This window comes from Ranitomeya imitator, chromosome 2 (assembly GCF_032444005.1).
Source record: "Ranitomeya imitator isolate aRanImi1 chromosome 2, aRanImi1.pri, whole genome shotgun sequence".
Taxonomy (NCBI): domain Eukaryota; kingdom Metazoa; phylum Chordata; class Amphibia; order Anura; family Dendrobatidae; genus Ranitomeya; species Ranitomeya imitator.
Genome location: NC_091283.1, coordinates 279037879 through 279159774, shown reverse-complemented (window position 1 = coordinate 279159774; position 121896 = coordinate 279037879). Strand labels below are relative to the sequence as shown.

At 46.4% G+C, this 121896-nt stretch overlaps 1 protein-coding gene and 1 pseudogene across 1 annotated transcript; one reads left to right on the top strand and one right to left on the bottom strand.

Moving 5' to 3' along the window:
• Positions 1-13026: 13026 nt before the first annotated feature.
• On the bottom strand, positions 13027-14911 carry LOC138666409 (tigger transposable element-derived protein 1-like; annotated as a pseudogene).
• An 834-nt stretch (positions 14912-15745) lies between these two features.
• LOC138666930 (gastrula zinc finger protein XlCGF57.1-like) lies at positions 15746-51197 on the top strand. Its single transcript, XM_069755122.1, has 7 exons — positions 15746-15894; positions 30463-30607; positions 30737-30916; positions 31000-31123; positions 31206-31303; positions 34445-34529; positions 46429-51197. Exons 2-7 carry the CDS (start codon positions 30533-30535, stop codon positions 47523-47525), a joined length of 1659 nt encoding a protein of 552 aa, XP_069611223.1. The 5' UTR covers positions 15746-15894; positions 30463-30532; the 3' UTR covers positions 47526-51197.
• The last annotated feature ends 70699 nt before the right edge of the window (positions 51198-121896 follow it).

Here is a 121896-nt window from a genome sequence, read left to right as displayed (position 1 = left end):
CTCCTTCCTAAAACCCGACATGATTTGAGACATGGTTTACATACAGTAAACCATGTCTTCTCTCCATTTTTTTTGCAGATTCCACACTACTAATGTCAGTAGTGTGTATCTGCAAAATTTGGCCGTTCTAGCTCTTAAAATAAAGGGTTAAATGGCGGAAAAAATTGGCGTCGGCTCCCGCGCAATTTTCTCCGCCAGAGTAGTAAAGCCAGTGACTGAGGGCAGATATTAATAGCCTGGAGAGGGTCCACGGTTATTGGCCCCCCCCTGGCTAAAAATATCTGCCCCCAGCCACCCCAGAACAGGCACATCTGGAAGATGCGCCTATTCTGGCACTTGGCCACTCTCTTCCCATTCCCGTGTAGCGGTGGGATATGGGGTAATGAAGGGTTAATGCCACCTTGCTATTGTAAGGTGACATTAAGCCTAATTAATAATGGAGAGGCGTCAATTATGACACCTATCCATTATTAATCCAATACTAGTAAAGGGTTAAATAAAACACAAACACATTTTTTTAAATTATTTTAATGAAATAAAAACAATGGTTGTTGCAGTATTTTATTCAACGCCCAATCCAGTCACTGAAGACCCTCGTTCTGTGAGTAAAAAAACATAATAAACCAACAATATACTTACCCTCCGCAGATCTGTAACGTCCAACGATGTAAATCCTTCTGAAGGGGTTAAAACATTTTGCAGCAAGGAGCTGTGCTAATGCACGCTGCTCCTCGCTGCAAAACCCCAGGGAATGAGGCTAAAAATAGATCAATGATCTATATTTAGCTTCATTTGCGGTGAGGCGCCCTCTGCTGGCTGTTCATAGATCGTGGGAAATTACCTAGAAAGCTCCCTGGCTTTCTAGGTAATTTCCCACGATCTATGAACAGCCAGCAGAGGGCGCCTCACCGCAAATGAAGCTAAATATAGATCATTGATCTATTTTTAGCCTCATTCCCTGGGGTTTTGCAGCAGAGGAGCAGCGTGCATTAGCACAGCTCCTTGCTGCAAAATGTTTTAACCCCTTCAGAAGGATTTACATCGTTGGACGTTACAGATCTGCGGAGGGTAAGTATATTGTTGGTTTATTATGTTTTTTTACTCACAGAACGAGGGTCTTCAGTGACTGGATTGGGCGTTGAATAAAATACTGCAACAACCATTGTTTTTATTTCATTAAAATAATTTTAAAAAATGTGTTTGTGTTTTATTTAACCCTTTACTAGTATTGGATTAATAATGGATAGGTGTCATAATTGACGCCTCTCCATTATTAATTAGGCTTAATGTCACCTTACAATAGCAAGGTGGCATTAACCCTTCATTACCCCATATCCCACCGCTACACGGGAATGGGAAGAGAGTGGCCAAGTGCCAGAATAGGCGCATCTTCCAGATGTGCCTGTTCTGGGGTGGCTGGGGGCAGATATTTTTAGCCAGGGGGGGGCCAATAACCGTGGACCCTCTCCAGGCTATTAATATCTGCCCTCAGTCACTGGCTTTACTACTCTGGCGGAGAAAATTGCGCGGGAGCCCACGCCAATTTTTTCCGCCATTTAACCCTTTATTTTAAGAGCTAGAACGGCCAAATTTTGCAGATACACACTACTGACATTAGTAGTGTGGAATCTGCAAAAAAAATGGAGAGAAGACATGGTTTACTGTATGTAAACCATGTCTCAAATCATGTCGGGTTTTAGGAAGGAGAAGGAAAAAGCCGGTAATTGAATTACCGGCTTTCAAGCTGTCTAGCGCTGGAATAAATATTAATATATATACATATATGTGTCTCACTGACATATATATATATATATATACCTATTCTATGTGTACACATTTATTCTACCTATTCTACTGTAAGCTGTCAGTGTGATTTTACTGTACACCGCACTGAATTGCCGGCTTTTCTCTCTAACAGCGCTGCGTATTTCTCGCAAGTCACACTGCTTGTCCGTGTGTAATCCGTATTTTTCACGCTTCCATAGACTTTCATTGGCGTATTTCTTGCGCAGTACGGTGACAAACGCAGCATGCTGCGATTTTGTACGGCCGTAGAAAGCCGTATAATACTGATCAGTAAAATACGGCAAATAGGAGCAGGGGCATAGAGAATAATTGTGCCGTATTTTTTGCGAGTTTTACGGACGTAGATTCTGCGCTCTTACGTCCGTAAAACTCGCATGTGTGACGGCGGCCTAAGGCTGTTGTGTGGTAGTTTCAAATGCCTTTGCAAAGTCCAGATAAATCACATCAGCCGCATTACCAACATCCAGATTTCCACTTATCTAATCATAGAAACCCCACATGTTAGTTAGACACGACTTATTCTTCATGAATCCGGGCTAGATCTTCCACTCACGCCTCACCCTTGTCCTCCTTGCTGGTCGGCACACTGCAGAAAGACACAAGCAGTTGGTACAAGTGTTTCTTCCTCATCAGAGCTGCTGTGGTGGTCCGCTGTGTGCACTAACCTTCCCACGCAGTGGCGTAGGAAGTGGGTGCGGGGGGGGGCGGTCCGCCCCGGGCGGCACAATGCGGGGGGCGGCCGGCGCTGCAGGAGAAGAAAAAAAAAAAATGACGCCCCTTTAAATCTTCGGGCGGCGCCGTCCGCCGCCACGACCAGGGCCAGCTCCCCCCACCACCGGACCCCGCCCCCCGCTCTATACTCACCTCTCCTGGTTCCTGCGGCGCCGGCAGCTGCAGCGTCCTCTGACTCTGCGACGTCTCAGAGCAGAGGGCGCGATGACGTCACTACTGTGCGCGCCGCTCTGCTTCTCTGTCCTGAGCGTCGCAGAGCCGGAGAGACGCTGACTGCACCGGACCTGCGCTAGGAACGGGAGAGGTGAGGATTTTACTTTTTTTTTTTTTTCTTTATGTCTGACTGTCTGGGGCTGGGGCAATGCTGGACACACTGGGGCAATACTGGAGACCATGGGGCAGATTGCTGGACACACTGGGGCAATACATGAGACCATGGGGCAGATTGCTGGACACACTGGGGCAATACATGAGACCATGGGGCAGATTGCTGGACACACTGGGGCAATACAGGAGACTATGGGGCAGATTGCTGGACACACTGGGGCAATACTGGAGACCATGGGGCAGATTGCTGGACACACTGGGGCAATACAGGAGACCATGTGGCAGAATGCTGGAGACACTGGGGCAATACAGGAGACCATGGGGCAGATTGCTGGACACACTGGGGCAATACAGGAGACCATGGGGCAGATTGCTGGACACACTGGGGCAATACTGGAGACCATGGGGCAGAATGCTGGACACACTGGGGCAATACAGGAGACCATGTGGCAGAATGCTGGACACACTGGGGCAATACAGGAGACCATGGGGCAGATTGCTGGACACACTGGGGCAATACAGGAGACCATGTGGCAGAATGCTGGACACACTGGGGCAATACAGGAGACCATGGGGCAGATTGCTGGACACACTGGGGCAATACAGGAGACCATGGGGCAGATTGCTGGACACACTGGGGCAATACTGGAGACCATGGGGCAGAATGCTGGACACACTGGGGCAATACAGGAGACCATGTGGCAGAATGCTGGACACACTGGGGCAATACAGGAGACCATGGGGCAGATTGCTGGACACACTGGGGCAATACTGGAGACCATGGGGCAGAATGCTGGACACACTGGGGAAATACTGGAGACCATGGGGCAGAATGCTGGACACACTGGGGCAATACAGGAGACTATGGGGCAGATTGCTGGACACACTGAATACTGGAGACCATGGGGCAGATTTCAGGACACATTGAGGCAATGCTGGAGACCCTGGGCAGACTTCTGGACATACTGGGGCAATACTGGAGACCATGGGGCAGATTGCTGGACACACCGGGGCAATACTGGAGACCATGGGGCAGAATGCTGGACACACTGGGGCAATACAGGAGACCATGGGGGAGATTGCTGGATACACCGGGGCAATACTGGAGACCATGGGGCAGAATGCTGGACACACTGGGGCAATACAGGAGACCATGGGGCAGATTGCTGGACACACTGGGGCAATACTGGAGACCCTGGGGCAGATTTCTGGACACATTGAGGCAATGCTGGAGACCCTGGGGCAGACTTATGGACACACTGGGGCAATGCTGGACACTGGGGCAGATTGCTGGACACACTGGGGGTAATATGCTGGACACACTGGGGCAATGCTGGACACTGGGGGTAATATGCTGGACACACTGGGGCAGACTGCTGGACACACTGGGGAAAGGCTGGACACTGGGGCAGATTGCTGGACACACTGGGGGCAGTGCTGGACATACTGGGGCAGATTGCTGGACACACTGGGGGTAATATGCTGGACACACTGGGGCAGATTGCTGGACAACATGGGGGTAATATGCTGGACACACTGGGGCAGATTGCTGGACAACATGGGGGTAATATGCTGGACACACTGGGGGCAGGACTTGAGGCATGGGCAGAATGTAGATACGGGGCATGATTGGAGACACGGGGCAGGATTGGATCATGGGGCAGGACGGATACGATGGAGGCTGGTGGGGCAGGATGTGGAGATCATATGGGGTAGAATGGATACTCATGAGGGCAGGATGCGAGAACATATGGCTGGAGCCAGGAATGAGAAACGGGGCCAGGGTGGGGAATATTATTACCATAGGGGCTAATTAAGGGATATTATTACTGCAGTGATGTATTTATTTTATTTTTTGAGTATAATATAATAATAATAATAATAATTTTTATTTATATAGCGCCAACATATTCCGCAGCGCTTTACAAATTATAGAGGGGACTTGTACAGACAATAGACATTACAGCATAACAGAAATACAGTTCAAAACAGATACCAGGAGGAGTGAGGGCCCTGCTCGCAAGCTTACAAACTATGGGGAAAAGGGGAGACACGAGAGGTGGATGGTAACAATTGCTTTAGTTATTCGGACCAGCTATAGTGTAAGGCTCAGGTGTTCATGTAAAGCTGCATGAACCAGTTACCTGCCTAAGTATGTAGCAGTACAGACACAGAGGGCTAATACTGCATAAAGTGTATGAGAACATGATGCGAGGAACCTTTTTTTTTTTTTTTTTATTATAAATAGGCCACACAGGGATCGTTAGGTTAATGCATTGAGGCGGTAGGCTAGTCTGAACAAATGAGTTTTTAGGGCACGCTTAAAACTGTGGGGATTGGGGATTAATCGTATTAACCTAGGTAGTGCATTCCAAAGAATCGGCGCAGCACGTGTAAAGTCTTGGAGACGGGAGTGGGAGGTTCTGATTATTGAGGATGCTAACCTGAGGTCATTAGCGGAGCGGAGGGCACGGGTAGGGTGGTAGACTGATACCAGGGAGGAGATGTAGGGTGGTGCTGAGCCATGGAGTGCTTTGTGGATGAGGGTAGTAGTTTTGTACTGGATTCTGGAATACTGTTTTAAATGGGGGGGGCGGTCCTGTTACTGTGCAGAGTGACACTATATCGCCTTTTTTTCTTCATGTGATGTAATGTAGAAGTTGTGAAAAATTAAGTAATGTGTGCTGCAAGCGGAGCTCGAGATAACTGTGTTATTTCCTGCAGAAACGAGTCCTGGCTGGAAGGAATGATGGCGGTCTGTGCTGGATGAAAGATGAAGGACTTCACCTAGAGACGTCACTGGTGAGTCAGTGTTACCTATACACTGACACTATACACTGTATACTATATAGAGGTCCTGTGTATAATGTCACCAGTGATCTCTGCATTACCTCTACACAGACACTGCATACTAAGTACAGATCTCCTGTGAATACTGGCACTTATGGTGATAGTATTGTGGTTTTTTTTTTATTACTGATCAGTATTGTAGTATTCAGTCACTATGTGGTGGTAATATGTGGTCTGGAAATGGTGTTGTGGTATTTGTCCCTTGTATGTAGTATTATTCGGTCACTATGTGGCCTGGTCATGGTGTGGTGGTATTAAGTCACAGGTGTGGCATGTGGGGGTGACACCATTAGGCCCAGTTTAAGTTCTACAAAACAGGAAAACCGTTTTTGGTAACCTTTGTGTGTATTGAGCCGGGGGGGGGGCGCCAAACTCGGGAACAGCCCCGGGCGGCAAAAGCTCTAGCTACGCCTCTGTTCCCACGCACTGCACGCAGTCATCCTCCATCAGAACATGTGATTGGGCATCCTTGCACTCAGTCTCTTCCATTTGTGGGGCAGTGTCAGGTGGACGGCCCACGGAACCCCAGCCAGCAGAGTCATCAAAAAGCAGAAATGACTGCTGCGTGACTTGGGGATCAGACTGCTTGGCTGATTTGCAATGGAGTGAGGTGGAAGACAGATGCCCATAGGCCTCAGATGCCAACTCTGCACTCTCGGCAGGAGACCGGGTGGAAAACAAAGCGAAGGAACTGGAGGCACTGTCAGCCATCCAATCTAAAGCTGCCTCTACTTGTTCTGGCCTCACCATTGCTCCAGCAGGACTCGGGCCTACGAAATTATGCTGAACGTCCTGTCGCCTGCACCAGAGGAAGGTGTTTAACTTGTGGGTGTAGTAGGCACAGATCGACCAGTCCTTCTCACTGGTGCAGCTGTTAGGATACCCTGCACCAGGCTGTACTAGGGCACTCTGCACCAGGCTCGTACACACACGGCTCCACTCCGTACACCTCGTACACACGTGGCTCCACTCTGTACATCTCGTACACACGCGACTCCGCTCCGTACACCTCGCACACACATGGCTCTGCTCCGTACACCTCAAACACACATAGCTCCGCTCCGTACACCTCATACACATGCGGCTCTGCTCCGTACACCTCTTACACACGCGGCTCTGCTCCATTCATGTCGTACACGCGGCTCCGCTCCGTACACCTCGTACACACATGGCTCCGCTCCATACACCTCATACACACATAGCTCCGCTCCGTACACCTCATACACACGCGGCTCTGCTCCATTCACCTCGCACACACGGCTCCGCTCTGTACACCTCATACACACATAGCTCCACTCCGTACACCTTGTACACACGGCTCTGCTACATCCACGCTGTAAACCCCTCCTGACCCCACACAGAAACTTCCCTCATCCAGCACCATGACAACCAGCACAGCAGAGTCCTGCATACACTGAGGCCCCTGATCATGTGACCTCTGACTCCTCCCCTCCTGTGACCTCATCACAGGTCCTGTGCGCACAGAACAGCCATATATTTGTGATGGGTAGCCCGGCTCACTCTGTTTCGCTCACTAAAAAGAACCAGCTGTTTTTGGCTTAAAAAAGTCTCTTCTTGCATATAGCGCTACGTTTCCCACATTGCTCACTCCAGTCCCTTCACTATAAAGCCTGGGCCTCATTATACAGCTGTACAGGAGCCTAGTGGAGGCTTTTTAGCCATTTCTCAGACTGTTGCTCCTGGGAACAGGCCCTCGCTCCAGTCCCTTCACTATAAAGCCTGGGCCTCATTATACAGCTGTACAGGTGTCTAGTGGAGGCTTTTTAGCCATTTCTCAGACTATAGCTCCTGGGAACAGGCCCTCGCTCCAGTCCCTTCTCTATAAAGCCTGGGCCTCATTTTACAGCTGTACAGGAGCCTAGTGGAGGCTTTTTAGCCATTTCTCAGACTGTAGCTCCTGGGAACAGGCCCTCACTCCAGTCCTTTCACTATAAAGCCTGGGCCTCATTATACAGCTGTACAGGAGCCTAGTGAAGGCTTTTTAGCCATTTCTCAGACTGTAGCTTCTGGGAACAGGCCCTCGCTCCAGTCCCTTCTCTATAAAGCCTGGGCCTCATTATACAGCTGTACAGGAGCCTAGTGTAGGCTTTTTAGCCATTTCTCAGACTGTAGCTCCTGGGAACAGGCCCTCACTCCAGTCCCTTCTCTATAAAGCCTGGGCCTCATTATACAGCTGTACAGGGGCCTAGTGGAGGCTTTTTACCCATTTCTCAGACTGTAGCTCCTGGGAACAGGCCCTCACTCCAGTCCCTTCATTATAAAGCCTGGGCCTCATTATACAGCTGTACAGGAGCCTAGTGAAGGCTTTTTAGCCATTTCTCAGACTGTAGCTCCTGGGGACAGGCCCTCGCTCCAGTCTCTTCACTATAAAGCCTGGGCCTCATTATACAGCTGTACAGGAGCCAAGTGAAGGCTTTTTAGCCATTTCTCAGACTGTAGCTCCCGGGAACAGGCCCTCGCTCCAGTCCCTTCACTACAAAGCCTGGGCCTCATTATACAGCTGTGCAGGGGCCTAGTGGAGGCTTTTTAGCCATTTCTCAGACTGTAGCTCCTGGCAACAGGCCCTCACTCCAGTCCCTTCACTATAAAGCCCGGGCCTCATTATACAGCTGTGCAGGGGCCTAGTGGAGGCTTTTTAGCCATTTCTCAGACTGTAGCTACTGGGAACAGGCCCTGATTCCTCATATGTATTGCTGACTTGTGTTTTTTTCTAATATCTGATATTTGCACATATCGTTTCTACATTAGTCAGTGCTGTGACACACGTGAGCAATAGGGATACCGGCCCTACTTGCGACCTAGTGGTTACCCCACCTTGCCGTCATATGGCGCCCCCACGAAATGTCGGTTTGCCCTCACTGACCCTAATAAACCCTGCAAAAATAAAGCACGACTGTGGAAAAAAAAGCAATTATGTGTGACCGTAAAGAGGCATAATGATGGAGACTCTAAATGGATGTAAATCTTATCTAGTAAAGTACTCAATTCACAAATATTTTGAATAGTGGGGATCAGGGGTATTGGTTGCTAAGAGCAAGTTGTAATTGGGTCTAGTTTGTCAAAGAGACATATCGCATACAAGGACACCTGGGATACTGATCCTATTTTTTGACCTGGTAGCATCCCTAATTTGCCGTGGAAGTTGGTGGTTGCTGCGATCAGCACGAGCGGGGGACCATGACGAGAGTAGTGTCTGCTCCCGCAGTGTCCAACTGTAAAAGTAAGAATACAATTTTAAAAAATATACTCGCCTGTCCTAATAGTCCTCCGCTGTAATACTCTTGACCGCTCATGCAGCTGAGCCGGGGAGAATGACGCCTGCAGCGAGCGGTCCCTGAGCTCAGTGAGTGACAGGACACCGCTCGCAAAGCGCAGCAGATGTCAGGCGCCCACTCGCTGCAGGTGTCATTCTCCCCGGCTCCTCTGCATGATTGGTTGCCTGGATTACAGTGGGGGACATTTAGGACAGGTGAGTATAAGGATTTTCTGTATTTTATCCTTATTTTTCCAGGTGGAGACAGTGGGAGCAGACTACTACTCTCATCATTATCCCTTCCTGGTGCCGGGAACCATGATGAGGGCAACGTTCGGCACTTGGGAACAGCGCAAACTGTACACTGTTGCCCAGACTCCGATATCTGATGCGCGGATGGCATCCATGTGGGGTACGTGTCACACAGACTCGTTGACTTAAATGGGTCCGTGTGATCCATGCAGTCGTTCACGACACACGATCCGTGGAAACACACTGACATGTGCACAGATTCATTAATTTCAATGAGACTGTGTTTGTGTCAGTGTCTCCGGTACATGTGGAAACTGTCACCACACATACCGGAGATACTGTCGTGTGAAAGAGACCTAATAAAGAAGTGTGATTTTAAAAAAAAAATATATATTCCGTATTTTCTGGTGTATAAGACGACTGGGCGTATAAGACGACCCCCAACTTTTCCATATAAAATATGGAATTTGGGATATGCCCGCCGTATAAGACGGGGGTCATCTTATACGCCCAGTCATCTTATACGGCGTGTGGTTCCCAGGGTCTGGAAGAGAGGAGACTCTCCTTCAGGCCCTGGGATCCATATTCATGTAAAAAATAAAGAATAAAAATAAAAAACATGGATATACTCACCCTCGGATGGCCCCTGGCTCACAGCGCTGCTAGCGTCTCCCTCCGTTCCTGAGAATGCGGTGAGTGAAGGACCTTCGATGACGTGGCGGTTAGGTGACCACTCACCTGACCGCTCATGAGACCGCGACGTCATCGAAGGTCCTTCACTCACCGCATTCTCAGGAACGGAGGGAGACGCTAGCAGCGCTGTGAGCCAGGGGCTGTCCGAGGGTGAGTATATCCATGTTTTTTATTTTTATTCTTTATTTTTTACATGAATATGGATCCTAGGGCCTGAAGGAGAGTCTCCTCTCCTCCTGACCCTGGGAACCACACGCCGAAATGCAGGATCGCTCCCTGCACACGCCGTACCCGGCGTATAAGACGACCCCCTGACTTTTGGGACAATTTTTAGGGGTCAAAAAGTCATCTTATACGCCGGAAAGTACGGTATATGTATATAAACGTGTTCACAAAAGTACAATGTGTTAAAATCTAAAATTAACATGATCTGTAAGAACTATTAAAGAAAAATAAAATTAACCAGCCGTGACATCATCGAGGTTCCCAGCCAGGCTGAACTGCAGTAACCACAGGACCGTGGGAAAGTGCCAGTGAAGAGGTCACCACAGTTCAGCTCGGCTGGGAAACTCGATGATGTCACCGCTGGTCACTGACGCTGCGCTCGCAGCAGCTCTTTCACCAGTGGTTCTCAGCCTGGATGGTCGCATCCTGGCACCATCCAGGTTGAAAACTATTTCTCCCCAGACATGGATGAAGGAGTGGGATAGAACGGCAGACAGGTGAGGGATATTGTTGTTTTGTATTTTAGTTTTAGTACAGGAGAACGAGGACTTCGGTGAAATTAGGTGTTAGGTGAGTATAACTGTGTTTGTTATTTTTAAATAGAAAACTAAAAATGTGTTTTGTTTTATTTCTCATAAAATACTTCATTCTGGCTGTGTCTTTATTTACCATATAACTACAGGATTAGTAATGGATAGGTGACTTATAGACACCTCTCCATTACTAAGCCATAGGCTTAATGTCACCTGACAATACAAAGGTGACATCAACCCCACAAATATGAACCCCACTTGCTACCGCTATAGGGCAAGTGGGAATAGCCGGGCAAATCACCAGAATTGGTGAATCTAATAGATGTGCCTTTTCTGAGCAGGTGTGGACTGCTATTTTTAGTCTGGGGGGGGCCTATATCAATGGCCCCTTTACCAGACTGGGAATACCAGCCCCAGCTGTCAGCTTTAGCAAGCCTGGCTGTCAAAAATGGGGGGATTCTACGCCGTTTATTAGATTATTTATTTAATTAATTAAAAAATGCGCTCTGTTCTTGATAACCAGCCTTGCTGAGCATGACAGCTGAGGGTTGCAGCCAGCAGCTGTGAGTTTTGCCTGGCTGGTTATCAAAAATAGGGGGAACCCATGCCGGGTTTTTCATTCATTTATTTAGTTCTAGCACAGGCGGCGGGTGAGGAATACCCTCATCCTCCGCTCTTGCTGTCACTTATTAGCGGCAGCAAGTGTAGGTTGATGGTTGTAATAGTCCCAAAAGCTACCGCCTGCTGTCATTGTTCTGACTTGAATATAGCTGTCATCATTCTCCTCTGCTCACACCGATCGCTGGCAGAGCAGGGGAGAATATTGACAGCTGTCTTCAGTACCCAGTGCCGGGGAACAGCGCTTACTGTTCCGCTTCTTCCCTGCCGACTGTCTGTGTGGTACTGATGCGGCACATGGTTGCCACACATGTACCGCAAGTATTACATGGACACGGATATCTCCGGTATCAGTAATAAAAGGATGTGTGAAAACCGGCCTTAGAAGAAGGGGAGTGAAAAATGAAAGAGCAGAAGAAAAAAAAAGTAGCATTCCATAATTGTGCACTTAAGGGGCTTTAGAGGCCATGTCAGTTAGAGACCATGTGTTTGAGTTAGTGCCACTGACTTATTACACTATTATTTTACATATACAGGTAGTCCTCGACTTACGACGTTGATCCGTTCTTACGCGGCGGCGTAATCCGAATTTCGACGTAAGTCGGACCATACGTTTATACAGTACTGTACCATAAAAACAGTACAGTACTGCAAACACTTAGCCTATCCAAACACCAATCCTAACAGTACCCTACATAATTATCAATAAACATAGGTACAGTAAAATATTGTGCAGTACAGTACATTTAATAATGAAATACTGTACTGTAAGTGCTGTAACAGTAATAAACAGTGTACTGTAATAAACAAAGATAACAATTCCAAAGAGAACAGGCTTATTGGGAGGAAGCTGCAGAAGGTGCTGGAGATATTGGGGGAGGTGAGTCAAGAAGGGCAGCTGAGTCAAGAGGGGCAGCTGAGTTAGAGGGTACAGGTACAGGATCTGTTGCAGGCCTCTCTACCTTCTTGAAGTACTGCTGCAGGTTAGTTTGGAAGGAGACCATTTTCTTCTCCTCCAAGATCTCCTTGTAACACCTAAGGGAATCCATGACTCCTCTGGCAACCCTAGTGTACCTTTCCATGTTGGGATCCTCAGCCTCAAACCTTGACAACCCTTCCTGTATCAGGGCAAAACCTCCTGCCAAGCCCTGCCTTGTAAATCTCTTAAGTTCTGGGGTTGGTATGTCCTCTTCCTCTATCATTTGCTTCTCCAGTTGAATAAGGTCCTCAGCAGATAACTCCTCTCCATGAGATGCCAGTAGCTCTGTGACATCATCCTCCTCCAGATTCATTGTCTTACTCATATCAACAACGTTCTTTATGACACTAGTCACTGACTCTTGGACCTCTGTGACATCATTCACAAACTGGGGACACAGTTTTTTCCACACACCATTCATACTGGTCTGCTTAACCTCATCCCAGGAATCAGCAATCGTTAAACTAGATGAAATGTGGATTAAATCCACGCTGCTGGGACAAATAATGGATCCAGATATAATTGTAGGTGTTCGGGTGGTTTATTCAACGCGTTTCGAAGCTCATGGCTTCTTCTTCAGGAAGTTTCCACACAAAGCCGACCTGTGGATCTGCAGCAGCTGACAAACTACATGCCTGTACTGTGTACCACCAGGTGAGCAGTTCTCTCACAATTGATTAGAAGCAATCCTCGGGATAAGACCTTATTTGCGCTTTTTTGTCTCCTATTTTTCTATACTAGGAATCAGCAATGTTATTCACAGCATCAAGGATATTGTATGTTTTCCAAAAGTCCTTTAGAGTCAAGTCCTTATTCTTTTCAGTTGCTGCTAAAGCACTACCAATGACCCTTCGGAGGTAGTAGGCCTTGAATGTAGCAATGACTCCTTGGTCCATAGGCTGTATTAGGGCAGTGGTATTAGGTGGAAGGTAAACCACCTTGACATTAGGGTGAAAGTCATCAAGATGGGCAGGGTGTCAAGGGGCATTGTCCAGAATTAGCAACACCTTAAAGGGGATATCCTTGGAGGTACAATAAGGCTCCACGCCTGGCACAAAATGGTTGGTGAACCAGTCATCAAACACTGCAAGTGTCACCCATGCCTTCCTATTAGACTTCCAGATGACTGGTAGTTAACCCTTTGAAATGCCCTTGAGTGCCCTTGGATTCTCAGCCTGATACACCAACATGGGCTTCAGTTTGTAGTCGCCAGCAGCATTGCCCCCAAGAAGCAAAGTCAGTCTCTCCTTGCCGACTTTATGACCTGGTGCGGACTTCTCCTCCTTGGCGATGTACATACGGTTAGGCAAATGTTTCATCCACGTTGAACACTTGTTGAGCACAGTAACCACCCTCCTCAATTATCTCAGCCAATGCTTTAGGAAACTCAGTTGCTGCTTTCTCATCAGCACTAGCAGCTTCACCTTGCACTTTAATGTTATGGAAATTGGCACGATCCTTAAACCTCATAAACCAACCCCTACTCGCCACGAATTCTTCACTTTCACTTCCTTCCCCCTTTTCTCTTTTCAACGCCTCAGTCACCTAGCCTTCTCCTGAATAACCATAAGGCTCACAGGGATACGGCGTTGATTTTGGTCTTCCAACCAAAGCACCAGTAATCTTTCCATCTCAATAATAAGCCCACTACGCTGCTTTGTTATCACTGTCACTTTCATAGATGCAGATCCTTTCACATGTTCAAGGATACGACCTTTATCCTTGATAATCGTAGCGACAGTCGAACGACTAAGGGTACCATCACACAGTGCCATTTTGATCGCTACGACGGTACGATTCGTGACGTTCCAGCGATATCCATACGATATCGCTGTGTCTGACACGCAGCAGCGATCAGGGACCTTGCTGAGAATCGTACGTCGTAGCAGATCGTTTGGAACATTCTTTCGTCGCTGGATCTTCCGCTGTCATCGCTGGATCGGTGTGTGTGACACCGATCCAGCGATGCGTTCGCTTGTAAGCAGGGTAAACATCGGGTTACTAAGCGCAGGGCCGCGCTTAGTAACCCGATGTTTACCCTGGTTACCATCCTAAAAGTAAAAAAAACAAACGCTTCATACTTACCTTCGGCTGTCTGTCCCCGGCGCTGTGCTTTCCTGCACTCACTGTGAGCACAGCGGCCGGAAAGCAGAGCGGTGACGTCACCGCTCTGCTTTCCGGCCGCTGTGCTCACAGCCAGAGCAGAGAAGCAGAGCGCCGGGGACAGACAGGGGAAGGTAAGTATGAAGCGTTTGGTTTTTTTTTACTTTTAGGATGGTAACCAGGGTAAACATCGGGTTACTAAGCGCGGCCCTGCGCTTAGTAACCCGATGTTTACCCTGGTTACCGGCATAGTTGGTCGCTGGAGAGCGGTCTGTGACAGCTCTCCAGCGACCACACAACGACTTACCAACGATCACGGCCAGGTCGTATCGCTGGTCGTGATCGTTGGTAAATCATATAGTGTGACGGTACCCTAAGTCCTAATGACCTGCCAATTTCTGTTGGTGTTTCCCCCTTATCAGATCGCCTTGTGATATCCACTTTCACCTCCATGGTGATGGCCTTCCTTTTCTTTGATGCACTGGTATCAGATGAGTCTACCTTACGTTTGGGAGCCATAATGAAGGGTGTTATGGCATGCAGACTTGTTTTCCTCTGTAACAGGGTGCAGTGTACAGTACTGGACTCTATTGTTCCGCCGCTGCACGTAGTTTGACTTACGATGCAAAACCGCGTAAGTCGGAATGAGGCGTCATATAAAGCGTCGTAAACACGAAACAACGTAACCCGAGACCGTCGTAAACCGAGGACTAACTGTACCTGGATCTGTCCACAGTTTTTGTCTGCTTAAGATTTATATTATTACTTTCTCCCCGTAGAGCAGAAGTAACCACAGAAATTAATGAGGTAGAAATCCTCCTCCTGTTATTAACCTAATCACTGCCAGTGCCTGACCTCAGTGCCTCTGTTCATCCTGCAGCTGTCCCACATCCACCACTGTCCAAAGTCTGTGACTGCAGATTGATTGTGATTTATCACAGATCATGTGTGCCCTCACTACACTGAGCAGCCAATCACAGATCATGTGTGCCCTCACTACACTGAGCAGCCAATCACAGATCATGTGTGCCCTCACTACACTGAGCAGCCAATCACAGATCATGTGTGCCCTCACTACACTGAGCTGCCAATCACAGATCATGTGTGCCCTCACTACGCTGAGCAGCCAATCACAGATCATGTGTGCCCTCACTACACTGAGCAGCCAATCACAGATCATGTGTGCCCTCACTACGCTGAGCAGCCAATCACAGGAAATGTAGGAGCCCAGTCACAACAGAGCATTGCCAATCATTCCCCAGTTGTACACACTGCTCTAACTGTCCTCCTCCTTCTCCTTCTCCTCCTCCCTCCTCACAGCCCCCAGTCAGGCGGGATTCTGGAAGAGACTAAGCAAACAGCAGGGGAAAAAAAAGTTTGGCTCAGCTCCCAGTGGTGAGCCAGCCCATCCTTCACATCAAAGAGCCCCATCATTGTCTGGGATCATTCACAAAGGACACAATTCACTACCATATATGTGGAGTGCGGCTCTGCGGGTGGAGGTCAGTGCTGGAGGCTCCATTATTCTCTACGTGGAGTGTGGCTCTGCGGGTGGAGGTCGGTGCTGGAGGCTCCATTATTCTCTATGTGGAGTGCGGCTCTGTGGGTGGAGGTCGGTGCTGGAGGCTCCATTATTCTCTATGTGGAGTGCGGCTCTGCGGGTGGAGGTCGGTGCTGGAGGCCCCATTATTCTCTATGTGGAGTGCGGCTCTGCGGGTGGAGGTCGGTGCTGGAGGCCCCATTATTCTCTATGTGGAGTGCGGCTCTGCGGGTGGAGGTCGGTGCTGGAGGCTCCATTATTCTCTATGTGGAGTGCGGGTGGAGGTCGGTGCTGGAGGCTCCATTATTCTCTATGTGGAGTGCGGCTCTGCGGGTGGAGGTCGGTGCTGGAGGCTCCATTATTCTCTATGTGGAGTGCGGCTCTGCGGGTGGAGGTCAGTGCTGGAGGCTCCATTATTCTCTACGTGGAGTGTGGCTCTGCGGGTGGAGGTCGGTGCTGGAGGCTCCATTATTCTCTATGTGGAGTGCGGCTCTGTGGGTGGAGGTCGGTGCTGGAGGCTCCATTATTCTCTATGTGGAGTGCGGCTCTGCGGGTGGAGGTCAGTGCTGGAGGCTCCATTATTCTCTATGTGGAGTGCGGCTCTGCGGGTGGAGGTCAGTGCTGGAGGCTCCATTATTCTCTACGTGGAGTGCGGCTCTGCGGGTGGAGGTCAGTGCTGGAGGCTCCATTATTCTCTATGTGGAGTGCGGCTCTGTGGGTGGAGGTCGGTGCTGGAGGCTCCATTATTCTCTATGTGGAGTGCGGCTCTGCGGGTGGAGGTCGGTGCTGGAGGCTTCATTATTCTCTATGTGGTGTGCGGCTCTGTGGGTGGAGGTCGGTGCTGGAGGCTCCATTATTCTCTATGTGGAGTGCGGCTCTGCGGATGGAGGTCAGTGCTGGAGGCTCCATTATTCTCTATGTGGAGTGCGTCTCTGCGGGTGGAGGTCGGTGCTGGAGGCTCCATTATTCTCTATGTGGAGTGCGGCTCTGTGGGTGGAGGTCGGTGCTGGAGGCTCCATTATTCTCTATGTGGAGTGCGGCTCTGTGGGTGGAGGTAGGTCCTGGAGGCTCCATTATTCTATATGTGGAGTGTGGCTCTGTGGGTGGAGGTCGGTGCTGGAGGCCCCATTATTCTCTATGTGGACTGCGGCTTTGCAGGTGGAGGTCGGTGCTGAGGCTCCATTACTCTCTACAGTCATGGCAAAAGTATTGACACCCCTGCAATTCTGTCAAATAATACTCATATTCTTCCTGAAAATGATTGCAAACACAAATTCTTTGGTATTATTATCTTCATTTAATTTGTCTTAAATGAAAAAACACAAAAAGAATTGTCCTAAAGCCAAATTGGATATAATTCCACACCAAACATAAAAAAGGGGGTGGACAAAAGTATTGGCACTGTTCGAAAAATCATGTGATGCTTCTCTAATTTGTGTAATTAACAGCACAGGTAACTTACCTGTGGCACCTAACAGGTGTTGGCAATAACTAAATCACACTTGCAGCCAGTTGACATGGATTAAAGTTGACTCAACCTCTGTCCTGTGTCCTTGTGTGTACCACATTGAGCATGGAGAAAAGAAAGAAGACCTAAGAACTGTCTGAGGACTTGAGAAACCAAATTGTGAGGAAGCATGAGCAATCTCAAGGCTACAAGTCCATTTCCAAAGACCTGAATGTTCCTGTGTCTACCGTGCGCAGTGTCATCAAGAAGTTTAAAGCCCATGGCACTGTGGCTAACCTCCCTAGATGTGGACGGAAAAGAAAAATTGACAAGAGATTTCAATGCAAGATTGTGCAGATGTTGGATAAAGAACCTCGACTAACATCCAAACAAGTTCAAGCTGCCCTGCAGTCCGAGGGTACAACAGTGTCAACCCGTACTATCCGTCGGCATCTGAATGAAAAGGGGCTGTATGGTAGGAGACCCAGGAAGACCCCACTTCTTACCCCGAGACATAAAAAAGCCAGGCTGGAGTTTGCCAAAACTTACCTGAAAAAGCCTAAAATGTTTTGGAAGAATGTTCTCTGGTCAGATGAGACAAAAGTAGAGCTTTTTGGGCAAAGGCATCAACATAGAGTTTACAGTCAAAAAAGAGGCATTCAAAGAAAAGAACACGGTCCCTACAGCCAAACATGGCAGAGGTTCCCTGATGTTTTGGGGTTGCTTTGCTGCCTCTGGCACTGGACTGCTTGACCGTGTACATGGTATTATGAAGTCTGAAGACTAACAACAAATTTTGCAGCATAATGTAGGGCCCAGTGTGAAAAAGCTGGGTCTCCCTCAGAGGTCATGGGTCTTCCAGCTGGACAATGACCCAAAACACACTTCAAAAAGCACTAGAAAATGGTTTGAGAGAAAGCACTGGAGACTTCTAAGGTGGCCAGCAATGAGTCCAGACCTGAATCCCATAGAACACCTGTGGAGAGATCTAAAAATAGCAGTTTGGAGAAGGCACCCTTCAAATATCAGGGACCTGGAGCAGATTGCCAAAGAAGAATGGTCTAAAATTCCAGCAGAGCATTGTAAGAAATTCATTGATGGTTACCGGAAGCGGTTGGTCGCAGTTATTTTGGCTAAAGGTTGTGCAACCAAGTATTAGGCTGAGGGTGCCAACACTTTTGTCTGGCCCATTTTTGGAGTTTTGTGTGAAATGATCAATGTTTTGCTTTTTGCTGCATTCTCTTTTGTGTTTTTTTCATTTAAGACAAATTAAATGAAGATAATAATACCAAATAATTTGTGTTTGCAATCATTTTCAGGAAGAAAATGAGTATTATATGACAGAATTGCAGGGGTGTCAATACTTTTGGCCATGACTGTATGTGGAGTGTGGCTCTGTGGGTGGAGGTCGGTGCTGGAGGCTCCATTATTCTCTATGTTGAGTGTGGCTCTGCAGGTGGAGGTAGGTGCTGGAGGATCCATTATTCTCTATGTGGAGTTCGGTTTTGTGGGTGGAGGTCGGTGCTGGAGGCTCCATTATTCTCTATGTGGAGTGCGGCTCTGTGGGTGGAGGTCGGTGCTGGAGGCTCTATTATTCTCTATGTGGAGTGCGGCTCTGCAGGTGGAGGTAGGTGCCGGAGGTGTGAACAGTGACGTAACAGCTGTGAACAGAATGCGGCTTAGCTGGTTCCACATTAGATCCATTCAGACAACTGCAGGATGAGAGGACAGAAGCCCAAAGACGTTCGCACAAAATGTGATTGTTTCGCTCCTAGTTCTGCTCCAGCACAATAATGTAGATACCAGTGATGACCGCTCTCTCCACTACTCGATCAGGCATCGGGGTGCTCGGTTGCGCTCGTTACTCAATCTGGTCCTGCGGGTGATCTTGTCTCCACCCCACATGTTTTGCCGCTGTTAGCCAATAAACATGCAGGGAATGCCCTCCATACATGGTAATGCTGTAGCCATGTTTGTCTTATAGAAGACCCGGTGACGCTATGCTCGGCACACCGTCCTCAGGAAGCAGTTCAGGGAGAGTTATAGGAGGGAGATCTTAGATTAATGTAAGCCCCACCTAAATATTATAAAGCTGCACTCTTTAGTGCCTTTCATGTGACACTATAGGGTGTATTTAACTTTTTTTGATCTCCATTACTTAAGTAATTGTTGAAAAAAAAAATGATGTGGGGTCACCCTTATTTTTAATAACCGGTCAAGGCAAAAGACACAGTTGGGGGCTGATATTATCAGGCTGAGAAGGTCCATGGATATTGGCACCTTCCCATCCTAAAAATTATCTTTCAGCCACCCCAGAAGTTGTGCATTACATTAGATGCGCCAATTCTGCCACTTTGCCTGGCTCTTCCAGATTACCTTGGTGTGTTCGCAATCGGGGTAATATTATGGGGGGTTTATGTCAGATAGCATCAATCCTAGGGGTTAGTGTTGGAGAGACATCTGCCAGTTATTTTTAATAAACAGCTCCCCTACCCCCTGGTTCACCTATTTATTTAAAAAAAAAAGCCATGCTGGTTTGCAGGAGTCTACGAATTCCAACATAGTCCACAAATGGCAACCTGAAAAACCAAAAAAAGAGTGAGATAAATGAATATAGACAAGACAGTCCTTCTTTCACCATCACAGTACAACCTATGGAGCCTTGTTCTGAGATCGAAGCGTTATACGTCACTCCCGGTCAGGCTGCGCTCTGCGAGACATGGCAAGAGCGTTGATGACATCAATAAAGTTAGTGACATAACCACTGTCGAGGAGCGCAGCCTGAGCGGGAGTGACCTATAACGCTTCGATCTCCTCTTCACCACAAAGCACTTTACCGAGCAAATCCCACCAAAACTGTAACCGGTAAAGACCCCCAATATCCACAGATGTCCCTTCTAATTTGGGGGGAAACTATCACCTCTAATAATCCTCAGACAGTTCTGACAAACGCGGAAAAGTGCCCCTTTATGGAGGTGACAGAAAGTCTGTTTAGTCACTTTAGCTTCATAGTATCAGCTCTAATCCAATGGTGATTTAGACTTAATATACAAAAAATGCGGAGTTGTTTTACAAATGTTATATTTGTGTTGCCACCTCATGAGAACCACAATAGTTTTGTTCTTTTTCTGCCGATACATACTGTAGGGGTTGTACTCACTTGGGTGCGATGGGAGGAATACAGGAGGCTTGGTTCTGTAAAAGTTCATGTGGGTTTATTGCTTCATAAACCCAGAAGAAAAAACAGAAAATAAATAGCCTTTAGATCTGGCAAAATAAAGTACAAATGTCCATAGCAGGGCTCTGCTCCTCCTGTGGGAACATAGGCTTGGATGATGTCCAGTACTTCAGGCTCGGTCTGGAGCCTCACACACACAGGAGGCCTTCTACCTCCCAATACACAGATTATGTGCTAAACAGCCTCCATTATATAGGCTGTAACCACATCTGAAGAGGGAAGACATGGATGAAGCTCATGCAGGGCCGGGACAAAATATTTTGGTGTTCTAGGCAGATGAATCCTATGGCGCCCCCCACCCCAAAGGAATGGCTCGGACTAAGGTATCAGGACCCCTAATGCACATCCCCCCTCCTTTCACAAAAAAAGTCATCAAAAATTTAAAAAAGCTTGGTGTATTTTTAGGCTGTAATTTATTAAAGTCACCACAGTAATATTAGTGTCGAGGTAACATTTCAACCCCGTAGTGGGTCTTTATTAAACCTCACTGAAAAAAATAATAAACATACAATAAATTAGAAACCATGAAAAAAAGGATTGCTACACAAGAAAGATATAATGCAATGGAGTGATTACTTGTAAACATCCTAGTGAAAAAAACAAAGTGTGTACATATAAATATGCCAAATATATACAGAAATATACAAAGCTATACATAGAGATATATACAAAAAGATATACAAAATGCCCATAGAGAAAAAGTATATCAAGGCTGCATTTTTGAGTGCAGGCTAAGGTTAACATGGCGACAACGAAAATGGTCGGCAACGCATGTAGTCTAACACATAGGGCAAAAAACACAATTTTTCTCCTTGATATAGGGGAGGTGCAAACATGGAGACTGACCTTTTTGAGGTAGAGGTAATTATAGGGAGAAGACACTGCCATGGAAAAAATGTAGGGGATCCTAAAGAGAGCTGTGGCGGAAGGAAGTATACTGAATAAAAACAGGTAACGATGCTGTGGGTAGTGGAAGAGGGGGGAGGAATGAGAGGACATACCTATTGGTATTGAATAGGAGAGACAGGCAGAGCACGGGGAGGGACCACGGTCCCAGTAAGAGCTAGAGGAATATATATATCGTATTTTTCCGACTATAAGACGCACTTTTTCCCAAAAAAAATTGTGAGAAAAAATGGGGGGTGCGTCTTATAGTTGGAATGCAGGCTTACCGGCATTGTGGCGGCGACAGAGGTGCCGGGATGATGTTGCGCGGTGAGCGGTATGGCGTCAGCAGGGTCACTTCCACATTTGAGGTGACGCCGCGGCCCGGTATTGAAGGAGAGCAGCAGAGCTGGGTGAGTTACGGATTTCCCGGTGGCGGCGGCGGCGGCCATCTTCCTGAGGCCGCGCGTGCGCAGATTGAGTTTTCTGCTTCCTAGGGCTTCAGGAAAATGGCCACGGGAGGCCGCGCGTCCGCAGATTGAGATCGTGGCGGCCATTTTCCTGAAGCCGAGTTCGCAGATTGAGATCTCAGCTTCATGAAAATGGCCGCCGCGATCTCCATCTGCGCACGCGCGGCCTCCCGCGGCCATTTTCCTAAAGCCCTCGGAAGCAGAGTACTGAATCTGCGCACGCACGGCCTCAGGAAGATGGCCGCTGCCACCGGGAAAACCGTGACTCACCCAGCTCTGCTGCTCTCCTTCAATACCGGGCCGCGGCATCACCTGAGGAAGTGACCGCACATCTGCCGCCACCACAGCACTGCCGCAACCTCCCCATGGACACCAGGCCATGGCGTTGCCCACCTAAGCAGGATGGGACCCTGCTCAGGTGCACGCCGTTCCGCCCACCGCAGCTCAGCATCACCTCACCTCTGCCACCACCATGCCTCCTGTGGTACCTTTACTTTCAAAGTGTCATGTCAAGGCTCGTCTACAGTTTGCTCATGATCACTTGGAGGACTCTGAGACTGACTGGTTCAATGTTCTCTGGTCTGATGAGACCAAGATCGAGATCTTTGGTGCCAACCACACACGTGACGTTTGGAGACTGGATGGCACTGCATACGACCCCAAGAATACCATCCCTTCAGTCAAGCAAGGTTGGTGGCAGCATCATGCTGTGGGGCTGTTTCTCAGCCAAGGGGCCTGGCCATCTGGTCCGCATCCATGGGAAGATGGATAGCACGGCCTACCTGGAGATTTTGGCCAAGAACCTCCGCTCCTCCATCAAGGATCTTAAGATGGGTCGTCATTTCATCTTCCAACAAGACAACGACCCAAAGCACACAGCCAAGAAAACCAAGGCCTGGTTCAAGAGGCAAAAAATCAAGGTGTTGCAGTGGCCTAGTCAGTCTCCTGACCTTAACCCAATTGAAAACTTGTGGAAGGAGCTCAAGATTAAAGTCCACATGAGACACCCAAAGAACCTAGATAACTTGGAGAAGATCTGCATGGAGGAGTGGGCCAAGATAACTCCAGAGACCTGTGCCGGCCTATTCAGGTCTTATAAAAGACGATTATTAGCTGTAATTGCAAACAGAGGTTATTCCACAAAATATTAAACCTAGGGGTTGAATAATAATTGACCCACACTTTTATGTTTAAAATTTATAAAAATTTAACTGAGCAACAAAACTTTTTGGTTTGTAAGATTTATGCACCTGTTAATAAATCCTGCTCTTGTTTGAAGTTTGAAGGCTCTAACTTATTTGCATCTTATTAAACCTGCTAAATCTGCAGGAGGTTGAATACTACTTGTAGGCACTGTGTATGTATATATATGTATATATATGTATATATATATATATATATATATATATATATATATATATATGTATATTGTAGCATGGCTAAAGGGTTTGTAGTCGATGGGAGGTATGTGCCACATAAGTGCCTGGTTGCTGTAATGTAGCCCGGAGTATTCCTTTCTTGCACATAATCTTGTATATGTGTTTCAGGACCTGTGGTAATGTCAGACCACACGGCTAATCATGTGATGGGTTACTGGGTGGGGTTAGCTCTTTATAAGACTGGCTAATCCTTTACACAGCAGATATGTGTGGAGGTGAAACCCTCCTGAGTGTGTTACGGCTTCAGGACTGAGCCGGATGAACTGGACACTTGCTTTTCTTTGCCTGAACCAAAGGCCCATTTTGCTTTCTGTTATTTGCCACATGGTTTATGAAGCAATAAACCCAGTGAACTTTAAAGGAACACGTCTCCTGAGTGTCAGCCGTCGCAGCTGAGTGAGTGAAATCCTTACAATTGGTGGTAGACGTGCGAGCAGCGTTCCCAGCGGAGACGTGAGTTTATTTTTGAATGTCCTGGGTCAAGGCTGTTGCAAGCCAGCAAGCATTGCCGGAGAAAATGGAGGACCTGCTGAAACACTTGGTCCAGATGCAGTCACAGCAGGAGAAAAGGCAGAGCCAGCAGGATCAAAGGCAGCAAGAGACCAACAGGCTGTTGATGCAGCAGATACAACAGAGCCAGCAGGAGCAACGGCAGAGTCAGCAGGAGCAACGGCAGCAGATGCAGCAGAGCCAGCAGGAGCATCAGCAGCAGATGCAGCTTCTGGCAACCGCCATCCAGGGCAAGGCGAGCGCCCCAACCCCAGGTTTGGCTGATGACACCCACGTCCGGAAGACGGTAAGACGCGCATTGCAGAAAATGACTCCCGGGGATGATGTTGAGGCCTTCCTGACGGTGTTTGAGAGGGTCGCTGAGAGGGAAAAACTTCCGCCAGAGCAGTGGGCAGAGGTACTTGCGCCATACCTGACGGGAGAACCCCAGAAGGCGTACTATGATTTGACCTTGCAGGATGCCAAAGAGTATCACAAATTGAAAGCCGAGATTCTCGCACGTTTGGGGGTGACACTGACTGTCAGGGCACAGCGAGTTCACTCCTGGGGCTATCACCGGGACAAACCACCTCGTTCCCAAATGTTTGATCTGTTGCACCTGGTCCAGAAATGGCTGCAGCCAGAATCCTCTGCGCCTGCACAGATGGTAGAACGGGTGATGATGGATCGGTTTGTCCATTCCCTCACAAGGCCTATACAGTCTTGGGTTGCCCAGGGTGATCCCCAGAATGCCGACGAGCTGATCGGACTGGTTGAGAGATACCAAGGGTTGGAAGGCTCCTTCGGGAGGCAGCCCATGCCGTACTGGGGGTCCCAGAAGGCAGCTGAGTCCCAAAAAGGGGTGGTGCGTCCAAGGTCACAAAGGGCGGGGGAGGTGGTGCCCAAGGTCCCCACGGGTGATATTATTTGTTGGAGGTGCCACAAGCCAGGACATATAGCTGCCCGTTGTTCCCAAACCACTGAGCAGGTGGACTGCAGCATGGGACGCCGTTGTTCATACTATGCGTATCCAGCCTGTAGTGTGAACTCTCCATCCAACGAGGGACCTCAAGCGTGTCCCGTAAAGGTGAACGGTCGAGCAGTAACGGCACTGCTAGACTCGGGGAGCCTAGTGACCCTGGTGAGGGCCACTTTTCCTCTCCACCTGCTCCCAGGAAAGAAGGTCGGAGTGCGGTGCATACATGGTGATGCAAAGGACTACCCTATGGCCAGGGTGGACATTGAAACGGCATGTGGCACTGAGTCCCACATAGTCGGCGTGGTTCAGGACTTGTTGCACCCTATAATTATTGGCCGGGATTTCTGTTTGTTTTGGGATTTGTGGGGAAATGGTTCTGAGCTCCCTGGCAGGGAACCAGTGAACCCTGGAAGGGTATCGCCACACCCAGAGGCAGACAGTTTTCCTTTTTGTGTTCTGGTTGGGGATGAGGAGGAAGTATCCCCTACATCTGACATTCTGGAGTTAGAAGTTACCGGTGAAAATTTTGGGACTGCCCAACATAGGGACCCCACTCTGAGGGAAGCCTTTAATAATGTCACAGTTATTGACGGGGGCAGACACAAGATTTCCCCATTTTCTGTTGAGGGGGGAGTTGTTGTACCGTGTCACGAAAATACGGGAGGAGTTGGTAGAGCAGTTGATAGTGCCGGGTCCGTATAGACGGAAAGTGTTGGACATGGCCCATTCACACATCTTGGGTGGACACCTGGGGGTGGAAAAAACGCAGGAACGGGTTGTGCAGAGGTTCTATTGGCCTGGGTGTCACCGGGAAATAGTGAACTATTGCAGGTCCTGCCCTACATGTCAGCTAACTGCTCCTACTCCTCATTTCCGGAACCCCCTTGTGCCACTATCCATTATTGAGGTACCGTTCGAGAGAATTGCCATGGACTTGGTCGGTCCCTTAGTTAAATCAGCTCGGGGCCATCAGTATATATTAGTCATCCTGGACTATGCCACACGCTATCCTGAGGCAATTCCCTTGAGAAATTCTTCCTCAAAAAGCATAGCCCGCGAGTTGGTCCATGTCTTTTCCCGGACAGGTCTGCCAAAGGAGATCCTGACTGACCAGGGTACACCTTTCATGAGCAAGGTGATGAGGGAGTTATGCAAAGCCCTGAAGATCTCCCAGTTGAGGACCTCGGTGTACCATCCCCAGTCAGATGGCCTTGTTGAGAGGTTTAACAGGACACTAAAGAGCATGCTGAGAAAAGCTATAGAGAAAGACGGTAGAGACTGGGATTGTCTCTTACCCTATCTGATGTTTTCCATTCGTGAAGTTCCACAGGCCTCCACAGGGTTCTCACCGTTTGAGCTTCTATATGGCCGACATCCACGAGGACTCCTGGATATAGCCAAGGAAACCTGGGAGGCCGAAGTCACACCCCACAGAAGCGTCATTGAGCATGTGGCCCTGATGCAGCAGAGGATTGCAAAGGTGATGCCTATCGTGAAAGAACACCTTCTCCAAGCACAAGAAGCTCAAGCCAGGGTCTACAACCGGTCTGCAAGAGTGAGGCAGTTCAATCCGGGAGACCGAGTTCTTGTGTTAGTTCCAACGGTGGAAAGCAAGTTCTTGGCCAAATGGCAAGGGCCATATGAGGTTGTCGAGAAACTTGGTGAGGTAAATTATAAAATTCACCAACCAGGAAGACGGAAACCATTCCAAGTTTACCATGTCAACCTCATCAAGCCATGGCAAGATAGAGAGCCGACAGCAACTCCATCATTGTTAAGCATCCCAGAAGGTGAGGTTGGAGCGGTTACTATAGCAGAGACGCTATCAAAGACCCAGAAACAGCAGTACCGGGAGTTACTCCAGAAAAACAGGGACCTGTTTTCAGAATTGCCAGGATACACGAAGGTCATAGAGCACGAGGTCCTAACAGAGCCACATGTGCGGGTGAATGTGAAACCTTATCGTATTCCTGAGGCTCGTCGAGAAGTTATCTCCAAGGAAGTGGAGCGTATGTTGAGGCTTGGGGTCATTGAGGAATCCAAGAGCGGTTGGTCGAGCCCAATTGTCCTGGTCCCAAAACCTGATGGAGAGTGGAGGTTTTGCAACGACTATCGGAAGTTGAATGAAGTCTCCAAGTTCGACGCTTATCCCATGCCCCGTATTGATGAGCTCATCGAAAGGCTTGGGCACGCCAGATATATATCCACCTTGGATTTGACAAAGGGGTATTGGCAGATCCCCATGGCACAGGAAGCCAAGGAGAAGACGGCCTTTTCGACACCTGATGGGTGCTTCCAATATGCCCGGATGCCGTTTGGCCTACAGGGCGCTCCGGCGACCTTCCAGAGGGCTATGGATAGAGTCCTTGCACCCCATAAGGCCTACGCTGCTGCGTACCTAGATGATATCGTCATCTTTAGCCCGGACTGGGAGAGTCATCTGGAGAAAGTCCAAGCGGTGTTGGATGCTATAAGAGAGGCCGGATTTACTATAAACCCGAAGAAGTGCGCCTTGGGTAAAGAAGAAGCTAAGTACCTTGGATACATAGTGGGTCATGGAGAAATAAAACCCCAAATCAATAAAGTGGAGGCAATCCAAACATGGCCAAAACCAGTTTCCAAGAAACAAGTTAAAGCCTTCCTGGGAATCGTGGGATATTACAGGAGGTTCATCCCAAACTTCGCCACGATGGCTGCGCCTCTGACTGACCTGCTAAAAGGGACAAAATCAGTAATGGTTAAGTGGTCCGAAGAAACAGAGTCAGCCTTCCAAGAAATGAAAAACGCTTTGTGTAAGCAACCCGTTCTGATGGCCCCAAACTTCAAGAAAGAGTTTATTCTTCAGACAGATGCCTCAGATGTTGGGGTGGGAGCAGTCCTTTCCCAAGAACTACATGGGGAGGAGCATCCTGTTCTCTATCTGAGTAGGAAGCTGTCCTCATCTGAAAAGAACTACTCAGTCGTTGAGAAGGAGTGCTTGGCCATAAAATGGGCAGTGGACACATTGCGGTACTATCTGCTGGGACGTAAATTTAGACTGGTATCTGACCATGCCCAGCTTAGGTGGATGAGAGAAACGAAAGGAAGAAATGCTAGAGTCACCCGTTGGTTCTTAGCCCTGCAGGACTTCAGTTTCCATGTGGAACATAGGGCCGGAAAGCTGCATGGTAATGCGGATGCCCTATCGAGAATCCCTTGTTTAGTGGGGGAAAGTGCCAAGCCCCACGGCTTTAGGCAGAGGGGGGAGGTATGTAGCATGGCTAAAGGGTTTGTAGTCGATGGGAGGTATGTGCCACATAAGTGTCTGGTTGCTGTAATGTAGCCCGGAGTATTCCTTTCTTGCACATAATCTTGTATATGTGTTTCAGGACCTGTGGTAATGTCAGACCACATGGCTAATCATGTGATGGGTTACTGGGTGGGGTTAGCTCTTTATAAGACTGGCTAATCCTTTACACAGCAGATATGTGTGGAGGTGAAACCCTCCTGAGTGTGTTACGGCTTCAGGACTGAGCCGGATGAACTGGACACTTGCTTTTCTTTGCCTGAACCAAAGGCCCATTTTGCTTTCTGTTATTTGCCACATGGTTTATGAAGCAATAAACCCAGTGAACTTTAAAGGAACACGTCTCCTGAGTGTCAGCCGTCACAGCTGAGTGAGTGAAATCCTTACAATATATATATATGTATATATATATATATATATATATATATATATATATATATATATATATATATATGAAAATGTCTTATATTCTAGGTTCTTCAAAGTAGCCGTCTTTTGCTTTGATGACTGCTATGCACAGTCTTGGCATTCTCTTGATGTACAGTGAATACATGACCAGAACCAAGAGTACTTGAATACAAGAACCTGCTTAATACAATAATCAATTGTAATATCAACTCAGTCCCATAAACAATTGCATCGCATAAACCTGCAACCATACAAATCCCAGTATGTCCTTACAAATGGCAAGAAGATACTGGGAGTTGTTATTAACAACCATCATCACACTGCAGACCATACAATAAACATTCAATCTAGGTACCTTATGGATTACATCATCTTTCTTTTCATGTCCATCTTGTCTAGATGACATGATGAACATTCAAAGCTGCAGCTGGTCTCTGCAGACCTTCTCTTGTCTTTTGCCGCACATCCCCACACAGTGCCCTTAAAAATAAGAGCGTTATTAAAATGTCCTCTACATAAAAATATTTTTTCATACTGTGTCCTAATTAAACCTCCTATGGTATATGGCCTCCACACTGTCTACCATTATCAGATATAACCACCACACCATCCGCCCTTATGAACCACGGCCTATACCATTTCTGTCCCCTATCTTAATTTTCCATTACACTTTCTATAACTCCACACTATACTCCTGCCATGCTAACCCCTCTCCATATTGTGCCTCTATTTCACACTGCCCCAACTCTCCATATCCACGCTCTGCCCCTTTTCATACTATGCCCTCATACTGCCCATCACACTGCCCTCTTCAAACTGTAACTACTCACACTGTCCCCCTACACAGTATGATGTCCAAAACATCCCCCATGTATACTAGGATGGCCCCTATGACAATCCGTACAGTATTATGGCCTACATGCATCACCACAAACGGTATATTTACCACAGCCCCCTCAGTATCGTGACCTCCACAGTCCCATATACAGTATGGTCATCACAGCTCCTCGTATACTTTGCAGCCCCTCATTTCATGGCCCAAATGCACAGCCCCTCATTCCATGGCCCCTATCATCTTAACTCTCATTTCATGTCCCCCTGCCCAGCCCTTCATTTCATGGTCCCCTAAGCAACCCCTCATTTTATTTTCCCCTGCACTGATCCTCATTTTATTCCCCCTGCACAGTCCCTCATTTTATTCTCGCATATCTGCAATCCCTTCATTTTATTACCCCTTTGCATAGCCCCTCAGTTTATTCCCCCCATCAGTACAGCCCGTTTATCCCGCCTGCACAGCCCTTCAGTTCCCCCATTTGCATAGCCCTTTAGTTTATACCCCCCTTTTCGCTGCTCCTCAGTTTATTCCCCCCAGTAGGATAATAATTTAATCTAATTTACTTTTATACCTCCTGGTATTCTGAACCCTTGGCTCGACCCTGTTTACTCGTATGTTTTGCCCTTGGTTACCTCATACTTGTCTGGCTTCTGACCCTTGGCTTTGCTTCGACTCCGTTATTCGGTTTGCTCACCTTTCTCTGCTCCACGGTCGGCTCGCCGTCCACCCGCAGGGTAGCTCCACCCCTGTGGTCACGTGATTCTTAGCTCCGCCCCTGTGATCACGTGATTGGCCTAGCTCAGGTCCTGTGTGCTCTACACACCTCTGTCTTCTCGCTCCGTGTGTATCAGCTCGCGTTCCCGGCTAGCCCCCCCTGGCCTTAACCCCCGGTGACACTACAGTAATTCAACTTATGTTCTGGTCCATACAAGACTAGAGAATACAACATCTACACGTTCGATCTCCTCATACGTTTCCCCTTATTATCTCCAGTAATTGTATAATTACACAGGATTTTTATGATGTTACATTGGCTCATTTTCTTCTCATTCAGGTCTCTACAATATCGGGTCCTCTCAGTGGAGATCTTGTATGTTAAGAAAACTTTTCTGAATCACCCACCAATGATGGATATGGACAAGATGGCTGAGAGGATGTTACACCTCACCCTAGAGATCCTCTTCCGTCTTACTGGAGAGGTGAGAGATTCTGATGATGTCACGTTACATCATTCTTATCTATGGGAATAACAGATGGACAGAACTGGAGAGGTGAGGACTCTGGAAATGTCTGTAGTGAGATTTATTAATGTGTCTCTCCATAACCAGGATTACACAGTAGTGAAGAAGACCTCTAGTGAGCACTGTCAAGACCCTGTGTCTGAGGGATGGGGAACACCTCTGAGCCCAATCACTGGGCCTCCATCTCACCCCCTGATACATGAGAACATAAATGACCAGAAGATTGTAGAACTCACCTACAAGATGATTGAGCTGCTGACTGGAGAGGTGACACTGTTGGGAATGCTGGGACATTATACAGTAATGCTATGAAGGGATCGGGGAAATGACTGTATCATTGTATGTGTCAGGTTCTTATAAGGTGTCAGGATGTTGCTGTCTATTTCTCAACGGAGGAGTGGGAATATTTAGAAGAACATAAAGATGTATACAAGGACGTCATGATGGAGGTTCCCCAGCCCTTCACATCACCAGGTAGTAGACAAAACTAAATATACTTGACCTATAATTATCTGTATGAAAGAGTGAATTCAGTCCCTGTATGTGTTTCCTTCAGATCTATCCAGTAAGAGGACAACACCAGAGAGATGCCCCCGTCCTCTTCTTCCACAGGACTGTAAACAGGAAGATCCCAATGTTCCTCAGAATCATCAGGTAGATGGAGAGGTGTCATGAGATCTCCCCTATGATGTGTAGATGGCTGTGAAGGTCTTGTGCTCAGTCTTGTTTTATCCACCAGTATTATATGTTTTATATTTGTGCAATGAGAATGGTGGAGATGGCAGGATTAGAGCTGATCATTGATTATTATTATATTATATATTATTATAGCGCCATTTATTCCATGGCACCTTACATGTGAGGAGGGGTATACATAATAAAAACAAGTACAATAATCTTAAACAATACAAGTCACAACTGGTACAGGAGGAGAGAGGACCCTGCCCGCGAGGGCTCACAATCTGCAAGGGATGGGTGAGAATACAATATTCAAGGGTAGAGCTGGTCGTGCAATAGTTTGGTCGATCGGTGGTAACTGCAGGTTGTAGGCTTGTTGGAAGAGGTGGGTCTTCAGGCTCTTTTTGAAGGTTTCGATGGCAGGTGAGAGTCTGATATGTTGTTGTAGAGGGTTCCAGAGTAGGGGTGATGCACGAGAGAAATCATGTATACGATTGTGGGAAGAGGAGATAAGAGTAGAGGAGATCTTGTGAGGATCGGAGGTTGAGTACCGGAAGACGAGGTCACAGATGTATGGAGGAGACAGGTTGTGGATGGCTTTGTATATCATGGTTAGGGTTTTGTACTGGAGTCTCTGGGCAATGGGGAGCCAGTGAAGGGATTGACAGGGGGGGAGAGGCCGGGGAATAGCAGGTGGACAGGTGAATTAGTCGGGCAGCAGAGTTTAGAATAGATTGGAGGGGTGTGAGAGTGTTCGGGGGGAGGCCAAAGAGCAGGAGGTTGCAGTAGTCAAGGCGAGAGATGATGAGGGCATGGACTAGAGTTTTTGCAGATTCTTGGTTTAGGAATGTACGGATCCGTGAAATATTTTTGAGTTGAAGGCAGCAGGAAGTGGAAAGGACTTGGATATGTGGTTTGAAGGAGAGATAAGTGTCAATGATTACCCCAAGGCAGCAAGCTTGTGGGACTGGGGAGAGTGGGCAGCCGTTTACTGTAATGGATAGGTTCGTTGGGGGGGTCACGTGAGATGGTGGAAAGATGATGAATTCTGTTTTGTCCATGTTAAGTTTCAGAAATCTAGCGGAGAAGAAGGATGAAATAGCGGACAGACATTGAGGGATTCTGATTAGTAGGGTGATGATATCTGGTCCAGAGATGTAGATCTGTGTGTCGTCGGCGTAGAGATGATACTGAAAGCTGTGAGATTCTATGAGCTGTCCCAGGCCAAAGTTGTAAATGGAGAAGAGCAGGGGCACTAAGACTGAACCTTGCGGGACTCCGACAGATAGGGGGCGAGGTGAGGAGGTGGTGTGTGAGAGGGAGACGCTGAATGTCCGGTCTGTTAGGTATGACGAGATCCAGGATAGGGCCAAGTCTGTGATGCCAAGGGAATGGTCTGTAGTAATAGGGAATGGTCCACTGTGTCAAAGGCAGAGGACAGGTCCAGGAGGAGGAGGACAGAGTAGTGTCGCTTGCTCTTGGTTGTTAATAGGTCATTGATGACCTAAGTTAGGGCAGTTTCAGTGGAGTCGTGTGACCGGAAGCCAGATTGTAAACGGTCAAAGAGGGAGCAAGAAGGGAGATGGGAGGACACTTCAAGATGGGCGTGTTGTTCCAGTAGTTTTGAGGCATAGGGGAGAAGTGATATGGGGTGATAGCTAGATTCAGAGGATGGGTCAAGAGAGGGCTTTGAGGATAGGTGTGATTGAGGCATGTTTAAAGCTTGAGGGGAAAACACCAGTTGTTAGTGATAGGTTGAAGAGATGGGTTAGGGTTGGGATGAAGACTGTGGCGAGCTTTGGGATGAAGTGGGATGGGATCGGGTCAAGTGCACAGGTGGTGAGATGCGATCTTGAGAGTAGAGTGGAGAGTCGATCTTCTGTAAAGGTGGTAAAGTTGGTTGTGGAGGACTGGGAAGTTGGGAGGAAGGGCTCTGAGGGTTGTTGACCAAAACTGTCACTGATGTTATCAATCTTCAGCTTGAAAAATGAGGCTAAGTCTTCAGCTGAGATGAGTGGAGAGGGAGGAGGTGCTGGGGGACGGAGGAGAGAATTGAAGGTGTTGAATAACTGTTTAGGGTTGTGAGACAGGGAGGATATGAGAGACGAGAAGTAGGTTTGTTTAGCTGTGGCGAGTGTGGTCTTGAAATTAGTGAGGGACTGTTTGAATATGATGAAGTGCTCGTTGGAGTGGGATCTTTTCCATCTCCGCTCAGCAGCCCTGGAAGCTTGCCTCAGTTCTTTAGTCAGGCTGGTGTGCCAGGGCTGTCGATTTTGCGAGCTTTGGTATGTGTGAGAGGGGCAAGAGATTCCAAAGCTGCAGCTATTGTGGTGTTATATAGAGTGGCAGCATCATCCGCATTGTGTAGGGAACTTATGTCTGTGAGAGGGAGGAGGGATTCAGAGACTGAGTGTAGATCAAGGTGTTTAAGATTTTTGCGAGGGTGTGAAAGTTTGTGGGGTGGGGATTATTGTAGACAAGGAGTAGAGGGAAGAGAATGTGAGTAGGTTGTGGTCAGAAAGAGTAAGAGGTGAGTTAGAGAGGTTAGATAGGGAGCAGAGGCGGGTGAAGATGAGGTCCAGTGTGTGACCATCTTTGTGGGTTTCTGTAGAAGACCATTGAGTGAGGCCGAAGGAGGAAGTGAGAGATAGAAGTTTAGTGGCAGCTGAGAGGGAAGTGTCAATGGGGATGTTGAAGTCGCCCAAGATGATTATGGGGATGTCAGTGGAGAGGAAATGAAGTAGCCAGGTGGTGAAGGGGTCAAAGAAGGTGGTGACTGGCCCTGGGGGGCGGCAAATGACAGCCAGTTGGAGGGGGAGTAGATGGGCACAGAGTGCACCTCAAAGGAAGGGAGGGTGGCAGTGGGATTGGGGTGAAGGAGCAGTTATCTGACAGGAGAAAATCAACTCCTCCGCCATGCTTTCTGCTGGGGCGGGGTATGTGAGAAAGGTGGAAGCTACCATATGAAAGTGCAGCAGGAGGGGCTGTGTCAGAAGGGGTGAGCCAGGTTTTGGTGATGGCGAGGAAGGAAAGTTTGGTAGTAACAAAAAGGTCATGGATGTAGGAACGCTTTTTGCAGACTGTGACTTCTCCAATGTTTTACAATGTTTGTTTCAGAGTGCAGATTTGACCCATATTACAGAAACATATGTGAGGAGTGGTGAGCGGTGTAAAGAGGAGAGTCCTACTTATGATTACCCAGGTGAGTAGTAACCTCTAGAGATGAGCGAACACTAAAATGCTCGGATGTTCATTAAGCTAGGTCAGGGGTGGGGAATCTTTTTTTTTTTTTCTGCGAAGGGCCATTTGGATATGTATACCATCCTTCGGGGGGTGTACAAACTCAGATCACAAAGTACATCCTGACTCTGGCACTGGTTTCAGGACGTAATCTTTCATTGCATACCCTTCAGTGTTCAGTAGTGAACACTGCGTGTGTGTGCTAACAGAGCAAGAAGACATTAATGAGCTTGTGGCAATCAAAATACAGTTCCTTGCCCAAGAATGTGGTCCCTGAGAATCTGCTCGGGGGCCTGGTAAAAGATTATCGAGAGCCATAAATGGCCCTGGGGCCTGAGGTAACCCATCCCTGAGCTAGGTTCACATTGCATTAGGGTGATCCGTTTAAAGGATCCGTTACTTAGCGGTACTAACTCAATGTAACGGATCCGTTAACGCGCCCATAGACTTACATTATCGTAACGCATTTCAAAATCGGCATGCGTTAGCGATGATGCGTTACTTTGTGACGCACCCTTGAACGCGGTCTACTGCGTTTTCGGGTACATTAGGTCTAATGCACAGCGAGGTCTCTGTGCATAGACCGCTATTGCTAACGCATGCTAACACAATGGTACCATGCGTTAGCGCGATTGTAGCAAAAAAGCAATTTTGGGCATCAGCATTAGCGCATCGGAGCCATCAAATGGATGGCACTAACGCGATGTGTGCCTAGCCTGTTGTGAATTCTGCTCTTGGGCTCCCTCCGGTGGTTATGAGTGGTAGTGCTGCTGTCTGTGGATCGCAGCATTCATCAGGTGTGTTCAATTTGGGCTGGGCTATTTAAGTCTTGCTTTATCCTTTAGTCAGTGCCAGTTGTCCATTTTTTTGGAGGATTCACATCCCTTCTGGTCTTTCCTGTTTGCGGTGATTTTCTTCAAAAATAAGTCCTGGCTTTGTTTTTGCTGTCCACCTGCTGTGGACCTTATAGTTCTGTGCATTTTCATGTTTGGTCTTGTCCAGCTTTGTCTGTGAAGGATTTTTTTGCAGCCAAGCTGTGTCTCTGGAGATGCAGATATACCCTCCATGTCTTTAGTCAGATGTGGTGATTTGTATTTTCTGTGGTGGATATTTTCTAGTGTTTTTATACTGACCGCATAGTAACATAGTAACATAGTAACATAGTTAGTAAGGCCGAAAAAAGACATTTGTCCATCCAGTTCAGCCTATATTCCATCATAATAAATCCCCAGATCTACGTCCTTCTACAGAACCTAATTGTATGATACAATATTGTTCTGCTCCAGGAAGACATCCAGGCCTCTCTTGAACCCCTCGACTGAGTTCGCCATCACCACCTCCTCAGGCAAGCAATTCCAGATTCTCACTGCCCTAACAGTAAAGAATCCTCTTCTATGTTGGTGGAAAAACCTTCTCTCCTCCAGACGCAAAGAATGCCCCCTTGTGCCCGTCACCTTCTTTGGTATAAACAGATCCTCAGCGAGATATTTGTATTGTCCCCTTATATACTTATACATGGTTATTAGATCGCCCCTCAGTCGTCTTTTTTCTAGACTAAATAATCCTAATTTCGCTAATCTATCTGGGTATTGTAGTTCTCCCATCCCCTTTATTAATTTTGTTGCCCTCCTTTGTACTCTCTCTAGTTCCATTATATCCTTCCTGAGCACCGGTGCCCAAAACTGGACACAGTACTCCATGTGCGGTCTAACTAGGGATTTGTACAGAGGCAGTATAATGCTCTCATCATGTGTATCCAGACCTCTTTTAATGCACCCCATGATCCTGTTTGCCTTGGCAGCTGCTGCCTGGCACTGGCTGCTCCAGGTAAGTTTATGATTAACTAGGATCCCCAAGTCCTTCTCCCTGTCAGATTTACCCAGTGGTTTCCCATTCAGTGTGTAATGGTGATATTGATTCCTTCTTCCCATGTGTATAACCTTACATTTATCATTGTTAAACCTCATCTGCCACCTTTCAGCCCAAGTTTCCAACTTATCCAGATCCATCTGTAGCAGAATACTATCTTCTCTTGTATTAACTGCTTTACATAGTTTTGTATCATCTGCAAATATCGATATTTTACTGTGTAAACCTTCTACCAGATCATTAATGAATATGTTGAAGAGAACAGGTCCCAATACTGACCCCTGCGGTACCCCACTGGTCACAGCGACCCAGTTAGAGACTATACCATTTATAACCACCCTCTGCTTTCTATCACTAAGCCAGTTACTAACCCATTTACACACATTTTCCCCCAGACCAAGCATTCTCATTTTGTGTACCAACCTCTTGTGCGGCACGGTATCAAACGCTTTGGAAAAATCGAGATATACCACGTCCAATGACTCACCGTGGTCCAGCCTATAGCTTACCTCTTCATAAAAACTGATTAGATTGGTTTGACAGGAGCGATTTCTCATAAACCCATGCTGATATGGAGTTAAACAGTTATTCTCATTGAGATAATCCAGAATAACATCCCTCAGAAACCCTTCAAATATTTTACCAACAATAGAGGTTAGACTTACTGGCCTATAATTTCCAGGGTCACTTTTAGAGCCCTTTTTGAATATTGGCACCACATTTGCTATGCGCCAATCCTGCGGAACAGACCCTGTCGCTATAGAGTCCCTAAAAATAAGAAATAATGGTTTATCTATTACATTACTTAGTTCTCTTAGTACTCGTGGGTGTATGCCATCCGGACCCGGAGATTTATCTATTTTAATCTTATTTAGCCGGTTTCGCACCTCTTCTTGGGTTAGATTGGTGACCCTTAATATAGGGTTTTCATTGTTTCTTGGGATTTCACCTAGCATTTCATTTTCCACCGTGAATACCGTGGAGAAGAAGGTGTTTAATATGTTAGCTTTTTCCTCGTCATCTACAACCATTCTTTCCTCACTATTTTTTAAGGGGCCTACATTTTCAGTTTTTATTCTTTTACTATTGATATAGTTGAAGAACAGTTTGGGATTAGTTTTACTCTCCTTAGCAATGTGCTTCTCTGTTTCCTTTTTGGCAGCTTTAATTAGTTTTTTAGATAAAGTATTTTTCTCCCTATAGTTTTTTAGAGCTTCAATGGTGCCATCCTGCTTTAGTAGTGCAAATGCTTTCTTTTTACTGTTAATTGCCTGTCTTACTTCTTTGTTTAGCCACATTGGGTTTTTCCTATTTCTAGTCCTTTTATTCCCACAAGGTATAAACCGCTTGCACTGCCTATTTAGGATGTTCTTAAACATTTCCCATTTATTATCTGTATTCTTATTTCTGAGGATATTGTCCCAGTCTACCAGATTAAGGGCATCTCTAAGCTGGTCAAACTTTGCCTTCCTAAAGTTCAGTGTTTTTGTGACTCCCTGACAAGTCCCCCTAGTGAAAGACAGGTGAAACTGTACAATATTGTGGTCGCTATTTCCTAGATGCCTGACCACCTGCAGATTTGTTATTCTGTCAGGTCTATTAGATAGAATTAGGTCTAAAAGTGCTGCTCCTCTGGTTGGATTCTGCACCAATTGTGAAAGATAATTTTTCTTGGTTATTAACAGAAACCTGTTGCCTTTATGGGTTTCACAGGTTTCTGTTTCCCAGTTAATATCCGGGTAGTTAAAGTCCCCCATAACCAGGACCTCATTATGGGTTGCAGCTTCATCCATCTGCTTTAGAAGTAGACTTTCCATGGTTTCTGTTATATTTGGGGGTTTGTAACAGACCCCAATGAGAATTTTGTTACCATTTTTCCCTCCATGAATTTCGACCCATATGGACTCGACATCCTCATTTCCTTCGCTAATATCCTCCCTTAAAGTGGACTTTAGACAAGACTTTACATAGAGACAAACCCCTCCTCCTCTCCGATTTTTACGATCCTTTCTAAACAGACTGTAACCCTGTAAGTTAACTGCCCAGTCATAGCTTTCATCTAACCATGTCTCGGTTATTCCCACTATGTCAAAGTTACCTGTAGATATTTCTGCTTCTAGTTCTTCCATCTTGTTTGTCAGGCTTCTGGCGTTTGCGAGCATGCAGTTTAGAGGATTTTGTTTTGTTCCAATCTCCTCGCTGTGGATTGTTTTAGAAATGTTCTTACCTCCCTTCTGAGTATGTTTTCCTGGATCTTCTATGTTCAAGTCTAATGTTTTTCTTCCCGTCCCCTCTTCTTCTAGTTTAACGCCCTCCTGATGAGTGTAGCGAGTCTTCTGTCGAATGTGTGTTTCCCAGGTTTGTTGAGGTGTAGTCCGTCTCTGGCGAGGAGTCCATCGTACAAGTAATTCACACCGTGGTCCAGGAATCCGAATCCTTGTTGTCTGCACCATCGTCTTAGCCAGTTGTTTGCATCAAGGATCCTGTTCCATCTCCTGGTGCCATGCCCGTCTACTGGAAGGATAGAAGAAAAAACTACCTGTGCATCCAGTTCCTTTACTTTCTTCCCCAACTCTTCAAAGTCTTTGCAGATTGTCGGTAGGTCCTTCCTTGCCGTGTCATTGGTGCCAACATGTATCAGAAGAAATGGGTGGACGTCCTTGGAGCTGAAGAGCTTTGGTATCCTATCGGTCACATCCTTGATCATCGCACCTGGAAGGCAGCATACTTCTCTTGCGGTTATGTCCGGTCTGCAGATGGCTGCTTCTGTGCCTCTCAGTAGTGAGTCTCCCACCACCACCACTCTTCGTTGCTTCATGGCTGTACTTTTTGCTGTCACTTGTTGCTGTGTGCCCTTTTCTTTTTTGCTTGCTGGTATTGCTTCATCCTTAGGTGTGCCATCTTCATCCTCTACAAAGATTTGATATCGGTTCTTCAGTTGTGTGGTTGGTGATTTCTCCATGGTCTTCTTGCTTCTTTTGGTCACATGCTTCCACTCATCTGCTTTTGGAGGTTCTCTGACACTTTTTTCACCTTCTGTGACCAGTAGAGATGCTTCTGTTCTGTCTAGAAAGTCTTCATTCTCTTTGATGAGTTTCAAAGTTGCTATTCTTTCTTCCAGACCCTGCACCTTTTCTTCTAAAAGGGCCACTAGTCTACACTTTTGTACTCTGTTCTAATCTTTCTTTCTCGCTAGTATGGCCTGCTATGCTAAATCCTGATTTCATCTCTGCGTATGTTATTTCCCTCTCCTCTCACAGTCAATATTTGTGGGGGGCTATCTATCCTTTGGGGATTTTCTTTGAGGCAAGATAGGTTTCCTGTTTCTGTCTTTAGGGGTAGTTATTCTTAGGCTGTGCCGAGGGGTCTAGGGAGTGTTAGGTACCCCCCACGGCTACTTCTAGTTGCGCTGCTTGTTCAGGGTTTGCGGTCAGTACAGGGACCACCTTCTCCAGAGTCCGTCTCATGCTGCTCCTAGGCCACCAGATCATAACAGTACAACTGGCCAACAATGAGTTAATTGCATCTCAGAAGAAGGGAGGGAAGGTTTTGAGCCATTTTTTTTCCTTAGCCTGTTTGATATTTTCCTCCCTCTTAATCTCTGGGTGGCTACGGAATCTAGTAATAACATGAATGTTCAGGAGTTAGTTTCTGGGGTGGATTAGCTTGCTGCTAGGGTACAGGGTATTTCAGATTATATTGTTCAGACTCCTGCCTTAGAACCTAAGATTCCCACTCCTGATTTATTCTTTGGTGACAGATCCAAATTTTTGATTTTCAAAAATGACTGTAAACTGTTTTTTGCATTGAGACCCCAGTCTTCTGGTGATCCAATTCAGCAGGTTAAAATCATCATATCTCTGCTGCGTGGTGACCCACAGGATTGGGCATTTTCCCTGGAAACTGGCAATCCTGCTTTGCTTAATGTTGATTCTTTCTTTCAGGCATTGGGGTTGTTGTATGATGAGCCTAATTCTGTGGATCAGGCTGTGAAAATCTTGTTGGACCTGTGTCAAGGTCAAGAAGCGGCAGAATCGTATTGCCAGAAATTTAGAAAATGGTCTGTACTGACTAAATGGAATGAGGATGCCTTGGCGGCAATTTTCAGAAAGGGTCTTTCTGAATCCGTTAAAGATGTTATGGTGGGGTTCCCCACGCCTGCTGGTCTGAGTGATTCTATGTCATTCAGATTGATCGGCGCTTGCGCGAGCGCAGAGTTGTGCACACTGTGGCATTGTCCTCTGAGCGGAGCCCTGAGCCTATGCAGTGTCATAGGATTTTGTCTAGAGCTGAACGTCAAAGATTCAGGCGTCAGAATAGGTTGTTTTTACTGCGGCGATTCTGCTCATGTTATTTCTGATTGCCCTAAGCGTACAAAGAGAATCGCTAGTTCTGTTACCATCAGTACTGTACAACCTAAATTTCTGTTATCTGTGACCTTGATCTGCTCATTATCGTCATTTTCTGTCATGGCATTTGTGGATTCAGGCGCCGCTCTGAACTTAATGGACTTAGAATTTGCCAGACGTTGTGGTTTCCCCTTGCAGCCTTTGCAGAACCCTATTCCTTTAAGGGGCATTGATGCTACACCGTTGGCTAATAATAAACCTCAGTTTTGGACACAGCTGACCATGTGCATGGCGCCAGCCCATCAGGAAGATTGTCGTTTTCTGGTGTTGCATAATTTGCATGATGCTATTGTGCTGGGTTTTCCATGGTTACAGGTACATAATCCGGTGTTAGATTGGAAATCTACGTCTGTGACTAATTGGGGTTTTCAGGGGGTTCATGGTCATGTTCCTTTGATGTCAATTTCCTCTTCCCCCTCTTCTGAAATTCCTGAGTTTTTGTCAGATTTCCAGGATGTATTCGATGAGCCCAAATCCAGTTCCCTTCCACCGCATAGGGACTGTGATTGTGCTATTGACTTGATTGCAGGTTGTAAATTCCCTAAGAGACGACTTTTCAACCTGTCTGTGCCAGAACATGCCGCCATGCGGAGCTATATTAAGGAGTCTTTGGAGAAGGGGCATATTCGGCCATCTTCTTCACCATTGGGAGCAGGTTTTTTTTTTTGTTGCCAAGAAGGATGGCTCCTTGAGACCCTGTATTGATTATCGCCTCTTGAATAAGATCACGGTCAAATTTCAATATCCTTTGCCTTTGCTTACTGATTTGTTTGCTAGGATTAACAGGGCTAGTTGGTTTACTAAGATTGACCTTAGAGGGGCATATAATCTTGTTCGTATTAAGCAGGGTGACGAATGGAAAACTGCATTTAATATGCCCGAAGGCCATTTTGAATACCTTGTGATGCCATTCGGACTCTCTAATGCCCCATCTGTGTTCCAGTCCTTCATGCATGATATCTTTCGGAGTTATCTTGATAAATTCATGATTGTATATTTGGATGATATTTTGATCTTTTCCGATGATTGGGAGTCTCATGTGAAACAGGTCAGGATGGTATTTCAGATCCTCCGTGAGAATGCTTTATTTGTGAAGGGGTCAAAGTGCCTCTTTGGAGTGCAGAAGGTTTCTTTTTTGGGCTTCATTTTTTCTCCATCATCTATAGAAATGGATCCGGTTAAGGTTCAGGCCATTCATGATTGGATTCAGCCCACATCTGTGAAGAGCCTTCAGAAATTCTTGGGCTTTGCTAATTTTTATCGTCGTTTCATTGCCAACTTCTCCAGTGTGGTTAAACCTCTGACCGATTTGACGAAGAAAGGCGCTGATGTGACGAATTGGTCCTCCGCGGCTGTTTCTGCCTTTCATGAGCTTAAACGCCGATTTACTTCTGCCCCCGTGTTGCATCAGCCGGATGTTTCTCTTCCATTTCAGGTTGAGGTTGACGCATCTGAGATTGGGGCAGGGGCCGTTTTGTCTCAGAGGAATTCTGATGGTTCCTTGATGAAACCGTGTGCCTTCTTTTCTCTGAAGTTTTCGCCTGCGGAACGCAATTATGATGTCGGCAATCGGGAGTTGTTGGCTATGAAGTGGGCATTTGAGGAGTGGCGACATTGGCTTGAGGGGGCCAAGCACCGTATTGTGGTCTTGACTAGGGTTGAGCGACCTTCACTTTTATAGGATCGGGTCGGGTTTCACGAAACCCGACTTTTGGAAAAGTCGGGTCGAGTGAAATCGGCCGATCCTATAAAAAAGTCGGGGTCGGGGTCGGCCGAAACTCGAAACCCAATGCAGTGCATTGGGTTTCCATGGTTCCCAGGGTCTGAAGGAGCGGAAACTCTCCTTCAGGCCCTGGGATCCATATTTAAGTGTAAAATATAGAATTAAAATAAAAAATATCCTTATACTTACCCTCTGACGCGCCCTGGTACTAACCGGGAACCTTCCTTCCTTAGAATCAGCCTTCCAGGACCTTCGGTGACGTCGCGGGTGACGTCGCGGCTTGTGATTGGCCGCGCGGCCGCCCATGTGACCGCTCGCGCGGCCAATCACAAGCCGCGACGTCACCCGCGACGTCACCGAAGGTCCTGGAAGGGCTGATTCTTAGGAAGGAAGGCTGTCGGAAGGAAGCAGGGCGCTTCCGAGGGTGAGTATATTCCTATTAGGTATATACTCACCCTCGGAAGCGCCCTGCTTCCTTCCGACAGCCTTCCTTCCTAAGAATCAGCCCTTCCAGGACCTTCGGTGACGTCGCGGCTTGTGATTGGCCGCGCGAGCGGTCACATGGGCGGCCGCGCGGCCAATCACAAGCCGCGACGTCACCGCGACGTCACGGCAAGGTCCTAGAAGCGCGGATTCGAAGGAGGAAGGCTGCCGGTTAGTACCAGGGCGCGTCAGAGGGTAAGTATTGCAATATTTTTTATTTTAATTCTATATTTTACACTTTAATCTGAATTCCGATACCAATTCCCGATATCTTAAACATATCGGGAATCGGGATCGGAATTCCGATTCCAGATTCAAAAGATCGCCGACTTCATGGCCGACCCCCCACTGGGGTCGGGTCGGGTTTCATGAAACACGACCTTGCCAAAAGTCGGCGACTTTTGAAAAATCTCGACCCGTTTCGCTCAACCCTAGTCTTGACCGATCATAAAAATCTGATTTACCTCGAGTCTGCCAAATGACTGAACCCTAGACAGGCTCGATGGTCCCTGTTTTTCTCCCGTTTTGATTTTGTGGTCTCGTATCTTCCGGGTTCTAAGAATGTTAAGGCTGATGCCCTCTCTAGGAGTTTTTTGCCTGATTCTCCTGGGGTCCTTGAGCCGGTCGGCATTCTGAAGGAAGAGGTGATTCTTTCTGCCATCTCCCCTGATTTACGACGGGTTCTTCAGGAATTTCAGGCTGATAAACCTGACCGCTGTCCAGTGGGGAAACTGTTTGTTCCTGATAGATGGACTAGTAAAGTGATTTCTGAGGTTCATTGTTCTGTGTTGGCTGGCCATCCTGGGATTTTTGGTACCAGAGATTTGGTTGGTAGGTCCTTTTGGTGGCCTTCTTTGTCGCGAGATGTGCGTTTTTTTGTGCAGTCCTGTGGGACTTGTGCGCGGGCCAAGCCTTGTTGTTCCCATGCTAGTGGGTTGCTTCTGCCTTTGCCGGTCCCTGAGAGGCCTTGGACGCATATTTCTATGGATTTTATTTAAGATCTTCCGGTTTCCCAGAGGATGTCGGTTATCTGGGTGGTTTGTGATCGGTTTTCTAAGATGGTTCATTTGGTACCTTTGCCTAAATTGCCTTCCTCTTCTGATTTGGTTCCGTTGTTTTTTCAGCATGTGGTTCGTTTGCATGGCATTCCGGAGAATATTGATTTGTCTTTTTCTTCCGCATTTCATCCTCAGACAAATGGCCAAACCGAGCGAACTAATCAGACTTTGGAAACTTATTTGAGATGCTTTGTGTCTGCTGATCAGGATGATTGGGTGGCTTTCTTGCCATTGGCCGAGTTTGCCCTTAATAATCGGGCTAGTTCTGCTACCTTGGTTTCGCCTTTTCTTTGTAATTTTGGTTTTCATCCTCGTTTTTCTTCAGGGCAGGTTGAGCCTTCTGATTGTCCTGGTGTGGATTCTGTGGTTGACAGGCTGCAGCAAATTTGGGCTCATGTGGTGGACAATTTGGTGTTGTCTCAGGAGGAGGCTCAGCGTTTTGCTAACCGTCGTCGGTGTGTTGGTTCCCGGCTTCGGGTTGGGGATTTGGTCTGGTTGTCTTCCCGTCATGTTCCTATGAAGGTTTCTTCCCCTAAGTTCAAGCCCTCGTTTATTGGTCCTTATAGGATTTCTGAGATTATCAATCCAGTGTCTTTTCGTTTGGCCCTTCCAGCCTCTTTTTCCATCCATAATGTTTTCCATAGATCTTTGTTGCGGAAGTATGTGGTGCCCGTTGTTCCCTCTGTTGATCCTTCGGCTCCGGTGTTGATTGATGGGGAGTTGGAGTATGTGGTTGAGAAGATTTTGGATTCTCGTTTTTCGAGGCGGAAGCTTCAGTATCTTGTCAAATGGAAGGGTTATGGCCAGGAGGATAATTCTTGGGTTGTTGCCTCCGATGTTCATGCGGACGATTTGGTTCGTGCCTTTCATTTGGCTCGTCCTAATCTGCCTGGGGGCTCTGGTGAGGGTTCGGTGACCCCTCCTCAAGGAAGGGGGGGGGTACTGTTGTGAATTCTGTTCTTGGGCTCCCTCCGGTGGTTATGAGTGGTAGTGCTGCTGTCTTTGGATCGCAGCATTTATCAGGTGTGTCCACTTATTGCAATTTGGACTGGGCTATTTAAGTCTTGCTTGATCCTTTAGTCAGTGCCAGTTGTCCATTGTTTTTGGAGGATTCACATCCCTGACTGGTCTCTCCTGTTTTGCTGTTCTTTTCTACAAAGATAAGTTCTGGCTTTGTTTTTGCTGTCCACATGCTGTGGGCCTTATAGTTCTGTGCATTTTCATGTTTTGTCTTGTCCAGCTTTGTCTGTGTAAGGATTTTTTGCAGCCAAGCTGTATCTCTGGAGATGCAGATATACCCTCCATGTCTTTAGTCAGATGTGGAGTTTTGTATTTTCTGTGGTGGATATTTTCTAGTGTTTTAATACTGACCACATAGTTCTCTGTCCTATTCTTTCTTTTTAGCTAGAAAGGCCTCCTTTGCTAAATCCTGATTTCAGTCTGCGTATGTCATTTCCATCTCCTCTCACAGTCAATATTTGTGGGGGGCTGTCTATCCTTTGGGGATTTTCTCTGAGGCAAGATAGTTTTCCTGTTTCTATCTTTAGGGGAAGTTAGTCCTTAGGCTGTGTCGAGGTGTCTAGGGAGTGTTAGGTACATCCCACGGCTACTTCTAGTTGCGGTGCTAAGTTCAGGGTCTGCGGTCAGTACAGGTACCACCTTCTCCAGAGTACGTCACATGCTGCTCCTAGGCCACCAGATCACAACAGAGCAGATCCCGGAGGAGATGGGACACACCATTTGCAGAAGCCCTAATACAACAAAATGACATAGAAACAGAGCAGTAAAAATCCCCATAATGCGTCTTCATTTTGGAAATTATAACCTTCAGTGAATTCATCTATAGGAGTAGTGACTATTTTGACTCCACAGCCACTTTCTGGAAATTAGCGTGTAGTGGATGTTGGAGAGTGAAGATTGCAAATATGCCATTTTATTGCTCAACACATAGTGCCTAGATTGTGCTCCAGGAGATATACACACCATAATTGAATTAGGTTCTTCCCACTATAGCAGTGTTCCCCAACTCCGGTCCTCAAGAGCCTCCAACAGGTCTTGTTTTCAGGATTTCCTTAGTATTGTACAGATGATAATTGCATCACCTGGACAGGCAAGTATTCAATCACCTGTGCAATGCTAAGAAAATCTTAAAAACATGACCTGTTGGTGGCTCTTGAGAACCTGTGAGGCTCTTGTCCTGGTGAGTAATTCAATATTTTTACACAACTTGACATTTTTACATTTTAAGTAGAGGTGTTAAAAAATATAAAATTCAAGGATATTGTATTCAAAACTAATGATTGGTTTTGTTCTTAGCAGATGACTATACCATGAGATCAGAGGGACAGCTGACATCTTCAATTTTTAAATCAGATCATGTTGAGAGCTCACAGAATACAACTGAAGTAAATGCCATTACTCCAGATATACCATCATCCCTTCCCAGCAAAGATCTATCATCCGATCTATTGAAACAGGTCCTGTCTTCTGATTCATCACCGACTACTAAGGAAAATCAAAGTCACAAAATCAGCATTAAAAAACCAACTGATCCTAAAGGAAATAAGTCATTTTCACTTTCAGAATATGAACATAGTTTTCCCCTCGAAAACTCTTTTCTTAAACATCAAAGAATTAACTTGGCAAAGAATAGATTTTCTTGTCTCAACTGCGGGAAATGTTTTAACCATAAATCGGTTTTTGTTAAACACCAGAGAAGTCATACAGGAGAGAAACCTTTTTCATGTTCAGAATGTGGGAAATATTTTACGCAGAAATCAAATTTTGTTAAGCATCAAAGAATTCACACAGAGCAGAAGCCCTTTTCATGTTCAGAATGTGGGAAATGCTTTAATCAGAAATCAGATCTTGGTATACACCAGAGAACTCATACAGGGGAGAAGCCTTTTTCATGTTCATATTGTGGGAAATGTTTTAATCAGAAATCACATCTTAATACACATCAGAGAACTCACACAGGAGTGAAGCCTTTTTCATGCTCAGAATGTGAGAAATGTTTTGCAGAGAAAGCAACTCTTGTTATACATCGGAGAACTCACACAGGAGAGAAGCCTTTTTCATGTTCTTTCTGTGGGAAATGTTTTGGAGATAAATCAGCTCTTGCTAGACACCACAGAACTCACACAGGGGAGAAGCCTTTTTTATGTTCAGCATGTGGGAAATGTTTTGCAGATAAATCAACTCTTGTTACACACCAGAGAACTCACACAGGGGAGAAGCCATATTCATGTTCAGAATGTGCAAAATGTTTTATACAGAAATCAAAACTTATTGCACATCAAAGAACTCACACCAAGGAGAAACTTAGTTTAGAATGTGAGAAATATTTTGTGAAGAAATCATCTCTTCTTAGTCACAAGAGCATTCACTCAGGAAAGAAGCCTTTTTCATCTTAATGTGGCAAATAATTTACACAGAAATCCACTTTTAGCAAATATCAGATAAGTCACACATGGGAGAAGCCTTTTTCATGTTCAGAATGTTGGAAATGTTTTACCTGAAAATTGTATCTTCTTAAAGGGGTTGTCGCCTTGTCTTTCCACATATTTGACCATGTTTAAACAAAGATATTCATACTTGCCTCCTGTGCTTGTGCCATTCCAGCACTGTTTGGACTCATGTTCCTGGGTGTCATATGAGGTGGTTACGTCACACGAGCTCTGCATCCAATGAGTGCCAGCTTCACTGTCCCTACCTTAGGAAGTATTGAACATCAAAAGGAAGCCAGGGCTACTTCCAACTTCTTTTTGATGGTCGATTTGTCTGAAGGTGGGGAGAGTGACACAAGTGTTGAATGGGGACAGGGCTCAAGGGCCGCAATAACCTCATATGTGCCCTGGGAACGCAAGTGCTGACACCGCTGGAACGGCACGGTAGAATTGTTTTTATTTTAACAGGATCAAACAAGATGAATGAAAAGGGTTTGTCCAAATAGTGGATAACAGATTTACAAACATAAAAAATCCCTCACAGAGAGAAGTCAATATGATACCTAAAGTATGAAAAATTAATTACTGGAAAATTGTATTTTGTTGATCATCAAAAATAACTCAGACTGGGAGAAAGTACATATGTTATTGGCAAATTTAAAAAAAAAACATATAGCAGTCGTATACGTCATGTACGTACACACACACACACACACACACACACACACACACTGGAAATGCTACAACTACACCTAACTGTTCCCAGTACAGACTAGTAAGACCCTAGCTGCACAACTAAAAATACTACCTTGGACCTAACTCCTTAATAGGCCATCGAGGGGTTTCTCGAGCCTCCTGAGGACCAGGAGGACGCCGCAATACACAATCAACAACTGAAAAGGAAAGTGTGAGCTAAGATACAAAAACCCTGGCTGAGAAACTAAAACAAATATAAATAGGGCAGAGTGGGAAACTTAATGAAAACTAACAATACAAGGAACAAATATAACCTTCCAAAAACCTAACAGTGCTGGGCAGGAAAGCAACCTGACTTAATGCAAGAATAGAACTGGAAGTATGGTAAACCCCTTAGCTGGAACTTCTAAACACACATCCACCAAGAGGTATAGCGAGCAAGGAAGGGCAGTAAAGGGAAGGGTGAATCTATAACATCCCACACAGAATGTGATGGGGCAAACCAAAATGGGAAACAGTTGGAGAGGAGCAAACCAAGAAAGGAAAACAGGCAAAAAACCCATCAGCATTTGGACATGGAAGAAAAAGCAATAGCTGAGTACACAGAAGAACCGAACATGCTGCAATAGATCACTGGATTGAATCCCCAAACTGAGCTATGACAGTACCCCTACTTTTACAAGGAGCCATTGGACCCTCAGAAACCCCTACTGTCTGACATTGCTGATGGAACTCTCATCAGGCGATTCATAGTTACATAGGTTTAAAAAACCTAGGTCCGTCAAGTTCAACCTTTTTCCACCAAACATACATTTTTTTCTTGCTACATTATCTATAACACAAACCCAACTTTTTCAACTTATCATACATAGTATATACATGGTTCATCAAGTTCAACTTTACTCCGCTAATTATACATTTTGTCACTAATATAACTATAACACACAATATTATGTGTATCAAGGAAATCATCCAGACCTTTTTTAAAAGCTTGTAGCATCTGCCATTACTACCCCTTGTGGTAAAGCGTTCCACAGTCTGACTGCTCCAACTGTAAAGAGCCCTTTCCTATTTAGCTGCCGGAATCGCCTTTCTTCCACCCATAATGAGTGCCCCCTGGTCCTTATTATGACCTTTGGAAGGAATAAGTAATGTGCAAGTCCTCTGAGCTGACCAATCTGATGCAGTGACCCCTGTTACAGCTATGAGGCGCTGTAGGTGCTCCTCGGGATGCGCATGGAGGTGTATCTGTGATTATGAGGGTGAAACAGTGACTGGCAGGATTGTAAATGGACGATAAGTGTCGCAGAGGCAGTCTGCGTTGTAAGCCTGAAGTAATGTTGTTCTGGGACCTGTAGTCCCACAAGTGTTTGTATAGTTGTAAAGAGAGGCTTATCGGGTTAGTTTGAGAGCTGGACGGGTCGAACTAACCACACACACCACCCATCTATGGAAGTGGTTACAACTACATAATGTGACCATGGTGTGGTCACATGGGCTCTGTAATTGAGAGTGTGTTGATCCTAGATGGCTTGTGTGTTAGAAGGTCCTGTGTGTAGACCGGATCCCTGAATAGCGCATTGAGAGGCCGTGGATCTGAGACTTGTGTGTTGGGAGATCCTGGGAGTAGGATCGGATCCCTGAATAGCGCACAGAGAGACTTGTGTGTTAGATGATCCCAGGAGGGGACGGACGTCCTGAACAGCATATGCAGTGGCATATGTGATGGATGGGCCCAGGTGGGGACGGACGTCCTGAACAGCACACAGAAAAGCCGAATGTATGCAGAGTCTGCAATGGCACTGCATAGGGGAAGTTGCAGCTCGTCTGAGGATCTGGACTGTCAGGTGGCCTGGTGAGCAAGGCATTGTGCAGGACGGTGATCCCAGTTAGGTAGTTTCCCTGGAGGAGAGAGGACTGACCGGAGGTCAGCGTGTGGAACAGGAGCTCCAGAAAGGTAACACTCAGGAAGGAGGCTATCATATCGGCAGATAAGTATCTGCCAGTGGAACAGACTTGTTGCTTGTTGTGTTGCATGGACATTGTTGAACTGTGCACTGAAAGGGGGTCAGTTAATGAACTGTGTGGTCACCCATGGTAACTGGACTGAGTAAGGTCCAGCATGTTTAGAGACTGCAACTTAATGTCATCTGTTGGTGCCTATTGTGTTCTATGAAATATATAATGAACTGTGCATAACCAGGTTTATGACTGCATAATAAACCGCATGGACTGTTTATGGAAGAAAAACGTGCCTGTGTGTTTGCACCCATATATGGGATATCTGCGTATTCAGGAGAAATTGCACCTCAAATCTTGTGGTTCATTTTCTCTTTTTACATTTGAGAAAATAAAACAACTGGTTCTGAATTAAAATATTTGTAAGAAAAAAGTTCAATGTTCAATTTTTCCTTCCACATTGCTTCAGTTCCTATGAAGCACGTAAAGGGTTAATTAACTTCTTGAATGTATTTTTGAGCACCTTGAGGGTGCAGTTTTTAGAATGGGGTCATTTTTAGGTATTTTCTGTCATGTACACCCCTCAAAGTGACTTCAAATGTGACGTGGTACCTAAAAAAACGATTTTGTATATATTGTTGTAAAAATGAGAAATCGCTGGTCAACTTTTAACCTTTGTAACTTCCTAATAAAAATTTTTTTTTACAAAATTGTGCTGATGTAAAGTAGACAAGTGGGAAATGTTAGTTATTAAATATTTTGTGTGTGTCATATCTCTGATTTAAGGGCATAAAAATTAAAAGTTTGAAAATTGAGAAATTGTAAAAATTTTTGCCATATTACTGTTTTTTTCACAAATAAATGCAAGTCATATCAAAGAAATTTTACCACTAACATGAAGTACAATATGTCAGGAAAAAAAAAACCTCAGAATCAGCAGGATCTGTAAAAAGGGATCCAGAGTTATAACCTAATAAAGTGACAGTGGTCAGAATTGTAAAAATTGGCATGGTCATTAAGCTGCAAATTTGCTCTGTCAATATGGGGTTAGGCTACTTTCACACATCCGTTTTTTTTAGAAAAACCGGAACCAGAAAAAAAAAAACGGAACCGGTTTTTCCCCATTGACTTGTATCAGTGCCGGATTGCGCCGCATTGCCCACCATTCCTTCTGTTTTTATTCCGGATCTGGCATCTGGAAAAAAGTCTGCAGAAACATTTATTGTCTGTGGCAAAAAAAGCCGGAAAGGCTGGATACGGCGCTTCTGGCATTTTGCTACAATGCATGTCTATGGACGCCGGAATGCGCCAGATCCGGAAAAAGATGGATCCGGTGACCTGATCCGTTTTTTTTTTTAATCTGAGCTTGCTCAGATCCAATTGGCCTGCCCCCAGGTCACATATATAAACAAAGCTAGTGAGGCCCTCGCTCATACTAGCCATCAAGAGAGAATGCCTGCCATCAAGAGAGCATGCCTGCCTGACAGCAAGGAGAGCCTGCCTGCCAGCAAAGAGCCTGCCTGCCAGCAAGGAGAGCCTGTCTGCCAGCAAAGAGCCTGCCTGCCAACAAAGAGCCTGCCTGCCAGCAAGGAGAGCCTGCCTGCCAGCAAAGAGAGCCTGCCTGCCTGCAAAGAGCCTTCCTGCCAGCATGGAGAGCCTGCCAGCAAAGAGCCTGCCTCTGCCAGCGAGGAGAGCCTGCCTGCCAGCAAAAAGCCTGCCTGCCAGCAAGAGAACCTCAGCCATGTCTTCTTCTGGGAGCCCTCCCCCGCATCGGCAGTGCACCGAGGTAAATATTAGTGATAAGCGAGTGTACTCGTTGCCCGGGTTTTCCCAGATATGCTGAATACATGTGCGGAATGCCTGTTTGTTAGGGAATTCCCACATGTATTCAGCGTATCTGGAAGCCGTAAATCATGCAACTGAGGCGATGAAAACTATATCTCCGAGCAATAACAAATACTCGGAGGTCACCCGAGCGTGCTCCAGAAAACTCCAGCAACGAGTACACTCGCTCATCTCTAGTAGATATGTTTTGTTCTTACTGAATTTTTTTTTTGCCCTGTCTATCTATCCGTTAACTATTTATATAGATATTTTCTTAATTAATGTATTTATCAATCTATCATTTTTGTATAACAGGAAGCTTCAGCAGAAGAGGTGCTTCCAGAAGGAGAACGAAGGGGAGGAGAGAGACCTGGAGTGGGATCGCAATTGGTAAGTTTCTTGCATGCATCGCAGAAACACTATCTTACACTACACTCAACACATAAAAACAAAAGATCATTACCGAAAGTACACAACACATGCAAACTGATCATTACAGACATCACACAACATACAATACATACAAAATGATCATTATAGACATCACACTGCACACAACACCTAAAAAAGCAACATACAAGCACATCATTTTTAATTTTTTTTTTCTTATAGTCTTCTGCTTCTCGTGCTCGATGCAGAGGTCCTCGGAGCGGCTCCCAAGGTCGTCGGCGTGAGAGTGCTGGCAGCCGTCATCGTGTAAGCATCTCCTTATTTTTTTTTTAATTTGAACTTAATGTTGTTTTGAATGCAATGTTTGTTTGTTTTTTTTGTTTTTTGAGGGTATGTGCACACGTCAGGTTTTTATCCTGACAAATTCAAAGATAAAGCCGTGTGCACTTCTACTAGTGGTGCCCAGGTAGGTTCCCACACCATGTGATACTAAAAGAAAGAACCTGGCACTCAACTTAATGCTCGTGAGATTTTAATGGTAGTAGCCAAAAAAACGTTTCGGTCCTATATCTGGACCTTCATCAGTTACGTACTATGATGAAAAAGTGAATGACTGTAGTGTCATATAAGGCACAGCATGGTCTGCGTCTGGTATTTGCGCAGATAGGTTTAGGCACACAGACTGGACTTATTAACGCTGATAGGTCCTGTGCTTGTGTCCAGACACGGAATCCCCGCTTGTCTCAAGCTTGGCTACTACCATTAAAATCTCACGAGCATTAAGTTGAGTGCCAGGTTCTTTCTTTTAGTTTTTCTTGACAAAATCCGGAGAATTCTGGCAGAAAATCGCGTTTTTTTCCGCGCGGATTTTTCGCGTTTTTTGCGCGTTTTTTGCGCGGATTTTTTGCGGAATTTTTGCGTTTTTTTTTTTTTTTTTCCTGAAAGTCATTTTGGCTTAGAAATCCGCAAAAAATCCGCAAAAAGAATAAGCATGTCCATTTTTTTTGCAGAATGCATTTTTTTTGCGGTAAAAAACGCATCCATCTGAACAAAAAATCCGGAATGCATTCTAAATGATAGGATGCATATTTTTAGAGTTTTTGATGCGGAATTATAGCGTTTTTATAGCGAAATTCCGGAAAAAAAACGCTAAAAATCCGGACGTGTGCACATACCCTAACAGGCTTCACAGCGTGCTCCTGAGTCGGACGGTGAGGAGGTCGGGCTAAATATTGACCACCTCATTGATCTGATTTGAGAGAGAGCGCCGCTGTGGAATATGGGTGACCGCCGCCACGCTGATATAATTGTGACCCGTCGACTCTGGGCGCAAATCTGCCAACAGCTTGTAGACAACTGGGAGGACCTCAATGTTCGGGCCCAGAATCAAGCACATAAGTATACACGGTGCAGTTATGTTGCTGGATTTAAAGTGTATGCTAACCAATTTGTGCTTTCACTTTTTTTCAGGTGAGAGGATTGTCAAGCGGTGACGGTCCATGACGGATCACTTCAAGAAGGAGTTCAACAAAGAGATTAGGGTCCCGAGTGGATCTGGAGGACGCAGGAGCAGCTATAAATATGCCCAAACCCTATCGTTCCTCAAGTCAACGATGGTGAGCCAAAGGTAAATATTACCCACCACATTTACCAATGTTTACATGTTTAACCCTCTTTTGCTGTTTCAGCCAGGGCCATGCAATATCAATATATCAATTATATATATTTTTTCTCTTTGTTCCACAGCACCTTCGGCAGCAGTCGGGAGCCTGCAGCAGAGTTGAACCCTTCTGGGGTGATCCCTCAGGAGTCCGCCACCGTGGGACACTTCGACAGTCCCGGCCCCTCTGCACCTTCCCTCACATCTGATCCCTAAGTCCCAGCACTGGAGCATCCTGGCCGGCTGCATTGCATGAATCTGCTGGTGAGGATATAGCTTTTCCTTTACCCCACCCCTCTGATGCTGCCACCTCTACTACACCTGTGGCTTCGGTGCGGCAGTGCCAGAGGGGTCAGGTACAGAGCTATGCGCCCAAGTTCTTGCACCTAAATGCATCCTTCCAGAACTGTCTGAAACTTTTATCGGAGCAAATGGCAGCAGGTTTCAAGTTGATAAATAAAAGCATTCTCGAGTTGCATACACTTCTGCTACGGATGCATTCAGATGCAAGTCAATAACCGAACCACTCTTTTTCCGGTCAGTACTCGAGCGCATGGATAACTATCTCCTGATCAGCAGATGCAAGTCACCACATCTGCCCCCCCTCCTGCACCTGCCCCCCCTCCAGCCACTGTCCCTCCCTCTAGCCACTACCAGCATCCTGCCCCATCCCAGGATCCTGCCCGTGCCCCGTCCCAGCATCCCACCCCATACCAGTTCCCACCATCTTCCGCACCTCCTCTCCCTGCCCACTACCACCAGTCTCCTTCACCCATCATGTCACTATCCCAACCCTCTTTTCCACCCATCACCTCTTCTGCCTCCCAATCCAAACTCTCATCCTGCCAGTCTATTCTTCTTTCAGGTGAAATAAATTATTCTGCAAATTGGTCCCTCATTCGGGAAACTTACACAGAACTTCTATACGTAATGTTGTGATAATCAGCCAAGGTGGTTTCTTCTGAGTGGTCTTCAATGGAAATATGTTCCATGCATATTGTCGCGCTCACGCCCTGACTGATGGGCGTGAGCCAAGGGGGTTTGTGGCCCCACTGTGCCACGAACCAGACTACCCTGGAAGGGGCGTGACTGACAGCTGCCTTGGTCTTCACTGGAGCCTCTGATGGTGAGGTCAGGCTTGTGCGACAGGCAGCTGCCAGGTGCTACTCCAGGGTGGTGTCTGGCTGTGGCTGCTGATCCCACTTGGGAAACAGGAACACCAGGATTGTTATGGGCATCAGGCAGGACTAGTAGATGAGCACCGATAAAACTCAGATGCATAGGCTGGCACAACTGAGACACAGAGCTGGCAGAGACACAGGACAGGCAGGCACGGCAGAGACACAGGGCAGGTTGGTGTGTTGTATGAAGGAACAGGAAGGGACCTGTTTACACAGGAGGTGCAGGTACGAATATGATATATGAAGGAACAGGTTGGGACCTGTTCACACAGGAAGTGAAGGTAAGGAAACAAGCCGGAAGGAAAAGAGTATGAAGGAACAGGTTGGGACCTGTTCACACAGGAAGAGAACCGCAAAGCTGCGGATAGGAGCGGTACAGCAGCAAGAGAGAGCGCAGCAACAGAAGCTAAGCAGAGCTGAACCGCAAGGAATGCGGAGAGGAGCTGCAGCAAGAGATTACTGCAGCAGCAGGAGCAGAGCAGAACCGCAGGAGTGCGGAGCAGAGGTAAAGCTGCAAGAGAGACAAGGGTAGAACCACAGAGTGCAGAGCCAAGAGCAGAGTGAAGGCACATAGTGCAGAGCAGAGAGGTACAGAGCCAAGAGCAGAGAGGTACAGAGCCAAGAGCAGAGTGAAGGCACAGAGTGCAGAGCCAAGAGCAAAGCAAAGGCACAGAGTGCAGAGACAAGAGCAAAGCAAGGTCGCAGAGTGCGGAGCAGAGCAGAGAGGCACTGCAGGGAAATAAACAACAGACAAGGAGACAGAGATAGGACAAAGTTCAGACAAGGTAATGGAACAAGACAAGGAACAAAGACCAAGATATTCAGCCTCCTGGAGGGCAGACAAACAAGATACAAGGCAAAGCAAAGAGAACAATAATTGTGTTGGACAACACACGCTGTAGTACGGTTTCAGCAGGTGTTCAGACAGCTGGAAAGCTTCATCCCCAACACCAACAAAAGGCATTGGTGGCATAGAGATTTGAGGCAGTGGTCTTTGGGTGTGTGGGGGGGGGGGATTGGATGGTGTTTCCATACAAATGACGCCCCATTGCAGACAATTTGAAAACTTGGGAATCATTGGAGCCGCCATAGGCCTTTATATCAACCGCTATAAATTTGTATTCCGCATCAGCGATGGCCATCAGCACAATAGAGAAGTATTTCATAGGCTGCCGTCACACTAGCAGTATTTGGTCAGTATTTGACATCAGTATTTGTAAGCCAAAACAGGAGTGGGTGATAAATGCAGATGTGGTGCATATGGGGCAGCAGAGTGGCGCAGTGCTTAGCACTGCAGCCTTGCAGCGCTGGGGTCCTGGGTTCCAATCCCACCCAGGACAACATCTGCAAAGAGTTTGTATGTTCTCTCCATGTTTGCGTGGGTTTCCTCCGGGCACTCCGGTTTCCTCCCACATTCCAAAGACATACTGATAGGGATTCTAGATTGTTAGCCCCATCGGGGACAGCGATGATAATGTGTGGAAAACTGTAAAGCCCTGCGGAATATGTTAGCGCTATATAAAAATAAAGATTATTATTATTATATGTTTCTATCATAATTATTATTATATGTTTCTATTATACTTTTCCTCTGATTGTTCCACTCCTGGTTTTGGCCGGCGTCACACTCAGCGTATGAAAATACGGTCCATTATTTACGGCCGTAATATGCAGAAAAGTCCCCAAAATAGTGATCCGTATGTCATCCGTAGGCAGGGTGTGTCAGTGTATTTTGCGCATGACATCCTCCGTATGTAATCTGTATGGCATCCGTACTGTGAGATTTTCTCGCAACCTTGCAATACGGACATACAATGGATCCATGGGCTCAAATAATCGTAAAAACATACTGTGTATATATATATATATATATATATATATATATATATATATATACGTGTCATTTAGACAAATATATATTTTCCTATCTCCTTCTCAAACCTGACATGATATGAGACATGGTTTACATACAGTAAACCATCTCATATCCCTGTGTATTTATTTCATTAAAATACTTTGTAAGAATGTGTTTTTTTTTAACCATTTCATACTATTGGATTAATAATGGATAGGTGTCATAATTGACGCCTCTCCATTATTAATCTGGCTTAATGTCACCTTACAATAGCAAGGTGACATTAACCCTTCATTACCCCATATCTCACCGCTACACGGGAATGGGAAGAGAGTGGCCAAGTGCCAGAATAGGCGCATCTTCCAGATGTGCCTTTTCTGGGGTGGCTGGGGGCAGATGTTTTTAGCCAGGGGGGCCAATAACCATGGACCCTCTCCAGGCTATTAATATCTGCCCTCAGTCACTGGCTTTATCACTCTGACGGAGAAAATTGCGCGGGAGCCCACCCCAATTTTTTCCACAATTTAACCCTTAAATTTAATAGCTAGAGCGCCCAAATTTTGTACATACACACTACTAACATTAGTAGTGGGGAATATGCAAAAAAAAAAAAAAAAAGGGAAATGAGATGGTTTACTGTATGTAAACCATGTCTCATATCATGTCGGGTTTGAGAAGGAGATAGGAAAAGCCGGCAATTGAATTACCGGCTTTTAAGCTATCTAGCGCCGTATGAAATATTAATATATATACATATGTGTCTCACTGACACACATATATATGTGTATATATATATATATATATATATATATATATATATACCCCTATACTATGTGTAGACATTTATCTTAGCTATTCTATTCTAACCGGTCAGTGATTTTACTGTACACCGCACTGAATTGCCAGCTTTTCTATAGAACACCGCTGCGTATTTCTCGCAAGTCACACTGCTGGTCCGTGTGTAATCCGTAATTTTCTCACCCCCGTAGACTTTCATTGGTGGATTTTTTGTGCAATACGGTGACAAACGCAGCATGCTGTGATTTTCTACGGCCGTAGAAGACCGTGTAATACGGATCAGTAAAATACGGCAGATAGGAGCTGGGCCATAGAGAATCATTGTACCATTGTATGCAATCCGTATTTTCTGCACTTCTCATACGTCCGTAAAACTCGCTAGTGTGACGCCGGCCTTTGGCTTACAAATACTGATGTAAAATACTGACCAAATACTGCTAGTGTGACGGCAGCCTTATAGTTGAAATATTCCGAGCCAGAACCAGCCGGTTTCACGATGCGGATATGTTTGTCCAATGCACCCAAGCAATTGGGAAACTGACACACTTGCTGGAATTTCTCGGCTACTTCCAACCAACTCTCCATTGTGGGATGTGGTATAAATTCCCAGTGCAAAGAGTCCCACAATGCACGGCAGGTGTGCTTGACAATTCCGGAGATTGTGGAAATCCCAAGTCTGAACTGGGAATGTAGTGACGAAAGGGATTCTCCAGTTGCAATAAATCTGTGAATAAAAGCAAGGCAAAAATTATTACAATTCAAAAGTACTTGTTCTCACCCACAAAGCTCTCCACAGTGCGGCACCCCCTTACATCTCCTCCCTCATTTCTGTCTATCAGCCTAACAGACCACTGCGCTCTGCAAATGACTTTCGATTAACCTCTACACTAATCCGTACCTCCCACTCCCGACTCCAAGACTTCTCCCGTGCTGCGCCAATCCTCTGGAATGCTCTACCCCAAGATATCAGGACCTTCCATAATTTGCATAGTTTTAGGCGCTCGCTCAAAACACATTTGTTCTGAGCGGCCTATCACGTTCACTAATCAAAGTTATGTTATGTTTGTGTGTGTGTGTAGCCCATTCACTATCCCCATCTATTCCCCAACCCCTGAAGATGGCTGGACCATGATTGTAAATACATCATTGTAAATACACACCTGTACTTTGCATCTCCCCCTCCTCATTGTAGATTGTAAGCTCTCACGAGCAGGGTCGTCTTATTTTGCTTTAATTATTGTATTGTTAACGTTGTTACTTATGACTTTTGTGTTTGAAACGGTTAAACTGTAAAGCGCTGCGGAATATGTTGGCGCTATATAAATAAAGATTATTATTATTATTATTATTACAAAATACCAGCAATAACATTATAGTTATGAGTCAACTTTAACAGTAGGAGATACGATAAAAAAGATCACTAAAAATATTCTACAAAAAAAAATACCAGCAACAACATTAAAGTGTGCTTTACAGGATGAGAGAAAATAAAAATGGCTTACCGAAGAGTGACCATTAGACGCTCTGCCGGTGAAATGGAGAATTGGCAATACATATCACTCCTTCGGATGAGCTGTCTAATTCAGTCCACCAACAGATGGGCTGCAGGAACACTGTATATATAGTTTTCAGAGGGCCAATCACATTTTGGAGCCTCCCAGGGGCATTTTTAAAAACCGAATCAGTCAAAAACTGGACAAAAAAAATGGAAGAAACGGATGCAAATCGGATGGAACGGAATCGCCGGAATCGGCATGGCGCAAAAAACCTGATTAGTGAAAGTAGCCTAAATTTGCTCAGACACAGGTGTAAATTTTCTTGTGTTACACTAGTTATATCAGGTGGTGAACTTTGGTTTTTGCCTTGTTGAATGATCCCAGGAAGAGACAGTTCATTGGTGATCACAGATGAAACGTGCCTGTTTTATATCTGTCTTTTCTTTGTCCTCTATAATTACCTTGTTATTATCATCTTTTAAGGGGCCTATACCAGCTGTTTTTTTATTTTGGCATTATAAATATTTTTGGGATTTATTTTGTTGTCTCTAGTGCTTTGTGTTTCAGTAGCTAACTCTGCTCTGAAAGCTACTCCTGAAATGCTATTTCTGTATTCTCGGCCTCTAACCCCTTTCTGACATCAGACGTACTATCCCGTCGAGGTGGGGTGGGCCCCTATGACCACCGACGGGATAGTACGTCATATGTGATCGGCAGCGCTCACGGGGGGAGCGCCGCTAATCGCGGCCGGGTGTCAGCTGCCTATCGCAGCTGACATCCGGCACTATGTGCCAGGAGCGGTCACGGACCGCCCCCGGCACATTAACCCCCGGCACACCGCGATCAAAGATGATCGCGATGTGCCGGCGGTATAGGGAAGCATCGCGCAGGGAGGGGGCTCCCTGTGTGCTTCCCTGAGCCCCCCGGTCTTACCTCCCTCCCTGCCTGCTCCAGCCCCGGATCCAAGATGGCCACGGATCCGGGTCCTGCAGGGAGGGAGGTGGCTTCACAGTGCCTGCTCAGAGCAGGCACTGTGAAGCCTGCAGCGCTGCAAGTCAGATCAGTGATCTGACAGAGTGCTATGCAAACTGTCAGATCATTGATCTGTGATGTCCCCCCCGGGACAAAATAAAAAAGTTAAAAAAAAAAAATTCCAAATGTGTAAAAAAAAAAATAAAAAAAAAATATTCCTAAATAATGAAAAAAAAATATTACCATAAATACATTTCTTCATCTAAATAATAAAAAAAAAACAATAAAAGTACACATATTTAGTATCACCGCGTCCGTAACGACCCAACCTATAAAACTGGCCCACTAGTTAACCACTTCAGTAAACACAGTAAGAAAAAAAAAAAAAAACGAGGCAAAAAACAACGCTTTATTATCATACCGCCGAACAAAAAGTGGAATAACACGCAATCAAAAAGACGGATATAAATAACCATGGTACCGCTGAAAACGTCATCTTGTCCTGCAAAAAACGAGCTGCCATACAGCATCATCAGCAAAAAAATAAAAAAGTTATAGTCCTGAGAATAAAGCGATGCAAAAATAATTATTTTTTCTGTAAAATAGTTTTTATCGTATAAAAGCGCCAAAACATAAAAAAATGATATAAATGAGGTGTCGCTGTAATCGTACTGACCCGAATAAAACTGCTTTATCAATTTTACCAAACGCGGAACGGTATAAACGCCTCCTCCAAAAGAAATTCATGAATAGCTGGTTTTTGGTCATTCTTCCTCACAAAAATCGGAATAAAAAGCGATCAAAAAATGTCACGTGCCCGAAAATGTTACCAATAAAAATGTCAACTCGTCCCGCAAAAACAAGACCTCACATGACTCTGTGGACCAAAATATGGAAAAATTATAGCTCTCAAAATGTGGTAATGCAAAAAATATTTTTTGCAATAAAAAGCGACTTTCAGTGTGTGACGGCTGCCAATCATAAAAATCCGCTAAAAAAACTCACTATAAAAGTAAATCAAACCCCCCATTCATCACCCCCTTAGTTAGGGAAAAATTAAAAAAATGTATTTATTTCCATTTTCCCGTTAGGGTTAGGGCTAGGGCTAGGGTTAGGGCTGGGGTTAGGGTTAGGGCTACAGTTAGGGTTGGGTCTAGGGTTAGGGTTAAAGATAGGGTTAGGGCTAGGGTTAGGGCTAGGTTTAGGGCTATGGTTAGGGTTAGGGCTACAGTTAGGGTTGGGGCTAAAGTTAGGGTTAGGGTTTAGATTACATTTACAGTTGGGAATAGGGTTGGGATTAGGGATATGTGTGTGTCAGGGTTAGAGGTGTGGTTAGGGTTACCATTGGAATTAGGGTTAGGGGTGTGTTTTGATTAGGGTTTCAGTTATAATTGGGGGGTTTCCACTGTTTAGGCACATCAGGGGCTCTCCAAACACGACATGGCGTCCGATCTCAATTCCAGCCAATTCTGCGTTTAAAAAAGTAAAACAGTGCTCCTTCCCTTCCGAGCTCTCCCGTGTGCCCAAACAGGAGTTTACCCCAACATATGGGGTATCAGCGTACTCAGGACAAATAGGACAACAAGTTTTGGGGTCCAAATTCTCCTGTTGCCTTTGGGAAAATACAAAACTGGGGGCTAAAAAATAATTTTTGTGGGAAAAAAAAAGATTTTTTATTTTCACGGCTCTACGTTACAAACTGTAGTGAAACACTTGGGGGTTCAAAGCTCTAACAACACATCTAGATGAGTTCCCTGGGGGGTCTAGTTTTCAATATAGGGTCACTTGTGGGGGGGTTTCTACTGTTTAGGTACATTAGGGGCTCTGCAAACGCAATGTGACATCTGCAGACCATTCCATCTAAGTCTGCATTCCAAATGGAGCTCCTTCCCTTCTGAGCCCTCCCATGCGCCCAAACAGTGGTTCCCCCCCACTTATGGGGTATCAGTGCACTCAGGACAAATTGGAGAACACATTTTGGGGTCCAATTTCTCCTGTTACCCTCGGGAAAATACAAAACTGGATGCTAAAAAATAATTTTTGTGGGAAAAAATTTTTGTTTTATTTTTACAGCTCTGCATTATAAACTTCTGTGAAGCCCTTGGTGGATCAAAGCGCTCACCACACATCTAGATAAGTTCCTTAGGTGGTCTACTTTCCAAAATGGTGTCACTTGTGGGGGGTTTCTACTGTTTAGGTACATTAGGGGCTCTGCAAACGCAATGTGACACCTGCAGACCATTCCATCTAAGTCTGCATTCCAAATGGAGCTCCTTCCCTTTCGAGCCCTCCCATGCGCCCAAACAGTGGTTTCCCCCCACTTATGGGGTATCAGCGCACTCAGGACAAATTGGACAACAAATTTTGGGGTCTACTTTCCAAAATGGTGTCACTTGTGGGGGGTTTCAATGTTTAGGCACATCAGTGGCTCTCCAAATGCAACATGGCATCCCATCTCAATTCCTGTCAATTTTGCATTGAAAAGTCAAACGGCGCTCCTTCCCTTCCGAGCTCTCCCATGCGCCCAAACAGTGGTTTACCCCCACATATGGGGTATCAGCGTACTCAGGACAAATTTTATAACAACTTTTGGGGTCCAATTTCTTCCATTACCCTTGGGAAAATAAAAAATTGGGGGCGAAAAGATAATTTTTGTGAAAAAATATGATTTTTTATTTTTACGGTTCTGCATTATAAACTTCTGTGAAGCACTTGGTGGGTCAAAGTGCTCACCACACCTCTAGATAAGTTCCTTAGAGGGTCTACTTTCCAAAATGGTGTCACTTGTGGGGGGTTTCAATGTTTAGGCACATCAGGGGCTCTCCAAACGTAACATGGTGTCCCATCTCGATTCCAGTCAATTTTGCATTGAAAAGTCAAACGGCGCTCCTTCGCTTCCGAGCTCTGTCATGCGCCCAAACAGTGGTTTACCCCCACATATGGGGTATCGGTGTACTCAGGACAAATTGTACAACAAGTTTTGGGGTCCAGTTTCTCCTGTTACCCTTGGTAAAATAAAACAAATTGGAGCTGAAGTAAATTTTTTGTGAAAAAAAGTTAAATGTTCATTTTTATTTAAACATTCCAAAAATTCCTGTGAAGCACCAGAAGGGTAAATAAACTTCTTGAATATGGTTTTGAGCACCATGAGGGGTGCAGTTTTTAGAATGGTGTCACACTTGGGTATTTTCTATCATATAGACCCCTCAAAATGACTTCAAATGAGATGTGGTCCCTAAAAAAAAAATGGTGTTGTAAAAATGAGAAATTGCTGGTCAACTTTTAACCCTTATAACTCCCTAACAAAAAAAAATTTTGGTTCCAAAATTGTGCTGATGTAAAGTAGACATGTGAGAAATGTTACTTATTAAGTATTTTGTGTGACATATCTCTGTGATTTAATTGCATAAAAATTCAAAGTTGGAAAATTGCAAAATTTTCATAATTTTCGCCAAATTTCCGTTTTTTCCACAAATAAACGCAGGTACTATCAAAGAATTTTGACCACTATCATGAAGTACAATATGTCACGAGAAAAAAAATGTCAGAATCACTGGGATCCGTTGAAGCTTTCCAGAGTTATAACCTCATAAAGGGACAGTGGTCAGAATTGTAAAAATTGGCCCGGTCATTAACGTGCAAACCACCCTTGGGGGTGAAGGGGTTAAGATTTTAATTGGCCTTTTCATTAAAATTTATACTGTCTTATTTATCAATAATGTTTTTTTTAAATTCCTGGACAGTTTATTACTACAGGGTCCAGGTTTTCTGCAGGATTCTAGTAGTATATCCTTAAACATTCCTCATTTATATTCGATGTCCGCAGTTACCATCACGTGGTCCCAGTCTGTCCAATTAAGCTCTTCCTGACCTGTGATGCCACGTAGGCATCATGAAAGTCGGTGCCAATCCGACCTGTGATGCCTATGTGGCGTCATGGAGGGATCGCATCCCTCCAGATCGGGAGAAAGGGTTAACTCCAATTTCTCCCGATCTGCAGGGACATGGGGAGTGGTACTTCACCCAATGGGGGGTGTGGTTTCACCTCCCCCCCCCCCCCCGTGGCTCCGATCGCTCTGATTGGCTGTTGAAAGTGAAACAGCCAATCAGAGCGATTTGTAATATTTCACCTATGAAAAGTGGTCAAATATTACAATCCAGCCATGGCCGATGCTGCAATATCATTGGCCATGGCTGGAAACCCCGATTTGCCACCGATCTCCTCCCCAGTCCTCCGTCCTGTGCTCCGCTCCCCTCCATCCTCCTGTCCGCTTCCCCCATTCTCCGATCCCACCCCCCGTGCTCCATCTCACCCCCTGATACTTATCGAGCCTCCTGGTGTCCGTCCGTCTTCTCCATGGGCGCCACCATCTTCCAAAATGGCGGGCGCATACACAGTGCGGCCGGCAGATTCATTCCAGGTACATTTTGATCACTGTGATAAAACCTATCACAGTGATCAAAATTAAAAAATATAGTAAATGAACCCCCCCTTTATCACCCCCATAGGTAGGGACAATAATAAAATAAAGGAAATATATTTACTTTTATTTTTCCACTAGGGTTAGGGTTAGAACTAGGGTTAGGGCTAGAGTTAGGGTTAGAATTAGGGTTAGAACTATGGTTAGGCTTAGAATTAGTGTATGTGCACACGGTGCGGATTTTGCTGTGGATCCGCAGTGGATTGGCCGCTGCGGATTCAAAGCAGTTTTCCATCAGGTTTACAGTACCATGTAAACCTATGGAAAACCAAATCCGCTGTGCCCATGGTGCGGAAAATACCACGCGGAAACGCTGTGTTGTATTTTCCGCAGCATGTCAATTCTTTGTGCGGATTCCACAGCGTTTTACACTTGTTCCTCAATAGGAATCCGCAGGTGAAATCCGCACAAAAAACACTGGAAATCCGCGGTAAATCCGCAGGTAAAACGCAGTGCCTTTTACCTGCGGATTTTTCAAAAATGGTGCGGAAAAATCTCACACGAATCCGCAACGTGGGCACATAGCCTTAGAGTTAGGGTTGGAATTAGGGCTAGGGTTGGAAATAGGGTTAAGATTAGGCTTGTGGTTAGGGTGAGGGGTGTGTTGGGGTTATGGTTGGGATTAGGGGTGTGTTGGGGATAGGGTTGTGGTTAGGGGTGTGTTGGGGTTAGTGTTGGAGTTAGAATTGAGGGGTTTCCACTGTTTAGGCACATCAGGGGTTTCCAAATGCAACATGGCACCACCATTAATTCCAGCCAATCTTGCGTTCAAAAAGTCAAATGGTGCTCCCTCCCGAGCCCCGACGTGCGCCCAAACAGTGGTTTACCCCCACATATGGGGTACCAGCATACTCAGGTCAAACAGGGCAACTATTGGGGTCCAATTTCTCCTGTTACCCTTGTGAAAATAAAAAATTGCTTACTAAAACAATTTTTGAGGAAAGAAAAATTTTTTATTTTCACGGCTCTGCGTTATAAACTTCTGTGAAGCACTTGGGGGTTCAAAGTGCTCACCACACATCTAGATAAGTTCCTTGGGGGGTCTAGTTTCCAAAATGGGGTCTCTTGTGGGGGGTTTCTACTGTTTAGGCACATCAGGGGCTCTGCAAACGCAACGTGAAACCTGCAGACCATTCCATCAAAGTCTGCATTTCAAAACGTCACTACTTCCCTTCCGAGCCCCGACGTGTGCCCAAACAGTGGTTTACCCCCACATATGGGGTATCCGCGTACTCAGGACAAACTGGACAACAACTTTTGGGGTCCAATTTCTCCTGTTACTCTTGTGAAAATAAAAAATTGTGGGCTAAAAAATAATTTTTGAGGAAAGAAAAATGATTTTTTATTTTCACGGCTCTGCGTTACAATCTTCTCTGAAGCACTTAGGGGATTAAAGTGGTCACCGCACAGCTAGATTAGTTCCATGGGAAGTCTAGTTTCCAAAATGGGGTCATTTGTGGGGGAGCTCCAATGTTTAGGAACACAGGGGCTCTCCAAACGCGACATGGTGTCCGCTAACGATTGAAGCTAATTTTTCATTCAAAAAGTCAAATGGCGCTCCTTCCCTTCCGAGCCATGCCGTGTGCCCAAACAGTGGTTTACCCCCACATGTGAGGTGTCAGTGTATTCAGGAGAAATTGCCCAATAAATTTTAGGATCCATTTTATCCTGTTGCCCATGTGGAAATGGACAAATTGAGGCTAAAAGAAGTTTGTGAAGAAAAAAAAAGAAGTACTTTTTCATTTTTACGGATCAATTTGTAAAGCACCTGGGGGTTCAAAGTGCTCAATATGCACCTAGATAAGTTCCTTGGGGGTCTATTTTCTAAAATGGGGTCACTTGTGGGGGAACTTCAATCTTTAGGTACACAGGGGCTCTCCAAACGCGACATGGTGTCTGCTAACGATTGGGGCTAATTTTTCATTCAAAAGTCAAATGGCGCTCCTTCCCTTCCGAGCCTTGCCGTGTGCACAAACAGTGGTTTGTGACCACATATGAGGTATCGGTGTACTCAGGAGAAATTGCCCAACACATGTTAGGATCCGTTTTATCCTGTTGCCTATGTGAAAATGAAAAAATTTAGGCTAAAAGAATTTTGTTAAAATAAGGACTTTTTAATTTTTACGGATCAGTTTGTGAAGCACCTGGGGGTTCAAGGTGCTCACTGTGCATCTAGATAAGTTCCTTGGGGGTCTATTTTCTAAAATGGGGTCACTTGTCCAATCTTTAGGCACACAGGGGCTCTCCAAACGCAACATGGTGTCCGCTAAAGATTGGAGCCAATTTTTCATTGAAAAAGTCAAATGGCGCTCTTTCCCTTTCCGAGCCCTGTCGTGCGCCTAAACAGTGGTTCCCCCCACATATGGGGCATCGGCGTACTCAGGACAAATTGTACAATAACTTTTGGGGTCCAGTTTCTCTTTTTACCCTTGGAAAAATAAAAAAAAATTGTTGCTAAAAGATAATTTTTGTGACTAAAAAGTTAAATGTTCATATTTCCTTCCATGTTGCTTCTGCTGCTGTGAAGTACCTGAAGGGTTAATAAACTTCTTGAATGTGGTTTTGTGCACCTTGAGGGGTGCAGTTTTTAGAATGGTGTCACTTTGGGGTATTTTCGCCATATAGACCCCTCAAACTGACTTCAAATGTGAGGTGGTCCCTAAAAAAAATGGTTTTGTAAATTTAATTGTAAAAATGAGAAATCGCTGGTTAAATTTTAACCCTTATAACTTCCTAGCAAAAAAAACATTTTGTTTCCAAAATTGTGCTGATGTAAAGTAGACATGTGGGTAAAGTTATTTATTAACTATTTTGTGTCACATAACTCTCTCGTTTAACAGAATAAAAATTCAAAATTTGAAAATTGCGAAATTTTCAAAATTTTTGCCAAATTTCCATTTTTTGTACAAATAAATGGAAAAATTATTGACCTAAATTTACCACTAACATGAAGCCCAATATGTCACGAAAAAACATTCTCAGAATTGCTAGGATCCGTTGAAGCGTTCCTGAGTTATTACCTCATAAAGGGACACTGGTCAGAATTGCAAAAAACGGCCAGGTCATTAAAGGTAAGGTACCGCGTTTGTAGATCATTAATAAATCACTGTAATGTAGCATAACATGCTGCTGTAACCAAGTTTTAAATGCATGTGAAACATGTTGTGTGTTATATGAGTTTAACACACGACATCTTGGGGGCTGACATCTTGGTTTCACAGCCAGCAGTAGCACGACACTATCAGTGTCCTATTACGGCACCCCATGGACATAGGGTCCACAGCGGTCTATTATCTCCTATCTCTAACATTGCAGCATTAGCAGTGACTGGGCCTCTGTGGGCTGCACAATTCACTGCTGTAGGTGTGACTGGCCGCCATTTTATTATAGCCCAGTGCTATCTGCCGAGCTCCACTTACTTTCTATCGCAGGACAGAAGCTCCGCTCACTGGAGCCGGAGGATGGAGAGTGCGGGTGATTTACCTCTGTGCTTCTCTGTACTCCAGTCCAGGCACTGTACGTCCTGAGCAGACATCCTCTGCTCTCACATGCTGCCCTGTGTCCTTCTCTTGCTCTGTCTCTGCCTCCCCCCTCACACAGTCCCGGTGATCTCCGGTAAGCTGCACTCACAACGTGCAGAGAGGGAGCTGACACCTGGAGAGAGAGAGCAGGAGAGCTGACAGGACAGGGATTAAGGGGTGCAGCAAGAATGTTATTCACAAAACAGAAGAGAAGTAGCATGCACACAACAGGGATCACATACCCTTCCCCCATATATCTCTTCTGTGATCTCCCATAGGTCAGCACACTGCTCTCCTGAAATACTCTGTGCTGCAGTCACCCTGTTCCTTCCCCCATATATCTCCCTCTGTGACCCTGGAGGTGACTGTCTCTCCCCATGGGTGCTGTCTCTCTCCCCATGTGCCTGTTCGCTCTCTCCCCCTGCATGTCTCTCTCCTCATAGGTCGCTCTCGATCCTATGTACTCCTCTCCCCCTGCATGTCTCTCTCCCCATGAATTGCTCTCCCTCTCCCATGTCTCACTCCCCCTCCTCTCCCCCTTGCACGTCTCACTCCCCATGGGTCGCTCTCCCTCCTCTCCCCCTGCATGTCTCACTCCCCATGGGTCGCTCTCCCCATGCATGTCTCACTCCCCATGGGTCGCTCTCCCTCCTCTCCCCCCTGCATGTCTCACTCTCCATGGGTTGCTCTCTCCCTGCATGTCTCACTCCCCATGGGTTGCTCTCCCCCCTGCATGTCTCACTCCCCATGGGCCGCTTTTCCTCCTCTCCCTCCTGCATGTCTCACTCCCCATGGGTCGCTCTCCCCCTGCATGTCTCACTCCCCATGGGTTGCTCTCCCCCTTGCATGTCTAACTCACCATGGGTCGCTCTCCCCCCTGCATGTCTCTCTCCCCATGGGTCGTTCTCCCTCCTCTCCCCCTTGCATGTCTCACTCCCCATGGGTCGCTCTCCCCCTGCATGTCTCACTCCCCATGGGTTGCTCTCCCCCTTGCATGTCTAACTCACCATGGGTCGCTCCCCCCCTGTATGTCTCTCTCCCCATGGGTCGTTCTCCCTCCTCTCCCCCTTGCATGTCTCACTCCCCATGGGTCGCTCTGCCCCTGCATGTCTCACTCCCCATGGGTTGCTCTCCCCCTTGCATGTCTCACTCACCATGGGTTGCTCTCCCCCCCCTGCATGTCTCTCCCCATGGGTCATTCTCCCTCCTCTCCCCCTTGCATGTCTCACTCCCCATGGGTCGCTCTCCCCCCTGCATGTCTCACTCCCCATGGGTCACTCTCCCTCCTCTCCCCCTGCATGTCTCTCTCCCCATGGGTCGCTCTCCCTACTCTCCCCCCTGCATGTCTCACTCCCCATGGGTCACTCTCCCTCCTATGCACTCCTCTCCCCCTGCAGGTCTTTCCCCATTGCACACACAGCTCAGTGCTTGCAATAACAGGAGCTGCGGGGGTCATGCCGTCACATGTCAGCGTGACCCCCACAGCTGTGACTGTCACCTGTGGTAACACTATCGCCAGTACTGTCGGTCACAGCGCTGTGGGATCATGCTGGCAGATGTCAGTGTGATGCCACAGCTGACTGTGACCTGCAGCGGTGACCTGCGGTAAAAAAAGCAGGCGCGGACCGATGAGACTACTGCTCCCATTGGGCTATGTCTGATGGGAGAGTAGTATCATCTGTCGGCACGTGTGCTCACAGTTTAAAGAAAAAGTTACATTACAATTACATACACATTCAAATAAAAAAATATATATATATACTCACGGCGGCGCAGTGATCCACTGCAGGGGGCGATCTCATCCTGTCAGTCTATCGCCGGCTGTCTTTAAGAGCAGTCATATCACTGATGTCACTACGCTCAAAGTGATCAGGATCGTCGTGGGACATTACGGATTATCTTCTCGGTGGGCAGGTGAGGAATATTTGTGGTATATTTTATTTTTGTTGCAGGAGACGAAGGATTCGGGGATTATGCGTTCGGTACGTATAGTTTAATTAAGAAAGGACTTTATTCTGGTTGTGTCTTTATTTACAACTATAGGATTAGTAATGGATAGGTGTCTTATATACGCCTCTCCATTACTAAGCTGTGGGTTTGATGTCACCTGACAATAGAAAGGTGACATCAACCCCACAAATATGAAACCAACTTGCCACCGCTACAGGGCAAGTGGGAAGAGCCAGGCAAAGCGCCAGAAAAGACGCATCTAATAGATGCGCCATTTCTGAGGCGGCTGAGAGCTAATGGTTTTTAGCCGGGGGGGGGGACAATATCCATGGCCCCTTCCTAGGCTATTAATATCCTGCAGCTGTTTGCATAACCTTTGCTGGTTATTATAGGGGGACCCCATGTAATTTTTTTTGTTTGGGGTCCCCCATTTTAATAGCCAGTAAAGGCTAAGTATACAGTTGTGAGCGTGTGTGTCATCGTGTGAGCAACAGCGTGCGCACACTCCCCGCATAGACCAGCACATTGCTCTCCTGAAATACTCTGCTCCCTCCACCGTATAGCTCTCTCTGTGACCCCCCCATAGACCAGCACACTGCCATATGGATCACGCATAATGCTGCCATATCTATCACATAATACTCCCATAAAGACCACACATTATACCGCCATATATATTTATTACATTATACTGCCATATAGATCACACATGATGCCGCCATATATATTTTTGCATAGTACTGTCATATAGACTACACTTGATGTGGACAAGTATTATGTGTGATCTGTATTATGGCATTATGTGTGACCTATATGACTGTATTATACGTGATCTGTATGGTGGTATGTTTGATCAGTATGGTGGAATAATGTAAAAAATATATGACTATTATATAACTATATTGTGGGATTATGTGTGATCTTTTTGGCATTATTATGTGACAATTATATGGTGGTTTTATGTGATCTACATGGTGTTGTGTGTGATCTATATAACGGTATTATGTGTGATCTATATGGCAGTATTGTGTGAGAAGTATATGGTGGTATTATATGATACCACTATGGCGGTATGTGTGCTCTATATCAGAGGTCCCCAACTCCAGTCCTCAAGGCCCACCAACAGGTCATGTTTTCAGGATTTCCTTTGCATTGCACAGGTGATGCAATTATTACCTGGGCAAAACTAAGGAAATCCTGAAAACATGACATGTTGGTGGGCCTTGAGGACTGGAGTTGGGGACCTCTGCTCTATATGATGGTATTATATGAGAACTATATGGCGCCAATTGTGATCTATATGGCGGTATTATGTGAGAACTATATGTTTATAGCCTAGGAAGGGGTTAATACCAATGGATCTTCCCAGGCTATGAATATCAGCCTGCAGCTGTATATTTAGCCTTTACTGGCTATTAAAATAGGGGGACCCCCCAAAAAACGTGGGGTCCCCCTATAATTAATAACCAGAAAAGGCTATGCAGACAGCTGCGGGCTGATGTTAATAGCCTAAGAAGGGGCCATGGATATTGCACCCACCCCCTTCCCTGGCTACAAACACCAGCGCAAAGCCACCCCTGAAATGGCGCATCTCTAAGATGCGCCAATTCCGGCACTTAGCCTCTCTCTTCCCACTATCCTGTAGAGGTGTCATATGGGTAATATTTGTGGGGTTAATGTCACCTTTGTATTGCAAGGTGACATCAAGCCGGCTTAGTAATGTTGAGGCGTCAATAAGACACCTATCCATTACTAATCCTATAGTTGTTAAGGGGTTAAATAAAGTATTTTAATTAAATAAAACACTATACAGTTTCTCATCTTTATTAGTCAGCTAATCAATGCAACGCCTTCAATCTCCTGAAAAAATAAATAAATAAACAAACCAGCATGTGTCTCACCCCTGCTGTTCCATGTGTATCTCTCTCCCCATCACGCTCCAAGTGTCTCACTCCTGCTATTCCATGTGTATCGCTCCCCCCATCACGCTCCATGTTTCTCACCCCTGCTGTTCCATGTGTATCTCTCTCCCCATCACGCTCCAAGTGTCTCACTCCTGCTATTCCATGTGTATCGCTCTCCCCATCACGCTCCATGTTTCTCACCCCTGCTGTTCCATGTGTATCTCTCTCCCCATTATGCTCCATGTGTCTCACCCCTGCTATTCCATGTGTATCTCTCTCCCCATCACGCTCCATGTGTCTCACCCCTGCTACTCCATGTGTATCTCTCCCCATCACGCTCCATGTCTCAACCCTGCTATTCCATGTGTATCTCTCTCCCCATCACGCTCCATGTGTCTCACCCCTGCTACTCCATGTGTATCTCTCCCCATCACGTTCCATGTCTCAACCCTGCTATTCCATGTGTATCTCTCTCCCCATCACGCCCCATGTGTCTCACCCCTGCTACTCCATGTGTATCTGTCTCCCCATCACGCTCCATGTCTCACCCCTGCTATTCCATGTGTATCTCTCTCCCCATCACGCCCCATGTGTCTCACCCCTGCTGTTCCATGTGTATCTCTCTCCCCATCACGTTCCCTGTGTCTCACTCCTGCTGGTCCATGTGTATATCTCTCCCCATCATGCTCCATGTCTCAACCCTGCTATTCCATGTGTATCGCTCTCCCCATCACGCTCCATGTTTCTCACCCCTGCTGTTCCATGTGTATCTCTCTCCCCATCACGCTCCATGTCTCACCCCTGCTGTTCCATGTGTATCTCTCTCCCCATCACGCTCCCTGTGTCTCACCCCTGCTACTCCATGTGTATCTCTCCCCATCACGCTCCATGTCTCAACCCTGCTATTCCATGTGTATCTCTCTCCCCATCACGCCCCATGTGTCTCACCCCTGCTGTTCCATGTGTATCTCTCTCCCCATCACGCTCCCTGTGTCTCACCCCTGCTACTCCATGTGTATCTCTCCCCATCACGCTCCATGTGTCTCACCCCTGCTGGTCCATGTGTATCTATCTCCCCATTATGCTCCATGTGTCTCACCCCTGCTATTCCATGTGTATCTCTCTCCCCATCACGCCCCATGTGTCTCACCCCTGCTATTCCATGTGTATCTCTCTCCCCATCACGCTCCATGTGTCTCACCCCTGCTACTCCATGTGTATCTCTCCCCATCACGCTCCATGTCTCAACCCTGCTATTCCATGTGTATCTCTCTCCCCATCACGCCCCATGTGTCTCACCCCTGCTACTCCATGTGTATCTGTCTCCCCATCACGCTCCATGTCTCACCCCTGCTATTCCATGTGTATCTCTCTCCCCATCACGCCCCATGTGTCTCACACCTGCTGTTCCATGTGTATCTCTCTCCCCATCACGCTCCCTGTGTCTCACCCCTGCTGGTCCATGTGTATCTCTCTCCCCATCACGCTCCATGTGTCTCACCCCTGCTACTCCATGTGTATCTCTCCCCATCACGCTCCATGTCTCAACCCTGCTATTCCATGTGTATCTCTCTCCCCATCACGCCCCATGTGTCTCACCCCTGCTACTCCATGTGTATCTGTCTCCCCATCACGCTCCATGTCTCACCCCTGCTATTCCATGTGTATCTCTCTCCCCATCACGCCCCATGTGTCTCACCCCTGCTGTTCCATGTGTATCTCTCCCCATCACGCTCCATGTGTCTCACCCCTGCTGGTCCATGTGTATCTATCTCCCCATTATGCTCCATGTGTCTCACCCCTGCTATTCCATGTGTATCTCTCTCCCCATCACGCCCCATGTGTCTCACCCCTGCTATTCCATGTGTATCTCTCTCCCCATCACGCTCCATGTGTCTCACCCCTGCTACTCCATGTGTATCTCTCCCCATCACGCTCCATGTCTCAACCCTGCTATTCCATGTGTATCTCTCTCCCCATCACGCCCCATGTGTCTCACCCCTGCTACTCCATGTGTATTTGTCTCCCCATCACGCTCCATGTCTCACCCCTGCTATTCCATGTGTATCTCTCTCCCCATCACGCTCCCTGTGTCTCACCCCTGCTGGTCCATGTGTATCTCTCTCCCCATCACGCTCCCTGTGTCTCACCCCTGCTGGTCCATGTGTATCTCTCTCCCCATCACGCTCCATGTGTCTCACCCCTGCTATTCCATGTGTATCTCTCTCCCCATCACGCCCCATGTGTCTCACCCCTGCTACTCCATGTGTATCTCTCCCCATCACGCTCCGTGTCTCAACCCTGCTATTCCATGTGTATCTCTCTCCCCATCACGCCCCATGTGTCTCACCCCTGCTACTCCATGTGTATCTCTCCCCATCACGCTCCATGTCTCACCCCTGCTGTTCCATGTGTATCTCTCCCCATCACGCTCCATGTGTCTCACCCCTGCTGGTCCATGTGTATCTATCTCCCCATTATGCTCCATGTGTCTCACCCCTGCTATTCCATGTGTATCTCTCTCCCCATCACGCCCCATGTGTCTCACCCCTGCTATTCCATGTGTATCTCTCTCCCCATCACGCTCCATGTGTCTCACCCCTGCTACTCCATGTGTATCTCTCCCCATCACGCTCCATGTCTCACCCCTGCTATTCCATGTGTATCTCTCTCCCCATCACGCTCCCTGTGTCTCACCCCTGCTGTTCCATGTGTATCTCTCTCCCCATCACGCTCCCTGTGTCTCACCCCTGCTGGTCCATGTGTATCTCTCTCCCCATCACGCCCCATGTGTCTCACCCCTGCTACTCCATGTGTATCTCTCCCCATCACGCTCCGTGTCTCAACCCTGCTATTCCATGTGTATCTCTCTCCCCATCACGCCCCATGTGTCTCACCCCTGCTACTCCATGTGTATCTCTCCCCATCACGCTCCATGTCTCACCCCTGCTATTCCATGTGTATCTCTCTCCCCATCACGCTCCATGTGTCTCACCCCTGCTACTCCATGTGTATCTCTCCCCATCACGCTCCGTGTCTCAACCCTGCTATTCCATGTGTATCTCTCTCCCCATCACGCCCCATGTGTCTCACCCCTGCTACTCCATGTGTATCTGTCTCCCCATCACGCTCCATGTCTCACCCCTGCTGTTCCATGTGTATCTCTCTCCCCATCACGCTCCATGTTTCTCACCCCTGCTGTTCCATGTGTATCTCTCTCCCCATCACGCTCCATGTGTCTCACCCCTGCTATTCCATGTGTATCTCTCTCCCCATCACGCCCCATGTGTCTCACCCCTGCTACTCCATGTGTATCTCTCCCCATCACGCTCCATGTCTCAACCCTGCTATTCCATGTGTATCTCTCTCCCCATCACGCTCCATGTTTCTCACCCCTGCTGTTCCATGTGTATCTCTCTCCCCATCACGCTCCATGTGTCTCACCCCTGCTATTCCATGTGTATCTCTCTCCCCATCACGCCCCATGTGTCTCACCCCTGCTACTCCATGTGTATCTCTCCCCATCACGCTCCGTGTCTCAACCCTGCTATTCCATGTGTATCTCTCTCCCCATCACGCCCCATGTGTCTCACCCCTGCTACTCCATGTGTATCTCTCCCCATCACGCCCCATGTCTCACCCCTGCTATTCCATGTGTATCTCTCTCCCCATCACGCCCCATGTGACTCACCCCTGCTGTTCCATGTGTATCTCTCCCCATCACGCTCCATGTGTCTCACCCCTGCTGGTCCATGTGTATCTCTCTCCCCATCACGCCCCATGTGTCTCACCCCTGCTACTCCATGTGTATCTCTCCCCATCACGCTCCGTGTCTCAACCCTGCTATTCCATGTGTATCTCTCTCCCCATCACGCCCCATGTGTCTCACCCCTGCTACTCCATGTGTATCTCTCCCCATCACGCTCCATGTCTCACCCCTGCTATTCCATGTGTATCTCTCTCCCCATCACGCTCCATGTGTCTCACCCCTGCTACTCCATGTGTATCTCTCCCCATCACGCTCCGTGTCTCAACCCTGCTATTCCATGTGTATCTCTCTCCCCATCACGCCCCATGTGTCTCACCCCTGCTACTCCATGTGTATCTCTCCCCATCACGCTCCATGTCTCACCCCTGCTATTCCATGTGTATCTCTCTCCCCATCACGCCCCATGTGTCTCACCCCTGCTACTCCATGTGTATCTGTCTCCCCATCACGCTCCATGTCTCAACCCTGCTATTCCATGTGTATCTCTCCCCATCACGCTCCATGTCTCACCCCTGCTATTCCATGTGTATCTCTCTCCCCATCACGCCCCATGTGACTCACCCCTGCTGTTCCATGTGTATCTCTCCCCATCACGCTCCATGTGTCTCACCCCTGCTATTCCATGTGTATCTCTCTCCCCATCACGCCCCATGTGTCTCACCCCTGCTATTCCATGTGTATCTCTCTCCCCATCACGCTCCATGTGTCTCACCCCTGCTACTCCATGTGTATCTCTCCCCATCACGCTCCATGTCTCAACCCTGCTATTCCATGTGTATCTCTCTCCCCATCACGCCCCATGTGTCTCACCACTGCTACTCCATGTGTATTTGTCTCCCCATCACGCTCCATGTCTCACCCCTGCTATTCCATGTGTATCTCTCTCCCCATCACGCTCCCTGTGTCTCACCCCTGCTGTTCCATGTGTATCTCTCTCCCCATCACGCTCCCTGTGTCTCACCCCTGCTGGTCCATGTGTATCTCTCTCCCCATCACGCCCCATGTGTCTCACCCCTGCTACTCCATGTGTATCTCTCCCCATCACGCTCCATGTCTCACCCCTGCTATTCCATGTGTATCTCTCTCCCCATCACGCTCCATGTGTCTCACCCCTGCTACTCCATGTGTATCTCTCCCCATCACGCTCCGTGTCTCAACCCTGCTATTCCATGTGTATCTCTCTCCCCATCACGCCCCATGTGTCTCACCCCTGCTACTCCATGTGTATCTCTCCCCATCACGCTCCATGTCTCACCCCTGCTATTCCATGTGTATCTCTCTCCCCATCACGCCCCATGTGTCTCACCCCTGCTACTCCATGTGTATCTGTCTCCCCATCACGCTCCATGTCTCAACCCTGCTATTCCATGTGTATCTCTCTCCCCATCACGCTCCATGTTTCTCACCCCTGCTGTTCCATGTGTATCTCTCTACCCATCAAGCTCCATGTGTCTCACCCCTGCTATTCCATGTGTATCTCTCTCCCCATCACGCCCCATGTGTCTCACCCCTGCTATTCCATGTGTATCTCTCTCCCCATCACGCTCCATGTGTCTCACCCCTGCTACTCCATGTGTATCTCTCCCCATCACACTCCATGTCTCAACCCTGCTATTCCATGTGTATCTCTCTCCCCATCACGCTCCATGTGTCTCACCCCTGCTATTCCATGTGTATCTCTCTCCCCATCACGCCCCATGTGTCTCACCCCTGCTATTCCATGTGTATCTCTCTCCCCATCACGCTCCATGTGTCTCACCCCTGCTACTCCATGTGTATCTCTCCCCATCACGCTCCATGTCTCAACCCTGCTATTCCATGTGTATCTCTCTCCCCATCACGCCCCATGTGTCTCACCACTGCTACTCCATGTGTATTTGTCTCCCCATCACGCTCCATGTCTCACCCCTGCTATTCCATGTGTATCTCTCTCCCCATCACGCTCCCTGTGTCTCACCCCTGCTGTTCCATGTGTATCTCTCTCCCCATCACGCTCCCTGTGTCTCACCCCTGCTGGTCCATGTGTATCTCTCTCCCCATCACGCCCCATGTGTCTCACCCCTGCTACTCCATGTGTATCTCTCCCCATCACGCTCCATGTCTCACCCCTGCTATTCCATGTGTATCTCTCTCCCCATCACGCTCCATGTGTCTCACCCCTGCTACTCCATGTGTATCTCTCCCCATCACGCTCCGTGTCTCAACCCTGCTATTCCATGTGTATCTCTCTCCCCATCACGCCCCATGTGTCTCACCCCTGCTACTCCATGTGTATCTGTCTCCCCATCACGCTCCATGTCTCAACCCTGCTATTCCATGTGTATCTCTCTCCCCATCACGCCCCATGTGTCTCACCCCTGCTACTCCATGTGTATCTGTCTCCCCATCACGCTCCATGTCTCAACCCTGCTATTCCATGTGTATCTCTCTCCCCATCACGCTCCATGTTTCTCACCCCTGCTGTTCCATGTGTATCTCTCTACCCATCAAGCTCCATGTGTCTCACCCCTGCTATTCCATGTGTATCTCTCTCCCCATCACGCCCCATGTGTCTCACCCCTGCTATTCCATGTGTATCTCTCTCCCCATCACGCTCCATGTGTCTCACCCCTGCTACTCCATGTGTATCTCTCCCCATCACACTCCATGTCTCAACCCTGCTATTCCATGTGTATCTCTCTCCCCATCACGCCCCATGTGTCTCACCCCTGCTACTCCATGTGTATTTGTCTCCCCATCACGCTCCATGTCTCACCCCTGCTATTCCATGTGTATCTCTCTCCCCATCACGCTCCCTGTGTCTCACCCCTGCTGTTCCATGTGTATCTCTCTCCCAATCACGCTCCCTGTGTCTCACCCCTGCTGGTCCATGTGTATCTCTCTCCCCATCACGCCCCATGTGTCTCACCCCTGCTACTCCATGTGTATCTCTCCCCATCACGCTCCGTGTCTCAACCCTGCTATTCCATGTGTATCTCTCTCCCCATCACGCCCCATGTGTCTCACCCCTGCTACTCCATGTGTATCTCTCCCCATCACGCTCCATGTCTCACCCCTGCTATTCCATGTGTATCTCTCCCCATCACGCTCCGTGTCTCAACCCTGCTATTCCATGTGTATCTCTCTCCCCATCACGCTCCATGTGTCTCACCCCTGCTACTCCATGTGTATCTCTCCCCATCACGCTCCGTGTCTCAACCCTGCTATTCCATGTGTATCTCTCTCCCCATCACGCCCCATGTGTCTCACCCCTGCTACTCCATGTGTATCTCTCCCCATCACGCTCCATGTCTCACCCCTGCTATTCCATGTGTATCTCTCTCCCCATCACGCTCCATGTGTCTCACCCCTGCTACTCCATGTGTATCTCTCCCCATCACGCTCCGTGTCTCAACCCTGCTATTCCATGTGTATCTCTCTCCCCATCACGCCCCATGTGTCTCACCCCTGCTACTCCATGTGTATCTCTCCCCATCACGCTCCATGTCTCAACCCTGCTATTCCATGTGTATCTCTCTCCCCATCACGCCCCATGTGTCTCACCCCTGCTACTCCATGTGTATCTGTCTCCCCATCACGCTCCATGTCTCAACCCTGCTATTCCATGTGTATCTCTCTCCCCATCACGCTCCATGTTTCTCACCCCTGCTGTTCCATGTGTATCTCTCTACCCATCAAGCTCCATGTGTCTCACCCCTGCTATTCCATGTGTATCTCTCTCCCCATCACGCCCCATGTGTCTCACCCCTGCTATTCCATGTGTATCTCTCTCCCCATCACGCTCCATGTGTCTCACCCCTGCTACTCCATGTGTATCTCTCCCCATCACGCTCCATGTCTCAACCCTGCTATTCCATGTGTATCTCTCTCCCCATCACGCCCCATGTGTCTCACCCCTGCTACTCCATGTGTATTTGTCTCCCCATCACGCTCCATGTCTCACCCCTGCTATTCCATGTGTATCTCTCTCCCCATCACGCTCCCTGTGTCTCACCCCTGCTGTTCCATGTGTATCTCTCTCCCAATCACGCTCCCTGTGTCTCACCCCTGCTGGTCCATGTGTATCTCTCTCCCCATCACGCCCCATGTGTCTCACCCCTGCTACTCCATGTGTATCTCTCCCCATCACGCTCCGTGTCTCAACCCTGCTATTCCATGTGTATCTCTCTCCCCATCACGCCCCATGTGTCTCACCCCTGCTACTCCATGTGTATCTCTCCCCATCACGCTCCATGTCTCACCCCTGCTATTCCATGTGTATCTCTCTCCCCATCACGCTCCATGTGTCTCACCCCTGCTACTCCATGTGTATCTCTCCCCATCACGCTCCGTGTCTCAACCCTGCTATTCCATGTGTATCTCTCTCCCCATCACGCCCCATGTGTCTCACCCCTGCTACTCCATGTGTATCTCTCCCCATCACGCTCCATGTCTCACCCCTGCTATTCCATGTGTATCTCTCTCCCCATCACGCTCCATGTGTCTCACCCCTGCTACTCCATGTGTATCTCTCCCCATCACGCTCCATGTGTCTCACCCCTGCTACTCCATGTGTATCTCTCCCCATCACGCTCCGTGTCTCAACCCTGCTATTCCATGTGTATCTCTCTCCCCATCACGCCCCATGTGTCTCACCCCTGCTACTCCATGTGTTTCTCTCCCCATCACGCTCCATGTCTGAACCCTGCTATTCCATGTGTATCTCTCTCCCCATCACGCTCCATGTGTCTCACCCCTGCTACTCCATGTGTATCTCTCCCCATCACGCTCCATGTCTCACCCCTGCTATTCCATGTGTATCTCTCTCCCCATCACGCCCCATGTGTCTCACCCCTGCTACTCCATGTGTATCTGTCTCCCCATCACGCTCCATGTTTCTCACCCCTGCTATTCCATGTGTATCTCTCTCCCCATCATGCCCCATGTCTCACCCCTGCTATTCCATGTGTATCTCTCTCCCCATCACGCTCCATGTGTCTCACCCCTGCTACTCCATGTGTATCTGTCTCCCCATCACGCTCCATGTCTCACCCCTGCTATTCCATGTGTATCTCTCTCCCCATCACGCCCCATGTGTCTCACCCCTGCTGTTCCATGTGTATCTCTCTCCCCATCACGCTCCCTGTGTCTCACCCCTGCTACTCCATGTGTATCTCTCCCCATCACGCTCCATGTCTCAACCCTGCTATTCTATGGTATCTCTCTCCCCATCACGCTCCATGTGTCTCACCCCTGCTGTTCCATGTGTATCTGTCTCCCCATCACGCTCCATGTCTCACCCCTGCTATTCCATGTGTATCTCTCTCCCCATCACGCCCCATGTGTCTCACCCCTGCTACTCCATGTGTACATCTCCCCATCACGCTCCATGTCTCACCCCTGCTATTCCATGTGTATCTCTCTCCCCATCACGCCCCATGTGACTCACCCCTGCTGTTCCATGTGTATCTCTCTCCCCATCACGCTCCATGTCTCACCCCTGCTGGTCCATGTGTATCTCTCTCCCCATCATGCTCCATGTGTCTCACCCCTGCTACTCCATGTGTATCTCTCCCCATCACGCTCCATGTCTCAACCCTGCTATTCCATGTGTATCTCTCTCCCCATCACGCTCCCTGTGTCTCACCCCCTGCTATTCCATGTGTATCTCTCTCCCCATCACGCTCCATGTGTCTCACCCCTGCTATTCCATGTGTATCTCTCTCCCCATCACGCTCCCTGTGTCTCACCCCCTGCTATTCCATGTGTACTGTATCTCTCTCCCCATCACGCTCCCTGTCTCACCCCCTGCTATTCCATGTGTATCTCTCTCCCCATCACGCTCCATGTGTCTCACCCCTGCTATTCCATGTGTATCTCTCTCCCCATCACGCTCCATGTGTCTCACCCCTGCTATTCCATGTGTATCTCTCTCCCCATCACGCTCCATATGTCTCACCCCTGCTATTCCATGTGTATCTCTCTCCCCATCACGCCCCATGTGACTCACCCCTGCTGTTCCATGTGTATCTCTCTCCCCATCACGCTCCATGTCTCACCCCTGCTGGTCCATGTGTATCTCTCTCCCCATCATGCTCCATGTGTCTCACCCCTGCTACTCCATGTGTATCTCTCCCCATCACGCTCCATGTCTCAACCCTGCTATTCCATGTGTATCTCTCTCCCCATCACGCTCCCTGTGTCTCACCCCCTGCTATTCCATGTGTATCTCTCTCCCCATCACGCTCCATGTGTCTCACCCCTGCTATTCCATGTGTATCTCTCTCCCCATCACGCTCCCTGTGTCTCACCCCCTGCTATTCCATGTGTACTGTATCTCTCTCCCCATCACGCTCCCTGTCTCACCCCCTGCTATTCCATGTGTATCTCTCTCCCCATCACGCTCCATGTGTCTCACCCCTGCTATTCCATGTGTATCTCTCTCCCCATCACGCTCCCTGTGTCTCACCCCCTGCTATTCCATGTGTACTGTATCTCTCTCCCCATCACGCTCCCTGTCTCACCCCCTGCTATTCCATGTGTATCTCTCTCCCCATCACGCTCCATGTCTCACCCCTGCTGTTCCATGTGTATCTCTCTCCCCATCATGCTCCATATGTGTCTCACTCATCATTCTACATGTCTCTTCTTCTCTCCCATCAGTCTCTCTCAGCCATACCAATGTCTCTCTCCCCTCTTTCCACAATGCCTGGCCATTCACTGCAGACCTGGATCTCCTTCTCTTACTGATGGATGAGTCACAGCTCTGCTCAGATAATGCTGCTCCATACACACCAGATGTCTTCACTCTTCCTCAGGTCCACCATGCTGCTGAGCCCACTGTGTTCTGCTCCTGGTAAAACAAGCTGTGCTTCTGCAGTAACTGCTGATGATAGCAGATCACAGGGCAGTCACACACAAAATGGCGCTGCCCTGTGATGCTGCTTTTCATTCTGCTCCAGGGATATTAGTTAGACCACCCAAAAGGGAGGGAAATGGTGATGTCAGCAGTTACTGCCCCAATTTTCCAGCTAACAGTAAAGCTGGTAAGTCTTACTATAGCTGCTTGAGGTCTAAAACGGAAAATGCTCCCCCTCGTGGTAAATATATATAATTTTAAGAAAATATATAATACTAGCTGAAGAGCCCGGCGTTGCCTGGGCATAGTAAATATCTGTGGTTAGTTATAGCACGTCACTTCTCTTATTTTCCCATCACGCCTCTCATTTTCCCAATCACATCTTTAATTTTCCCCCTCACATCTCTCATTTTCTCCCTCACTCCTCTCATTCCCGCCTAACACTTGTCATTTCGACCTCACATCTGTCATTTTCCGATCACTACACTATTTTCCCTCACTCCTCTGATTTTGCACTCACACCTTTTCATTTTCACCTCACACCTCTCATTTTCACCTCAGTATATACATGTTTGTCATCTCCCTTATATATAGTATACATCTGTATGTCATCTACTGTATATAGTATATACCTGTATGTCATCTCCCCTGTATATAGTATATACCTGCTGTGTGTCATCTCCCCTGTATATAGTATATACCTGTATCTCATCTCCTCCTATATATAGTATATACCTGTATGTCATCTCCTCCTATATATAGTATATACCTGTATGTCATCTCCTCCTATATATAGTATATACCTGTATGTCATCTCCTTCTATATATAGTATATACCTGTATGTCATCTCCTCCTGTATATAGTATATACCTGTGTATCATCTCCCCTGTATATAGTATATATCTGTGTGTCATCTCCTCCTGTATATAGTATATACCTGTATGTCATCTTCTATATATAGCATATACCTGTATGTCATCTCCTCCTGTATATAGTATATACCTGTAGGTAATCTGCTCCTGTATATTGAATATACCTGTGTGTCATCTCCTCCTGTATATAGTATATACCTGTATGTCATCTCCTCCTGTATATAGTATGTACCTGTATGTCATCTCCTCCTCTATATAGTATATACCTGTGTCATCTCTCCTGTATATAGTATATATGTGTGTCATCTCCCCTGTATATAGTATATACCTGTGTGATCTCCTGTATTAGACCTCGTTAACACGTTATTTGCTCAGTATTTTTACCTCAGTATTTGTAAGATAAATTGGCAGCCTGATAAATCCCCAGCCAACAGGAAGCCCTCCCCCTGGCAGTATATATTAGCTCACACATACACATAATAGACAGGTCATGTGACTGACAGCTGCTGTATTTCCTATATGGTACATTTGTTGCTCTTGTAGTTTGTCTGCTTATCAGATTTTTATTTTTGAAGGCTAATACCAGACTTGTGTGTGTTTTAGGGCGAGTTTCGTCTGTCAAGTTGTGTGTGTTGAGTTGTGTGTGGCGACATGCATGTAGCGACTTTTGTGAGATGAGTTTTGTGTGGCAACATGCGTGTAGCAACTTTTTGTGTGTCGAGTTGCATGTGACAGGTTAGTGTAGCAAGTTGTGTGCAGCAAGTTTTGCGCATGGCGAGTTTTGCGCGTGGTGAGTTTTATGTCTGGTGCCTTTTGAGTATTTGCAAGTTTTGTGTGAGGCAACTTTTGCATGTGTTGCAAATTTTGTGCATGTGGCAATTTTTCCGCGTGTGCAAGTTTTGCGTGTGGTGAGTTTTCCATGAGGTGAGTTTTGCACTTGTGGCGAGTTTTGCGTGAGCCTAGTTTTTGCATGTGGCGAGTTTTGCGCGTGGTGAGTTTTGAGCGGCGACTTTTGTGTTTCGACTTTTATGTGGCAAGGTTGGTGTATGTGTGGTGAAATGTGTGCTGATGGTGGTATATGTGTTCAAGCACGTGGTAGTGTGTGGCGCATTTTGTGTGTGTTCATATCCCCATGTGTGGTGAGTATCTCATGTCGGGGCCCCACCTTAGCAAGTGTAAGATGATCAGGTTTTTAAATACATCAGATAGGGATTGCATACATTAGTTAGGACTGCTCTGATAAGGGTATACCGTGAAGATTGGTAGAGCAGCTTAGTATACATTTTTTGCAAAAAACGTATCAACCAAATACCCTGTTTTTTACATCTTTTACTAGCACTTGCGGATTACTGCAACATTTTTTCAAACTGAGTGTTTTTGGTTTTACTATTCTCTTTTGTGTCTTCAGGTTTCTTGGTGGTGTGTGAACATGATCATACAGACTTGTTCACTGTGCAAGTAGCCCATGTGTTCCTGTTTCCATAATTGTTCTCTTGTGTCTACAAGACTGGGGAGTTCCACCACTCCTCTTGGGCTATCTGCACAAAAGCTGTTCTACCCTGTATGCACACATGGATTTTTCCTCTCTGAACCCTGTTCACACAGGTTATATACAGATGATCAGGTTTTTAAATACATCAGATAGGGATTGCATACATTAGTTAGGACTGCTCTGATAAGGGTATACCGTGAAGATTGGTAGAGCAGCTTAGTATACATTTTTTGCAAAAAACGTATCAACCAAATACCCTGTTTTTTACATCTTTTACTAGCACTTGCGGATTACTGCAACATTTTTTCAAACTGAGTGTTTTTGGTTTTACTATTCTCTTTTGTGTCTTCAGGTTTCTTGGTGGTGTGTGAACATGATCATACAGACTTGTTCACTGTGCAAGTAGCCCATGTGTTCCTGTTTCCATAATTGTTCTCTTGTGTCTACAAGACTGGGGAGTTCCACCACTCCTCTTGGGCTATCTGCACAAAAGCTGTTCTACCCTGTATGCACACATGGATTTTTCCTCTCTGAACCCTGTTCACACAGGTTATATACAGATGATCAGGTTTTTAAATACATCAGATAGGGATTGCATACATTAGTTAGGACTGCTCTGATAAGGGTATACCGTGAAGATTGGTAGAGCAGCTTAGTATACATTTTTTGCAAAAAACGTATCAACCAAATACCCTGTTTTTTACATCTTTTACTAGCACTTGCGGATTACTGCAACATTTTTTCAAACTGAGTGTTTTTGGTTTTACTATTCTCTTTTGTGTCTTCAGGTTTCTTGGTGGTGTGTGAACATGATCATACAGACTTGTTCACTGTGCAAGTAGCCCATGTGTTCCTGTTTCCATAATTGTTCTCTTGTGTCTACAAGACTGGGGAGTTCCACCACTCCTCTTGGGCTATCTGCACAAAAGCTGTTCTACCCTATATGCACACATGGATTTTTCCTCTCTGAACCCTGTTCACACAGGTTATATACAGATGATCAGGTTTTTAAATACATCAGATAGGGATTGCATACATTAGTTAGGACTGCTCTGATAAGGGTATACCGTGAAGATTGGTAGAGCAGCTTAGTATACATTTTTTGCAAAAAACGTATCAACCAAATACCCTGTTTTTTACATCTTTTACTAGCACTTGCGGATTACTGCAACATTTTTTCAAACTGAGTGTTTTTGGTTTTACTATTCTCTTTTGTGTCTTCAGGTTTCTTGGTGGCGTGTGAACATGATCATACAGACTTGTTCACTGTGCAAGTAGCCCATGTGTTCCTGTTCCTGTTCCTGTTTCCATATAGTATATACCTGTATGTCATCTCCCCTGTATATATAATATACCTGCTGTGTGTCATCTCCCCTGTATATAGTATATACTTGTATGTCATCTCCTCCTATATATAGAATATACCTGTATGTCATCTCCTTCTATATATAGTATATACCTGTATGTCATCTCCTCCTGTATATAGTATATAATTGTGTGTCATGTCCCCTGTATATAGTATATATCTGTGTGTCATCTCCTCCTGTATATAGTATGCGCGTGGCGAGTTTTGAGTGGCGACTTTTGTGTTTCGACTATTATGTGGCGAGGTTGGTGTATTTGTGGTGAAATGTGTGCTGAGGGTAAGATGTGTTCAAGCACGTGGTAGTGTGTGGCGCATTTTGTGTGTGTTCATATCCCCGTGTGTGGTGAGTATCCCATGTCGAGGCCCCACCTTAGCAACTGTAAGGTATATACTCTTTTGCGCCATCGCTCTCATTCTTTAAGTCCCCCTTGTTCACATCTGGCAGCTGTCAATTTGCCTCCTACACTTTTCCTTTCATTTTTTCCCATTATGTAGATAGGGGCAAAATTGTTTGGTGAATTGGAAAGCGCGGGGTTAAAATTTCACCTCACAACATAGCCTATGACGCTCTCAGGGTCCAGACGTGTGACTGTGCAAAATTTTGTTGCTGTAGCTGCGACGCTTCCAACACTTTTCCTTTCACTTTTTCCCCATTATGTAGATAGGGGCAAAATTGTTTGGTGAATTGGAACGCGCGGGGTTAAAATTTCACCTCACAACGAAGCCTATGACGCTCTCAGGGTCCCGACGTGTGACTGTGCAAAATTTTGTTTCTGTAGCTGCGACGCCTCCAACACTTTTCCTTTCACTTTTTTCCCCATTATGTAGATAGGGGCGAAATTGTTTGGTGAATTGGAAAGCGCGGGGTTAATATTTCACCTTACAACGTAGCCTATGACGCTCTCGGGGTCCAGACGTGTGACTGTGCAAAATTTTGTTGCTGTAGCTGCGACGCTTCCAACACTTTTCCTTTCACTTTTTTCCCCATTATGTAGATAGGGGCAAAATTGTTTGGTGAATTGGAAAGCGCGGGGTTAAAATTTCGCCTCACAATATAGCCTATGACGCTCTCGGGGTCCAGACGTGTGACTGTGCAAAATTTTGTAGCTGCGACTCCTCCAACACTTTATCTTTCACTTTTTCCCCATTATGTAGATAGGGGCAAAATTGTTTGGTGAATTGGAACGCGCGGGGTTAAAATTTCACCTCACAACGTAGCCTATGACGCTCTCAGGGTCCAGACGTGTGACTGTGCAAAATTTTGTTTCTGTAGCTGCGACGCCTCCAACACTTTTCCTTTCACTTTTTTCCCCATTATGTAGATAGGGGCAAAATTGTTTGGTGAATTGGAAAGCGCGGGGTTAATATTTCACCTCACAACGTAGCCTATGACGCTCTCAGGGTCCAGACGTGTGACTGTGCAAAATTTTGTTGCTGTAGCTGCGACGCTTCCAACACTTTTCCTTTCACTTTTTTCCCCATTATGTAGATAGGGGCAAAATTGTTTGGTGAATTGGAATGCGCGGGGTTAAAATTTCGCCTCACAATATAGCCTATGACGCTCTCGGGGTCCAGACGTGTGACTGTGCAAAATTTTGTGGCTGTAGCTGCGACGGTGCAGATGCCAATCCCGGACATACACACATACACACACACACATTCAGCTTTATATAGTAGATTTTTCATATAGAAATGTTTGCAAACAGTGCAAACATTGCATTAATACATTTTATTTGCTTAATTTCACAAAAAAAAAAAAACTACAAGAAAACTGGTGGCACCTTCCCTTTAATAGGATCCTGAAGTAAATTGATGGTGTAGTAAGGCTAGGTTCCCATTGCGTTAACGGGAACGCGCTAACGGACAGCGTTGCACGGCGAAATTAACGCCGTGCAATGCGTCTGTTAGCGCGCCCATTCACGGCAATGGGAACGCGCAGCACTAGCGCGTGCCATGTTCGGCACACGCTAGTGACGCGCCGGTGTTTTGTGGCGCGCCGCGGACGCTGCTTGCAGCGTCCGAGGCGCGCCCGCGGTCCGTTCCCCGCTCTCGCAGATCGGGGATCTGCGAGAGCGGGGACGTTACCGCGACCCCGGAACACGGCCCCGGTAAAAACATTGCATTAGCGCTAGCGCTAAACGGATTGCACTAACGCAATGTGACCCTAGCCTAACAGTATGTCAAAATAGCAGAGTACTATTAGTGCAGCTGAAGTACGCATTATGGCTCTGCTCAATTAAAGGGAACCTGTCACCCCATCATCCCATAATCCCAATATGCAGTTTAGTCCGTCCCTAGCAAGGGGCAGCAGAGACAAGCTCTGACCAACTTAAAGGGAACCTGTCACCCCCAAAATCGATGGTGAGGTAAGCTCACCGTCATCAGGAGCTTATCTACAGCATTCTGTAATGCTGCAGATAAGCCCCCGATGTATCCGGAAAGAGGAGAAAAATACGTTATATTATACTCACCCAGGGGCGGTCCCGCTGCGGTCTGGTCAAATGGGTGTCTCATGTCCGCTCCGGCGACTCCCATCTTCTTTCCATGACATCCTCTTGTCTTCACGCCGCGGCTCCGGCGCAGGCGTACTTTGCCCTGTTGAGGGCAGAGGAAATGACTGCAGTGCGCAGGCGCCAGAAAGGTCAGAGAGGCCCGGCGCCTGCGCACTGCAGTACTTTGCTCTGCCCTCAGCAGGGCAGACAAAGTACGCTTACGCCGGAGCCGCGGCGTGAAGACCAGAAGAGGACGTCATGGAATGAAGATGGGAGGCGCCGGAGCGGACCTGAGACATCCATCGGACCAGGGCCGCCCCTGGGTGAGTATAATCTAATGTCTTTTTCTCCTCTGTCAGGTTACATAATAACCAAGAAAAATTATCTTTCACAATTGGTGCAGAATCCAACCAGAGGAGCAGCACTTTTAGACCTAATACTATCTAATAGACCTGACAGAATAACAAATCTGCAGGTGGTTGGGCATTTAGGAAATAGCGACCACAATATTGTGCAGTTTCACCTGTCTTTCACTAGGGGGACTTGTCAGGGAGTCACAAAAACATTGAACTTTAGGAAGGCAAAGTTTGACCAGCTTAGAGATGCCCTTAATCTGGTAGACTGGGACAATATCCTCAGAAATGAGAATACAGATAATAAATGGGAAATGTTTAAGAACATCCTAAATAGGCAGTGTAAGCGGTTTATACCTTGTGGGAATAAAAGGACTAGAAATAGGAAAAACCCAATGTGGCTAAACAAAGAAGTAAGACAGGCAATTAACAGTAAAAAGAAAGCATTTGCACTACTAAAGCAGGATGGCACCATTGAAGCACTAAAAAACTATAGGGAGAAAAATACTTTATCTAAAAAACTAATTAAAGCTGCCAAAAAGGAAACAGAGAAGCACATTGCTAAGGAGAGTAAAACTAATCCCAAACTGTTCTTCAACTATATCAATAGTAAAAGAATAAAAACTGAAAATGTAGGCCCCTTAAAAAATAGTGAGGAAAGAATGGTTGTAGATGACGAGGAAAAAGCTAACATATTAAACACCTTCTTCTCCACGGTATTCACGGTGGAAAATGAAATGCTAGGTGAAATCCCAAGAAACAATGAAAACCCTATATTAAGGGTCACCAATCTAACCCAAGAAGAGGTGCGAAACCGGCTAAATAAGATTAAAATAGATAAATCTCCGGGTCCGGATGGCATACACCCACGAGTACTAAGAGAACTAAGTAATGTAATAGATAAACCATTATTTCTTATTTTTAGTGACTCTATAGAGACAGGGTCTGTTCCGCAGGACTGGCGCATAGCAAATGTGGTGCCAATATTCAAAAAGGGCTCTAAAAGTGAACCTGGAAATTATAGGCCAGTAAGTCTAACCTCTATTGTTGGTAAAATATTTGAAGGGTTTCTGAGGGATGTTATTCTGGATTATCTCAATGAGAATAACTGTTTAACTCCATATCAGCATGGGTTTATGAGAAATCGCTCCTGTCAAACCAATCTAATCAGTTTTTATGAAGAGGTAAGCTATAGACTGGACCACGGTGAGTCATTGGACGTGGTATATCTCGATTTTTCCAAAGCGTTTGATACCGTGCCGCACAAGAGGTTGGTACACAAAATGAGAATGCTTGGTCTGGGGGAAAATGTGTGTAAATGGGTTAGTAACTGGCTTAGTGATAGAAAGCAGAGGGTGGTTATAAATGGTATAGTCTCTAACTGGGTCGCTGTGACCAGTGGGGTACCGCAGGGGTCAGTATTGGGACCTGTTCTCTTCAACATATTCATTAATGATCTGGTAGAAGGTTTACACAGTAAAATATCGATATTTGCAGATGATACAAAACTATGTAAAGCAGTTAATACAAGAGAAGATAGTATTCTGCTACAGATGGATCTGGATAAGTTGGAAACTTGGGCTGAAAGGTGGCAGATGAGGTTTAACAATGATAAATGTAAGGTTATACACATGGGAAGAGGGAATCAATATCACCATTACACACTGAACGGGAAACCACTGGGTAAATCTGACAGGGAGAAGGACTTGGGGATCCTAGTTAATGATAAACTTACCTGGAGCAGCCAGTGCCAGGCAGCAGCTGCCAAGGCAAACAGGATCATGGGGTGCATTAAAAGAGGTCTGGATACACATGATGAGAGCATTATACTGCCTCTGTACAAATCCCTAGTTAGACCGCACATGGAGTACTGTGTCCAGTTTTGGGCACCGGTGCTCAGGAAGGATATAATGGAACTAGAGAGAGTACAAAGGAGGGCAACAAAATTAATAAAGGGGATGGGAGAACTACAATACCCAGATAGATTAGCGAAATTAGGATTATTTAGTCTAGAAAAAAGACGACTGAGGGGCGATCTAATAACCATGTATAAGTATATAAGGGGACAATACAAATATCTCGCTGAGGATCTGTTTATACAAAGGAAGGTGACGGGCACAAGGGGGCATTCTTTGCGTCTGGAGGAGAGAAGGTTTTTCCACCAACATAGAAGAGGATTCTTTACTGTTAGGGCAGTGAGAATCTGGAATTGCTTGCCTGAGGAGGTGGTGATGGCGAACTCAGTCGAGGGGTTCAAGAGAGGCCTGGATGTCTTCCTGGAGCAGAACAATATTGTATCATACAATTATTAGGTTCTGTAGAAGGACGTAGATCTGGGTATTTATTATGATGGAATATAGGCTGAACTGGATGGACAAATGTCTTTTTTCGGCCTTACTAACTATGTTACTATGTTACTATGTTACATCGGGGGCTTATCTACAGCATTCCAGAATGCTGTAGATAAGCTCCTGATGACGGTAAGCTTACCTCACCATCGATTTTGGGGGTGACAGGTTCCCTTTAAGTTGGTCAGAGCTTGTCTCTGCTGCCCCTTGCATGACAACATTTATTGAAAAAGAGATAAAAATGAAAACGTGCTAAATTGCAGAGACAGCAACACACGAGGCCATGTGTAGCTGAAACGCGCGTTTCTATGCTGTCTCTGCAATTTAGCACGTTTTCATTTTTTAAATATTTTTCAATAAATTTAGCAATTTCCAAGAAGCTGGATTTGCTTAACATTTGTAAATCTTGTGTGGCTGTGTCGGCAAGTGGGTAATGTCACTCTCGTGAGGCTACGTGTTGGTGGGGAAGAGGGTGCTGTCACTCGTGTGCTTTTTGTTTTTGTTACTTATATATAACGTGGCTTAGTTCTACATATTGGTTTGTAAATGTATGGGGTATGCAGCCTTCTATAAATGTAGACACACTTTGGGGAAGCATTCATGCAGGGGTGCCTCCGTGCACTATTATTTGTGTACTTTCATTCAAACTACTTTTTTCTAAGTAGTTCGGCAGTTATAACATGGCAGTTAGGGCAGGAGACAGGTAAGAAAAACTACATATATTCACTCATCCCTTGAAACAGAACAAATACCATATGTATTTGTATATTCTATATCCTGACTGCCGCATTCACTCACATTCACCGCCCTTGCATAAACTACAATCCATCCATATCGGCCCCTCTGTCTTTTCCTCTCCTATGTATAGCACTCATGCTCTGTTCACATTGCTTAACAGCGCAGATCCATTCAGTCCCACCATCCAACACAAGAGACACTCTCACAAATCACTTAACCACCTACTCACTCTTTCTATCCTCCTCCTAGTTGCTGGAGACATGTCTCCCAACCCCGTCCCCCCATGTTATAGCCAATCAAACCTCCCAACTACTACACTCAGAAACCCCTCTAACCTTATTAATATTCCATGCATGCCTTCTGTATCTTTCAATTGTGCCCTTTGGAATTCTCGCTCTGTATGTAATTAACTCTCCTTCATTCATGACTTCTTCCTTTCTAACTGTCTTAATCTCTTGACCCTTACTGAAACCTGGATCCAGCAGTCAGACACCACCGCTGCTGCTGCTCTTTCATATGGTGGACTACACTTTTCTCATACTCCAAGATCAGACAACAGAGCAGGTGGAGGCGTTGGTCTGCTCTTTTCACCCAAATGTACCTTCCAAATTATCCCCCAAGTACCCTCACTTGTATTCCCTTCCTTTGAGGTCCATGCTGTCAGACTCTACGTCCCCTTCTCCATGCGAGTGGCGGTGGTGTATTGTCCTCCCGGCCCCTCTCATCAGTTCCTGGATCACTTTGCCACCTGGCTTCCACACTTTCTCTCCTGTGACACCCCCACCCTTATCATGGGTGATTTCAACATCCCCGTTGCTTCTCCCCTCTCCCCATCGGCTTCTCATCTTTTCTCTCTAACCTCCTCTTTCGGCCTCTCGCAGCATACTAACTCTTCAACACATGAAGATGGAAACTCCCTTGACTTGGTCTTCTCCCGGCTTTGCTCAGTGGATGATTTCACAAACTCCCCTCTCCCGCTCTCTGACCACAACCTTCTTTCATTCTCTATCAAGAACTGCCATCCCGCTCAGGTCACCCCCACTTTCCACACTTATAGAAACATACAGGCCATTAACACCCAGAAACTTATGAAGAACTTGCAGTCATCATTGGCCCCAATCTCCTCCATCTCATATCCTGATTCTGCTCTGAAGCATTACAATGAAACCCTGCAAAGTGCCCTGGATGAAGCTGCACCTCCTATACATAGAACAACTCAGCACAGACGGCGACAACCGTGGCACACGCTGCAAACACGTTTCCTGCAGCGGTGCTCCAGGTGCGCCGAACGTCTGTGGAGAAAATCTAATCTACCCGAAGATTTCATCCATTATAAATTCATGCTAAAAACATACAACTCTGCCCTTCACCTCTCCAAACAAACCTATTTCAACATCCTTATCACCTCACTGTCAAATAAACCTAAACGTCTCTTTGACACTTTCCAGTCCCTACTCAACCCAAGAGTGCAGGCCCCAACCCCGGATCTCCGCGCTGACGATCTGGCCAATTACTTCAAAGAAAAAATTGACCATATTCGACAGGAAATCATCTCCCAACCTTTTCATACCATGCACTGTCTTCCCTCCCCCACTGCATCTAGTTCACGCTCTGACTTTGAACCAGTTACAGAAGAAGAAGTAATCAGGCTCCTTGCAACTTCTCGCCCAACCACTTGCACCAGTGACCCCACTCCGTCACATCTCCTCCAGTCCCTTTCCCCGGCTGTCACCTCTCACCTAACAAAAATATTCAACCTTTCTGTCATTTCCAGTATTTTTCCCTCCTCATTTAAGCATGCCATCATACATCCATTACTTAAAAAACCATCCCTCGACCAAAACTGTGCTGCTAACTATAGACCTGTCTCTAATCTTCGCTTCATCTCTAAACTCCTCGAACGCCTGGTCCACTCCCGTCTTACCCGCTATCTCTCAGATAACTCTCTTCTAGACCCTCTTCAATCTGGTTTCCGCTCTTTACACTCTACTGAAACTGCCCTCACTAAAGTCTCTAATGACCTACTAACAGCTAAATCTAATGGTCACTACTCCATGCTAATTCTCTTGAATCTCTCCGCAGCATTCGATACTGTGGATCATCAGCTCCTCAATATGCTCCGCTCCATTGGCCTCAAGGACACCGTTCTCTCCTGGTTCTCCTCCTATCTCTCTGACCGATCCTTCACTGTATGTTTTGCTGGTTCCCCCTCCTCTCACCTTCCCCGTACTGTTGGGGTTCCTCAAGGATCAGTCCTAGGCCCCCTCCTCTTCTCTTTGTATACTGCCCCTATTGGACAAACAATCAGTAGATTTGGTTTCCAGTACCATCTCTATGCTGACGACACCCAATTATACACCTCTTCTCCTGTTATCATGCCGACCTTTTTAGAAAACACCAGTGATTGTCTTACCGCTGTCTCTAACATCATGTCCTCCCTCTATCTGAAACTGAACCTGTCAAAAACTGAACTCCTCGTGTTTTCTCCCTCTACTAACCTACCTTTGCCTGACATTGCCATCTCTGTGTGCGGTTCCACCATTACTCCAAAGCAACATGCCCGCTGCCTTGGGGTCGTCCTTGATTCCGAGCTTTCATTCACCCCCCACATCCGATCACTGGCTCGCTCTTCTTATCTGCACCTCAAAAACATTTCTAGAATTTGCCCTTTTCTTACTTTCGACTCTGCAAAAACTCTTACTGTTTCACTTATTCATTCTCGTCTGGACTATTGTAACTCTCTACTAATCGGCCTCCCTCTTACCAAACTTTCCCCGCTCCAATGCCGCTACACCGATGCCTCTACCTTGTGCCAGTCATTACACTGGCTACCCATCCACTCCAGAATCCAGTACAAAACTACTACCCTCATCCACAAAGCACTCCATGCCTCAGCACCACCCTACATATCCTCTCTGGTCTCAGTCTACCACCCTACTCGTGCCCTCCGCTCCACTGATGACCTCAGGTTAGCATCCTCAATAATCAGAACCTCCCATTCCCGTCTCCAAGACTTTACACGTGCTGCGACGATTCTTTGGAATGCACTACCCAGGTTAATACGATTAATCCCCAATCCACACAGTTTTAAGCGTGCCCTAAAAACTCATTTGTTCAGATTGGCCTACCGCCTCAACACATTAAACTAATGATCCCGGTGTGGCCTATCATAAAAAAAAAAAGTTCCTTGTATCATGTTCTCATTCACTTTATGCAGTTAATAGCCCTCTGTGTCTGTACTGTTACATACTTAGGTAGTTAACTGGTTCATGCAGCTTTAGATGAACACCCGAGCCTTACACTATGGCTGGTCCGAATAACTAAAGCAATTGTTACCATCCACCTCTCGTGTCTCCCGTTTTCCTCATAGTTTGTAAGCTTGCGAGCAGTAGGGCCCTCATTCCTCTTGGTATCTGTTTTGAACTGTGATTTCTGTTATGCTGTAATGTCTATTGTCTGTACAAGTCCCCTCTATAATTTGTAAAGCGCTGCGGAATATGTTGGCGCTATATAAATAAAATTATTATTATTATAAAGTTTATTGTTATAGACTTGTATGCAGGGCTGTGGAGTCGGTAAGCCACAGTTGCGACTCTGACTCCGACTCCTGGATTTTATCAGGTTTTGACTCCGACTCCTTCATAAATGGCCAATTCGTAACAATAAATTTACTGTTGTCAAATATTAACATCGTGCTTATTCAGTTTCTCACCATCATATAAGTAATCAGACCACTTAGAGCAAAAACTATATTTATTAGAATACAATTAGAATATAGAAAATAACTTTTATAAACTTTTATAAACTCTTGTAAGTAAATATGCAATAAACACTGTTATGCAGTTAATAAGAAGAAATCTATAAATTTGTCCTCAGAAACAGTATTGCCTGTGTCAGATCCTCCTTCATGGATGCCCTCAAATCTGATCTGATTATTTTAAAAGCAGAGAACAACCTCTCTACACTAACTTGGGTTGGTGGCAAAGCAGTAACCACGCGGGCAACATCTCTGACAATGTCAGGATACAGAGGAATCGCTTGTTGCACTGTTATTTTTGATGAATGGTCAAATTTCTCAATTTCTTTTAGTGCACATGAAAAATTCTGCTGAAATTTACTGGCTGTGTTCTTTGATGGGGATGACTCTTCTATGCAGGAACGCTTTGCATGGTCCTTGTGATCCAAATATTTTTCGAAATTAAATTCTGTTATTCCTCATGTACTCACAGTTAACTGATGCAAAGTTTGTTGAAACGATAATACTTCTTACAGTCTTCCTCTTCTGAGTAGACGCACACCAAACATCTAGTCTAGAGGAGGAGCTTTACTACTAAGAATTTGCAACACATTTTCACTTTCAGTTTCATACATTGTAAGTAGGGGGGTTGGGGCAGCATGAGGTTAACCAGGTATAAGATTTTTTATTTGCTGGTCTTTTTGTGAAGGCATTTCTTTGGTTTTGATCATATATTCTCCTTCATGACCCCTTGTTCTAGGGATATTTTTTCGGTGTTTCAGGTATAAGATTAGATAAGGGCAGTGGAGAACAGTGACACACAAGAAGTAAAGGTACCTTCACACTGAACAACTTAACAACGATATCGCTAGCGATCCGTGACGTTGCAACGTCCTGGATAGCGATATCATTGTGTTTGACACGCAGCAGCGATCCTGCTGTGACATCGTTGGTCGGAGCAGAAAGGCCAGAACTTTATTTCGTCGCTGGATCTCCCGCAGACATCGCTGAATCGGCGTGTGTGATGCCGATTTAGCGATGTCTTCACTGGTAACCAGGGTAAACATCGGGTTACTAAGCGCAGGGCCGTGCTTAGTAGCCCGATGTTTACCCTGGTTACCAGTGTAAATGTAAAAAAAAACATACACTACATACTTACATTCCGGTGTCTGTCGCGTCCCCCGGCGTTCTGCTTTCCTGCACTGTGTCAGCGCCGGCTGGCCGTAAAGCAGAGCACATCGGTGACGTCACCGCTCTGCCTTACGGCTGGCGCTTACACAGTGCAGGGAAGCAGAACGCCGGGGGACGCGACAGACAGAATGTAAGTATGTAGTGTTTTTTTTTTTTTTTACATTTACACTGGTAACCAGGGCCTGCGACTCCAACCAAAACTACCTCCGACTCCACAGCCCTGCTTGTATGTATAAATATATTTAGATTTTTCCCCTTTCTGTTAGACTTATTTATGTGTTTTTTAATAAAACTGTTTGAGAACTATGGGTTGAATGGTTATTTCTAAATCTTGGGGTATGTTCACACATTGCAGTTTGTTGGGGGAAACAACCTGCAGCAACGTCCTCACCAGTAGACCCGCACTAAATCGTTCACATCTCACTGACAATTTATTTCCTGTCCTCATCAGCATTTCCCATATTTTTCCGTCTTGAAGAGGCAAATTTGGGAGGCAAATTGGGGTGTGTCTTATAGTCCGAATATAGCTTATGAGGGGCACAGTTGTAGAGTGTAACGAATGGAAATGGAGGCACAGATGTAGAAGTTCACATTCGTATTTATTAACGTTTGATGTGGAACCACTAGACCACAGTCCGGGGGGTTCCGAAGGGGGCGATACTGCGTGAGCCTCAGACACCCGTAGTAAGTCCCCTCGAACAGGGACAGAATGGAATGCCTGGAGGACACGGGTGCTACCTTCAGTTAGACCCCGTACTCGTGGTGGCTGTCCCAGCGGAACAGACGGACCAGCAAGGTTAGCGGGTATTGCAGAGCCGATTGGAGGATACTGGGTTTAGAAGCTGTCACTGAGGGTACTGGCGTGGTCCGGAAGTGAGGCTGGCGGACTGGCAGGACTAGACGGGTCCAGTGTAGATACTGCGGATGCAGTCCAGCATAACCGGGTAACTGGTAGCAGAAGATCTGTGGAGACAGAATAAGCGAAGTTCTATGCAGATACTTCAGAAACAGAAGTGCAAGATAACAGGAACCGGAAGTTAGCAACAGTAGATACTTGTTGCTTCGGTGCCCTCCCTATGGAGAAAGGGCTAGAAATAATAGCTAAACGCGCCATTGGTTAGAGGCAACATTTGGAAAATGCACACTGTCTCTTTAAGAGAACGGGAGTGACCGCGCTTGGGGCCTAAGAACCCTGCCAGGGAACCTGCTGGCTGCACGCCAAGAAGCAGGAGAGGAAGGAGGGGTGGGGGCCGTGTCCAGACAGCGTGAAGCCAGCACAGAGCGAGAGTCCTGACAGAGACCCCCTGGAGGTACAGTAAACAGACCGGGTGTAAGGGTACCGTCACACTATACCATTTCGATCGCTACGACGGTACGATTCGTGACGTTCCAGCGATATCGTTACGAATCGTACGTCGTAGCAGATCGTTTAGAACTTTCTTTCATCGCTGGATCTCCCGCTGTCATCGCTAGATCGGTGTGTGTGACACCGATCTAGCGATGCGATCCAGCGATGCGTTCGCTTGTAACCAGGGTAAACATCGGGTTACTAAGCGCAGGGCCGCGCTTAGTAACCCGATGTTTACCCTGGTTACAAGCGTAAAACTAAAAAAAAACAAACAGCACATACTTACATTCTGGTGTCCGTCAGGTCCCTTGCCGTCTGCTTCCCGCACTGTGACTGCCGGCCGTAAAGTGAAAGCAGAGCACAGCGGCTGTGCTTTCACTTTACGGCCGGCAGTCAGTGAGTGCGGGAAGCAGACGGCAAGGAACCAGACGGACACCAGAATGTAAGTATGTACTGTTTGTTTTTTTTTGTTTTACGCTTGTAACCAGGGTAAACATCGGGTTACTAAGCGCGGTCCTGCGCTTAGTTACCCGATGTTTACCCTGGTTACCCAGAGACCTCGGCATCGTTGGTCGCTGGAGAGCTGTCTGTGTGACAGCTCCCCAGCGACCACACTACGATTTACCTACGATCACGGCCAGGTCATATCGCTGGTCATGATCGTAGGTAAATCGTATAGTGTGACGGTACCCTAAGATAGAGCAGGGTCACAGGAGGCAAGGTCCTTGCTGCAGGAAGCCAGTAGCAGAAGTTGGGCGAGGCTGCAGGACCTCAGCCGAGATCTCAATCTGTGCACGCGGCCAGAGGCGGTCGGTTTCCTGAAGCCGACCACTTCTTCCAGCCCAAGACTTCAGCCTTGCAGTGCTGGAACACCCTCTCCTCCCACCCAGGGCCTGCAGCACCGCCCTACCGCCGCCGGTTTCATGCAGCACAGACTCTGCCTCCTGTGACCCTAATCCACCGCTCCCCATGTTAACTACCATAAAAACAGACGGTAAGATCCTGATATTATCAAAAATCTTTATTTTCCTCACGAACATTGGGGGTGCCTCTTATGGTTTGAAAAATACAGTAGGGCTGCTTTCACACATCAGGTTTTTTGTTTCAGGCGAATTCTAGCTCTTCCGCCAACAAATCGAATTGAAAACCGGAGAAACTGGATCCGGCTTTTCCCCCGATGAATATTATTGGCGCCGGATGGCCCAGCGTTCCTTCCAGTGTGAAGCTGGATCCGGCGTCAACTCGATTCCGGCGTCTGGAAAAAAACGTCTACTGTAACGTTTTTTGTCTCCGTCAAAAAAGCTGGAAACGCCGGATCCTGCCTTTCTGGCTTTTCGCAACAATGCATGTCTATGGATGCCAGAAAGCGCCGGATCCGTAAAAAGTCGGACGCGGCGGCCGGATCCGGCATTTTACACTGAGCATGCTCAAAAACCTATGGTCAGCTCCCTGGACTATATATAAAGCAGGGCCATGAGGCCTTCATCCATTTCCAGCCAAAAAGCAAAAGAGCCAACACCCTGCCAAGACGGAAGGAGCCAGATACCTGCCAGAGAGCCTGCCAGAGAGTCTGAATCCTGCCACAGAGCCGAGAGCCTACCACAGAGCTGAGAGCCTGCCACAGAGCCTGAGCCTGCCACAGAGCCTGAATCCTGCCAGAGAGCCGAGAGTCTGCCAGAGAGCCTGCCACAGAGCCTGAATCCTGCCAGAGAGCCGAGAGCCTGCCACAGAGCCTGAATCCTGCCAGAGAGCCTGCCACAGAGCCAAGAGCCTGCCACAGAGCCGAGAGCCTGAATCCTGCCAGAGAGCCGAGAGCCTGCCACAGAGCCTGAATCCTGCCAGAGAGCCGAGAGCCTGCCACAGAGCCTGAAGCCTGCAGCCATGTCTACGGGGATCCCTCCTCCTCATCAACGCACAGAGGTAAATATGAACATTAGTTCTCTTGCTCCATCGTTGTTGAGTGTGTGTGAGTGGATCTATAATATATTTTTTTATCTTTCATCGTAGGAAGCTGATGAAGCTGATTCCCCAGTAGAAGAGGTGCTCCCCGAAGAAGAGGGAAGGGGTGGAGAAACACACGGAGAGGGCTCACAATTGGTATGTATCTGTCATCTATTGCGGAACCATACCCTACACTACACACAAAACATAACACGAGATACTTACAACACAACACATAGAAAATGATACTTTCAAACCTCACACAACACATACAAAACTTATATATATCACATGGCACACAACACATAGAATGGCTACCAACAAGCACATAATTTTTTTTATTTTTCTTCTAGAGTTCGGAATCTGGTGCCTAAGCAAGAGGTCCTTCCAGTGGCTCCCAGGGTCGTCGGCGTGAATCTCGTGGCGGCCGTCATCGTGTAGGTTTTTTTTTTTTTTTTTGAGGGAGGTTAGCAATGTTTCAAATTTGGTGTTAATTTTTTTTCCCCTTTTCAAACAGGTTTCACAGCGTGCTCCAGATTCGGACGGTGAGGAGGTCGGCCTTGATATTGACCTCCTCATCGATCTTGTCAGAGACAGGGAGCCGTTGTGGAATATGGGTGACCGCCGCCATGCTGATCTCTCAGTGACCAGCGACTCTGGGAGCAAATCTGCCGCGAACTGATACCGAGGTGGGACGACCTTGATGTTCAGGCCCAGATTCAAGAACGTAAGTATCCTCAGTTCAGTTTTGGTGATGCATTCTAAAATGTTGTTTCTAACCAAGTTGTCTTTCTCCTTTTTTAACAGGTGAGCGGATTGTGAAAAGGTGGCGGTCAATCAGGGATCGCTTTAAGAAGGAGTTCAACAAAGAGATGCGGGCCCCGAGTGGATCTGGAGGACGCAGGAGCACGTACACATATGCAAGGGCCCTGTCGTTCCTCAGGTCAACGATGGTCACCCGAAGGTAAATATTACCCACCACATGCACTAATGTTTTACATGTCTAAACCTCTTTTGCTCTTTCAGCCAGGGCCATGCAATGACAGTATATTAATTGTTTGTTTTTCTCTTTTTTTCCACAGTACCGTCGGGAGCACTCGGGAGCCTGCAGCACAGTTGAACCCTTCTGGGGCGATCCCTCAGGAGACCGCCACCGAGGGACACTTTGACAGTGAGGAAACCTCTGCACCTTCCCATTCTGCACCTTCCCACTCTACTGATCCCTCTTTCCCATCTACGAGCGCTGGAGCATCCTGGCCGGTTCCATTGCATGTAGCTGCTGGTGAGGACATAGCGTTTCCTGTACCCCACCCCTCTGCTGCAGCCACCTCTAGTACACCTGTAGCATTAGGGCGGTTTCAGCAGAGGGGTCAGGTACATAGTTATGCGCTCGAGTTCTTGCACCTGAACGCATCGTTCCAGAACTGTCTGAAAGTTTTGTCCGAGCAAATGGCTGCAGGTTTCAATTTCATAAATAAAAGTATGCTCGAAATGCATACACATCTGGTAACGATGCGTTCAGAGGCAAGACAGTCACCGAACAACACTTTTTTTCAGTCGGTGCTTGAGCAAATGGAGACGCTATCTACTTCTCAGCAGATGCAAGTAATGGAATCCTGCCAGTCTACTCTAGCGCTCATTGCCTCTAGAGCAGATAGTCTTTCCAACCATCCTCCAACTGCCCCCCCTTCCTCCACTGTCCATCATTACAGCCAGTACCATCCTCCTGACCTGTACCGCCAAACTGACCGTGCCCCATCCCACCCACCTCACCATCATCCACATCGTGCCCCGTCCCAACAGCCACAACACTTTCAGCGTTCCCGTATCCCTTCCCACCAGCCACACTACCAGCCCCGAGCCCCTTCCCACCATCCACACTACCAGCCTCCCGCACGTGACCCTTCCCACCAGCCACACTACCAGCCTCCCGCCCGTGCCCCTTCCCACCCATATGATGATCCCGACCCATACAACTTCCCATCTACTTCATCCTCGCCTCCTCTCCCTGCCCACTTCCAACAGCCTCTATCACCCTCTTCCCAACCATCTTCTCCACACAACACTCCTTCTGCCTCCCAATCCTCCCAAAACATTACCTACACCCCTCCATCCTACCAAATTTTTAACCCCATCCCACTTTCTTGTCCACCCGCTCAATAGCTTTCTCCACTCCTTCACCCCTACCTATAGAACATTCACCACCACCACCACATTCCTCTCTCCACACTCCCACTGTCGGTGTCCCTATCTGACAGTCCCTCCGACAGTATCTCCACCCCGATGTATGAAAACCTTTAGTTACTTACCTGTATGTTTTTTTGGTTGTTTAAAAATGTTAATAAAACTTTTTGGTTGAAAACTCTCTTGTATTTATTCATTAGGGACAAATAACACTTTTGTTAAACAAGGTTTATTGGTAACAGCTAAAGTACTTTGGGTACAACCCAAACAGATGCACATCTTGGTTAAAAGTTAAAACCAAATAGGTACACAACATGGCTAAAAGGTAAACCCAAACAGGTACACAACATGGGTAAAAGGTAAAAACCAAACAGGTACATGTCACGATATGGTATGAAAGTAGTTTTCTTGCTAGCCTGCGTGGGCTAAGCCCCCCTTCTTGGAGTGATGCTGCAGCAGTTTGTAGCTGCAAATTCCTTCCCTTTCACTCAGCCAAGAGCTGCTTTGCCAATGTATGGGGGAAGAGAAGTTTTATGGCCGAACGGTATTTACGACCAGGTTAGAATCTTCCACTAGCTGGAACTGGAAAAATGGCTCCAAAATTCATGAAAAATTGTTCGGGTTTTGTACGATAGTATGCACCAGGTTTACGTTAAGACCACGAAAATATATATTCGTATTCTCACTCGGTGTATCGACCCATCCCCCGAAACACGGGCTTCTAACTCCATCTGGTAAAGAAGTAGGGTTTTCTTGGTAAATATGTATCCCAGATAGGACATATTTGATCTCATTAGAATGCTCACGTTAATCCGAGATGAATTATGGGTTCGTTATGACTATGACATGTTTTGTAGCGAAGTTATAGCAAGTAGATAAATTTAAGATTGAAGTACTCAGAATGTAGAGAGAGGAGGATCTGGATAAGACAGCCTTTCTGTGATGTCACAGCCTTCAGGTTTTAAGTGTCTGGCAGGCATCCCCAGCTTTTTCTTGTCCTATTTTCCTGGAAGGCCTGAGTACATCCCATGAGCTGGGACGTATGGAAAACTGCCCTAGCCTGGGTGCCTGCCATGCTTTAAACATGTGAGTGTTATCTTTTCTCCTTTATTCCCTTTATGTTATAATTACCCGTGTACATATTTGCAATTGTCTCATTTGTAACATCTTTATAAAATATTTTTGATAAAGCACTGCCTAATTTTTATGGAATATAATATTTAATATTAGTTCGTTCTCCTGTTCTAAACCGTACCCTAAGTCTTCTGAAGGGAAATACGCTACTGTTGTGTTGGGTTAGCTTCGGACCCATTTAATCAAAGCTGGTGGCGGCGATACCGTGTGCAGGCTTTTGGGGTGCTGCTGTAGCAACTGCGGCGTTGATAATTATTGTTCCTGCCTAAGTGGGAGTAGTTTATCGCGTTGCTGTAGAGTGCCCAATAGCCAGTACATAGCAGGCAGCCTGTCTGGCGACTAATTACCCTAGGTGCAGTACCTAATCTGACCTGAGAGTAAGGGGGGCGCCAGAGAGCTGCAAGTGTTAAGTGGAACTGTAAGCGGGATATACATAAATCCCTGCAGTTCGTGGTATATAGAAAAGCAGTGGGATACCTAAAATAAGCCCCTGCTGTAAACTAAGAGGTCAATAGCCTTGTGTGTGGTTTTTCATCACATCGTGGAGTGGAGGGATAACTAAGATAAGCCCCCTGCACATGTGATAGCCGTCTGTTGGCCTAAAGACACCTCAATCCGTGACGTAGGGGTGACGGTCACGGTGTGAATCCTGACCAATTGGTGACAGTGGTCGGGAATCGTGACAGTACACAACATGGGTAAAAGGTAAAAACCAAACAGGTACACAACATGGGTAAAAGGTAAAAACCAAACAGGTACACAACATGGGTAAAAGGTAAAAACCAAACTGGTAGACAACATGGGTAAAAGGTAACAGTTATTACTAGGTACATACAAAGTGTTTAAACTCTCTCATCCTGCCAGTGTATTTTTCCTTGGGGTGAAATAAAATATTCTGCAAAGTGATCCCGTATTCTGGAAACTGTGGCAGAACTTCTGTATGTTTGGTTGCTATAATCCGTCAAGGTGGTTTCGGAAGAGTGGTCCTCAATGGAAAACTGTTCCTTGAATATAACATAATTGTGTAGGACAACACACGCTTTCACTACCTCATCCACAGTGTCTGTCTTCAAGTTAATGGATGTCAGGAGAACTCTCCATTTGGCGGTTAGGATCCCAAACGCACACTCCACCATTCTCCTTGCACGTGTGAGTCTGTATTTGAAAATTCTTTTAGTATTGGTTAAACCACGGCTGGAGTAGGGTTTCAAAAGATGCTCGGAAAGCTGAAAAGCTTCATCCCCAACACATACAAATGGCATTGGTGGCTCAGAGGTTTGAGGCAGTGGTCTTGGGGGGGAAAAATTGAAAGGTTTGTCCATATAAATGCCACCCCATAGCAGACAGTTTGAAAACTTGCGAATCATTAGAACGGCCATACGCCCCAATGTCCACCGCTACAAATTTGTAATCCGCATCAGCAATGGCCATCAGCACTATGGAAAAGTACTTCTTGTAGTTGAAATACTGAGATCCAGAACCAGCCGGTTTCACGATACGGATGTGTTTCCCGTCCACCACACCCAAGCAATTGGGAAACTGGCACACTTCCAGGAATCTGTCAGCTACTTCCAACCATGTCTGCATTGTGGGATGTGGAATGTATTCTTCATGCAGAGAGTCCCACAGTGCACGGCAAGTGTGCCTCACTATTCCTGATATGGTTGAAATGCCCAGTCTGAACTGAAAATGTAGTGAAGACAGCGATTCACCAGTTGCTAGGAATCTGTGGACAAAAGCAAGGCTGAAATTACTGCAAATTCAAAATATCAACGAAAGTGCCCTTCAAGAGTTGATTCAAAAAGAATGCTTACCGAAGAGTGACCATCAGACGCTCAGCCCGGTTAATGGAGAATCGGCAATAGGTATCACTCCTTATCAGATGTTCAACCCGCTCCCCCAATATATCAAAGATCTCCGTTTTCATCCGCACATATCTGAAAAACTTGTCAGGGTCACCTCGTAGCTCCATATACAAAGTGGAAAAGACTCCCTGGGTCATTCTCTGTGCCGTGATGGGGTGGATCGACAAACGGCGTCGTCGCAGACGCATGACACGCTGTCTCGCTCCTTCTCAATAACAATTGCTTTCAATCAACTTGCATCTGCGATGAAATCCACGTTCTGCAGAATCTTTGCAATAATGCCGTCCATCTTGCTCTGTATCTTGCTCCTCCAACCTGTCACAGATGTTAGGAACACTGTATAGATAGTTTTCAGCTGGCCAATCACCTTTTTAGCCTTTCAGGGGGCGTTTTTAAAAGCCGGATCTGTAAAAAAACGGAAAGAAAACTGGACTAGACTGATCCGGTTAATCGCCGGATCCGGACACCTGATCCGGCTGAAAAACGGATCCGTCTCATCCGGTTGCTATCCGGTTTCCTAAAAAAAAAAAACGGATCCGGTGATGCAGCGCGACGCCGGAACCGGCATCCGGCGAAAAACCTGATGTGTGAAAGCAGCCTAAATAAAAGAAAAAAAGAAAAGCATGATGATCGCTTATGTAACCAATTTCTTATGTCCCAGCTGTGTTTCTCGATGTACGGCGGCCTTCTGTGGCCACTTACCATTCTCTGTGACCATTACAGTCTGGTCCATTATAGAAGTTATATATGACTTTTTTATGGATATTTATTAAAGGGCCATCAGTTGCTGAGGGTCTGACTGCGGGTGCCCCCACAGCTCCATAGCAGAGACTCTGGCAGAGGTCACACTACATATTTTACAGAGGGGTAAAAATGCTCCTCTTATTAAGTTTCAAGAGTGTTTTTAGCCAAGAACATAATTTGCACTAACTAAAATCTATGTACACAGTATGTATTAGACCTGGGCATAGTGCAGCACGCTGGAGATCCGGCTCTCTGTCTGTTCCTGTTTGTCATGTGGACTGAGGCAGCCAAAGAGCCTGAAAATTGCCGCCCACGGGCTGCACCACATGCGACCGCCCTCTCGATGACCAAGGTTGCCAACCGTCCAGAAGTTCCACGACAGTCTAGGAAAACATGGCAATTTTTTGCCCTGTATAAAAAATATTTAAGGTGGCCGTGATTTTTAATTTTTTTTTTTAATCTAAAGAAACTTATGCAGATAATTTTGACTAATTCTCATAATTTCATAGTGAATGCAGCTATTGCATTCATATGATACTTATGTATTGTAGATATGTACCATTTACAGCCGTACAGATTTTTCAATGTGTCAATAACATTTTTTTTGCCTGTCTGATTTTTTAATTGGCTGCCTAGAAAAAAATATAAAGTCAAGTTGGCATCCCTGAAATAACAAGCACTTTTCACCTATTGTGTCCCCCCATTTCTTTGTAGATTGTAAGCTTGCGAGCAGGGACCTCACCCCTAATGTCACTGTTTAAATTGTCTTAACTTGTACTGAATTTATTGTCTGTATATATCCCCGCTTAATTGTGAAGTGCTGTGGAATATGTTGGCGCTATATAAATAAAAATTATTATTATAATTATTATCCCTACCGGAAATGGATTAGTTTTTTTCAAAACTCGCCGTATTGTGCCTGACGGCAAAAACCTGATGTGTGAAAGTAGCCAGATAGATATATGGATAAATATCTATAGATATAACTATAAATATATCCATAGTTATATCTATAGATATATCCATAGTTATATCTATAGATTTATCCATAGATATCCATCTATAGATGTATAGATTTATCCATAGATATATAATAGCAAGGGCAATGTTGATTAATGAACATGTTTAATTAAAAAAACGGAAAAAAATGGCGTGGCTCCCACGCAATTTTGTGCGCCAGAGGGGGAAAGCTGACGGCCGGGGGCTAACATTTGTAGCATGGGAAGGGGGTAATACCCATGGTAATGGTAATACCCATACAATACCCATACAGCTGTCTGCGTAGCCTTTACTGGCTAGTAAAATAGGGGGACCCTCAAAAAAAATGACGTGGGGTCCCCCTATATTTTATAGCCAGAAAGGCTACACAGCTGCGGGCTGATATTCATAGCCTAGAGAGGGGCCATGGATATTTGCCCTTCCCCACCTGGGCTACAAATACCAGCCCACAGCCACCCCAGAAATGGCACAATTTCAGCACTTAGCCCCTCTCTTCCCACTCTCCTGTAGCGATGGGATATGGGGAAATAAGGGGTTAATGTCACCTTGCTATTGTAAGTTGACATTAAGCCCGGTTAATAATGGACGTCAATAAGACGTCTATCCATTATTAATCCTATAGTAGTGAAAGAGTAAAAAAAAAAAAACACAGCCAGAAAAACGTATTTTAATATTCTTAATTTCACCATACTCGATCACCTGCAAAAAATTATAAACCAACCGTATACTCCCTTTCCGCCATAGTCCAATTAATAACGAGTGTTCCACAACGATCTCCCCTATAGAACAGTGACATCGGGTGATGTCACTGCTCTATAGACCTTCAGTGACACACTGACAGGAGATAATGGCTCCTGCAGTGCATCACTGAAGAGGTTACCTGAGTTCAGACGCTCTCACTTTATGGCAAAGCTGCGTGGGAATTTTCCTACACAGCAGTGCCACAAGTGAGAATAGGGACTATTTCTCACAGATGCGGAAGGATACCTTCCGTTATTGTATCGTCTGAGCCCCTGGAGAGCGGTCGCATCAGCTGATGTGGTTGCTATCCACGGGAGATTGTTGTGGGACACTCGTATTATTTGGATTTCTGAGGATCAGGGAGTATGTTGTTTGTTTATTATTTTAATATTTTTTACGGTTGAGCAAGGGTTTCGGGGACCAAGGTGATAGGGAGTATGTACTCTATGTTGTATGTACTGTATGTGTTGTGTTTATGTACTGTATGTCTATATGTATGTGTTGTATGTACTGTATGTTGTATGTACTATATGTCATATGTTGTATGTACTGTTGTATGCTATATGTTGTATGTTCTGTTGTATGTACAGTATGTCATACAGTATGTTGTATGTACTGTATGTCATACAGTACGTTGTATGGACTGTTGTATGTTGAATGTACTGTTGTATGTACTGTATGTCATATGTTGTATGTACTGTATGTCATATGTTGTATGTACTGTTGAATGTTATATGTTGTATGTCCTGTTGTATGTACAGTATGTCATGTTGTATGTACAGTATGTCATGTTATGTTGTATGTACAGTATGCTATATGTTGTATGTACTGTATGTTGTATGTACTTGTTATATGTACTGTATGTGTGTATGTGTTTGTTTTTTACATTCAACACATTAGTCGGATGATGGAACTACTACTGTCCCATCATAGACTAATGTGTCAATCACTGTCACTAGCAGGCATAGCCCGATAGGACTTGTAATCCCATCGAACGATGCCTGCGCACACACACACCCAAAGACCCCCCGAACTGCCCCGCAGACAGCCTGCAGGCCCCCAACAGCCCCACACATACCCCCGGCAGCCCCGCGCAGACCCCCAACAGCCCCGCACAGACCTCCGGCAGACCCCCAACAGCCCCGCAGACGCAACGGCAGACCCACTGACAGTCGCAGACCCCATCCACACACACATTAAGATTAAGTTTTCATTGCCTCAGCTGAATGATTTACAGCTATTAGACTTGCTGAATACATGTGGGGCTTGCCTGGTTGGAAGGGAAGCTCCACATGTAATCAAGCTGGCTAATAGCTGTAAATCATTCAGCTGCCACGATGAAAACTTAATCTCCGAACACTAACAAATACTCGGAGCTCACCCAAGCAAAGAGTACACTTGCTCATCACTAGTCCCAATATATAGTGGATGAGGAAACCCTACCAGCAACCCAATAAATGGTGGAGGAGGCAACTCTAGTGGTGTTCCAAAATAAAGAGGAGGCAACTCTAGCGGTGTCCCAAAATATAGGGAAGGAGGCAACTAGTCGCAACCCTACCGGCGACCCAATATATTGTGAAGAAGGAAACCCTTTCAGCATCTCAATATATGGTGGAGGAGGCAACTCTAGTGGTGTCCCAAAATATAGGGGAGGTGGCAACTCTAGTGGCGACCCAATATATGGTGGAGGAGGCAACCCTACCAGCGACCCAATATATAGTGAAGGAGGCAACCCTACCGGCGACCCAATATATGGTGGAGGAGGCAGCTCTAGTGACGTCCCAATATATAATGGAGGAGGCAACCCTACCAGCAACCCAATATATGGGGAGGAGGCAACTCTAGTGGTGTCCCAAAACATAGGGGAGGAGGCAACTCTAGTGATGTCCTAAAATATAGGAGAGGAGGCAACTGTAGTGGTGTACCAAAATATAGGGGAGGAGGCAACTAGTGGTGACCCAATATATGGTGGAGGAGGCAACCCTACCGGTGTCCCACTATATAGTGGAGGAGGCGACCCAATATATGGTGGAGGAGACAACTCTAGTGGTGTCCCAAAATATAGGGGAGGAAGCAACCCTACCAGCAACCCAATAAATGGTGGAGGAGGCAACCCTACCGGCGACCCAATATATGGTGGAGGAGGCAACCCTACCAGCAACCCAATATATGGTGGAGGAGGCAACCCTACCGGCAACCCAATATATGGTGGAGGAGGCAACGGTACCGGTGACCCGATATATGGCGGAGGAGGCAACCCTTCCAGCAACCCAATATATGGTGGAGGAGGCAACCCTACCGGCGACCCAATTTATGGTGGAGGAGGCAACCCAATATATGGTGGAGGAGACAACTATAGTGGTGTCCCAAAATATAGGGGAGGAGGCAACCCTACCAGCAACCCAATATATGGTGGAGGAGGCAACCCTACCGGCGACCCAATATATGGTGGAGGAGGCAACCCTACCAGCAACCCAATATATGGTGGAGGAGGCAACCCAATGTATGGTGAAGGAGGCAACCCTACCGGCGACCAAATATATGGTGGAGGAGGCAACCCTACCGGCAACCCAATATATGGTGGAGGAGGCAACCCTACCGGCAACCCAATATATGGTGGAGGAGGCAATGGTACCGGCGACCCGATATATGGCGGAGGAGGCAACCCTACCAGCAACCCAATATATGGTGGAGGAGGCAACCCTACCGGCGACCCAATTTATGGTGGAGGAGGCAACCCAATACATGGTGGAGGAGGCAACTGTAGTGACGTCCCAATATATCATGGAGGAGGCAGCCCTACCAGCAACCCAATGTGTGGTGGAGGAGGCAACTAGTGGTGTCCCAAAATATAGGGGAGGAGGCAACTCTAATGGTGTCCAAAATATAAGGGAGGAGGCAACTCTAGTGGTGACCCAATATATGGTGGAGGAGGCAAACCTACTGGCGATCCAATATACGGTGGAGAGGCAACCCAATATATGGTGGAGGAGGCAACTCTAGTGGCGTCCCAATATATAGTGGAGGAGGCAACCCTACGAACAACCCAATATATGTGGAGAAGGCAACTCTAGTGGTGTCCCAAAATATAGGGGAATAGGCAACTCTTGTGGTGTCCCAAAATATAGGGGAGGAGGCAACTGTAGTGGTGTCCCAAAATATAGGGGAGGAGGCAACTCTAGTGGTGACCCAATATATGGTGGAGGAGGCAACCCTACCGGTGTCCCAATATATAGTGGAGGAGGCGACCCAATATATGGTGGAGGAGGCAACCCTACCAGCAACCCAATATATGGTGGAGGAGGCAACCCTATCGGCAACCCAATATATTGTGGAGGAGGCAACCCTACCGGCGACCCAATATATGGTGGAGGAGGCAACCCAACCGGCGACACAATATATGGTGGAGAAGGCAACTCTAGTGGCGTGCCAATATATAGTGGAGGAGGCAACTCTACCAGCAACCCAATATATGGGGAGGAGGCAACTCTAGTGGTGTCCCAAAATATAGGGGAGGAGGCAACTCTAGTGGTGTCCCAAAATATAGGGGAGGAGGCAACTGTAGTGGTGTCCCAAAATATAGGGGAGGAGACAACTCAAGTGGCATCCCAATATATAGTGGAGGAGGCAACCCTACCGGCAACCCAATATATGGTGGAGGAGGCAACCCTACCGGCGACCCAATATATGGTGGAGGAGGCAACCCTACCGGCGACCCAATATATGGTGGAGGAGGCAACCCTACCGGCGACCCAATATATGGTGGAGGAGGCAACCCTACCGGTGTCCCATCATACAGTGGAGGAGGCAACTCTAGTGTTGTCCCAAAATATAGGGGAGGAGGCTACTCAAGTGGCATCCCAATATATAGTGGAGAAGGCAACCCTTCCGGCGACCCAATATATGGTGGAGGAGGCAACCCTACCGGTGACCCAATATATGGTGGAGGCAACCCAATATATGATGGAGGAGGCAACTCTACCAGATCATGCAGGTTCTTTTATGTGTACACACAGAGTAATTACCTGTACCGCTTAAGAAGAAATCCACGCTTTGCACTCGTTGCGTTTAGCTGCTAACGCTTTCAGTGAATGATAGATCTATGGATGGACATCCGGAATATACAATTCTTATATCTCTAGCACAGATCGGTTCCACTATATATCACTTCAATAAAACAAAGAATCTCAAAGTTGCTACACCAGTTTCAACTAGTACAATAGCAAGGTGACATTAACCCTTTATTACCCCATATCCCACCACTACAGGGGAGTGGGAAGAGTGGCCAAGTGCCAGAATAGGCGCATCTTACAGATGTGCCTTTTCTGGGGTGGCTGGGGGCAGATGATTTTAGCCAGGGGGGTCCTCTCTAGGCTATTAATATCTGCCTTCAGTCACTGGCTTTCCCACTCTGGCGGAGAAAATTGCGCTAGAGCCCACTCCATTTTTTTCCGTGATTTAACCCTTTATTTTAACAACTAGAGCTCCCAAATTTTGCACACATACAGTTCTAACATTACTAGTGAGGAATATGTAAAAAAAATAAGGGATATGAAATGGTTTACTGTATATAAACCATGTCTCATAGCCTGTCGGGTTTGATAAGGAGATAGCAAAAGCCGGCAATTGAATTACCGGCTTTTCTGCTATCTTGCGCTGTATGAAATATATATATATATATATATATATATACAGTACAGACCAAAAGTTTGGGCACACCTCATTTAAATATTTTTCCGTATTTTCATGACTATGAAAATTGTAAATTCACACTGAAGGCATCAAAACTATGAATTAACACATGTGGAATTATATACTTAACCAAAAAGTGTGAAACAACTGAAAATATGTCTTATTTTCTAGGTTCTTCAAAGTAGCCACCTTTTGCTTTGATGACTGCTTTGTACACTCTTGGCATTCTCTTGATGTGCTTCAAGAGGTAGTCACCGGAAATGATTTTCACTTCACAGGTGTGCCCTGTCAGGTTTAATAAGAGTGATTTCTTGCCTTATAAATGGGGTTGGGACCATCAGTTGTGTTGTGCAGAAGTCTGGTGGATACACAGCTAATAGTCCTACTGAATAGACTGTTAGAATTTGTATTATGGCAAGAAAAAAGCAGCTAAGTAAAGAAAAACGAGTGGCCATCATTACTTTAAGAAATGAAGCTCAGTCAGTCCAAAAAATTGGGAAAACTTTGAAAGTGTCCCCAAGTTCAGTTGCAAAAACCATCAAGCACTACAAAGAACCTGGCTCACATGAGGATCGCCCCAGGAAAAGAAGACCAAGAGTCACCTCTGCTTCTGAGGATAACAGCCCCAGAAATCGCAGGTTAACAGCAGCTCAGATTAGAGACCAGGTCAATGCCACACAGAGTTCTAGCAGCAGACACATTTCTACAACAACTGTTAAGAGAAGACTTTGTGCAGCAGGCCTTCATGGTAAAATAGCTGCTAGGAAACCACTGCTAAGGACAGGCACCAAGCAGAAGAGACTTGTTTGGGCTAAAGAACACAAAGAATGGACAATAGACCAGTTTAAATCTGCTTTGGTCTGATGAGTCCAAATTTGAGATCTTTGGTTCCAACCACCGTGTCTTTGTGCGATGCAGAAAAGGTGAACGGATGGACTCTACATGCCTGGTTCCCACCGTGAAGCATGGAGGAGGTGTGATGGTGTGGGGGTGCTTTGCTGGTGACACTGTTGGGGATTTATTCAAAATTGAAGGCATGGCTACCACAGCATCTTGCAGCGGCATGCTATTCCATCCGGTTTGCTTTTAGCTGAACCATCATTTATTTTTCAACAGGACAATGACCCCAAACACACCTCCAGGCTGTGTAAGGGCTATCTGACCAAGAAGGAGTGTGATGGGGTGCTATGCCAGATGACCTGATGGTTTGGGGTGAGCTGGACCGCAGAGTGAAGACAAAAGGGCCAACAAGTGCTAAGCATCTCTGGGAACTCCTTCAAGATTGTTGGAAGACCATTTCCGGTGACTACCTCTTGAAGCTCATCAAGAGAATGCCAAGAGTGTACAAAGCAGTCATCAAAGCAAAAGGTGGCTACTTTGAAGAACCTAGAATATAAGACATATTTTCAGTTGTTTCATACTTTTTTGTTAAGTATATAATTCCACATGTGTTAATTCATAGTTTTGATGCCTTCAGTGTGAATTTACAATTTTCATAGTCATGAAAATACAGAGAAATCTTTAAATGAGAAGGTGTGTCCAAACTTTTGGTCTGTACTATATATATATATATATATATATATATATATATATATATATATATATATATATATATATATACAGTTAGGTCCATATATATTTGGACAGAGACAACATTTTTCTAATTTTTGTTATAGACATTACCACAATGAATTTTAAGCAAAACAATTCAGATGCAGTTGAAGTTCAGACTTTCAGCTTTCATTTGAGGGTATCCACATTAAAATTGGATGAAGGGTTTAGGAGTTTCAGCTTCTTAAAATGTGCCACCCTGTTTTTAAAGGGACCAAAAGTAATTGGACAGATTAAATAATTTTAAATAAAATGTTCATTTCTAGTACTTGGTTGAAAACCCTTTGTTGGCAATGACTACCTGAAGTCTTGAACTCATGGACATCACCAGACACAGTGTTTCCTCCTTTTTGATGCTCTGCCAGGCCTCCACTGCGGTGGTTTTCAGTTGCTGTTTATTTGTGGGCCTTTCTGTCTGAAGTTTAGTCTTTAACAAGTGAAATGCATGCTCAATTGGGTTGAGATCATGTGACTGACTTGGCCATTCCCCATAGTTTGTAAGCTTGCGAGCAGGGCCCTCACTCCTCCTGGTATCTGTTTTGAACTGTATTTCTGTTATGCTGTAATGTCTATTGTCTGTACAAGTCCCCCCTATAATTTGTAAAGCGCTGCGGAATATGTTGGCGCTATATAAATAAAATTATTATTATTATTATTATTCAAGAATATTCCACTTCTTTGCTTTAATAAACTCCTGGGTTGCTTTGGCTTTATGTTTTGGGTCATTGTCCATCTGTAGTATCAAATGACGACCAATCAGTTTGGCTGCATTTGGCTGGATCTGAGCACACAGTATGGCTCTGAATACCTCAGAATTCATTTGGCTGCTTCTGTCCTGTGTCACATCATCAATAAACACTAGTGACCCAGTGCCACTGGCAGCCATGCATGCCCAAGCCATCACACTGCCTCCGCCGTGTTTTACAGATGATGTAGTATGCTTCGGATCATGAGCTGTACCACGCCTTCGCCATACTTTTCTCTTTCCATCATTCTGGTAGAGGTTGTTCTTGGTTTCATCTGTCCAAAGAATGTTCTTCCAGAACTGTGCTGGCTTTTTTAGATGGTTTTTAGCAAAGTCCAGTCGAGCCTTTTTATTCTTGATGCTTATGAGTGGCTTGCACCGTGCAGTGAACCCTCTGTATTTACTTTTCTGCAGTCTTCTCTTTATGGTAGATTTGGATATTGATACGCCGACCTCCTGGAGAGTGTTGTTCACTTGGTTGGCTGTTGTGAAGGGGTTTCTCTTCACCATGGAGATTATTCTGCGATCATCCACCTCTGTTGTATTCCGTGGGCGCCCAGGTCTTTTTGCATTGATGAGTTCACCAGTGCTTTCTTTCTTTCTCAGGATGTACCAAACTGTAGATTTTGCCACTCCTAATATTGTAGCAATTTCTCGGATGGGTTTTTTCTGTTTTCGCAGCTTAAGGATGGCTTGTTTCACCTGCATGGAGAGCTCCTTTAACCGCATGTTTACTTCACAGCAAAACCTTCCAAATGCAAGCACCACACCTCAAATCAACTCCAGGCCTTTTATCTGCTTAATTGAGAATGACATAACGAAGGGATTGCCCACACCTGTCCATGAAATAGCCCTCGAGTCAATTGTCCAATTACTTTTGGTCCCTTTAAAAACAGGGTGGCACATTTTAAGGAGCTGAAACTCCTAAACCCTTCATCCAATTTTAATGTGGATACCCTCAAATGAAAGCTGAAAGTCTGAACTTCAACTGCATCTGAATTGTTTTGTTTAAAATTCATTGTGGTAATGTCTGTAACCAAAATTAGAAAAATGTTGTCTCTGTCCAAATATATATGGACCTAACTGTATGTATATATATATATATATATATATATATATAGCTATACTATGTGTAGACATTAATTTTATCTGTTCTATTCTAACCTGTCAGTGTGATTTTACTGTACACTGCACTGAATTGCCGGCTTTTTTATAGAACACCGATGCGTATTTCTCGCAAGTCACACTGTTTAATCCGATTTTTTCTCACCCCCATAGGCTTGCATTGGCGATTCTCGGCCGAGATACGCTGACAATCGCAGCATGCTGCGATTTCACTCGGATCCTGAATATGGCCGAGAAAACAATGGATAATAGGAGCTGCCCCATAGATTGACATTGGGCCAAGTGCTATGTGATTTTTTTTATCGCATTGCACTCGTCCGTATTACGGTCTAGTGTGACTCCGGCCTTAGGTTAATAACAGGAGGAGGATTTCTACCTCTCGATAATTTCTGTAGATCCTGCTGCTCTACAGTGGGACAGTAATAATATAAAACTGAGGCAAACAGATACCGTGGACAATCCCGGTATATGTACAATAATAGTATAAGAAGTCAGCAACACTGACTCACACACAGGCCTCTATTACCCTTTAAGTGTGCAATCATGGAATGCTACGGAGTTTTTTTTCTGCTCTTTCATTTTTTACTCCCCTTCTTCTAAGGCCGGTTTCAAACGTCCATTTATTTCCGGTACCAGAAAACCGGTATCCATGTCCATGTGTGTAAGGCCGGGATCACACGTGCGAGAAACTTGCACGAGTCTCGTATCTCAATATGCGGCACTTGGACCGGAGTGTGAGGCTGCATAGAAATACATGCAGCCGCAAGCTCCGATCCCAAGTGCCGTCGGCAGTGCCACATATTGAGATGCGACACTCGTGCGAGTTTCTCGCACATGTGATCCCGGCCTAATACTTGCGGCACACATGCCGCATTAGTACCACACAGATGGCTGGCAGTGAAGAAGTGTTACAGTAAGCGCCGGTGCCAGGTGCGGAACACGGCTCTCATCATTCTCACCTGCTCGGCTGACGATCGGCGCAATTAGGGGATAATGAAGAGAGTTAGGCCCGGGTCACACTTGCCAGTTCAATGCGAGAAACTCGCCTCAAGTCCCGACTCTGCGGCCAGCACTCGGGACCGGAGTGTGCGGCTGCATGAATTTCTGTACAGCTGAACACTCCTTCCAGAGTGCCGGTGGCAGTGCTAGGATTTGATGTGAAAGACTTGAGTTGCAATTTTCCAAAACATCTGAGACTTCTATATATTAAATGTTGGGCACATGGAATGCTTTGATAGCTTCTTAATGCATTTTTTGTGGCATTGTGACCAAAACCCCACAATGCTGGCATTAAATAAAATGTTTTTTTTTTTCTTTTATAGTTTTTACAGATCATGTTAATTTTAGATTTAAATAGATTGTCCTTTTGTGGACACGTTTATATACTGTGGTGTAGTGACCTCTGTTACAGGTAGGGGGCGCTGTATTGGCTTCGCAGATATAAATGTGTTGATGAGTCAAAGTCCGGCATTATTGTGAATGGCCGGTATGTGTGTCGCAGAGGAAGTCACTCTGCACTGTCAGCCTGAAGTAAGGATGTTCTGGGACCTGTAGTCCTACAAGTGAATGGTGTTATTTAACTAGGGAGGCTGGCAGGGCTAGTTCTGAGAGATGGGAGGGTCAAACTAGCCACACACACTTCCATCTAGGGGAGTGGTTAGAACTATATACTGTGACTGACGTCTGGTCACATGGCCTCTGAGTGTGGACCTGCGACCTGAATGGTCTGTGCTGGAAGGTCCTGAAGAGCCCCATGTGCTGCGAGTGTCGGCTCCCTGAAGAGCACATGGCGGGGCTCTGGACCTGGCACATACTAATGTGCGGAACGGTCTGATAACCGTGGATAATACTGACCGGGGTCAGTGAGAACGTCTGAAGGATACCTCTGTGTGGGAGAGGTATCCGAGAACCTGTGAGGCGCCAACAGGTAACGGTCTTGACAACCGTGTGTTATGCTGACCGGGGTCAGAAGAGAGAGATATTGTGTATGGGGCACCTCTGAGGTCAAGAGGTGTCCAGGAACCTGTGGAGGTCGCCAACAGGTAACGGTCTTGACAAACGTGTGTTATGCTGACCGGGGTTAGTGAGCAACTGTGGTAAAGCTGAATATGTGCAGACGGTGTTCAAGCTGTTATCAAGTTTCTGAGGAAGTGGTTTAGTGTTGTGAAATAAACCTAAGGCTGGGTTCACATTGCGTTGAACCCGTCCGTTAGACAGACTATGTTACACCGTAGCATAACGCGGTGTAACGCAGTCCGTTAACGCCGCCATCGAATCCAATGTCAGACGCATCGCTAGCGCACGCCCAAAATGGGCGTGTGCTAGCGATGTGCCGTCATTGAGTGACGGACACTGAGACGCGGGCTGCAGCATTTCCGGGTCCGTCACAGCTAGCGCAGATAGAGCTAGCAGATGCTCTATCTGCGCTAGCGCGCTGCCATACCGGCACTTGCGTTAACAGCAGCCCGTTAACGTATGTGTTGAACGGGCTGCTGTTAACGCAATGTGAACCCGGCCTAAGAGACTGTGTTTTGTAAGAAAACCGTGCCTGTATGCGCTATTCCCGTGCCAAGCGAGTGTCCCCCAAGACATGAAGTAGGGGAAACGCTACAATACATATATATATTTATATATATGTTTTTTAAAAATCGCACTCCTTTTAGCCTAGGGCTCTTTCACACGTCAGTATCTCCGGTACGTGTGGTGACAGTTTCCACATGTACCGGACACACTGACACACACAGACCCATTGAAATAAATTTCAGTGTTTCCATGGACCGCATGTTGTGGACGACAGCACGGATCACACGGACCCACTCAAGTCAATAAGTCTGTGTGACACGTACCCTACACAGCTATCATCCGTGCAACACATATCAGAGCCTGGGAAACAGCGTACAGTTTGCTCTGTTCCCAAGCACCGAGTGCTGAACGTTGCCCTCATCATGGTTCCCAGTACCAGCAGAGGATAATGATGAAAGTGGTAGTCTGCTCCCATTGTCTCCACCTAAAAATAAAAATAAGGATAAAATACAGAAAATCCTTATAATCACCTATCCTAAACGTCCCCCACTGTAATCCTTCCACCAATCATGCAGAAGAGCAGAGGAGAATGACACCTGCAGCGAGCGAGCTCCGGACCTCTGCTGCGCTTAGCGAGCGGTGTCCTGTCACTCACTGAGGTCCCGGGCCGCTCGCTGCAGGCGTCATTCTCCCCGACTCCTCTGCATGATCAGTCAAGATTATTACAGGTGAGTACATGGCTTTTAGAAAATAACACAAGTCAGCACTACAGACGAGGAGTGACGGCCTGTTCCCAGGAGCTACAATCTGAGAAATGGCTAAAAAGCCTCCACTAGGCCCCTGCACAGCTGTATAATGAGGCCCAGGCTTTAAAGCGATGGGACTGGAGCAAGGGCCTGTTCCCAGGAGCTACAGTCTAAAAAATGGCTAAAAAGCCTCCACTAGGCTCCAGTACAGCTGTATAATGAGGCCCGGGCTTTATAGAGAAGAGACTGGAGCGAGGGCCTGTTCCCAGGAGCTACAGTCTGAGAAATGGCTAAAAAGCCTCCACTAGACACCTGTACAGCTGTATAATGAGGCCCAAGCTTTATAGTGAAGGGACTGAAGCGAGGGCCTGTTCCCAGGAGCTACAGTCTGAGAAATGGCTAAAAAGCCTCCACTATGCCCCTGTACAGCTGTATAATGAGGCCCGGGCTTTATAGTGAAGGGACTGAAGCGAGGGCCTGTTCCCAGGAGCTACAGACTGAGAAATGGCTAAAAAGCCTCCACTAGGCGCCTGTACAGCTGTATAATGAGGCCCAGGCTTTATAGTGAAGGGACTGAAGCGAGGGCCTCTTCCAAGGAGCTACAGACTGAGAAATGGCTAAAAAGCCTCCACTAGGCGCCTGTACAGCTGTATAATGTGGCCCAGGCTTTATAGTGAAGGGACTGGAGTAAGGGCCTGTTCCCAGGAGCTACAGTCTGAGAAATGGCTAAAAGCTTCCACTAGACGCCTGTACAGCTGTATAATGAGGCCGAGGCATTATAGTGAAGGGACTGGAGCGAGGGCCTGTTCCCAGGAGCTACAGTCTGAGAAATGGCTAAAAAGCCTTCACTAGACACCTGTACAGCTGTATTGATATGGAAATTTGGGTTGGATAAATCTATCACGTGTGTGCTGCGGCCGTTCCCAATAAGACTGAGTATTTTGAGCGCTCAAGAATGAGTCTGTACACCATTGTGACAGGAAAGCATTCCATCAATACTGATTCTTTATTTCCTGATACATAGTTTTATAATTGCATATAGAAAGGAGTGGTTAGGGGTGGTTAGTTAATTAACATATTGTCTAGCTCCTCTGTTATTGGTTATCTGAATATCTATGGAATATTGTGATTAATGCACATATGATTGCTGATTAAGCAACTAAAATGTATCTCTGCATCTAGGACAAAGTTGAGACATCTGATCAGCACTTAAGACATCTGGAGTTCTTCCGCTTTTTTAGGTGGAAATGACCGAACAGTCTGTCTGGCTTATATCAGTTTGTCAGCCATGTTAAGCAATAGATTATAGTGTATATAGATATATTTGCGTTTATAAGAGTATATATGATTATAGAGGAGTATACATGCAAGTGAGATCTACATGATAAAAATATTTCTATCACAGTATAATGAGGCCCGGGCTTTATAGTGAAGGGACTGGAGTGAGGGCCTGTTCCCAGGAGCTGAAGTCTGAGAAATGGCTAAAAAGCCTTCACTAGACACCTGTACAGCTGTATAATGACGCCCAGACTTTATAGTGCAGGGTCTGGAGCGAGGGCCTGTTCCCAGGAGCTACAGTCTGAGAAATGGCTAAAAAGCCTCCACTAGACACCTGTACAGCTGTATAATGAGGCCCAGGCTTTATAGTGAAGGGAATAGAGCGAGGGCCTGTTCCCAGGAGCTACAGTCTGAGAAATGGCTAAAAAGCCTCCACTAGGCCCCTGTACAGCTGTATAATGAGGCCCAGGCTTTATAGTGAAGGGACTGAAGCGAGGGCCTGTTCCCAGGAGCTACAGTCTGAGAAATGGCTAAAAAGCCTCCACTAAGCCCCTGTACAGCTGTATAATGAGGCCCAGGCTTTATAGTGAAGGGACTTAAGCGAGGGCCTGTTCCCAGGAGCTACAGACTGAGAAATGGCTAAAAAGCCTCCACTACGCGCCTGTACAGCTGTATAATGAGGCCCAGGCTTTATAGTGAAGGGAATAGAGCGAGGGCCTGTTCCCAGGAGCTACAGTCTGAGAAATGGGTAAAAAGCCTTCAATAGACTTCTGTATGGC

Excerpts from the sequence above, each read along its gene's own strand:
- LOC138666930 (XM_069755122.1), top strand. The coding sequence starts at position 30,533 with ATGATGGATATGGACAAGATGGCTGAGAGGATGTTACACCTCACCCTA. Across the intron at positions 30,608-30,736 it reads TCTTCCGTCTTACTGGAGAG|GATTACACAGTAGTGAAGAA; the intron begins GTGAGAGATTCT and ends CTCCATAACCAG. Across the intron at positions 34,530-46,428 it reads TCCTACTTATGATTACCCAG|ATGACTATACCATGAGATCA; the intron begins GTGAGTAGTAAC and ends TGTTCTTAGCAG.